Source organism: Haemaphysalis longicornis, unplaced genomic scaffold (genome assembly GCF_048455015.1).
Source record: "Haemaphysalis longicornis isolate Haplotype H1 unplaced genomic scaffold, Haemaphysalis longicornis Haplotype H1 scaffold_13, whole genome shotgun sequence".
Classification (NCBI taxonomy): Eukaryota; Metazoa; Arthropoda; class Arachnida; order Ixodida; family Ixodidae; genus Haemaphysalis; species Haemaphysalis longicornis.
The window spans coordinates 99,160,000-99,288,235 of record NW_027526233.1 but is presented as its reverse complement, the minus strand read 5'-3'; the positions used below and the strand labels follow the sequence as shown (position 1 = coordinate 99,288,235).

Genomic DNA, 128,236 nt, shown 5'->3' with positions numbered 1-128,236 from the left:
CCACATTTAGCGCCAAACTGTTTGAATTCGCGAGATGTGAACTGGGGCCCTCCATCTGTGCAGACCTCCATGGGTATTCCGTGGCGGGAAAACATCATTGCTAACTTGTCCACTACCACTTGACTGGTCGTCTGGGGCAAACGTTCCACTTATGGGTAGTTAGAGTATGCGCAGTAGGCGACCAAGTAACACTTGCCCCCATACTCAAATAGGTCGACTCCAATTCGCTGCCACGGCTGAGCTGGCACCTGCCTCGGCAACAAAGGCTCCGGAGGTTGACGATAGGCGAACTGATGGCATGTAGCACATTGGCCAACAAGTGACGTTATATCAGAGTTCATTCCAGGCCAATACATTAGGAGGCGTGCTCTAGCCTTACATTTGTTGAGTCCTAAATGACCTTCATGGAGGCGCCGTAGCATGTCTTTTCGAAGACTCTTTGGGATGACCACCCTGCTGCCTCGTAGAAGCACACCATCAACATATGACAGTTCCGATGAGAAGGGTGCAAGTTCTCCCGAGACCGGTCGCCCTTCCTGGAGGGACTCCGCTACTTGGCTGAGGTAGGATCATCTAAGCTGGCGGAAGCCAGTTCAGTCTTCGTGTTCTCACTTACTATGCTGGCCAGCACGCTGGTCGCATGGATGGACACGTCTTGTTCACACTCTAGGCTGCACGGTTGAGTCCCCTGAATCCTTGACAGTGTGTCTGCCAAGAGCACCTGCCTCCCAGAAACATACTGTAACGTAATATCAAAGGGCATTAGTCTCAAAAAGTATCGTTGCAAGCGTGGGGGCATTTCACTCAAGTTCTTCTGCGAAATGGCAAGCAAAGGTCGGTGGTCCGTTTCGACAATCACAGGGAACCCGACAACGAATTCTCTAAAGCGATCACATGCAAAAGTCACAGCGAGAACTACCTTTTCCATTTGTGCATACCTTGTTTCAGCACTAGAGAGCACCCTTGATGTATAAGCCACTGGGCGCCAATCTTGACCGTGAAGCTGAAACAGTGCAGCACCTACAGCAAAGCTTGACGTATCAGCTGACAGTTTCGTTTGCCTCGACGGGTCGAAAATTGCAAGCAATGGAGCTGACGTCAAAGCCCGAATAAGCTCCTTCCATTCCTTGTCATGATTAGCCTGCCATACAAACGCAACATCATTCTTTATTAACTACCTTAGAGCCTCAGTTCTCCTTGAAAGATGGGGTATGAATTTGCCAAAGTAGTTCGCGACACCCAAGAACTTTTGGACTTCCTGCTTGCACGATGGCCGTGGCATGTCAGCTACACATTTGATTAGACCTTAATCGGGCTTTATCCTGTCTTTGCTGATTCGGTCCCCCAAAAATTTCACTTCAGTTGTGGCGAAAATGCATTTTTCTTTGTTTAGTGTCAGTCCTGCTTTTCTCGCTGCAATCAACGCTGCGCGTAGGCGTTCATCGTGCTCTTCCTTCGATGAGCCCCAGACAAGAATGTCGTCCACGTATACACGCGTGCCTGGCAGACCTTCGAAGACCTCATTCATCGCCATCTGAAAGACTGACGCTGACGCGATCCCGAATGGAAGGTGCAAAAATCGGTACCTCCCGAACGGTGTGCTCAATTCTCAAGGTGCACATCTTGGATGTTTTCTCGTCTAGCGGGATCTGGTAAAAACCACAATTTGCGTCAAGCTTGCTGAACACCGCAGCCCCTGCAAGTTCTGCGTCTATTTCTTCACGACACGGTAGTTGGTAGTCCTCTCGTTTGAGGCTTCGGTTAATGTACCGAGGGTCCATGCATATTCGCAGACGACCATCTTGGGCTCACCCAACCTGAAGCCTCTTCCATCCTGCATATGATTCCTTCGGTGTCCATCCGGGCCAGCTCCTCCCGAAGTGGGCGCCGAAGTGCATGCGGCACTTTTCTCGGTGGCATAACGGTGGGCGGGGCGTCGTCCTTCATTGCAAGACTGTACGGTTTCCGAATGCAACCTAGTCCCTTGAACAGTTCTGGGAACTATGCCACAAAGTCAGTGTCGCCAGTTGAGGCCGCCGACGAGACCACGTCGTGTACTCGTGCAATCAACCCGAAGCGCTCGGACGACTCCAACCCGAGCAAGGCTTGCTTGCCTTTCTTCACTGCAAAAACTGTAGGTCGTGTTGCCTTTCTCCTATTCGCAGTGGCAAGGTAATGGTGCCGAGATGGAATATCTTACTCCCTTCGTAGCTCGTGAGTACTGTACTCGACGGCTGCAAGCGGCTTTGGATGCGCATCCTGCGAAAATACGAGTACGACAGGACATTCGCCTGTGCCCCTGTGTCGACTTTCATTTCTGTTGCGTGCCCGGCTAGAACGCAGCTCACGGTCCAGTCCTGCCCTCTTGAAACGTTGCCGATTTGCACGGCTAGGATTTGGAAATCCTCATCCGAAGCGTCCGAGGTCTGGTCCGATGCCTCTGCCTTTGTAGCGGCGCCTACCTCATGTACGCCCCTGCTCCTGCAGCAAGACGCAAGTGGTTCCTCTTATTGCAGAGCGTGCATGTTTTCCCCCTAGCTGGGCACTGTCTCGGTTCATGACTCCTGCCACAGTAGCCGCAGCGTCGACGGTGACCTCTCGCGTGAGATTGTCCAGCAGCGCTTGTCGTTTTTTCAACCCTCTGCACCTTAGCTTCGCTTTCTAGGGAGCGTTTCTGTGCGGCCGCCACTTCCGCTGCTTTGCAGAACTCGACTGCCGTTTCCAAATTTAAGTCCTTCTCACGCAGTAGTCGTGCGCGTAACTTTTTGTCGGCAATTCCACACACTATTTGATCTCTGACCATAGAGTAGCTTAGTTCGCCGAAATTACACGACTGTGCTTTCAATTGTATGTCGCGCAAAAACTGTTTGAATGGTCCGCCATCTTGTTGTTGCCTAGAGCGCTGTACGTACCGCTCGAAGGTCTCGTTGCACCGTGGCGTGCAGTACTCTTCGAAAGCCTTGACGATAGCATAGTAGTCCTCTCGTTGCTCTGCCGTTAATGGGAATGTGTTAAAAACGTCAATTGCTTCTTGCCCGGCGACGTGAAGAAAACTGGCAGCCTTCTGTGCTGACGTTCGTTCTTTGTCTGGCGCGGTAGCTCTGAAGTAGAGTTCAATACGCTGGCGGAACTTCTTCCAGTTCTCCGCTGCTCCTTCCGACAATACAAGCCGCTCCGGGGGAGGCAGAAGGTCCATCTTGTACGCTTAGTCCGACAGGCTATGTACTTCTGACACCATAATTCATGCGCGGCATGCGCGCTGAAATAGAGCGACCACACCCTTGGTTTGCAAGTGGGAAACTGTTTATTTGCCGCTACCGCGTGCGCTCGTCTCCCCCGCCCAGGGTTGCCAGGAGGGGCAGATCACCGTGCTGTGTCTGGTGGATCCCCAGGTGGTACAAGAAGCAAACAGAGAAGTTCGATATAGTGCCAGCACGCTACTCTCGCCAGCGCGCTCGCTCGGTACGCACGAAAACAGTGCATGCACATGCGGAGCTGTAAATGTACTTACCAGAAACGAAATGATCGCAGTAAACTTTGGTGTGTATCGTGTATGTTGATTCCACCACCGTTGACAGGCCGAAATCACCCCGAGTGCACTCGGCGCGACGCTTTGTCGACATCTCTTTCGTCTTGTGCACGGCGTCAGGCGCCAAAATGAAGCTCACCTGCTGATCGTTTTCACATCCACCTCGATTGCATCGACGTGTTGCAGCAGTGTACGTAGTACTGAAGTACTATTAACCGCCACCCACAGGCTGCTAAACAACAAGCACAGCAGAAAACTACCGCCAACGTTATGGCGGATCGCCCAGTCGCTCTTCTCAACGTTTTTAGATTAGGTCAGTTTGCCAACTGCGCCTCGAGAGGCGGCACCATTTTGTCGCCATTCCGAGAGGTGGCGCTGGCGTTGCATTGAGATCTAGTTTGGGGAGCGAGGCTCGCCCCTGCAATGTGTTTTCGCTGTGCTGTTGGCGCTCGCCTGTTCGTCACGTCTGTATTAACGTATTAGCTCTGTGTTGTCATCGTGCATACATATTTTAGTGGATCTCTGAAGTGTCGGTGCGGTTTGTTGACGTGCTGCGCGCCGGGCTGCCGTTCGGGGTATGCTTCGGAAGCGGCCAAGTCCGTGCAGCGGCATTTCTTCAAAGCGCCGAAGGGTCCTGACGGACTGAAGGCGTGGGAAAGCGTGATTCCGCTGAAAAACTTGAAGGTTACGCCATAAACATGCGTTTGTGACATTCATTGTGAGTCTTCAGACATTAACTGTTACGAAGACGCCGTGAACGGTCAAACTGTAAGGATACCGTAAGGCAGGTGGGCTCTGAGGGACGGCGCGGCGCCCCGTATTTTCCCTGACATACCTGAGCCTCTGTCGCCACCAAAGACGTCAAAGTCATGCGGAAAACCACCCAAATGGATGACAGTGGTTCCCACCTATGTTGCGTCCTGCCAAAATGATGGGTCTTTGCGCGAGGAGACTGGCGCGAGTGGTGTAGAAAGCGCCGATGTCAGCACGTACGTTGGGAACTAAGCTGTGGTTCGCAGTTGTGCAGGAATTCAGCAAATGTCCGACATTTCAATCGTAGAATGTGAAGGCTTCGCCTAGGTTATCTTCTACAAGCTCGAAGACTCTGGGTGCAATTGGGCTGATTGAGAAGGGTGCAGTAGTTGGGTAAAACTTGTCGGTTGAAGTTAATTCAAGAGGTTTGCTTGTCCCGCCGTGTAGCTACAGCGATAAAAATGGGAATATTCACCCTCAGCTGACAAGGCAGAAGAATGTAGCAACATTTCTTCGCTACATTGTTGCCTTAAAGATCACCCCTTGGAACAAATGTTACCTGTTTCCAGACGTTTCATCCGCAACAACTTACGTGAAAGGGCATGCAGTGTGTGTGGCACAAAATATTCACGGTGCTGTCAGGTCATATCCCTACCCGGCGCGGTGGCCAAGGCGCCGTGCTGCTGTGCGCAAGAACCGGGGTTCGATTCCAGGCCATGGCGGCCGCTATTCCGATAGAGGCGGAAAGCGAAAACACCCGTGTTTTCGAGATTTCAGCGCATGTCAAATCTCCCCTACGTGGTCAAAATTAATCCGGAGCCCTCCACTACGGCACGCCTCATCGCCTGTGAAGCGTCGGCGCGTTAACCTCGTATAAATCAATCTGACTAGTCAAAACTGAGAAGTGTTGCCTATCTGTAGATTGCCAAAAGAAACTAGCAGGAAAAATCAACGCAGAAGACAGCATAAGCGATGGCTCAGCGGAAAAACTACCAGGCTAAACGCTTTAAAAAATCGGCATATCAGGGCTACAAGAAGATAAACTAATGAAGGCTAAACGCTTTAAAAAATTGGCATATCAGGGCTACAAGAAGATAAATGAAGGCTAAACGCTTTACAAAATTGGCATATCAGGACTACAAGAAGACAAATGAAAGTTTCTGTGACCCTAACAGATAGTCCATCAGATTTACGAACCAACAAAAAAGAATAGCAGTACGACAAACATTCTCATCCAAGAAAAAAACGTTTATTTCGTTTAAGAAACCACATTTATACCTGTCAGAGAAATAAAAAAGCATTGGTTTAATAATTGGTTCAATTTTCTTTGTTAATAGCGAAGCTGTTTAACAAATCGTAATTTTTCGTGTCCGCAGTTAAAATACCAAGAATTTGCTGAGCGCGGGAACGTTAGCGCGTGAACGTGAGCGCGCACGTCCGCACTTGGTTTCCAATCGGCTCACTGGATCAGTTTTGTTGGGGTTGTAAATATGTTCTTGTGAAAACGTACCTACTGCATTTGCTTCCACAGCATAAATAAAAATGTCGAGGCGTCTTTTCTTGATTCCAAGTAGATGGCTGACTATTGTAGGCTTTCGCGCAGTTTCAGAAGTGTAAGACGTGTTCGGGTATGCTTTAAACATTATTGAGTTATAAGGGATCCCGTATTGGGGAAAAATAAATGGAAAAATAAATAAATGGAACGGGAAGCAGCGGAAGACAAGCGGACTGTGCAGTGTTTGCCTTGCCTTTTTTTTTCTCAAGTACAGCTTGTTTCTCGTTATAATGTCGATAAAAATGTAAAGCTCTTGTCACTAAAGCGTAAGAGTAGAGCGAAGTTGGATTTCGCATGTCAAAGAAGAACATTAATGGTGTGCGGTGGTTGTTCACCGGCGCCTTTCCAAGCAAGGAGTAGCAGACGACGTGCCGAAACCGATCTCAACGCTACCTCAGCGCCACCGCCTGGTCGGCGGCAGCACCGGCCCGCGCCGTGGTGCTTGGAAGGCCCCGCTCTTTGCCAACTGACCTAATATAAAAAACATTGGCTCTTCCCAATTAGTAGCCTTTGAGTCATGAAGCTGGTTTTAGTATTTGGTATTCCTCATGAAAAATATTCTTGATTTAATTTGGTTTGTCTATTTATTTCATTCATTTATTAGCAGGAAAAAATACAGGGAACCGTGCCTCAAAGGTAATGACGGAGTTTAGTTGGCGAGAACTTTGGAAATTAGAGGAGCACAACATACTGGTGTGTGGTGTTTTCTCAAGCCGTCCACTTCAGAATTGTTGAATGCTTATGCACTCCACCTGATAAATGGCTGTGGTGAGAATTTAATTTCGCGTGATTTCATCTCTGTTGTATAAATAATTAGTGCTGTGGCATTTGGTAAAGTTCTCCAGATTTGTGATTTTTTCACAAGTCAGTATCAAACTGTGTGCACTTTCCAGTCTTGAATCACTCCTGAAGATCCTTATTGAAAGCTAGAAATTAGGTTATCGCCATCTTTCATAATATCTTGTAAATTTAGTCTCCCGTGGATCGTTATCCACATCGGGATCCATGATTATTAGGTAGTGTACTTGAGTGAGTGAGAGAAAAAACGTAGTTGAGCAAAATAATAAAAAAAACCGTGTGTGGCATTTTCCTGTTTCAGAAAGCCGTGAGTTGTCGCTGCTCGGCTCGTGCGGCCAAATTTTCTTGAATTTCAGGCCGCGAGCTGATCAGCCCGCACTCACATTGCTTCGTGAAAGGGGAAGGGTGGGTGGTATGCGCATTTTCATTAACGTTAGGCGTTCCTACACGAGGTGGTACAAGAGTTGCAGTTGTAGGAGTATACTATAGCTGAGATAGATGGGGGGTGTCGTTATTGATTGCTTCAGAAATCAATAAAATTATGAGCAGCATGCCAACAATACTATCTAAGGGCTATGCAATTGTACTTATTTCACTTCGACGTTCCACTTATAGGTGAAGTGGATATGACGAATTTGAATTGTGATCTGTACCCAACAGTAAATATCAGCTGGTACGATCTCGTTGATGGTTAAATTCGCTGCTGTTCCAAGCGAACACCGTACCAGCGGAGAACAGCTGAGCTCAGCTGTGAATTTAACCATAAAGTAGCTGGTGCTGCACACTTTTTCTCTCGGGTATGCATTTCTTAACGATGTCATTACTGCACCAAATGAACCTAAAGTTGTAGATCGAACTGGTTCTAGGTCATAAGGGATCGTGTTTCCTTTTAGGATAACATAGTTGCATTCTCGCCGGTTGCTAACAGCGGGTATGACGACATTTACCGCGCAAACGAAACTCTAGTGTAACGATTTTGTCTTTTCCTTTAGCCTACTGACGATATTGTACGTAAACAACCACCGCGCACAGTTTTTATCAAACCTACAGCCATAGGTCGGCGTACTCACTCGTGAGTACACTCATTTGTACTCATTTGTACTCAAACTCACGAGTGAGTACGATGATGAGTGATCACACACCCAGAAAAAAACAGTGAGTACGATGACGAGTGAGTACAGGGGTAAGTCCACTACTCGTGAGTACAGTACTCATGAGTACACTACTCATGAGTATGAGTACTCATGAGTACAGTATTCATGAGTATGAGTACTAATGAGTATGAGTACTCATGAGTACACAGTACTCATGAGTACACAGTACTCATGAATACACAGTACTCATGAGTACACTATACTCATGAGTATACAGTACTCATGAGTACACAGCACTCATGAGTACAATACTCATGAATACGGTGTACTCATGAGTGCTGTGTATTCATGAGTATATGCACTCCTGAGTACAGTAGTGCAAACAAGTTTTATCACGAGTTCGAGTCCGGACGCGCGTGTACGAGTCGCAAACATTTAGCGGTGCCGCTGTGCAGCTTAACTGTCAAGGATGGTAAAATTAGACAACGAAAACTGCACCTCCCTCCTTTCCCGGTCCCTGTTTGGCGCTGTAAGCGCTTTTCGGCGGTCGCTCGCAAAGGGGTCACGGTGAAGAGGGAAAAAGGAGGGTGTGAGGGCCCTGCGGGAAACGCGGCCGCAGGTGCTCTTCCCTGGTGGGACTTGTTGACTGCGGCAGTTATTTTTGTTGACGCGGCCTGTGAACGCGTGGCGGCTTCATTGCGCTTGCTCCCGTCCAATTGTTTTAGGGGAGAGGCGGTGGAGGCTGCTAACAACGCACGAACTGTATAGGTGTACTGAAGTCCCTCTTTTTCGGTCTTCAGAAGTTTCCGTAGACTCATGTCACGCTGTGTAGTCGTTTCGTGAGCCGAACCGCTCATTTCAGTCGCAGTTAATTTACGTAACTCGTGTCAAACCGACTGCGTGGTTTGTAACGTTCGCTGTGCTTATTCAAGCGACACTTTGGTTGATGTACGTGCGCCCATATGGTTTTATTAGGTTCCCGTTTTGAAACATTTTGCTCAGGTTCGCTAGTAATATGGTCTCGTGTAGTGCCATTTACAAGTGAGCATATAGCCCCACCGTGCACTACGGCACGCAGGCGCGGCGGTGGAATTTGCCCCAGCAATGGAAATAAAATATCTGAGTACACCTAAGCACGTTTGTGAGTTGTGAATCGGACATCATAATATCCAGTTCAACGCGTGCGGCGCCTTGTTTAGCCTCGCATATTTTGTCGAAGAGCTCTGTCATCTTGCCGCTGGAGGAGCGTTTTGCTTTTGAATGGCTTTACTTTCGAGTGGCAATCCGATTCGCCGCTTCTCGTTTATGCCACCGTGTAATGAGGGCGCTGACGATGATGGTGAATTTCTTTGGTTGTTATTCTCCTACCTTCACTACTGTTTACAGGCGGGGCGACCACCCCTCGCTAGCAACTATACCGCCGAGTTTAAGCTCGCATTGTGAGAGGCCTCGTGAAGGTATTGTTTTGAATTGATGAACGCCAACGCCAGACGCCGGGATTGTCGCTTAATCTCGCATCTTGGAACGTCTCGTAAAACATGTGGATTGCACATAACGACGTCACCGCACTTTTTGATCGATCGCTGTCAGCTTCATCCGCGTTGCTCGAGATTAGAGCTGCAGATTTCCACTGTGCAGCCAATCCACCAACACGGCAATACAGTGACGTCAGTGCAAGCTATCACGCCTCCGAAAAACGCGTCTACAAACTTTGCTCTCGAGTACACAAAGCACGGCAGAGCAGTTCTGCTTCTGCCGAGCAGCAGAACGGCTGCCAAGTACCAGCAGCAACTGGGGGCCCTGCGGCCCTCGACTGCGACCGATACCCTCTCCATGCCCCCCCTCCCCCCCCCCGAACACACACACATACTGTTGGGACTGGGCCATTCTAGCTCAGTCACCACTGTTCGACCCCACAGGGGGGGGGGTTACATAAGGGGGCGCGTTGTACAACATAGATACAAAAGCCACAGGTTAACAATACAGATGCATAGATGTTGCGACGTTGCCCTGCTCAGTCCGCCATCGGCGCAGCGCAGAGGAGAGCTATGAAGTTGTCGAGCCGACGGTGATTTAAGCTGCATTCATATACAATATATACAAAGGTAGCAAGAGCGTTACATGGCTCGCACAAAGGCACTTCTCAACTCAGTGCCTCCGATGAAATGCCGCTGCACAGCCGCTGCTTCAGGGCTGGTTTTATACCCCCGGGGTTCCGCCGCAGCCGCGTGCAGTTCGGATCTTTCCAATCAGGACTATCACTGGCCGCAGTTTGAATCCGGCGAATGCAGGCGAAGTGATTGCGTCAGCCGAGCCACGAATGGGAAAGGGAAGGCGACCAAGCGGCGCCGTCTCCAGAGTCTACTCGTCGCTGCGTGCCTTTTGCGGGCCGGTCGTCCCAAGCATGATTTGGTGCGGCCGTCTCGATGGGAAAAGGAGAGTAGACTCGGCGGCGCCGTGTGCCGCAATGGGCTGGCTGACCGAGGCGCGAATTGGGCCCACTGTCGGCGCGTCACCAGGTGCAGCAAATTTGTGTCGGGCGCTCTGGTTAACCGCACACACACGCATAGAAAAATTAGTGAGTAAGATCAGACCCGTGTGGGTTTTGGCCTAGCTGTTAACGGAAATAGACACAACGACGCGTAGCGCTCGTCCTGTCCCTTTTTCGCGGCGGGACCTCCCTCTTTGGCTTTTCGCGCGCTAGCCGGTTTTCGTCTTTCTGTTTATCTCTTACTTTGCGGGCTGGCGGCGGTTGTGAGGGGTACGGTTGCGCAATGTTCGCAGAATTCGGAACAGCGGCGGCAGCGTCTCTTTCCAGATGGTTTTAAAGACGATACTCTTTCTTTGGCCACTTGAGCGCGACAATGTTGGCCTGTCAGTCTGTCTGTCTGTGTCCGTCATAAAGATAATTCATTATTGCAACTTAATATCACGCCCCGCTGTACACATGGAAGCTACTGGGGTCGCCGTTAAGTAGCTTCATGTACATAATGCGCCCTTTCTACAACTGGCCAACTGCCCCGCAATTTAGCCGCGATTCAGCCCGCGATTCAAAACGCGAGTGTGTACGTCCCGTTTCGCTCTCTCCCGTGTACGTGCCTTCGCGCAGTGGGAAGCCCTACGACAATGCACCGTGTAAGACGTTTTCTTCTCGGGCTCCTCTGTCCTGATGTATATGTAATCTCAGTATTTCTAATTCGTTAAATATTTTATTTTTTTCTGTTTAGCCTTTAATTCTAGCCACGACCTAGCTAAGATGTTGCAGTCGACAGGATCATGATTTAAGGCCGAACGGAGGACGAACGGACGAACAACCTGGACGGACCGCACCACGACTATACGAGAGTGCAGCACGCAGAAATGGGGCACCGACGCACTCCACGCCAGCGGTGGTCGACACAGTGCTGACTTCAACGGAACGCTACGTCCTATGCTCTACGAAGAAACAGCAGTTCGTGAGCGCACTACGATTACGAGGGCTATCCTGCTCGGGCCGTAAGGACGACATCCTCTTGCGTCTTCTAGAGGACAACGAAGAACGTTGCCATCTCTCCAAACGAACGAATGTGCCAACGCTACTTCAGGCTGCCTCCGACAACAAACGGCAGAGGTCCCTGCAAGCGGCGCTGTTTGAGAGCAGAAGGCTGCGCGATGAACGAGAAAGTTTTCTGAGACAACTGGCGAGAGTCGGTCGCACGTTTTCCACGGTGCCTAGACTGCACGAGATCCGGGCACAGGCAGAATGCACGACGGCACGCACATGAACGAGACGACGCATGCAAAATTGTGATTGCGTAATCACCGGACCTTTCCCAGGTAATCGCCACGATTACGGAGACGCATCGAAGATCAGTGCATTTCTGGCGAGATCACAAACACACGTTGCTCTGCTACATCGCCCACGAGCTACATCGCGCACACGCAAGTCATTCCAGCAACGAGCAACGAGACGCGCAACGTACGCAGCGCGCACGAGCCAGAAGGCACCACGTTCCTCGCACCCGCTCTTCCGGTACAGACGTACACGAACGGAGCACTGAGAGCACGGAACGCAACGGAGCCGGTACGTACATTTTCCGCACGTGCTGTCCCGGCGCGTGTCCACGCAACCAACGACATCGCATCCGGATTGGTGGATATGGCCACGACAAGCGAGCAAGACGCACGGCGCCCGAAATGCACCATACGTGGCGAACGACCGAACCCCAATTATAGGGGAGTTTCCTAGATAAAACGAGACGCACAGCGCACGAAACGCACCAGAAGTGACGAATGACATCCAACTTGAACCAGTGGAGCTGACCACGGAGAACGAAATGCACAACGCACGGAATGCCACCAAGCCAGCACACACGGAGGAAACTGCTGTTCGCGACATCCTCCGCTCCCACTGCAGATGCTATCCGGACTTGGCCAGCGAATGTTACAACCGCAGAAATCACCTGGCCACAAGCAACAAAAGACCCACCGCACGCGGTTCAACCCTACCGGAAAGTACGAGCTCTCCGACATCCGCTGCTCCCTGCCGAGTCCAGCGGACGAACGACATGACACTCGTGCAAGTAGGTCCGTCAACGAGCAACGACACGGCCAGCGCATGCGGCATGTCCGAGCCAGAATTAACAAGATCACCCGCACCCGCGCTCCGATCGAGACTCACACGACAAACACCATTTCGTACAAGAGGACGCAACCGCGAGCAAGCGGACTCGCGATACACGGAGCCTGCTTGTATGGGAGAGATAGCGATTATAGCATTCTCGAAACAACGGGCAAAAGACGAGGTCTTGAGCGACGACATGGACACGGCAAGAACGGCAACGAATGAACCCGATCCGGACAAAGCATCGAATGCCCTGACGATGAAGTCACGCTTGCGACGCCGAGGAATGTGGGACCGAACGGTCGGCACGAACCACGCCCGCTTCCGCACCACAACGGTTTCACTTCCGAAACAACCACGGCGACTGCGAGCACGGAGCCGCAACGACTTTGACCGATCAGCCATGCCACCCTACGAAAACGCCCCACTACCACACACTAAACGAAAAGCCAAACGGCTCCCGCACCATACGCAACGCACGCGTCAATTCAAGCCACGTCCTCAACGCGCCGAACTATATATGCCATCCCTACGCAGCGCAGCTCGCCACCGGACAAACCAGACGTCTACGCCCCCACATGCATTAAGCACGCGACGAGCTACACGAACACAATCGCCGACGGAAGCGGCGCAACTAACGCAACGCCGTAAACACTGTCAAGTTCAGGTCTGACGAAGTGAATCCCACGGCACACACACAATAAAATCAAGCAGATTTGAAATTCACCGAAACTCAACGAGACGAACACCCTCTTAACGAAGTTTATAGTATCTGGAACAACAAAAAACAAACGCCAGCATCGAGCATCTGTGAACAAGCGGACAGTGATCTGGATACGAACGGACGTCAATCTACGCGAACGCTTCATTGTGCCTGGGGGCAGGCGCATTTCGGATTCAGAGCACGATTAGGATACGTATCAGCGCGCCCGGAAACGAAAACGGACGACAAAAGCTGCCACCCGAAGACACGCAGAAAAACGCCGTTTACGGCCACGGCCGCACCGACAAGCCCCGAGCTCCCCTGAGCCCGACCCGGCCTGAGAACAAGACGAGACGCCAGGCGCAACGCGAGTGCTTACGGCACAGTAAGTCGCCCAACGACAGCGCACCGCGTCAGACGTTTTCTTCCTCAGTACTGATTTATATGTAACCTGTGTTTTTCTAATCGATTAAACAATTTATTTTTTCTACTTAGTCTTTCATTCGAGCTACGACCTAGCTAACAGTGCATTAGTTGATTATTCGTGAGTAATACAAATTGAGTACTCATGAGTGCAGAATGAGTAGTACTCATGAGTGCAGAATGAGTAGTACTCGTGAGTGCAGAACAAGTAGTACTCGTGAGTGGAGAATGAGTAGTACTCATGAGTAGTACTCATGAGTAGTACTCATGAGCAGTAGTACTCATGAGCAGTAGTACTCATGAGTATAGAGTGAGTACTCATGAGTACAGATTCAGTACTCATGAGTACAGATTGAGTACGAATACTCGTGAGGACAAATGAGTTTGAGTACAAGTGAGTACGATTACAAATGAGTGTTTGATGAGTGAGTACGAGTGATTTTGTGAACAGACGAACTTTTTGAGTCTGAGTTTGATTGAGTACAGCGTAAATAAAAAAAATGTGATTGAGTTTGAGTGAGTTCTTTCTGTTTTGCCGACGTATGCCTACAGCGCCCGTACGTAGTCCTTCATGGGACAAAGGGTAGTAATCATAATCGCACACTGCTGGAGCAAGCTTCGCATCACTTCGCAAGGGAGTTAAAAAAATTGAAGCGGTGCCTTAGCGCGTCACTCAGTTTGAAAGCACCAATTTGATGAGCTGAAACGGGACAGACGTAGAAACTCACGTCATAGCTGCGGCAGAACACCGCAGAACTTCCACAGAAAGAAAAAAATCAAAAAGTTCAGCGCAGGTGCCCTGGCGCACCACCCATGTGCACTCCAAGCACGCACCAACTGATCAAATAACAAAACGGACACGCACAAAAACGCACCATCGAACACAAGTGCTGTCCACCGGTCCCTAACGCATCACCCACTTCACGCACGTATGTTGACGTCGACGGAAATCCACAACTGATCAGCTGGCACAAGGCGGACACACAAACACATTTTGGAACTTAGTGGTGCCCGCAGTGCATCGAGCCATCATCTCGAGATTCCGCCATGATAACGCCGCGCACCCAGCCTGGGGCTACACTTATCAAACCAAAGGAGGCAGTGAACTTTCAGATATCCTACGCGAAGAGAATCTCACCCTTATTAATGACCCATTCACGCCTACTAGGATCGGCACAAGCACAACGAGAGATACCTGCCCGGATCTCACGTTAACAGCAAACCTCTCCAATGTCAGTTGGAGGAGCCATGAAGAAAATTTGGGCAGTGATCATATGATCATGGAGACCAAAGTGTATGGGCCGTACTACAGAAGAAAAATAGGAGAAGCGAAATTAACAGACTGGGATGCGATAAGGAAAAAGAGAAATCAGGCACAGACCAACACGATAGAAGACATACGCGCATGGACCGAAGAATTATGCAACGACATTATGAACCATACAAAGAAAATTAAAATGTCTAATCAAACACCGGCGGTAGACAATCACTTGCTTCATATCTGGGAAGCCCGGCGCAGCCTACTCCGGAGATGGAGAAAGCAAAGGCATAACAGGAAGCTTCGCTTAAGAATCGCCAAACCAAACAAGGAAGCGGCCCAGTACGCGGCGGACCTCAGCCGCCAGAATTGACTAAACATGTGTGAGAGCTTCAACGGAAGACTCACCACTTCCAAGACCTGGAGCATTCTTAGATGCCTTATAGATCCCACCAAGAGCAGGGGAGAAAGTAAAAAGAGGATGCGGACTATCATACATCAATGCCCAGGCTCTGAAAAAGACCTCATGTGTACCCTGAAGGATAAATATTTCCCAGCCACCCCCAAAGGATCCTGCTCCGCCATACACTGGATCTCCGAACTCCACTCTTGATCAGCCAATAACAACGGCTGAGGTGCGGGCGGCCCTGGCTGAGATCCGGCGGAACACCTCACCGGGTATGGACAAAATAACGAACAAGGCTCTGGAAAACCTAGACGACGCTTCCATCGGTGCTCTAACCTCCTACATGAATGAGTGCTGGACTGCCAGCATCCTCCCGACTGCATGGAAGGAGGCAGAGGTGAGATTTCTACCAAAACCGGGCAAGACGCCATGCGTCGACAACCTCCGCCCGATCTCCCTAACCTCCTGCGTCGGGAAGGTTATGGAGCACGTTGTTCTAGACAGGCTGCAAAGATATTTAGAAAGAACTGAACAAATGCCACATACGATGTTCGGGTTTCGTCCTCACCTTTCAACACAAGACATCCTACTGCAACTGAAAACCGACATCTTCGAATCGGCCAGTAAGACCACGCCCAAGGCCATCCTCACGTTAGACCTCAAGGGGGCCTTCGACAACGTTGCTCATGCCGCCATCCTAACGAACCTCAGCTACCTCGGCTGCGGCGAAAAAATGTACGGATACGTCCGCGACTTTCTGACGGGCCGGCAAGCTGTCATCAAGGTGGGCGACCTGCGATCCGACCCCTTGATATGCGGAAGTAGGGGTACGCCGCAAGGCGCTGTCTTGTCTCCAATACTTTTCAATATAGCCCTGACAAACCTGCCAAAAGAGTTGAACAAAATCCCGGACATTAAGCACGGCATTTACGCCGATGATATCACTCTCTGGGTAAGCAAAGGGTCCGCAGGAGCCATGCAGGACCGCCTCCAACAGGCTGCAGACGTGGTGAATGCCTACGCCAAAGGGTGTGGTCTCACCTGTGCGCCTGAGAAATCGGAACTTGTCATGGTTTAAAAACGCCGCCGAGATACAACCACGGACATCTATATCACAATGTATGGGACCAAGATCCATCCCACCCCAACCATCAAAATACTCGGCATGACATATCAGGCAGATTGCAAAAACACCCAACTAATAAAAAAACTGGACTCGTCCACCACCCAAATAGTCAGGATGCTTCGCCGCATTGCCAACCAAAATCATGGCATGAAGGAACAGGACATGCTGCGTCTGGTCCAAGCCTTCATAATATCGAGAATAACGTACGTCGTTCCCTACGCCACCCTCCTGGCAACAGAACGCCGGAAGATTGACACCATCATACGCAAGGCCTACAAACAAGCCCTCGCACTTCCTACCAGCACTTCTACCGCTCGCCTGATGGCTCTGGGAGTACATAACACCCTAGACGAACTTGCGGAAGCGCACCTGAATGCCCAAAAAGCGCGACTAAGTACTACGCCCACAGGACGCCAAGTACTCTCGAACGTGGGGCTCATGTCGCCAACGGAAGCAGATACTGCGATAGACATACCCTGGGATGTAAGATCCAAGCTATACGTTCCCCCACTTCCAAGAAACATGAGCCCCCAGCATCACGAAGGCAGAAGAACGGCCAGGGCGCTGGCCCTCGAAAGACAATACGGCGACTCGAGTACGACAGTCTTCACCGACGCAGCGGACTACGCGCGTGCAAACACTAAAACAGCGGTCGTCGCCACCCCCACTTCTCTCATTACAAGTGTCACCCTTCGTAAGTCCAGCATCCTCGAAGCAGAAGAAGTGGCACTTGCACTAGCCATAACGCAGACCCAAGCCACGACCATCATTACGGACTCACAAGCGGCGTGTCGAACGTACACGGCTGGAAGAATTTCTAAGGTAGCCGCACGAATTATAACCCAGAACCCCCCCAAGAGAACAGTCAAGATTATCTGGACACCTGCTCACTCGTCTCTTTGCGGTAATCAAGCGGCGCACGCTTACGCCCGAGAACGTGCTCGCCGGGCACCGCAAGAGGCCGATGAGAGGACCCGTCACTCACTCATCACATACAGCGACATCACCCAACACTACATGCTCACACGACGCACCTTCCCGCCGCCGGCCGACCAGCTAACAAAAGAACAACAAGTCACCCTTCGACGGCTTCAAACCAACACATTTCCACACCCCACGCGGCTACACACCATCCACCCCATGTTATACTACCCCCTGTGCAAATACTGCGGCAGCCAAGCTACGCTATACCATATGGTTTGGGCCTGCCAGTCAAACCCAGACCTTGATCCAATCCCTGATGCAACTCACGAGCAGTGGGAGAGTGAGCTTGCCAGCTCAGACCTGAGTAAGCAGCTTTGGCTCGCTGAAAGGGCGAAGACGGCAGGCCGCACCAACGGAGTCCTGGAATGAGGACCCCGACCACGATCCCGCTCGACTTCACTGTTAATAAAGTTTGTTCCTCCTCCTCCTCCTCCGCGCCGCCGCTTCTAGTAAACAAACGCCGAGCATCCCACCGAACTCCCAGACACAACATCGGCTTACGCTGCCTTTCGTAAAAAATAAATAAATAAATAAAAGCAAAATTTCGTGCCATTCACCCGGTCTGTATTTTTTTATTTTTGTTATGATGTCACGGGCTTTCGTGGCTCCGCCCATTAATAGCGGATTTTATATTTTAATTAATGACGTCACGGGTCTTCGTCGCTCCGCCCATTGACTGCGCAGCAGGATCACGTGCTTCCCATTTGGCGGTGAGATGTTTGAGTGACGCCCCCTGGCTCTGACGTCGGCGTAGAGACTCGCGCCTCCGTCGTCTGCTACTGTCCGCTTGTGAGGGGCAGAAGTGTCTGTGCTAGAAATCGCCCGCTTTGTCGCTTTCGTACATTAAAATCATAGTTCTAGTAATTCAGTTAGTTTTGTTAGCTTCTGACAAATCTCGATATTTTCAAGCTGTATCTCCCACAAGTTTGCGACACACGAGGTGATAGAGAACAACTTTCTACAGAGCGTCGGTCAGAAGATCATGTGTAGCTCGTCCTTTCTAGCTTTTTGGCGGGGATCAGGGCTCAGAGCTTCTCGGTAAGTGTTCAAAATGCGTAGGCTTCCCTGCAGTATTTTTGAGATGCTGTTATGAAGACTCAACAGTATAATGCGACGTATCAAGCAGCGCCCCCCCCCTACACGCGCATCGCACAGCAGGAAATAAAACGGGTGTCTTTTATTTCTTTCGTTGTTGTTGACTTGTATCAGGTGAATGCTTTTTTTCCCTCTGCCCAATGCATTAATTTTTCTGCACCGCCACAAACGTCTTATTAGGAGGTTTCGGGATGCTTGGGAGGCTCACAAAGATAGTGGGGATGTTTTCTTCAAGCTATATGGCATACATTCCATCCACAAGTTTGCTTTCGATATGGCTGCATGCAAGAAGGAGCATATCCGCAGCGTGCGTTGTTTATTCACTTGCAAATACAATGAGAAGGTTTGTGCTACGCCATCGCGATCGCGCCCCAGTCAACGTTGTCCAGAGTACTCGAAGGCGACTTTTGTGCTCCGAATTTCTGTCGTAACCATTCTTATCATAACGACCTAACTCTCAACCCGAACAATGATAACATGGTTACGGTGTTGAAGGCGTGATATACACGCTAACTAGCGCAATAAATAGTATACGTGCATATATTGCAAGAATCGAAACTGATAAATATTTCCAAGCAGCTCTTTAATATTGGTTTCCAATCCCTCGAGGCGCAAATAACAAATCCTATACTACTCAGGAGGGCGTTCCATGAATTGACGAAAATTACTCTTCTCTCTTGTCCCGGACTGAGGACCCGGCCCACTAACCAGCTCGATTTCATTGTGAAATAAAGTTTTCTCCTCGTCGCCCTCTTCTTCTTGAGTGCAGTTTTCCTATAACGCATATCCGAACATTGGGAAGATATAGCTGTGGGAAATGTACCGAAACGTCCCTCCTACTCTGAGCAAATATATAATTACTTTATCTTTACCATAGATGTGATTCGTTTTGCTCAATAAACCTCCATACTGTTTGCGAGCCTGGTATAAAACCAGACTATGCACAGTGGGTTATTTGGAACTCATCCTACAGGTTTTGCAGCCGATATTGCATGTCGGCATAATATCATGTCATGACAACGTAAAGTGATTTGATACAATACTTTGGAGCGTTCGGCAAGGTTGCAAAAGCTGTTTTACCTTGCATATGATTACCGGGAATCGTAATGCCTTCTGTCAAATCCGACAGCCCTTAAGGCCCACAATTTGTTTTGGTCTATATTTTCGCTGTTGTCGCTTACTTGTAGGTGGCTATTCCACTTGTTCGAAAGATTGCTTAATACAGAAGCTGACACCTAGTTCCGAGTCTTCGCGCTCCGTACAGGACCGGCTTTGCAGGTAATGGGGTGACGCTGGAAATGTTTCTTCCGTAGTAGTATCGAAAACTCGCACCTTGAGCTAGTGTATGCGATTTTAGCCTATTATTCTGACAAAAAGTTACACACACGCTAATTATGGTGTGGACAAGCATCAAACGTCGACTGTGCGCCAAGAAACAGCAGGGAGAGCGAGCCTCAGTGAAGCAGACGACAAAGGCGAGAATCCCTAAGCCGATGTCACGGAGGCGCGCTTCGCAGCGCACCCGTGTTCGCCATGGAGGAAAGAAAAGGTTGTGTTCGCGCTCACCGCCATATCTGGTCTTGGACGTCGCAGCCAAAAGTCACGTGATATAGACATTTTTGTCACCTCCTGGGCCGTGGGCTTTTTTTGTTGTTTTTATTTTTATCACGAAGGCACTTAGCATAGCATCAAGAAGCTATGCACTGCGGTAAGGTGTTTTTTTATCACCATTGCAGAAGTGCTCCCTTCCGCAGCGGTGGGTTCGCTTTGGCGTTTGTTTCATGCCCGAGTTTCTGTGAACGTAGCCGCCACTTCCTTTAGTTTCACCCAAGGCTTCAGCCAATGCATGTGGTGGCGATTGCCAAATGCATTGTGTGTGTGCGCTACGGTCGCTTCGCCGTTTTTTTATTGTTGTTATTGCGTCATATTGCCCTGGGAATTTGTTCTGCGCCCGAGTTGGTTTCTTTCAAAGTAGATGATACCCGCGTGATATGTTGTGGCGGATTACTCAAGTAAGTCCATCGTCGAAGTGTCCCTCGGCGTCGTGTTGTCTGCTTCTTTGAGCCAGCTCACGAATGAAGCAGTAACTTTGAGCCCTCGCCGGTGAAATGGTGAGAACACGACGACACCCATCTTTTCCCTAAAGAATCGAGGACACCACTGGTTGTGCACCCCCATTTCCTACAAGTATACAAGTCACGTTGCCGTCAGCAACAACATGCAGCAAAAAACTTCACCAAGCAACGATATGCCGTGCTGTGATGCAGCGAATTCAGTGATGTGGAAATGATTGTGTGTATTGGGGTGCCAAGCTGGACCTACCACATTCGGCTTGTTATTTCGGCGACAGGTAAATGCGCAAATGAGACGTGGTCGAGTTCATTGTGTTCCGGTATATCTACGAATTCCACGGCGACAGGGAGAGAGAGAAAACCTTTATTGAAAGATGAAGAGGTCAGTCCCACTAACGGAGAATTTGTTTTATGGTAAGGGCGAGATTAGCCAAGCCATTGCACTTAGCTTGCTACCGCCCTTGATGTCTGCGCTCTTGGTGGCTGAGTGCGATGCTTGCACGGGCAATTTTTGCAGGCAGCTGTATAATGCGGGCTTCCAAATACAAGTGCCTGACATACATACTATTAAATATTACATAAATACTATTTTATATTGCTTAACTGGTGAAAAGAGCTAACTTTAAATCATAAAGCAGTGGGAAGCTGAAGGCATGTAAGGTTTGATAACTACACCTCGCAGGCCTTATAGCTACAGCAAGTGGTGAGCCTGTCTTATATGCACCTCCTGCAGCTGTAACTGCCCTACCTGGCCTAATTGACCCAGTGACGGTACAGGACGAGAATATTAACAGATAAGCCATTTGCAGTGTCGTAGTATTTTATTGTCCCTCTGTTTCCTTAGTGCAGGAACACACCCAGCTCAGCATCATCACAAACTTAATAAATCAGAGCAAATCAAAGTTTATCTAGCTGTGAGTGGTCATAGCGCTGTATTCTTATTTTTATGGCGAGCCTTCCGTGACCAACACACCTTTTCCCATGGCGTTATACAGCCATGACTACTATTTCTGAGACCCACTTTGTGTTGCCCATAGAAGCAGCCATTCCACTGAGAGAATGACGAGTCACCTATGCAAACCCTGCCCATCGAGATGTCAATAGTCACCTGCACTCACGCTATTGTCACTCCAATTGCCTTTGAACTGTCAACTGTGCATTGTCCTGTAAAAACTGCAATGCTGAACGCAGGAACACACATGTACACTAGCTCAATCAGCCCAGTACAGCACTGTGATTGGAAGATGCTTTGAGTCTTCCAGCATATTCATAATCACTATTCAATATTTCTATCCGGTGATTGCAAAGACACAGCCTGAATGCTTCTAACAATTTTGCCGACCACATTTTCCCCTCGCCATGCCAGACTCCTTGCCAAATTACTGCCTTCAGGTCCTGCTGCTTTCTTAAGACTCAAAAATCTCTGCCCTCAAAGTGGCCGATGCATCTGCTCCCTTCCTTGCACTGTTTCCGAGAGGAGGAAGGTTCTCTCCAAAGGCATTTAGTTGGAGTGACCCTCACACGTTTTCAATCTGGACCCATGTATTACCCGGTTCACTGAAATCCATATACACGACTCACTAAGTTGTGAATTTTCATATTGTCTTTGCACATTGATAGCAGGTATAGGTTCTGAAGAGTGGACTCTGATAGTATGTTTTGGGGCAACACGTTACGTAAAATGAACTCAGCAAGCCTAAAAAGGCATTTTTAGGGCAACAAAAAGATAATATAGGCACGAATCTAAAAATAAGCCCTTATAGGCACAATCAACTGTTTATTAAATCTAAATTCCTGTAGGTCGTGCTTATATGTTGAATAAACTTTACAGGGACTCAAGGAAAGAAATGGGCATTTTGCCTAAAGTTCCTATCTCTAGTTATATTTTGTACATCAGGGCATGAGCCATGTCACAAATATTATGAAGTGCCTGTGCATGACTGTTTTGTGTGCCTGAATTTGCGTTTTTTACTAATGTGCACATGGTTTTTGTATAAACACAAATGTAGTTTACCAGTAATACTTAGTTGCACTTGTTCCTGTCATCCTCCTCTGTCTCTTGTCAAAATCTTGCCCGTATATATGCGAATGTATCTTACCAATAAATCCTAGTTGGAAGTTGCACTTGTTCATGTCACCCTTCTTTGTCTCTCATCGAAATTTTACACTTTACACGTGTGAAGTCGCCCAAAAGTTCACATCGGTCAGCTACATGAGAGATCTAGAACATCACCCACTAAAAGTCTGCATGGCTTCACCTAATAATTAGGCTGTAAGCTTCAAGTGAGACTAACACTAGCCATCCAGAGTTAACATCTATGGAGAAAAAGTGAGTAGTATAATGCACAAAAGAAATAGGAAAAGATACGAGGCTGCTTGGGCACAACTTTTTATTGCAATAGAATTTCCCGAAAAAAAAGTCAGTGTTGGGTGCAACAGGGCATTAGAACACTAGTTGGCTTCAATGTTTGTTTGAGTGAAGTTTTTTTCTGAGCCGACATCACAAGCACAGAGTTAGGTAACAGCACTGTATCTATATCAAAACTATCGTACATGGAGGTGTGGCTGCTATACTCAATAAAGTGCAAAGGCTTTATTAGAGGAGAAACAAAAACTGCATGCAGTGCCCTTAGAGCAAGTAAATATCTACATTCAGTGGCTTTTGCTTCACCTAATGGAAATGCACTGTCCCCTTATGACTGATGAAGGTGGTACAAAAACAATTCTGCTATTATCAACACACGCACTAAAAAGAAAGTACTGGTGATCTCTTTTACATTCCTGTGTTTGAGGTGTTTGCAGCATATTGTGGCAAGTTTTAATTTTTGTCCCCGGTGCAAATTACGAAAGGCACAAATTACGGCTCATTGGATGTTATGTTGTGCTTTTTAATGGACTATGACTTAGAGGTGGGCGACTGCTTGATCAACTTTCCGATTAATACTTTATTTGCGATTAATTTTTTAATCGGTTGAAGTCATGTGAGCAAACCGAAAGAGGAGTGCCGCATTGAAATTGTGTGAGTGTCGAGGACCATATTTGTGTTCGAACAACCCGCCTGACGTTTCAACAGAAAACAGTGCAAGTATGCTCAGAGATGATATCGATTAAAACTGAAAGGGTGGAGAAGCATTTTATTATTATTATTGTTGTTGTGTTTGTATGGATATCATTAAAATATTACTTTTCGTCATTTTTCTTTCCAAATGAATGCTACCAATTAATTGAATAATTAAGATGAAAGCTAGCCGTTTCATCCGAACCTATGCCCAGCGCTACTGTGTATGCAACCTACACCTTGGCTTTATTCAGAAGGTCAGACAACGTACATAATTACTACAATATTGTTTTGTGAGGAACAACACTACCACCACGCAGGAATTAGAATACGCATGGATAAATTCCACAAACAGGCAGCCAGAATGCAAGGGACGCCAAGTAAACGGGGAGGGCATCTACTTAATTAACAGCCATCGGTTCCGTTCTCGTGCAAGATGGATGAAGCCTGCCACTTGACCTTACTTTAACTGTGGTATCAAAACAACTCGTCCGAGTTGCTGCTGCTGCTCCTTTTTTTCTGCCATGGTATAGGCACTCAGTATGAAATGAAATCATATTTCCTACCACTAAACAAATGCGGTCTCAATAAAAAAGATTACGTAGCTGCAATGACAGATATGTAAGACGTGACCCACGTACCCAGCACTCGCGTGTGTGATAAATTGCTTGCCCATGCCCTCTCCTTCTCGCCAATGCAAACATTCAGTTCAAGTGCTAGGCATGAATGCTAGTACAGAAATCTTCACGGAAGAGTGTGATTTATAATGAATGAAGCACTTATAATTCCTAACGAAGTACTGAAATGCATGAAGTCAAAATTAAAACATTTTTCGTTCGTCCGCAGCGTCCACTAAGTCTTTGGCACCTCACTGCACCTAGCGTAGCTGGGACTTCGTGCTGTGGAAAGCAAAGATCGGCTCGCTTCCGCACCGTGCCTGTTCGTTTTGACCAATAAAAATTAAAGCAAGCAGTTGCAAGCAAGCATCAGCAAAGACCAGGGCCGTAGCCATAAATTTTTTTTTGGAAGGGGTTATAGGCTGTCGGAAGGCAGGAGTTTTGCCCAGGGGAACACGAATTCTCACTTAAGCGCTGCCGGGAAAATTTTTGGAGGAGGTTCGAACTCACAAACTTCCTCTCTGGCAACGTTCCTGGCAAAACTGCACCCAAGGTTTGATGAATATACCACACACGAATGCTCGAGTTCACAGCGCTGCCACGACACTTTTTTTGTGTGTTTTGGTGCTGCACGTATCGGTCATCCAAACTTTTTATGGGCCTGGTACTGGTACTACAACGGATTTATGGTGGAGTCAGTGACTGCCGAACTGGCAACACGAGCAACACGCTTGCAGCAGATACGCGACGCGTTCGTCAGCCAACAGCTCGACGCTACACTTGACAATCGTGTAAGCAACCGTCCACGACAACGTATAGCGTGGGTAGCGGCTACGTTGACAGAAACTCGGGCACCTAACAAACGCCAAAGCGAACCCACCGCTGCAGAAGGTCGTCTTCCCCAATAGCGATAAAGAAATCACGCCATATCCACGGAATGAATGATGATAAGTGGGGCGAAGCTCGAGAGGGGGAGATCATCGGTAACCGTAACTCTCCCGTGAAAGTTCGCCCATTACATCATTAAGAAAGACGTAAGACTGTGTGCGTACTTTGTACAAATCAACTTTTATTTTCGGAGTCAATGCTCCCAGGCCCAGACCTGGTGAAAGACCCCGCGCCATCGAGGAATACCCCGCACCTCCACCACAATTTGTCACGTAGGATGGGACACAACGGTAAAGAAAGAACTTTTATTTAGGGCGAACTTGTGCCCGAACAACACGAGAGGAAACGAGCAAAGGTCCTTGCGTCTCGTTCGATCTCCGAGAACGACTGCCTGCGTTCGTGGCGTGATCTCTTGCGTGATCTCCCCCTCGCAGTGCACGTGCGCTTGCGCCTCCGTTGGCGAACATAGACAAGCTCGCGCTCCCGGTGCCGAGTTTGCGCTGCCGGTTGCAGCCGGTTCTTGCGCGTGCAACGCGGCCCACTTTGCGACATCTCCGAAAGCATGCGGCAGTCACGTACCACGAGACACAAGGGATGGACAGACCCATGACTTAAGGAGCTTCGCCCCTAAAACACTTTACCGCAGTGTATAGCTTCTTGATGCTATGCGCAGTGCCTTCGTGATAAAAGAAAACAACAAAAATAAAGCCAACGGTCCAGGAAGTGAAGAAAAAGTTTTTACCACGTGACTTTTGGCTGTGACGTCATGACCCCGATTTGTTGATGGCCGGAGAGAGCGTCCCCTGGTCTGGCCGACTGGATCCACTCCTATGGTGGCTAGAAGGGGGAGGTGCCGTCAGCGCTCTTGCGCCGCTGATGCGAAAGTGATTCTTCGTTTCATCACGGCCGCGGTGGCCGGGGTGGCGCTCCATCAGCTCTTCGACGCCTGTTTAAAGCGAAGCCCGGGTAACGAGTCGGGTTGGCATATGACCAGGCGCGTTCTCTTCGTTTGAAATGCGCAATAAGTTCCGCCGTTTGTTTATTATACTCGGTTACAAATTAAGAACGGCACCACCTCATGTAGTGTGTCACTCCGCCAGAGTGCCGGACCCGTGACGTCAGTGCGCGCACGTTTTGAAAGAGGATCGCAGTAAATGCGTGACATCTGCTTTTCTCACCGAGTTTGATTGTCGTCACAGCAGTAATTCATAGGCAGATTAAGTCTTAAAAGTCATGGAATGACTCGTGTCCGGTGTGGTTATTGTGTGCGTGCGCTGGCGGTGGTTGCTATTGGCTGTTTATCTTGCGTTTATCATTTTAGAAGTGATCGATTGTCCACACCTCACCCCACCAGTTCGTGGACGGCGCGAGATTTCGTAATTATGACATGAGTGAACACATGAGTTTTAAATAGAGCGTAAAACAGCGAGTGCGTCGTTAATTTTTATAAGATTCACCATGTTACAAAATCGACGCAGTTATACGTACGTGAAGTACTCGATGTGCTGAAGCATTAATTTTGCGAGGTACGCAACATTATGGACGTTCGACGACGTCGCGGAGAACAATTTTAGATTTTTAGATTATGTTGAAGGGTAATAACAATTGCATCAAACACTCTTGTGTTTAGTAATGTGTGCACAAAAGCCACGCCAATCGGAGGTGCACATAGGTAGGGCGCTGTGTGTAAGAAGAAAAACAATAACAGAATTGATCCTTTCAGATCACGCGTGAAAAATAACTTCGCTTCTGCTTCGTTATTACGCGTAAGTTTATTACTTTCTATTCCTAGTTATTGCTCTTTACATGTGTATTGCGTAAGCACTGCCGTAATTTCTACGATTGTCCTTAATATCGCGCTGTTACGCGTTTTTTACGCAGTCTTGGAAAGAAAGCCTGCAGTTTACAGGAAGCGACCACAAAGTGTCTGCGCGTAAAAATCGCGCTTCACGGCACTGCACATTTTTGGGAAAAAGCGCTTTTAGGCTTAGTTCTGCTCAAGTCTCAACGCAATGCAATTCTGATCGAGCCTACGCAGACGTTTCCAAAGGAATGGTAAATTCTCCATTCCTGAAAAATGCTCTTCCGCAGGTGCCATGGCAATTGCGATTTTGAGAACGCCAATATAGGTTATAACAGGCTATTTCACTTCTTTAAGATTGTTATACACCCTAACACACGGCATTTGGAGTGTCATTTTACGATACTGGGGAAAATGCCTGTACAGGGAAAATTTTTTGGCGTCATAGTTACAGCTCACCTTTTTATGCCAATTGCTTGAATTTACATCTGCTGGGTAAGGTCAAAGAAATCGCAGTCCAAACAGCAAAAACGTTTGCTTTTCTACTAATTGTATGTGGGAGTGAATTATTCACACATTTGTTGGCTAGAGAACCGTAACTTACAAACACCATTTGTTTTTATTCCCTTTTGCACTGAAATGTTTATGAATGGAAAGTTGTAGTGTCTTCTATGCAAATTAAAGTGCCAAAAGAAGGGCATAATGCATACAGTCTCACTGGCAGACATACTCATAGATACGAGCTTGAGGTACCGATTTACAAATATGAAAAGTTTATTAGAAACCAGAAACATGAGCAGGCGCCTTCCCCTCCTCAACTAAAATAAATTGGCCTAAAACTTTTGTGTGGTTTTGACATGGAGCTGCAGTGAACACCAGAATGCAGAGTGCGACAGGTGATTCCCTGCAGGCTTCCATCTGGATTTACAACTAAGGCACTACCACAGGTGTATGAAGACATTTACAGTGCCCGTACGCAGTTTTGTTCAATGTTTCCTCCACATTATCACAATAACGCACTGCTAGGAACCTCGATATCTCACATTTCTCTCTGAAGTATGCTTTACAGTCCAGATGTTGAAACAGCTGCTTACACTTCTGTTCAGCTGCTTATTTATATACGTGAGGTAGTTTCGACAAACTTGACACACAGTCTTCCTTATCACATCAAAACAAAGTTGTATTTAATGAAAACAAAGTGGCATTCAATGACCTGTCCATGCCCATAATACGATAGTCCCATTTTAAAGGGTCTTACAATGAGCCTGAGATTATTATACATGCATTCGTTATAAGCAGTGTGCTCTACATGCACAAAACTCGCCACGGCTGCTTTTTTATACCATTCAACACGACACCAAGCCAGGGATGTGTTGCGAAATTGCAAGTGCACCGTCAATTGTAATTTTTTTAATTGCATATTACATGCATTGAATTGCACTGCAAGCTTTGACTTGATATCTCATACAAACACGCCTGTCGTGAGAGGAAAATGTACACATTCTCAGTAGAAAAACAAAACATCCCATACGTGGCGCTGCCATGAAAAGTCAATTCAAGCACATAAGTAGCATATGATGCCACTTAGAACACTGCAGTGATTTCCCTTGTATCTTACTTCCAAATACTTCCGGTGCAAAGGGGCTTAGTGAGATGGTTATACAAGTCGTTTTTTCAGCCGCGCTCTTCTTTCGGATGGCTGTTTGAGTCAAGTTGTCAAACCACGCTGGAAATCGTCCTGAGGCGTTTTCACTGTCTCGTCCCTCCAAGCCTTCGTCACGGTGTGGCCAGCTTTTACCCAAGTTTCGTCTGTGTAGAACCCCTTGCGATGCTGCTGCCTGTACTCAGCGATCTGACGAAGGTAGCTCTGCCGCCAAATCAGCACGTCCTGACGCTCGATCATCATCGAGTTTCGTTCGCGTTTCTCGAAGGCGAAGCCGATGTCACTCAGGAGGCGGCGGTTGGTCCACGTTCGAAGGTTGGGGAGATGCTCACTCCTCCGATATTCATCTGCAATCATCTGTGCAGTAGGAGGCTCGTTGCGCCGGAAGAGATCGTACGCAATGTTTCTAAGCGCGCTCGTACAAAGTGAAGCCGTCATACATCGCAGTGCGGCGTCTGCAGTTCTCGCTTCCGGGCCTTTTCCGCAAAGGTGTTGCCAGCTTTCCGCCCGTGGCCTTCGCTTTGGATTTGACGTGCCAAATCTTCCGGAAACTGACACCGGTGTACTCACTTGTCGTGCGGCAAGTTTCTTTCACGCGCATGTGCGGGTGCTCCTCTCGCAGCTTCATGTAGACGTTCAAAACTGTATGCTGAACGTGGCGACAAAGAACAATGCCGCTGCAGTTCTTCCTGTACAGATGCTTCGGCGTTGATGGGCTCTTTTGAGGGAGGTGAACCCGCCCCAGAGCGCAAACGAGAAGAAGAATCTGGAGTCGAAGAAACAGTAACAAATGCGGCTGCAGGTGGCACTGCATAGTCATGCATGCTCCGCCAAATAATCGACCTCGTACGAGACGTTCATGTTGGAGAATGAGATGCTGGAAAATGTGGGGACAAAAACACAATGCGCGAAGCAAAAAGGCCACTGTACGCTAATACTTCGAAATTTCAAAACTGGTGAGTAATGCATACGTGTGTAAAATACAACACGTAAGCCACAAAAAGTAAGCTGAACATCGTTATTTTTTTCTTAATAAGGTTCTGTTTTGTCATTTTTGCACCGGGGTTTGACTGGGAATGGCAATTGTGTTTATGATATTTTTACCTTTAAATACACGTTAGTTGTGGTAATGTATCACACCTTAAAATTTTCAAATCGCAAGAATATTAAGTTTACTTGTTTTGTTTTGGGGGGGTTCTTTTATTTTGTGCTTCAAAAAATATTCGCAGCTACGCTCTCTTAAAAAGTGCGTTGCTGCGAATATTTGCGCCTCATCACCGCAACCTGCGGAGGAACAGCAGGTTGCGGTGATGAGGCGCAAGGGTAACTTCCGGTGCCGTTCTTAAGTTGTAACCGAGTATTGTTCGCACACGTGTTTTTTCGTGCCTTCTGGAAAGGATTGATGGCAGTGTACACGTCATTGTCTTGGTTGGACAAGAAGGACAATTCCGCGGTAACCCACAGCAAATTCAAGACTCTGTATTCTTGAAATTTTTAGCTGGAAACTTTCGCGTAAGTGCCGTTTTGTGCAAACAGCTGATGTGGCATTTCTTTGTATTTAATTTACCTTCTCTCACAAAATAGGTTTAGGCCCCTCGACTATTGCATAATTTAAACTGTAAAATTGTTAGCTGTTCTCAGAAGATTAGTGATGGAAAAATTATTTTGGTTGAATGACTACTTCAATGATGCGTTCGACGTTTCGCCACATGAATAAGGATTGCATCGGCATATGCGGCAAGGTAGAATTTTTGGCCAATATATTATCAGTGTAGATTGGGTTAGCCATAAATAAATGGGCGTGGTAATGGCGGAAAGTGGACAGAAGCCGCACCGGTGCGTCCAAGCAATGTTAAGCATGAAACTGCTTTTTGCACTCAGGATATATTTGTAGTTCCCGTTTTATTGGAGATGATGACAGTTATGAAAGGTATGTCTTTTACTTCAACCATGGGTACAAAATTTTCGGCCGTGTGAAGAGTAGTAGGCAGCCTTACTCGTTTAAATATTGCCATAAACTCAAAGTGCGCTGAATAATTATATGCCTACAAATGTAACGGAAAATCCAAATCAGGCGTTTTTAACGCCATGAGACGCCCAGCTCCATGGCAATATTGTTGCTTGTCCACATTTGAAAAAAAAAAATATTACACGCTGCTGTTGTGGGTGAGCGTTTTCTATGTCAACGTTTAACAATTTACCTTCGGACTGCAAAATTTACTCATTATAAATGGGCTAAAGTGCTGTTGTGAAACACTGCGCTAAATTGACATTGACGGAGACGAAGGACGACATCTTCGTCAACAAACCAGCACAGAAGCAAGCTCTCATTGGCTGAAGTGCTGGAGCGCAGTATAATATTTGTAATTTCTGGGCGTTAGTTGTCATTCGAAGTACAAACGCATGGACGAAGGCGGTACGATTCCCCTGTCAACGATTGTTTTGACGTTCCCCCACTTCGCCGAAATATAGCTGTTAACCGCATTAAGACAGCAGGCAAAAGTAGTTTGGAGCAATTTTTTTTCAGAGTAAACACTGACAGGCGTTGTCTTTTATGCCGAACAATGTCAGGAACAGACGGAAGAGTTGTACCAATCGTAAACCGTAGCAACGTTGCAACTCCGGTTGAAAAAGTTCAAGCAGCCTTGGCTCGTCTCCAGCTGTCCCCGCTTGCCATATCGATATTCTTCCCAAATCTCACAGTGTGGTAGCGGTTCGGTTGCCGTCGCACAAACATCTGAAACTAGAGATTGCATGGAAAAAAGTAGAATACATAGCTCTTTTGTTGACAGCGGCAATTTTGTAAGCGGAGTTACTTCATAAAAACAATGCTCAAAAGTCATGCTAAAAAAATCGTAGACTCAGTTTTGACAGAAAGGCAAAATTTCGAACCTACAAAGTCAGATGTTTTGCAGTTTTACGTGGTAGTGTTTAAAATTTCAAATTTCGGAATCAGTGTGCAGTTCAAAAGCAGATATCTAGCAATGAAAGCTCTTAAAAGCAATGGGCATTTTCCCGCTACAATTTCTTTGTTTGATACTTTGGAAATGGCAGTACAAGTTTTGTGCCTCACAAAGTTAAGGAAGAAATGGTTATGTTTTTTGATATACCCAGCTCAAACACATTTTGTCCGGCTGTAAAAGAAAAATAGTTGTGCAATGATTACAGTTACAAAGGCCACCGCTGTTTTAATCTTTTTTTGAAAGACTAAATCGGATATTACAAATTTTGTCGTAAATAGTAAGAATAATGTAACGGATTAGTAGTATTGCTAGCTATTGCAACAAGAAAATTTGTGTCGAGAACGACCAACCGTCGCAACAGATCTCCGTCTCTGTGGCTATAGTGGTGAACATAACTGAGTGAAGATTATGACAGCTATTGCAATCGAGGGCAGAACGTCGAGGTTTTCTGTGAGTTTGCAAGGTCAATATGCCATTTTTTACCGTCAGAATTATCCGGAAATAATAAATGGTGGTTGAACTGTTATCATGGCGATAAAATTAAATATTTATAAGAGTGCTCAGTTTCGAAGTAACAGTTGGTCAACCCCCAGTTTCAATGCTATGGTACTCCGGAAGAGAGTGAATGGAATGGCCGGCATATGGCTATGCTAGATGGAATGTGATATAAAAAATAGGAATGGTTGTGCTGTTTTAAAGCACTGATGGGGATGCGTGAAGGATAGTGGTGTTGAAGTACAATCATAATAAAAAGGTGGTAAAATGGTAGTAACGGCCATATTTACTAACTTTCTACTAATCTTACTACCCCGCGGCACGGTGCGTAGGCTCTGCCACTAGTAACTGCATGGTTAGGAGATTAACTGGATATAGGAAGTAGTATACACTAGATTAAGGTCGTGGTTATGACTAGGATTTGCGTGGCCAGTTACTAAACCGTCTAGCTCAGAAGGGTGTTATCAGTAGTACTTTAGTAATGTAGATAGTGATGCTTACTACCTGCTTCATTTAGTAACCCTGACTAGTTCTGCATTTACTAAGTCCAGTTTACTAAGTCCAGTTATTAAGTACCTAGTGTACACTGGGACAAGAAATTTTTTAGTGTTCCGTGAGTGAATGCCACTTTTTAAAGTTCTACGTGTAAGGGTTCTTTTGTGACCGTTGGTGTCAACAGAAAACTTCCGCGAACAAATAAAAGTTACTTGCACCACCAGGAATCGAACCTGAAACGAATAGAGAAACGCAGCGAGAGCCCTTTGTCTTACCGATTGAGCAGCGAGCCCACGCGAAGACTGGGCAGACAGACGATGCACTCACCGAGCACATCTGCGTGTTTACCCCCTGCCCTCTCGCTGAATGCCACTTGATAGCGTCACGCGACCTCTCCGCCACTGTGCGCTGCGCCCACGGCACGCACGTGTAGCGGCCGTGTGCGCGCCTTGCGGAGGCGCTAGGAGTTCGTAAAAATTAAAGGAAGCTCCCGCCAACGCATGACGTCTCACATTTCCTCCGCCTCTGCCGCTCATCTCGTCGCCTCCGTTGTTGTTTGCAGAAACGGCGGAGAAGTGAGATCCTCTGACAGCGGGTTTGAGCTTCCTTAAATTGTATAAAAAAATTGTCTCCACTAAGGTGCTTCACCAATAACACTCAACTAATCAGCATTCATGGATAACACATTGGTTTAATCTTATCAAAGCATATCTCCTTGAAGTAAACAAGAGTGTGGTTAAGTGCATTTCACTTGTCTCTGGTTTCATTCTTTGTAGAGCCACGTGTGTGAATTGAAGTGATGTCGCATGGGTATTGTTGTGGGTGTCGTTTATTCCAACCACCTTTCCAGGGTGGATTAGCACGCATTTTTATTACGAGTGTATGCTTTCATCTGGATTCGGCAGCATAAGCGAACTTTGTGAACTTGGAGGATGGGCGATATTGCGGGGTACGGAAGCCACTTTAAGATAACAATGCAGGGCGTCAGCGTAGCGAGTGGAACTAAGAAGGTTGGTTGATGCTTCGGCAAAGTCAACCATTGCTATCTAGGATAGGGCAGCAGCGTTCGACAGTGACGCCGTGAACTGCGAGGCCACACATTCTTTTTTAAAATTTTAATTATAGTAAAGAACAATGGGAAATCTTTCTGTCGTAGTTCGGTGCGCAGGTACGCTCAGAAGTTAAGGGAGCGCTGTAGTAGTGGCCGAATTAGTGTTCCTCAATGCGCGCCAACAGAGGAGCACGGGCGAGCATAGAGGCACCGTAAAGAAAGCTTTTACAAAACCTCGCACTTCCCCGAGGGGGAGAGTGTGTAAGTGCGAATGCACGGTTGGTGATTGCGCGATTACGGTGGATATCGTGATCTTGGAGTGGAGAGGAGGCGCCCAACACCCGCAGTCACTGAGCGGAGAGAGGAGGAGGAGAGTAGCGCCCGCCGTTAAGGCGAGGGCTACACGAGCGCCCTCACGCGTCGGAATGCGGAGCGCCCGCTACGCGAGCGAGAGATCTCCCGCCCGAAGTGGAGAGGAGGCGCCCAACACCCGCAGTCACTGAGCGGAGAGAGGAGGAGGAGAGTAGCGCGCGCTCATCTCCCCCCGTTGCTAGGGAAGACGACGAGGAAGCCGAGGAGAGCACGCACCCGCAGCTGTTGCTATGCGGACTACGGCGGCGGACGATTCAGGCTCGCTTAAGAAGTGCATTCGCACTTAAAATACACCTATGCTGTTTGCGCCCTCCACTGCTGCTATATTGTCACCTGTGCTTGTATATTCAAGGCTGGGAACAAGTCAGCGTGCGGTGACCAGGCCGGGATGAAACCCATACATGCGTGTCGTTTAACAAGTGTCTTGAGTTAGGAACTGGCACCATTTCTTTCATACAACACCTGCCAGGGCAGCATTAGAGGAAGTCTTGTTTTTGTGTCAAATATATAAAATACACCATCCCTCCTAGTTCCTTCACTTCTGGTGGTAGGTTGTAATGGAGCGGCCTGTGTATCTAGCAGACATTTTTGCCAATGTCGAAAGTTTTAATGAAGCTACTATGGCATCAATGCTTCGCAACGTGAAGTGTTATGCGAAAGAAACAATATTGAATATTGAACTACGAGACATGAATTTACCCCATTGCACCCCGTTGAGGGTACTGTAGGAACTTCTTCCTCTTCGTACATAGCAGAAGACGCTGATCATCATCATCTTTACCAGCATGGACCGAGCGGTGGCACGCGCTCGCGCTCCACGCGACCGTGTTCCATTAAAGCCCTCATTCTCATCAGACGTGCGCTCTCGGCTCTCTCTCGACGGCTTGGCAGCCGGAGGACCTCGAGGTCCATTACATGGTGCCGGAAACCCGGGATCTCGCGACAAGGCCGACCTCATCGACGCCCGGAGCCGCGCAAGCCCTTTGAACCGACGCGGCGCCGGCGACCTTGGCCCCAGAATCTCCGGCCGCCAGCTGACTGCCATGGAACGGCTATTCCGACGTCGCCAGAGCCTCCGCTCTCAGCTGGACGGCGTGATTGCCGAAGCGGAAGCAGCGCTGCGAGGGCAGCCAGGACTTTCGGCGTCCGAGGTGAGCGTTCTGCTTGAGCGAATCGAAGCGCTCCACTAGCAGATCAGGAAGCTCGACGACCGTATTTTCGACGAAACGCCAGAAGACCTGCTGGATAATGAGACGTCGGACGCTGGGAGATACGGCGATAAGGTCGTGAACACGACAGCCACCCTGCGTTTTGAGCTGCAGAGCGCCCTTGCATCCAGACTGCCCACACGACCGATGAGCTGCCCTACTCCGGCCACCAGCAAGTCTAAGCTGCCCCAGCTTGACTTAATCAAGTTTGACGGGAACCGGAAGAACTGGCAGCGTTTCTGGATGCAGTTTTCATCGGCTGTGCACAACAACAGCGAACTGAGCACTGCGGACAAATTTAACTATTTGAACACCCTTGTGACCGGAGCAGCCGCGTCAGCCATCTCTGGGCTTCAGGCCAGCGAGGAGTGCTACAAGGACGCAGTCGACATCCTGAAGAAGCGCTTCGGAGACGAAAGAATCATCGTCCAAGATCATCTCAGAAGCCTTCTGGACCCGAAACTGGTTTCGTCGTCGACCAACACACAGCAACTTCGACGTCTCTACGATCAGATACAGGTGCATGTACGAAGTCTCAAGGCCCTTGGCACCAGTCCCGCTAATTACTGCTTGATGCTACGGGAGGTTCTCTTTAGAACGCTACCGCCCGGCATGGTCTTGAAGTACCACGAACTCTTCAAGTCACCGACGTGTACTTCAACGACATTCAGCTCGACTCAAGCCGTAGTTGACCAACAGAACGAGACGGCACAACCCGAACAAGAACTCCAGCAGCTTCTCGACTTTTTCGACCATCAAGTTCGGTGTCGAGAAGCTGTGGAGCGTCAAACAGCTGTGACAACGCCGGACGTTGCCGTGACACCACAAGAGCCACCTAAACAACAGAGGTTCCGAAACTTACACACCGTATCGGCTCTGCAAAACTCGGCGAACAACCCTCAACGGTGCTTGTTCTGCCAGTCCGTGAAGCATCGTTCCGAAGTTTGCGACAGCGACGAATGGAGCCTAAAACGGAAGAAGCAGCTGCTCATCAAGGAAGGTCGATGCTTCCGGTGCCTCAAGAAATGGCACATGGCGAAAGACTGCCGAGGCCGACTGCGGTGCGACAAGTGCCCCCGAAGGCATGCCACTACCATGTGCGCGCCAGACGCCTCGAGCAGAAACGAAGTGACCTCTACGCCCGTTAGCCTAGCTTCTTGTCAAACTGGCTGCATGGTCTTGCTTCAGACTTTGACCGCGACAGTCAAAGGCTCCGCGTCATCGGGACGCTACCGGATCCTCTTTGACGGCGGAAGCCAACGCAGTTTTATTACTGCCGATGCGTCACAGAAACTTGGCTGCGAATTCCTGGAAGAGGAGACTTTAACTGTGGGTGTATTTGGAGGCCAGAAAACGAGAAAAACAATGAGAAAAGTACGTCTCCTCATCGTTTCCGAAAACACAGAAAGGCCCGTGCACATCGAGGCACTTGAAGTAGATGCTATATGCAACGAGCATATACCCGTGCCAGATGACCAAGTCATCAAGACGATGGAAGCAATGCGTTTAGTCACACGGGCACTCTGCGCACGAGGTTTCGAAGAAACCAAAATAACGATCCTGATTGGCTCGGACCACTACTGGGATCTGGTAACCGGCAACGTGAAGCCAGTGACGACGAAGCTCAAGGCAGTGGAAACGTTGCTAGGCTGGACTGTTCAAGGCCAGCTACCGTTAGGAGCTAATGTCACGCACTGTGCTAACGTTGTCGTGCTACGAGCGTCCGTGGAAGCCAACGAGGTCTCGGAAGTCCTTAACTGTTTTTGGGACTTTGAAAGCATCGGCGTCAAGTGCGAGGACGAACGGAGTTCCGAAAACGATCTGGTCATTACCAAGTTTGAGGAAACAATAAAAAAGGCGAACGAACGGTACGAGGTCGCGCTTCCGTGGAAACCAAGGGTTGACTTGGCGGATAACCTTGCTGTGGCAGCGAAGCGGCTTCAAATCCTAATGAAAAAACTAGGAAAAGACGCCAGCCTCATGGAGAGGTATGACGCTACCATTAGAACGTACCTGGAAGAAGGATCCGCTGAAAGGGTACCACTGACGGAAAACGTCCCTCGTGGGCGCTTGTATTACATGCCCCACCGAGCAGTGATGCGCGAAGACCGTGCTACGACGAAAGTGCGAATCGTGTTTGACGCATCATCCCATGAAAATGGTGCGAAGTCGCTTAACGAGAACTTGGAAGCTGGCCCGAACCTGAACCCCAACGTCGTGACCCTTCTACTGCGTTTCCGAAGGTACAAGGTAGCAATGACCGCTGACGTCGAGAAAGCATTTCTGCAGATTCTCCTACGTGAAGAAGACAGAGATGCTCTGAGATTTTTCTGGTTTAAGACATTGCCTCAAGCGGGTCGACCGTTACCAGAGCAGGAAATCTGGAGAATGACTCGCGTTCCTTTCGGCGCCACTTCAAGTCCTTTTTTGTTGACAGCTACATTGAAGCACCATTTTCGGCGATGCGAAAAGAAATATCTGTCGACAGCCCGTCTGCTTCAGGAATCCATGTACATGGATGACCTTCTCATTGGAGCTGATAACAGTGCAGAAGCCATCAAAATGCATGAGGAGATCGTTGAAATTTTTCGTGCTGCGTCCATGAATATCCGGAAGTGGGTGAGCAACGATCCGTATGTTGCTGCTTCTTTTGAAGAGAAAATAACTGCCCAGGAAAAGGTGCTTTGTCCTCCGTCAGGGACGACGAAAGTTCTAGGGATTTCATGGGACCCTGAAACGGACACGTTCTCCTTCAAGAACAACAGCCTTCCGCACTTCATACAGCAACACGAAGTGACAAAACGATTCGTTCTTCAAGCTATCGCAGGGGTGTATGACCCACTGGGTTTTCTATCGCCCTTCCTTATCAAAGCCAAGATCCTGCTGCAAGACATCTGGCGAGAAAACCTTGACTGGGAAGACCCCCTACCATATCGACTGCGAAGCATATGGCTCAAGTGGGCCGAAGAAGTAGCCCTACTGCACGATGTAGTCATCCCAAGATTTTTAGGCGCCGGAAGGGATGGCCAGAACCACACATCCAACCTTCACGTCTTTGCAGACGCAAGCGAGTCGGCTTATGGAGCCGTGGTCTACCTAACCATTCACGATGCCAGCGGCAGTGCTCGGACAGTCCTTCTCTTTGCAAAGACGAGAGTTGCACCACTGAAAACGGTTACGCTAGCACGACTTGAATTGATGTCGGCGATAATAGCGGCACGTATCTACAGCTACATTACGAAGAACTGCGAACTCGACATCGAAGAAGTTACGTTTTGGTCAGACTCGCAGATTGCCCTCTGCTGGATTAGAAAAGATCCGTCGACATGGAAAACATTCGTGCAGAACAGGGTGCAAGAGATCCGGAACCTGACGGATTACACACGTTGGCGCTTCTGTCCAGGAAGGGAAAACCCAGCCGACCTTCTGACAAGAGGCATCTCGGCTGACCTGCTAAAGCGATCGCACCTGTGGTGGCACGGTCCAGACTGGCTCACTGACCCAGATCTGTGGCCGGAAATAATTCCAGAAGGTGGACAACTAGACGCACCCGAGCAGGTGGCAACGACCGGTGCTCACGCCGTGAATACGACTATTTTGGTGCCACAGGTGATCGACACTGAACGCTTAAGCTCATTGTCCAAGTTACTCCACGTCACAGCATGGGTACTTCATTACGTGAAGAACCTGAAAGAAGAGGATAAAGTGACCGGGCCTCTGACCACCGAAGAAGTACAGCATGCGGAGCATTACCTCATTCGCGTGGAACAGCAGCTTCACTTTGATGTCGAGGCGAAGTGCATCGCAACCAAGAAACCTCTTCCGTCGCACAGTAAAATCAAGGAGTTGCGACTCTTAGTCGATGACGACGGTTTGTTGCGAGTTCGAGGAAGGGTGCTCGCCAGCGACACATACGGAGCCCAGGTCCCCGTACTCCTACCGAAGGACACGCACTTTACACATCTCATGATCCAGCACGCCCATGTGCAAGTCCTACATGGAGGAGTACGAGACACCCTGACCCAAGTTCGCGAGAGGTTCTGGATTCCACGCGCCCGACAACTAGTAAAAAAGACTATCGGACGCTGTTTCGTCTGTCAACGGCTGCAGTCCAAGCCCATAGTGCAAGAGACACCTCCGCTGCCCAAAGACAGAACAACCGAAGCTTTTCCTTTCTCCGTAAGCGGGGTTGATTTTGCTGGGCCCTTGTACATCAAAAGCAGAGCTCAAGGACGGGCATATAGTGTTCTGTTCACTTGTGCTGTCACAAGGGCTGTTCATCTAGAGCTCGTGGAAGACCTGACAACGGAAAACTTCATCTGCGCCTTGCGGAGGTTCGTGTCCCGACGGGGATTGTGTAAAACCCTCTACAGCGACAACGCACGAACTTTTGTGCGGGCTTCGAAAGAGCTTCAAAGGCTATGGAAAGCTATCAGACACCCCGATGTCCTTACATTTTTGACGACGTTTAGAATACAGTGGAAATTTACCTGCCCAAGTTCTCCTTGGTGGGGTGGTTTCTACGAGAGACTGATCCGATCTATCAAGATGTCCTTAAAGAAAATGTTGGGCAGGCGCCTAGTATGTTACACGGAATTGGAGACACTTTTAACCGAAGTGGAGGCTGTATTGAACTCTCGGCCCCTGACCTACGTATTTAACGACGTAAACGAACCGTGCCCACTATCTCCGTCAAGCTTTCTTGTGGGGAGGAGGTTTACGGCGTTGCCACCGTACGAAGCCGTGGAGAACCCCAACAAAACGGCTGACCAGCTGCGAATCCTTTGGCGGAAGAGAGAAGATGACCTAAAAGCGTTTTGGACCCGCTGGTCTAAGGAATATTTGAGTGAGCTCAAAAACTTTTCCGTCAACCAGGTCAAGGGGGTCGATTCATTGAAGGAAGGAAACGTGGTTCTCGTCAGCGAAAAGCAACGTCCAAGGCAGATGTGGACTCTTGCAAGGATTCAAGAACTTCATCGCGGGAGTGATGGCAAAGTCCGTTCCTGCTCCTTACACTTGCCTTGTGGAAAGACAGTCGACCGTCCCGTTCAACTCTTATACCCATTGGAAGCCAACTAGCGTCATCTGTCGGCGGGGGAGAATGTAGGAACTTCTTCCTCTTCGACAGAAGACGCTGATCATCATCATCTTTACCAGCACGACCGAGCGGTGGCACGCGCTCGCGCTCCACGCGACCCTGTTCCATTAAAGCCCTCATTCTCATCAGACGTGCGCTCTCGGCTCTCTCTCGACGGCTTGGCAGCCGGAGGACCTCGAGGTCCATTACAGGTATCAAGGCGGCATTTGAGAATATGTCCTATGATCACCGCCCAGGTGAACATTCATGTTTGCACCGCGCCCATTAGCTTAGCATTTAACGTTGCGGTCAAGGCTGTGTTAAGATGGTCACTTCGTTCAGTGTATTTCCATCGTAAAATTGCTGCGATGTATTTTGGAGAAATTGCGATGCCATGGTGATCCGGCGGTGCGGTAAGGGGAACGGGCTTGGCGTGGGTTTTTTGGTACCGCAACGATGCAATGGCTATTGGTTAAACGTCTTTTCAGTGGAGCGCCTGTATCCCCAATGGTGTACGTCTTACGCTTAATGCTGTGAAGTGTGTCCAAAAGGCACGGAAACGTACGTGCATTCTGTGTTGCGGTGATGTTAGACACACCAAAACAGTGTCAATACGAAGTTTAGTTGCCGAAAAGGGAGCTATAACGTTCGCGCTGCAGGCACCTACATAAGAAAATTTTAATAGCTTTTTAAGTGGTAGCTACCGTATGAGCACACACAAAATCGTTATAAGGGGAATTCTCAAAATGCAACGAGAACATCGAATACAGGGAACTATAGTGTATACATTACAATTTATTTAATCGTTTGTCGGCACGCCATGAACACCGCAACAGTCAACGCCTGCGTTCTCTTGCATGTCCAGGAGACACGGACGCGCACACGATGCGTCGTCTGCGTATATCATGACGCCACCGCTAGGAAATTTAGCAGTTCCAACGCACGGCCCAAGTGCTGTGGTCGGCATAAAACAGTGCATGCAATAACCTTGCTGGAAAAGAAAGCACGGTTGCATTATGCAGATTGATACCATGGCGGGCATCTGCCATTCCGTGGCCCGCCGAACGCATACAGCTTTGGTGGCCTTGTGATGGATAATCCATCCCCCCTCAAAAACAGCGGTATGGGCTACCTGCTGCTCTTTTGATCTTCCGAGATGACCTGCATCAACAACCCAGCTTTGCAGAGTTTTATTTGGCCCAATGGCGTACGCGTCCGTTTTCCCGTAGCCTTCCTTGGCAGGCGTCATGGCGCATGCCTAAGCTTTGTCTCCTGAGAAGAGAAGTGCGGCGTTTCTTCTCGCCTATGACAATACCCTGTGTCTATCTTCGCTTCAGCTTGATCTAAAGTTCATAAAGCTGCTATGTGGTTGGTGCATTCACTAAATAGAGCTGTCAGTAGTTGTCTACCTTTTAGGATAGCGGGTAATGTCCCGGTTCTCCTCTTTGGAGCCACGAAACTCCTAAGATGAGGCAATACGTGTTTGCTAATATATCTGACCATCCGCCATCCTCCCCAAGTTGTGTGGGCCCAGTTATACTCTGAAGCTGAAGACTGTGCAAGTTTATTCTACTGAAACATTATTTGAACTGACGAAAACGCCACGACAAAGTCAGGGCAATCTATTCTCTTGCGGTGTTCTTTCCGCTAAACTAAATGATTCGTTTGTTCACTCGCTACGATTTTCATACCCGACAAATACAATGTCCGCGGTATGCTTAATTAAATGGGCTCTTGCGGGTGTTCTCCTAAGTTTTTTGTAATTTTCTTACACTTCCGTTGGAGTTTGGTGGTTGAACCAGTTGAACTGCATTTATCTTCTCTGGGTCCGGGCGTGTAGACAAACGGAGGAGCCGCCGAGACCCCTCCCGATAATTCCTTTTCTTCGGTCAACTCATGATGATGATAGTGGGGAACGATAGAAACAGCGCTACTTCTTTTACAACATCCTCTTCCGCGCAACAATAATGGAGAGTAGTCCGTGTCCAAACAATTGTTTAGTCCGTGGAGAGATCCTTTCAAGTCCATGCGACCCAAAAGAGTCCGACATCGTTTGGCTTCTATCTCCATTGATGAAAACTATGCCTCGGGGTTGCTTGGTCCATGAACCGAACTTCTGCTGCCCCTAGATGCAGTGTTGTGGGGAGACCAGTTTAACTTGTTTTCCCGGTCTTAGTTGCACGTATTACTTGCTGTTTCCGCCCTACGTCACTTTTTTTCTGGCAGCCGGATGCACGTGGAACACATTGGACGTAACCGTGTTTTTAATGGACATTATGCGCGCCCTGGGGGCTGACTGAGCTCTGGGTCTTCGCGCGCGGTGTACTGTACGTCCTTTCTCTGAAAGCTGCCGGTGCCCACGGAAGTTCTTCCCATCTGCAACCTTTAGCTTGTGGTGCCCATACTTTCGTGGTGGGGTTTAATATAGATGTAAAACAGCTTCCTGCTCATCTGTCTTCGCGCGTTTCCTCTTGGCAGTTTTTGCTTTGCCAGGTTTGCGCACCCTTTTCTTCGGAACAATACATATTAACTCTGGAGGACAAAGTAAGTCGCGCCGTAACAAACATCTCCTTTCGTCTTCGACCAGCAAATCATTCGAAAGCATTTTGGGCTGTCTACTCTTGCAATTCCCTTCGTTATTCGCTTGAGGTGCACTAAGAATACATGGTTCCTTGGGTGTTGCTTGTGAGGCCAGGTTGTTTGCTGTCGGGCCGTTGCTGAAGGCTTTTACTTGCACTACTACAACCGGGCTAGGGATCATTGCCCCTTGATCTGACACCTCATTTTGAATGGTAACCTAGTTGAAGTCAGTCTCTTCGCGATAAGACACGAGGTGGCCGGTTCCCAGCAGCGTTACACCGTACAAACTCACATTCGGTTTAATCGTAAGTTGTCTTGTGTCATTCACTGCTGCATTAGGTTGGTTCGCGTATAAAGTATCGGTACTCTCCCTGTATTCTTCCATGTCATGTCGGTGTTTCTGTACCCCTGCGTATATTCGACCTCTGTAAGACGCAATAAGGTTTTTTCGGGCTCTCTGCGAATGGATCACTTTAAATTCAGCATTCGCCTTCGCCATACAAATTACTTCTTCGAACTTAAGCGCATCTTCGACGTCGGACTCTAATTAGTCAATGTCCACGGTGTCTTGAACTTCTCGGTTGATCATTTTCAGTGCGTCACGATTCTCATTTAAATTCAGAATAAGCGCTCTCATCTCACATCTGCGATTGGATCACTTTAAATTCAGCATTCGCCTTCGCCATACAAATTACTTATTCGAACTTAAGGGCATCTTCGACGTCGGACTCTAATTAGTCAATGTCCACGGTGTCTTGAACTTCTCGGTTGATCATTTTCAGTGCGTCACGATTCTCATTTAAATACAGAATAAGCGCTCTCAGCTCACATATTGGTGGTCTTTCGACTGGGAGGAGGTCCTCAATCTTGTCGATGATGAACGTGATCGATTGTCGGACGATGCACCGCCTTTCGAGTAGGGCCTCCATATTCCGGTCCAGCGTCTCAAATACCGTAAGGGCTGGCAACCGGCTCACAGGGCAGAAGTCGGCGTCGTCTCCGCGTCAGTATCGTCTCCGCATGGGATCATCATGCACTGTATCAGGCCTAAGGCTCGGCTTCTTGCATCTTCGTCTTCTTAGGCTGCTCCGATTATCCTCCGTTTGGCATCTTCCATCCGCGGCTTCATTCTTGCTCCCAAGAGGTGAGAGGGCGGCCGAAGAGAAGCGAAATCCGCTCACTGTGGCTCACCTCTCGAGGTCCATTGTCCCGGGTTTCGGCACCAAAGATATGTAGACAAAGAGACGAGCCGCCGAGACCCCTCCCGATGATTCATTTAACTCTATCAACTCATGGTGATGGTAGTGGGAAACGATAGAAACAGCGCTACTTCTTTTACAACAGGGCGTAATGCTTCCTTGCTAACAACATGGCCCAAGACTTTGGTTGAAGTACTGGCGAAATGGCATTTTCTCGTGTTGACCTGGAGGCCGGATTGGGTTAAATAGGTCAGTACTTCTTCGAAACGTTGAAGATGTTCAGTGAAAGTGGAAGAAAAAATAACATGGTTGTCAAGAGAACAAAGAGAGGTCTTACAATTCCAGCTTCGAAGGACAATATCAATCATGCGCTCGAAGATGTCCGGGCGTTGCACAATGCCAACGGTATCACGTTGGAGTCCTAGAGGCTGTCGGGTGTGGCGAAAGCTGTTTTTTCTTTATCAGCTTCGTTCATGGGTATCTGCCAATATCCCGACCGAGGATGAAGACTCGAAAAATTCTTTGCGCCATGTAACGCGTCGAGAGCGTTATCAATTCGGGGCATAGGGTAAACATCCTCTGAGGTTATTTTGTTAAGAGCGTGATAGTCAACAGAGAAGCGCACTTAACCGTCTTTCTTGCGGACCAAAACAACCGTCGATGACCAAGAGCTTTCTGAGGGACAAACGATGTCCCGCCGAAGCATGGCGTCAACGTTTTCTTCAATGATTTTGCGTTTAGACAAGGAAAGCAGATATGGATGGCGGCGGGTAATACACGAAGCACCAATGTCGATGCGATCGGTAGCCGCTGATGTGCGTCCAAGCTGAGAAGTATGAGAGTCAAAGAAAGCGTGGTGCGTATTAGTTAGGCCGAAGAGTTGTTCCTTCTTTTTAACGGGGAGCTCAGGTCCGATAGAGGTAGCAACGCACAAGGAAGTAGTTCTTGTCCAGACGCGCACTGAACAGGCGCAAGACAAAAAAGGGGAAATGGGCCTACTTCGTCGTTGGAAACAGACGGAACGTAATGCCTTCAGGAAGTAGAATGTACGGAGTAGTGTTCGTGGTGGCGATAAGAGCCCAGACACGTGAAAAGCGAATACAACATGGATGTATTATAACGCCTTTGCAAGCGGAGGTACCAGCGGGCCCAGAAATCACGTCCGTCGGGGTTACTGTCACTGGTAACAGATAATACCGTTTCTTGACCGGGAGAGCGAACACAATTTGCGGTTGCGACCAACCGCTGTGCTGGACGTCTGATAAACTGGCAAGGTCTGTTTCGGAAAGGTGAAAAAGGCTTTGATGGCAGGAAATCACTGGAGACGACGATTACAGAAAGTCCCACCGCAAAATATTTGATGCGCACATGGCGACAATACTGCGAACGGGATATGACAAGATCTCCACTGATGAGAAGACTTCCGTGTTCTCAACACGAACTGCTGGGCATTGAAGTGTTCCGGCACCAGCAGTTCGGAAACTGCGCACTGAACAGCGTTTGCGAGAACACGCTAACCGCACGAACGAAACCTTTACCTCCGACATCAAGGACATGCTTGATTTGTGTAAACGGGTAAACAACACCATGACCGAAGAGGGAAAAATCATGCATATCCTTAAAGTGGTAGACTACGACGTCTTCCAGACGTTGCTCGCGAAAAACCCTCGGACTGTTGCTGAAGTCATCAGCGCTTGCCAAATCTTCGATGTACTCCGCAGAGAGCGGGCTCTCACTCGTAAAACCGTGAAACATGACTGTAGGAACTTCTTCTGCTTCCTACATAACACACGACGCTGATCATCATCATCTTCACCAGCACGGACCGAGAGGTGGCACGCGCTCGCGCTGCACCCGCAGCGAGTTCCATTAAAGCCCCATTCTCATCAGACGTGCGCTCTCCGCTCTCTCTCGACGGCTTGGCAGCCGGAGGGTCTCGAGGTGCATTACATGGTGCCGGAAACCCGGGATCTCGCGACAAGGCCTACTTCATCGACGCCCGGAGCCGCGCAAGCCCCTTGAACCGACTAGGCGCCGGCGACCTTGGCCCGAGAATCCCCGGCCGCCAGCTGACCGCCATGGAACGGCTACTCCGACGTCGCCAGAGCCTCCGCTCTCACCTGGACGGTGTCATTATCGAAGCGGAAGCAGCGTTGCGCGGGCAACCTGGACTTTCGGCGTCCGAGGTGAGCGTTCTGCTTGAACGAATCGAAGCGCAGCACCAGCAGATAAGGAAGCTCGACGACCAGATTTTTGACGAGACGACAGACGACCTGCTGGATAATGAGACGTCGGACACTTGGAAATACGGCGATAAGGTCGTGAATACGACAGCGACTCCAGCCACCAGCAAGTCTAAGCTGCCTCAGGTTGACTTAATCAAGTTTTACGGGAATCAGAAGAAGTGGCAGCGTTTCTGGATGCAGTTTTCATCGGCTGTGCACAACAACAGCAAACTGAGCACTGCGGACAAATTCAACTATTTGAACACCCTCGTGACTGGAGCTGCCGCATCGGCCATCTCTGGACTCGAGCCGAACGAGGAGTGCTACAAAGACGCCATCGATATTTTAAGACAGCGCTTCAGTGACGATAGGCTCATCGTAGAAGATAACCTCAGAAGCCTTCTGGACTTGAGGCCAGTTTCGTCGTCTTCGAGCGTGCATCAACTTCGACTGCTATTCGACGAGGTTCAAGTACACGTACGAAGTTTGAAGGCACTTGCCATTAGTACGGGTAATTACTGCCTAATGCTACGGGAGATCCTCGTCAGAGTACTGCTGTGCGACATGGTTCTGAAGTTTCACGAGCTCTTCAGCCCTCCGACGCCTTCAACAACGGCATCAACCTCAACTCAAGGAATAAGAGATCGACAGAACGAGACGGCACAGCCCGAACAAGAGCTTCAACAGCTTCTCCAGTTCATCGACCATCAAGCTCAGAGCCGAAAAGCCGTGGAGCACCATACAGGAGTAAGGACTTCAGACGTCGCTGTGACCCCAGAAGAGCCATCTAGAAAGCAGCAACACTGTGACGTACAGTGTTGCTGTTGCAGCGAACAACACTCAGCGGTGCCTGTTCTGCTGTCCACAAAACATCGTTCAGACGTCTGCGACCTCGATTAACGGGACATTACCCGAAAAAAGCAGCTGCTCACCAGGGAAGGTCGATGCTTCCAATGTCTGAAGAAAGGCCACTTTTCTAAGGGCTGCCGAGGTCGACTGAACTGCCGTAAGTGTGCTCAAAAGCATGCAACCACCATGTGCACGGCAGACACACCGAGCAGCGGCAACGTGGCCTATAGTGGACCTGCGGTCTTCCTCCAAACTTTGACCGCAACAGTAGCAGGCTCCGCATCCTCGGGACGCCACCAAATTCTTTTTGACGGCAGAAGTCAACGCAGTGTTATCACTGCAGATGTGTCCAAGAGACTAGGATGCGAATTATTAAAAGAGGAGACCTTGACTGTTGGTGTCTTTGGAGGTAAAAAAGAAACGAGAACCCTACGAAAAGTACGTGTGTTCATCGCTGCCAAAAAGACATAGGACGGTACAGATTGACGCACTCGAAATTGACACACTATGCGACGAGCATATTCCCATTCCGGAGGACAAGTCGTCACGAAGATAAGAGAAATGCACTTGGAGACAAGGGCACTCAGGGCACGGCGATTCAATTAAATCAAAATATCGATCCTGATTGGTGCGGACCACTACTGGGATCTAGTAACCGGCAATGTAAAATCGCTGACCACGACGCTAAAAGCAGTGGAAACACTGCTAGGCTAGACTGTACCGGGTCCGCTGGCAGTAGGTGCAAAGCTCACGCGCTGTGCCAGTGTGCGTGGGAGCCAATGAGGTGTCGAAAGTTCCGAACCGTTCATCGAAAGTTGACGGCATAGGCGTCAAATGCAAGGACAAGCAAAGCTCGGACGCCACCGAACTGGTTATGACACGAGTTAAAAGGGCCATCGAAGCGAAAAACGCGCGACAAGAGGTTGTTTTCCCAAGGAAACCAAGTGTTGACCTAGGGGATACACGTGCTATTGCGACGATGCGGATCCATACTTCCACGAAAACACCAGGAAAAGGGGCCAAGCTTGTGAGAATGTGTGACGCAACGACTGGAGTGCACCTGAAAAAAGGAACCAAGACAGAACTGAACATCTCTCGTGATCCAGCACGCCCACACACAGGTCCTCCATGGGGGAGTACGAGAAATCCTGACCGAAGTTCGCAAAAAAATTCCCCGAATTTCCCCGAGGGGAAGAATGTGAAAGTGCGAATGCACGAGTTGAATTTGCGCGGTTCGGTAATGTTCGCGAAAGAGAGATCACACACACACACACAACTACAAAGAAAGAAAGATGCATTTATTCAGAGACACCTATTTGTGTTGTCGTTGTACTTGATTGCTAGAGCGGATCTCAGCTTTGAAATTTCGTGTCAGTACTCCTTTAAGCGGGTGCATTAGCCCTTCTCACGCCCGATTCCTGGCCAATCCCCCACGTGGGTATGTGCCATGTCAGCGGCCAGGCAGCGCGCGCCCATCTCCCCCCGTTGCCAAGGAAGACGAGGAGATTCCTGGCCAATCCCCCACGTGGGTATGCTATGCGGACATCGCCGGTGGACGCAGGTTTAGGGTCGCTTAAGAAGTGCATCGCACTTAAAATGCTGGATACCACTCGCCGACAACTAGTAAAAAAGACATGACATTTGACGATGCTTTGTCGGCGGAAGTTTTCAGTCGAGCCAGATTCAGTCAAGCAACAAATACACCCGCTCTGGAAAGATAATTCAACTGTAGCGCACCTGCGTCATCGGTCGGCGGGGGAGAGTGTTGGAACTTCCTCTTCTGCACTGTAGCAGACGACGCTGCATCACCATCTGTTTCATGTGACAACGAAGTGGTGGCACGCGCTCGCACTGCACCCGCAGCGAGTTCCATTAAAGCCATCATTCTCATCAGACGTGCGCTCTCCGCTGTCTCTCGACGGCTTGGCAGCCGGAGGACCTCGAGGTCCATTACAATGACCATTCGCTCTGGAGCTTGGCATCTGAAGATAGGGTTTCCTCTTCACCCAGATTCAGCACCTCGTTTGCGAAGAGGTGGGGCTCGTCCGCTTTCTCTCGTCAGCGACGTAGCGAAACCACCTCAGTCGGATTTAGCCCCGACCCTCAGGTGCATTATACAAAAACAAGTCGCTGACGCACTTCCACGCACTCGACCGCCCAATCCCGCGGTAGCTCCCGTGGCATACGCCAACATAACGCCGCCAACGCCGATGCAGCTACTTTGACTTTCGCCAACCCAGTACCACATAGGCCTTTCACCTATGCCGAGACCGTGGTACGACCTTTTACAGGAACCGCGCAGGGAACCTGCTTTGCGACTGGTGGCATCCATGGGAGTCATGCCACTCCGGGGGTTCAACGCGTCCGGTCCACGCGTGTCGTGCCGCATCTTGCGTCTCACTCTCTCGCATCTTGCGCCGCTCACTCTCTCGGATGCGCCGTCGTCCCACCGATGACGAGTGGGAAAACTAGACGCCGCAGTTTCGGAGGCACAAACGGCGTCAAGGACGGAATGCCTAAGTTCTCCTTCTTGGCCGGCCAATGTAACGAAACTGTGTGTTGATGGTGTTGCTACCCTGGCGCCTAGTGACACTGGAGCTGCGGTGTCTCTTATTGACGCAAAACGTTGCCGATCGCTACGAAAAGTAACCACGCCTATAGGCGTTATTACTCTCCGAACCGCTAGTGCGCAACCTGTGGAACTGCTGGCCGCATGCACTGCTCGGGTCACAATTCTAGTGGGTGTATATATTGTCGAGCTCATCTTTTTGTCAGCGGGATCTCACAACCTCATTCTGCAATCGGACTTTTTGTTCCGCAATCGCGCCATTATTCACTGTGCTCGCGCTGAAGTAGAGCTGTTTCCGGAGGTGGAAAACCCGCAGGACAAGGCCACCGCCAAGTGGCGTGTTCACAACGACACGGACATTCCTCCTGGTTCGTCTGCGCTTGTCCCGTTGTCGTGCAACATTTTTTTTTCTTCGGCCACGGTCATCTTCGCGCCATCCGGTCTTGTTTGTGCTCGCAAAACGTTGTCGCTGGCGCTCACCGTCCTTGATATCGATCGGGTTCCGGCACCATGCTTATTTCAAAGCGGACGTCGTTCGCTACCCTAGTCTTCCGCGGCGAATGCCTTGGCGTTGTAAAAGAATTGCATCCCGGTCTCGTTGTCAATGTATTCGAGGAATCAACGCCCGTCCACATCACCGCACTTAGTCTTCATTCTTCACCCAATGCGACCATTTTGCAAATCACCATTGACGATGACCTTCCTTCAGCCGAACGTGACGAACTACTTACTCCTGTACACCGCTTCACTTCATCATTCGACTGATACCACACCACTTTTGGGCCCCACGTCGACTTTGTGTCATGAGATCGACACCGCCACGGATGCCCCACTGCGACGGCGACCGTACCATGGGTTCTCTACAGAACGGCGTGTCATTGATGAACACGCAACGCACATGCTGAAACTAGGCGTCAATCGACCATCCGTGAGTTCGTGGGCTTCTCCTGTGGTTCTCTTTAAAAAAGGACGGCTGTAGTCGATTCTGTGTGGATTATCGTCGCCTGAACAAAATCACGCGCAAGGATGGTTACCCGCTGCCTCGCATAGACAACGCCCTCGACTGCCTGCAGGGAGCCGAGTTTTACTCGTTATTAGACTTGAATTCCAGCTTATGGCAAGTACCAACATGGCCGACGATGATTGTTCAAAGACGGCTTTTACAATGACCGATGGCCTTTACGAGTTCAACGTCACGCCGTTCGGGCCCTGTAATGCGCCCGTAACATTCCAACGAATGATAGACAATGTACTGCGCGGCTTGAAATGGAAAACGTGTCTCTGCTACTAAGGCGCCATATTCGTGTTTTCACATGATTTTGACAACCACCTCACACGAACAAGAACAAGTACTAACAAGTGCTAACATCGAACAAGTGCTAACATGCGTTGCCTCCGCTTGTCTGCAGTTGCAGCTGAAGAAGTGCCGCTTCACTGCTCAGAAACTCACAATTTTGGGACACGATTTATCGAAAAACAGTGTCCTCCCGGACCCGGCAAAACTTCGTGCCGTGTCGGATTTTCCGAAGGCAACCACGCTGGAGGACATAGGATGCTCCATCGGCCTCTGTTCGTACTTCCGCCATGTCTAGGTCAGCTGGTATACCCCCAGGTAACCGATAATTGCGCCACTAGCGCCCATTTGTCTCCTTGTATTTGGTAGGGCAAACTTACAAACCAAAAAACAACAAAAAAATCACTGACGCTGCTATGGCAACGCTTTCGTTGATGAGCGTGGAGGAAACGCCATGCCGCTTATCGTCTGCTATGGGCTGAACGAGCGCGACTATCTTTGTGTGCCGCAAGCGTAAACGAAAACGCTTGCATTTTGCCTTTCAGATTGTGTCGTTGCTGCACATCTTGTTTAAGACAGCTTTCAGATGCTAATTTGCTTGGACACTCAGCACGTGCATAAACAAATGTGTTGTGCACGTGCACGTGGATATCGTTCTTAGTTGAATACGCGCGAGCCCGCACGCCCTGAAGAGTGACAATTTTGTTTGGGGCAGAAAAAATAGTAGGCTGGGAATGTTGTTTATTTACTTATTTTATTAGCAAAATATCGCAAGCGAAGTTCTATACATGCCACACTAACACAGAGCTGTGTATCTCGAATAGGAAGTACAATTGTCCGCATTCTGTGTCGGTTACACAAACATATAAGAGACATCCTCGTACAATTCATCTTATACAGAAAATTGCTGCAGAGGTCACCACGTTCATCTGCTGTACACAATACAATTCTACAGAAAGGATGTTTCATAAAAACACGCGTTTGTGAATAATAAAATGATTTCGAAGTGAGATGACCAGCTCATTTCGCTACCATTAACAACCGCTTCATATTCTTATTCTCGTGAACTCGCTAGCCCAAAACACCTTTATAGCAAGCGAATTTTCTGCGTAATTTTGCCATATGTCACACCTAGTAAATGGGAGAAATACCTCCGTGCATATCAATAAGCAACACGTAAAAGCGAAAGAAATAGTGAAAGTGGTAACAAGGTACAAAAAATGTGTCATAGCACAGGTTGAAAAGCGAAGCGCACCTCGGCCGTCGCGCAGGTAACTCGAACTTCTCGTAACACGGAATGCAAGCGATCAGCTGCCACGTAAATAATTTTGGGGCTTCATTCGTGTTTTAAACAGTAAAAGGTGGTAATATCACTATACAAAACTGATCATCTGAACGCTCTAAAGCCAAACCAGTACGTCGAAGAAGCATTGAAGCACATTAGGCGAACATACTTTCGAAGATTTTCTCTGGTGGAAAGAAAATGAATAGCGACCACTCACCAAACCTGTACCGAAGCGAAATTTCCGTCTGCGTGTCCGCTGGCATCAATCCGATTTTGAGAAACTGTCGACAAGTAGCCTAACATGATTACAACATTACTGAAAAATGCGTTGTACCAAACAAAAAGAAATTCACTGTAAAACAACAGCAGAAAATTTTTCGGTTCGCCCTGAAGCTTTTTTATTCGGATAGCGCTTGCTTCTTCATAACTTTGACTGAATAAAAAGTGGGATGACTTGCCGTCCGCTGGGAAGCGGAACAATTTTGCTGTGCTATTCCTTCCCGAGTTGTCGCACCGCACAGCACCGAAGCACACGCTGTGTCCTTTTCTCGGTTTCTCTGACGTTTTAATCCTCGTTCGCACTCGCTAACACCAAAAGTTTCACCTTCAAGACATACTAAGAAACTTATACACGTGCACACCGTGAAAGCGGCAGAAGCAGACGGACAGGATAGCAGCAGTAGAGATGAGAGCGAAAGCGCCGCCTGTCGGCTCAACAAATAAAGCGACTAAATAAATAAATAGGATGTAAAAAAAGGAAACAGGCAAGAACACATTTTTATTTCTGCCCATAATGGAATCACTTCACTTTATTGCTACGTATGCTGAAAAGATAAAGCCACATATGGAAAATTTGCTGAATTTTCGCTTGGCTACCAGCGTCATGGCGGCACTTTCTTTTGCGATACCGAAACTAGACGAAGTGTCCGGACCCTGCTTCCGCCGCTTTGTACGAAACTTTGCCTCCATCATCGCGCCTCTTACACAGCTTCTCTACGGCATCATAGGATTGCATTGACCGCTGTGATGCCGTAAGCTTCCAGAACGCGTGTGGAATCTCAACAAGCAGCTCCCTAGAAATGCTTTCCTTCTACCCAAATTCCACGCACGCGACATGGAGGGTAGGGTTCATTTTCAGAGAAAAGGCATTTGCATAGGGTCGTGCTTAGCTCCCCTTCTAAGCGGCTTGTACCTAGGCTCGCTGGACAGGCCCCTAGCTTCTCGCTTAGAGCAGTCGGCCGTCGTTAAGGTGTGCAGATATGTCGACCACTTTTTTGTGCTCCTAGACTGTGGGCGTATTGCTTTCAAGTTCACCGTAACCAGTGTTCTGTCACATTTTCGACAGTGTCTCGCCCCTCTTGCTCTAACACATGAAACTCCAAGTGAGCGGTCTTCAAAATTCTTCGACCTCAGGCTCTCGTTCGGTCCCAATCACGTCTGTCGGGAGTATGATCCGCGTAGCCAGAAACCTATTCTGCCTTTTCAGTCGGCGCACTCAAAGCTGACTAAACGTGGGATCGCTAGGCATTGTTTTACCAATGCGCTGATGAAATCCTGCTCCCGCGTCGTACAAGATAGTTTCAAAAAACAGACAATACGTCTAAAGTCTGCCGGGTACCCTCCATTTCTTCTGGTATCGGTCGCCGATAAGATGCTTAAACAGCTTAGGAACAAGCCAGACGTGAACCCAGGGACAAAGAAAGAGAGAAGTTGAAGTGCGCTGTCGTGCCGTACTTACATGATATTTCGCACAATCTCAAGAAAATAGGAAAGCGCTTAAACGTTAGCGTTGTCTTCTCTCTCAACAAATTGTCGAAACTAATGAACAGAGTCAATGGAAAAGAAAAAAAAGAAAAGCATGTGCGCAACGCAGCATCGCGACCGGTTCGTGAATTTCTCAGAAGGCATAGTTTATTCTATTCTTCTACTGTGTGGCAGGCAGAACGTCGGACAATCAGGTCGTTGCTTAAACGATCGGCTTAGAGAACAAAGGAATAATGTAGATTCAACGATTAAAGGACATCTGGGCACACACTGCAGACACTGCAAAGATTGTGAGTGTAGGGCACTTTTCGATAAGACTAGGATTTAGCCCGACACGAGGACCAGTTGACACGAGCAATTATCGAGGCCTACCAGATAGTTTCGTTAAAAGACAACTGCGTTAGCACAGCTTCTTTAGCATTGACAAAGAAAGAACTGCAATTCTTATCCAATCACTAGATTTTACCGTGAAAAGTGTCTTAGTAACGGGATTATTTGAAATGTCATCCTTAATTTTTTTTACTTGGGTGCGCTCCTCCCCCTTTCCTCCTTTTTTTCATTAGCTGTGTATCTTCCCGTATAAAATCGGACATCACCGTGAAAATAAAACGAGTTGATAGTAGCGCCGTGTCCCGTTCACCTTGTTCGTCCTTGTTCATTTCGCGCTTACTTACATGGTGTTGGCTTAGCTGCAGTACGCGCCCCACGAAAGGGCGGCTTTGATGAATACGTGGGGAGTTAAGCGAGCCGTACACTGACGAAGGCCAAAGTCAACTATTCCGTAAACAAAAAGAGTGTTTGGCTATTGTGTGGGGACTGAGCAAGTTTCGTCCTTACCTATACGGTCGTCCTTTCGACGTCGTAGCACATCATCAGGCTCTTTTTTGGTTGCCTTCGCTGAAGGATCCCGCCGGCCGTCCTGGCTGCTGGGCACTCCACCTTCATGAGTATGATATCCCTGTTGCGTACCGGTCGGGACGGAGGCATACTGACGCCGACACCCTTTCTCAATCCCCGCTGGCGTTGGATGTCGATTGCTTTTTCACAGCAGACCACAGCCTGACCTATGGCGCCATAACGGACATGGTGGCTGAGCAGCGCAAAGATCCTTAGATTTTTTCTATCCTCTAAAGATTTGTCGCACTCACGGGCAGCTCCTGTGCCTCGATCACTACGCCGTCAAGCTTCCCACTGCACGTTTCGTGACGAGCTCCTATACCGCCCGAAACTATTTCGCCGAAGGTCGAAAATGGCTACTCGTGATTCCTCGCCACTTGCGCCAAGGGCATTTCTGCTACATTTCACAGCGATGCGCAAAGTGCTCACGCTGGAAACCTTAAAACCTACGAGAGCCTCCGATTTTGCTACTACTCGCGAGGGCTGTATTTCTTTGACGCCAAGTTTGTTCGACCTTGCGAAGGCTGCCAACGGCGGAAGTCTCCTCCGCAGCACACCAATGCTCCACCACAGCCCTTACGGTTCCCAGCGTAGCTTTTCGACCGGGTAGGCATCGAACTCTACGGCTCACTCCGAAGGACAGTCGCCGGTAAACGCTGGATTTATCATCGCCGTTCATCACTTAACGCGGCATGCCGAAACAGCTGCGCTACCGGCCGGCTCGGCTCGAGACGTCGCATCTTTCCTTCTACGCCATTTCGTTCTTCGTGACGGTGCTCCTCGCCAACTACTGAGTGACAGAGGTCGTGTCTTTCTATCCGGAGTCGTGGAGGCTCTTCTAGCCGAGTGTCACGTAGTTCATTGGAAGAACACGTCCTACCACCTTAGACTAATGGCCTGACGGAAAGGTGTAGCCGTATCCTTGGCGATATGGTCGCCATGTACGTCTCATTGGACCACTCTAACTGGGATCTCGTGGGATCCATGGCAATCGATGATGGATAAATTCAAACTAGGCCGGCTCACGGTGTTGCTCGTTCCTCCGTTCTAGACGTATGCTTATAATACGGCCACGCAGGCGACCATAGGATTCTCGCCATTTTTTTTACTGTATGATCGTGAGCCCTCCTGCATGCTGGATACAGGGCTTGCGTACCTACCTGACGCCTCTGAGTATGCACCACTGTCTCACATCGCTCGACACGCCGAGGAAGGTCGCCAGCTAGCCCGACGATTTACATCGGAAGAACAGCAACGCCAAAAGGCGCGTCACGATGACTGGCTTGCAGCTCCAACAATTACAAAAGGATCATTGGCCATGCCTTTGGTACCATTCCCAGCTCCCGGTCTTTCGTAGAAAATTATTTCCAAATACCAAGGGCCTTACCGAGTTCTCAAACAAACGTCACCTGTGAACTATGTCGTTGAACCTGTAAGGTCCATGTCGGACCGCCGACGTCGTGGTCGCGAGACGGTTTACGTCCACAGGCTGAAGACATATTATGACCCGCTCGTCTTGTGTTCCCCGTAGGTCGCCAGAATGGCTTCCCTTTCCGGTAGGGGTATTGTAGTAAGCATGTTGCGCCCACGAGAACTGGGATGAGCTTTCGTCACAACGGGCGATTCTCCTTGTGTGGATATGCACCAGACGGCGCTTGATGAAGAGGACGCTCTCGTTTAGGGTCAGCCTCACGAAAAGGTGGGCGTTTAGGCTCGCCTATTCTGTGTTGAGGCCTCGTTCGCGAATAAACAAGCCCAGCCTTCTACCGGAACGTCGACTATCTCCTTTACACACACACACACACATACATATATATATATATATATATATATATATATATATATATATATATATATATATATATATATATATATATAGACTGAAAAGATAAAAACTCACACAGAGCGCGAAAAAAATAAGGTTAGTAGAGACAGAGACAAACGAGAAAGACTTAGAAAATAAAAATAAGTTTACTGACGTTTCAGGGAGAGGACTCCCTTTCTTCAGAGTACCAAAGAAAGGGAGTCCTCTCCCTGAAACGTCAGTAAACTTATTTTTATTTTCTAAGTCTTTCTCGTTTGTCTCTGTCTCTACTAACCTTATATATATATATATAGGGTTTGGAAATGAGGGGCTCGTTAGGAAATACAGAAAGAAATGCCGGCAGTCTACAACGCCAAAGAAGGCATAGGGGAGTGGTTAGACTATTTTTTTATCGTTAGTGACGTTAAAAATAGTCACTAACGTCACTAACGGTAAAAAAATAGTCTAACCACTCCCCTATGCCTTCTTTGGCGTTGTAGACTGCCGGCATTTCTTTCTGTATATATATATATATATATATATATATATATATATATATATATATATATATATATATATATATATTTATATACGGAAGCGTGAAGCAAATTATAATTTAGTGCCCTTCCACTCTGTGAAGAAGCATGGCCAGCAAAGCTGCGGTGCTGAGCCTCAACGTGAGCTTTGACCAGGTCGTAGTCCGAGGGGTGCACGAACCAAAACACGTTTGTTTGTAATTTGCGATTGAGCGTTGTTCCTGGTTAATTAAATGAAAGAACTTTTGCCGGACTAGAGTTTTGTTCGAAAGGACAAGCGTGGGGCTGTCCGTTTTCGTCCCGTGGAATCCCATATGTATTGACAGCGGACAAGTATTCCACAATATTTACAACTTCACTGTGAACCATGCAGTTTTGAGACGCAGTTCGCGGTCCCTTCCTGGGACGCACTTCCTGCCGCCGCCGCAGAGACTCACCGTCGAGAGAACCCACGAGTGAGTGCTGCCCCAGCGCAGTGCAGCCATCAGGAGTGATTGCTGAACTGCGAGTTACGCAACCGGTCGTGCGCATCTGAAGCAGATGTTGTGGAACGCGCAAATGCGACCTCAGCCAGTTCTTACAGAGCAATGAGCGACGCAACTGGTGGAACTGCGTCGTCTGCCGCGGCTGCTAGACGAGCTACCAGAATAGCTGCGCCTAAATATCGCATTGGGGAGTATCGTAATCACCAACCAGTTTTTAAACGAAATACAAGCCGTCTTGTATGAAAATATGAAGGCCCTAGCAGTGGCGTAAATCCAGAAAAATCACAAAGGGGGACCCACATCTTGCCAAGGCAGCCATTTTGTTTTGTGCTTTATTTTCATTTATATACAAATTACTATCGTGATTTGAATTAAAATAAGAAAAACGAGCATGCTTTCATACCTCACGTAATTGCCCTGTGCTGTTGCAGACGTTAAAAAAAGATCAATAAGAAATACTCTGTACAATATGAGTACTGATCACCTATGACATGTTTCGTAGCTTTCGACACTTCTAGAGGGTCCAAAAACGAGAGCGCGGTTTTTGCACGCACTGAAAAAGTTTTTCAACAACCCTGGCAATATTATGAGGTCTGTAATGTCTTGATGAACGTGTGCCAAAGCCATGCAGTTGAGGCGTTCCTCCCCCATCGTACTACGAAAGCCATGTTTTCAGTCTTCTCGAGGCACTGAACGATCTCTCTGCTTCACAGGAAGAGACCGGCATCACTAAGATAATCCTGAGAACACTCTCCACTTCCTTGAAATACTGGCGGGTGGACGTGTGCATGTTCTGGAGTACTGCTGCTACGTCGTCGACGGACTTGAGGTTGCAGTGTTCTTCGTGCAACAAGCGCACGCGAGACACGACTTTACCGATATCGATGCTCTTGTATCGTCGGATCACGTCCAAATGTGCTTCTGATGACCGGTTCAGAAGGACAAGTTCCACTGCCCTGTACTTCACGATTCCCTCAGAATCTGGATTAAACCTCTTCTCAATGCCCGCTACAGCTGCATCAATTATTGAAAAAAATATTCGTCGAAAGTAGGCCCTTGCTTCAACTGGGGCGTCACTGGCACTCCCGTTTTCGTACCTCGCTGGGCGCCGTCGGGACCTCGGCGGTTCCACAGGATGCACTTTTCCATCTTCGGCAGCTTTGGCAGTCTCATCAAACAGTTCACTGAACATCTCCACAGAGCGCAGATGGCGAAGCTCACGCTTGGATGTCTCCACGACCTGGAGCATTCCGTGGACGGTTGACGAACGTCCTTGCAGGTATGTGTTTAAGTCCTCCAGCACAGAGAACACCCTCAACGGTATTTTCAAGAGGAGACGCGTGTTTCCCGACTCCATGCTGTGTAAAATGCCAGATATCTTCGCAGACTGCTCGGCTGGTGCTTCCTTCATCATTTCGTCAAGAGCAGCAATTATGGCATCGTGTTCGTCCAACGCGGCAGATATAGATGGCTTTCGGCACAAGAAGCGCGTTGGGCAAAGGGGTTTCATGTTTTTCTCCGACTTTCTTTCACAGAAAAGTTGCTTGAACTTTCCGGAGCGTGCTGCGAGCACACCTAATTCCCTAACGGCCATGAGTGCATCGCGAAGTTCCGCAAAGCAGTTGGAGACATCACCGGCTACAAGGTTGGAGCTGTGAGCTCCGCAGTGAAAGTAAACTGCAAGCGGGTTTTCCGATTTTATAATCGCCTGACAGCCATTATACTCCCCGCTCATGTTGGCAGCGCCGTCGTACGTCTGCGCATGGCAGCCAGAGAGGGGCAGCCCCACCGTGCTCAAGAAATTAGTAATGGCTTCCGCAATGGTCGCTCCTCTGGCATTCGGCAGGGCACAAAGACCTAAAAACACCTCAACTGGTCGCAGATCTTCATCAACATAGCGCACACATACGCTCTCTTGTTCGATGCCAGCAATGTCTCGCGTGCCATCTACGATGATAGCGTAGATGTCTGTTGGAATGTTGTTGCTCAGTTCCTTTTGGATCGCCTTTCCGAATAGACCAATTATTTCATTTTAAAGTAGTGGAGACGTGTACGTCGTGTTGCGTCTCATACAGACCGTGAATTCTGCATTGTCTTCTTCGCGTGACATGAGGTACTGGTAGAAGTTTTCAGTGTTGCCAAATGTTGACGAGCAAAAGTAGCTAGATGGGAACGTGAAAGTAGCTAGAAGCAGAGTTACTGGATATAGACAGTTGCGAAACTCCCCATAGGCCCCATGTATCGAAAGCCGGTCTTCGTTGCCCCCCTGCGCCGGGGCAAGCACGGGGCAAGTTGATTAGCCTGTCGTCTGTCGGCAGGACGTTGTAGCAGTACTCAAGTGCTTGCGGCTGCTGCCGTAAGTCATAAAAAAAAGCCGCAAAAACACAAGTAAATTTTACGTAATTATTGTGTTTTAATTTAAAAAGCAGTCTTTATTTTACAGAAGAATTTTGAATAATAATAGTTTAGCGAAGTTCCGTTTTCATCTCCTAGGTGCCGCGCGCGTCGACTTGCCCCTCAGCTTCCACGGAGTGGGGGGGCTAGCGCCGCCCGGATTCTGAAGCGGAGTTTCGCAACTGTCTATATTGAGTAACTCTGGCTAGAAGTAGCTAAAAAATCCAGCAAGGAGCTAAAAGTAGCTAAATATTTTCAAGTGCTTCTTTAACATATTCTGGGTGTTTAAAGTATTTATTGGCAGCTGTATTTTCTTAAACGGACAGACAACCGATTTTTGTCGCGTATATGTTCTCTAGCTCATATGAAAGCCAGCGTTTTATATAGCCCGGTAACCTCAAGCAATTTCAGAACAAATCGGCGGAAATAATTTTAATTTATTTCGGCGAACCACATCGGAAACAGGTTTTACCTGCTTTCAGTGATTCCGCTTACACCTTGTGCACGTCGCCGATTGTGGAAAACGAACCTTCTTTTTATTTAGCGGGAACGGGATGGTTATTTCTGCTTGTGCAGTACTTATTAGTGACAAAAACAACAGTTGTTTTAGCTTTCAAAGGTAAATGAAAGATGAATCTCAAGAGGGGGGGGGCACTTGCAAGGGGTGTCCCCCCCCAGCCCGAACACAAGGGGGGTCAGGACCCCCCTGACCCCCCCATGATTTACGCCACTGCCGCCCTAGGGCCTTTTTAATTTCGTATGATTTTTCCCATGCTTTGGGGGTGTGGCGCGCAGTTTTACGATTCCGGGGATTTCAGTGCGCTCCACAACGTGGGGCTACGCTCGCTAGCGACTCCTGTCTACATCTCTCCAGGACCGGAGATGATCTGCTGGATCCTAGCCATTTAGAGCTTTGTTGTAATGCAAGTTAGGAGTTTTCTAGGCTAATATTAAGCGAAAGCTTTAGGTGCTCCAACAAGCCAAACTGCACTGTGCTTGCTGTGATCCGTTTGACAACGCGGGAAACACTGCGAAGTGTAAATAAAAGGTGATTTGGGTGCGTATGAGAATATCATCTCCATTTGCAAAACACGAGCCAAATGTGTACTAACGGCGCTAGAGCAGTGCGGCCGCACCTACTGAATGAGAGTTCGCACAGGGGAAGCGCCGCCTACGTTATAGCGCGTGAAAGGGGAATAATATTGTTACGTGGCGGCAGGACAATGATGAGGCTAACCATGGGCGACAATGAAGTGATGTATTTACAAGATGTTGCCGCAGAGCGATGCGATCTATTTACAAGCGGCCATGATCGCGCGGGCCAGCCGCATCCTCTTCGTCGTCTTCGGTGACGGGTTATGGCGCTATGGGGCATTGTCCACATAGGTGTTCCGTGACATCACCCCCCCGTCGGAGGACGACCGACCCGGTCGAGGCCAGGGCAAAGACAGGGTGGCGAAGCGAATGATCAAAACGATGAGAACATGTACAATGAAGTCCTACGCGCCACTGCTGATGTTGATGGTCGCGGTGAGCACCGGCCCCGGAACAGCTGTGACCACCGCCGACCCCACGAGGCAGCGTCCAAAGCTTGCGGAGAAGCGCCGGAGATCTGGGCGGGGGGACGTCGTCGGCTATACGTCTGGTCGTGGCTGGTCAGTTCGTCTGGTCTCGGCGGGGCATGGGCAGGGGACACGGGGCTGGGGAATGTCGCGTCCGTGGCTCACCGGGGCTGGGGCGGGCCGACGCTTTCCAAGAGCCAGGATGAGACCGCTTCACGAGGCGAGACGGGGAGAAGCTCGGGGCCGGGATGGGACTGGAACCCGCACCCTCCACCAAAATGTTACGTGGCGGCAGGACAATGATGAGGCGAACCATGGGCGACAATGAAGTGATGTATTTACAAGATGTTGCCGCAGAGCGATGCGATCTATTTACAAGCGGCCATGATTGGTTGGTTGGATGGTTGGAACCAGAAATCAGTGGCGCGGCGCGGGCCAGCCGCATCCTCTTCGTCGTCTTCGGTGACGGGTTATGGCTCTATGGGGCATTGTCCACATAGGTGTTCCGTGACAATATGGCAGGTGCCTTGAACAGTAGCAGTAAAGACAGGGAAAGCTATGCTCCAGTAGAACCTTTGACATGAAGTGTCGCCTGTGTGCCCGTAAAAGAATTCCATGCCAAACAACTAAGAAACAAATGCAAACACTCTGCAAAAAGGCTTGAACACGCAACGCTGGGGCAAGCCTTATGCTTCCGCATCGAAAGCATCGTAGGATGATTCAGTCCCTTCCAGGGGCATATCTGTCACCTGTTAAATTTGGTCTTCTAGTCACTTTTAATTAGCCGAGGACGCATGTTTCGAACAAAATGTTACTGTTTTTATTCCGACGTGGCCAGTATTTAGGGCGTTAACTAAATAGAACTATTTCTGCTAACGATTACACACTATATACGTACCTACCCTATACCACTATTTAGGGCTTAGTACTAACTTGCTAAGCGTTGTACGATCCTGCTACAGGGAAAGCTAGCGACAGTGGTTCTTGAATGTTTCTTACTTACCCGCTTCTTGTGTGTGATATGACAGCGCCTGCACGACAGTGCAGTTGTTTTCCAGGTACAGGATTTTCCAGTTTGGTGGTAAAAGAGAATACCCATTCGTCGCTGCGGAATGAACACTTATGAAACACGTATTTACCAGTATTAAATTTTGGCAAAGAAATAAAAGAATGTTCATTTTTTATATGTCCGCTGCGGCTTGTGCATTTTACCAAGTACTTTTTCGTTTTCAGTAACATTATTTTTTCTCCTAATGCTGTGGAAAAAAATTAGTGACAGTTCTGCGTGGTGGGGGGGGTAGAAAATACCCATTGAAAGTAATATTGAAACTCCCAGAGGAATTATTTAAATTCAAAATATCAAACAAAATAGCGCAGGGCGTTAACACGCCTTGTGTGCTAGATGCATCTTGCTAATGTACTGAGAATAAACCGTGCAGGCTGGTAATAACCATGTTTGCTTCGACATGGAGAACTGGCGTTAATGGGATCTATAGCATGTTGGGGCAAAATTCTCGGTATGCTTCTTTTTGGCTTGTGGCTGTTATGTGGCTAAAAGTGGTTAGAGATCTTTTTATTTATGCATTTCTACAACAGTTTTCACGCGCGCACACGCATTGTTAGGCTAACGTGTTTCAGTGAGCATTTCCATATCGGCCAAGAATTTCTTATGCACGTCATCAGAACTACGTACTCTTCACTCTCGACGGGTGCCTTTTTCTTGTATAAGTGCACTGACGTATTGGTTTCGCTTTCAGTAATTAGAAACAAGAACTTCCACTCATGTTGTGTCAAATAGTATTAGTAGCACTAATAACGTATATGAGGGCAAAGAAACCTGGAGGACGTGGCCAGCGTTGTGTCACGTGGTTCCGACAAAGGGTCTGAACTTCATCGGCCTACCATTAATGTGTTCACATTCTTCTTAAATGGCTTTTAAGTGCAATGCACTTCTTAAGCGACCCTGAACCTGCGTCCACCGGCGATGTCCGCATCACATACCCACGTGGGGGATTGGCCAGGAATCTCCTCGTCTTCCTTGGCAACGGGGGGAGATAACAGCCAAGGGAGCGTAGCCCTAGTTGTGATGTGTCGCAGCGTAGCCCGAGCGTCCCAGCCTGGTAGCTTAGGCAGTAACCTGAAGCCACTGATGGAGCAATGCCTCGTAGTCTCCCTCCAGGATCGTCGCCTGGAACTCCGGTCGGTAGGCCTGAGGCGTCGTCAGGCCCCGATCACGCTGGGGTCGGCACCAGGAGCGTAGCCTGGGCGTCTCGTCTTCCTCCTTCTCCCAACGCTTGCCTCACTCCTCTTCTTCCTCACGTCTCTAAGTTCACTTCAATGCTGGCACATTTCACGCCCGTCTGCTGGGAACATGCCCTTTCGGGGGTTTTGACACATACCCATTCGTGAAGTTGCTCATGACACACATCTTCGGCGTGCTTTTTGGATATGACCTTTCCTATGATATTTCAAACAGGTTGTCCCGATCAGGCAAAAACTTCTCTTTTGTTTATGCCAGACACATCGGAAAAATTCTTTGCACGGTTTTGGTGTTTCTGCTTGGGCTTTCTGTATGGGTCCAATTGCTACGTAGCAAACACCTAAATAAGGGACATTCTTCCGTACAATATCAACGACAATAAGACATTCTGAAAACGCCAGCATGCCATCTTCCGTTACAGGTACTCGGTCAACGTATGCTCGTTGCATGAGGCACACTAAGAGGACCCGCAGGATCTTGTTAATAGTGCTCTGCCAATGGCACAATTCTGACTGTTTGGGGAGCTTTGCCCATAAGAATTCACCTTCCAGCTAACACCTACGGTGAGTACTAGCACGTTATAAAATCACGAATGGCTTTGGGGAGACACGTGCCCTGAACACTTTCTTAGCAGGAAGGTCTGTTGCCTTGAATACCTTCAACAACCAATAGGTCATTAAAACAAGATACTCAAGGAAACGTGTCTATTTTGGCTGCGGGGCACTCGGTTGACAAATAAAGAACACGTCAGCAGCTTTTTATAAGAAGCCGTTCTCTCGATCAGACTTCGGATTGTCCCGCCTGGTCAAGTTGCCTAGCGAGGTCGCCACTGCTGTCTTGGCTTTAGTCGTAGCGGTTGTCTACTGGCTTGTAGTCTACAAAAGAGAGATCCGCTGGCGTGTGGACTGGTAAACACTTGTACAACAGCTGAAAAAAGCCACCTACAAACCCTATCTCGCTGGCAGTCGTCACGTTGCTTCGTTGAGAAAGGGAGACAATTCAACGTGATCAGCTAGTTACTGTCACACGTTTATCATTGCGTAATGGCATGGAGATATGGCTGCGGGGAATGTTTTACCACGTCTTTTATTCTTTTTCCGGCGTATCCGCATTGCCGCCATAATGATTAACTGTTGTGCTAAGTAGTACCAAACTCCCCACGCCACCCTTTTTGCGCAGGCGCCTCCACAGAAGTGGGGTTGCTTTTTCTCGCACAGCCGCTGACGAATGAAACGTACAGGGCTAACGCGGAGCAAATGCTACATAGTGACCCTCCCATTTTTGCCCCTTCTCCAACAGCCCTCGGGTCTTAGAAGACCGCCCGTGGTACCGGTATACCGCCCCGCGATTAAATTGTGGGAGCCGATGGGAACGGTACTTATCTCCAGGAGCTCTGAGACGAGAGGACCGACAACCGCTTCTGAGTGACGCTGCGTCGCTCATAGGTCGCTAAGAAACACGTGGCCTTCGAAGACCTTCCCGGTCGCCGGTCTGCAACAGTAGGGCCGCAAACACTAAGATCAGCGAAAAAAAGCTGTGTTACTCAGCCACTGCTAAGCTATTGCTTTACAGAGTGTATGTATATAAGTGTTCTATAATAGTGGAAGTTATGTTGTGTGAGAGTGGACCTGAATCCTTTACTGTGCCCAAAGCAGGTGGCCTATTCGCTTAAAAGAAACAGAAGGAGCTGTGAGAAGTGTATGGCGTGCTTGTGTTATGTCAAGACGTTTTGTCACACGATATTTTGTCTTGCGTGAATGTTTGACATAGTGTGAAGAACTGGACGCGTACTGTGAGTGTTGTGGAATTGCGACGGGATTCGTTTTGGGAGAGACCAAGAGTATTTACTACCTTGGATGAGTAAACAAGAATAATTGGTTTAAATGGCTGAGTAGCCAGGGCGTCAAATTAAGATCCTAATAGTCAGTAATCTGGCGGGTTACAGAAGGAGGATATAATATCTTTCTGTTCGAAATATTTGTATAACTTGCAACCAATTTCAGGAAATATGTAAAACAAATGGCGTGACATGAACACGAGTGTTTTGGAAAGCGAATCCCACCTCAAACAGTGTGCTTATCAGTCTCTATTTGGATCCATTCATAAGTAACTATTTCAAGTTATTTTTTTTGTATTTTGGTATTTCACTTTGAGAAGCACGCGAATTCGTTATTTGCAATGCAATAAGACGTGTATATTAGTTATATGTTTAATGCCCATAGAATTCTGATGTATTATGATTTCCCTAAACATTATTTGCAACATTTGTTGTGGTAAGTAGTTCAAGCCCGTTTATGTACTCCCTTTCGGGGAAGTTATAGTGGCAGGACTTGATTTTGGGTGAGTTGGGACATTTTGGTGAAGAAACATGGGCTTTGCGCAAAAAGGAACAAACACATTAAGGAGAGTAGCGACGAGCGCAGAGGAGTAAATCTACATAAGAGTGGACAGACACTGCATTAATGATTGTGTGCGTGTGCACGACGCCTTTGTTAGAAACGCAAAAAGTTGGAATTTCCCCGCTCACTGTCTGGCATGCGCATGCGTTCCACATTTTAAATAGGATCAAGTTCTGAGCCGAAACAGCCACACTAATGCGTGTGAAATGCTAGAGGCCTACAAAATTTGAAATAACAGAGGAGATTGTGCGAGTGGCACATCGGTGTTCCTTCACAAACGGCAGATTCTTACCTTAACTGTTATTTTTAAAATGTGATTTTCCTGCTCCCAGCGAGTATTCTGTTTGCAATAATTGCGCATAAGCGACCTGAGAATAAAAGTGCTGATATATGCGGTATGTTTAAAATATTTCAGACTAGAGTTTAAGCTCGTCCAGTCCCTCCAGCATATTGTTGTTTTTTTTTTATTTCGGGAAGCCCGTGCTCATTAATATTGCAAGTGATGCTAGGCGTGACTACTTTTCAATTTCTATGTAGAGTTTCGTGGCTCACTCTGTGTATTATGCTGAAATAAAGGTGTTATAGAAATGTCGTCGGAGTTCCTTACAAATCAGCCTCCTTGCACCGTGTAATTTGGGGTACTTTTTTGCCTAAGCCGCTGCTGCCGTGTGCTTGAGGATGGCGCTGAAGTTTACTTGGGGAGCGTGGGGCTGACACGGAGGGAGCGGCATTGGTTCCGCTAACAGCTGGACAAGCGATCGACTGCCCAACCACTGACAACTGGGAAGGCGATGCTGTGGCACTTTTGCTACCGGCGTGAACTACAAAAACTTTTGAAGCAATACGAAGTCCATTTCTCGGCAATGTGTAGGTGCTGGGAGTTAGCGCCCTTCTGCCCTCTGGCGAAATGCTCGGCGTACATCGTGTGAACTAAAATGAAAACCTATCTCGCTCCCCCATGAAGGAAATCTTTCGGTTGGCACTAATGCTGATTTTTTACGAGTAAGCTTCTCGCATGTCCTCGAATAGGCAGGGTGAAGTTTCTGACAGTTGATTTGTGTGATGATTAGAAAACGGCAGCTTCACTTTAGGTTGGTAATGGCCAGCTTATTTTGAAGGGGTTTTTCTGCCACATAAGTGCGGTAGCGATTAGGTCACGATGACCGAACAGTTGCTGTGCCCGTGCAGTTTAAGCTTGAGGCATCGACATTAGCTTCATATGCACATGGTCGTGGTATGACCATGGTCCTGGCTTGGTATTTCACGACTTGATTTTTATGGGTTTGCAGGTGATCTGCCTCTGTTTCCTGAAATGTGCCGTGGGGATCACACCTTGGGAGCTGTTAAGGTTGCAGTGGGGCGTGACGCTGACGTCCCTATTCACGATGTTGCTTTCGGTGAGTAGTTGAGCGGCTCGTTTCGGGTTTTCCACACTGACAACAACTTCACAATTGCTGTGGGTTCTCTCTGGCTCTGTCTGAGTATTTTGTGCAGTGAATATTCTATCTAATAAAGGTCAGAGTGGAAAGGATATTTCAATGTTGCCACTTTTCTGGGGCCAATAAGGTTTCTTTACTGGGTGTTTGTAAACGGTATTGGGAGCATTAACAACACAGGCAATGGTGCTGCAGGGCATTCTGGCTTTATTGGGATGGCAACTGATTTCCCACAGCTCTCGGCTCCTAGTCAGGTGCTACGACCGTCTGCCGGAGGTCGACCGGGGCCACCATTTCAGGCTTGTTCTCTTAAGCTTGACACACATTCCTAGTCTTTGTCGCTGCCTAGGTTTTGCGTAGTCGATACCAGGGATGTAGACGCTAATCCTAATGATTCAAGGAGCCCCGTGCGAGGTTATATGAATTAAATTACAAAACAGTACAAACTCGGGAATAATTTTTAGGATGCACTCATCGCAAACCTGATTGCTCCGTTGAGAAAAGTGATCCTGTTTTGGCGAGGATGTTAACGTAGGTTTTATTCTCAGCAAAGTAACATGAAAGTTCCGAGAAAATGTATGCTCAGAAAAGAATATAGGGAATATTTTGGTGGCTTAACCACTCGTTGGCGAATTTGGCTAGTTTCGGTTTCGGAAATTGGGGCGATCCTAGCGGCAGGGTGCCGCGGCGTAGCCCTTTCCTTTCCCTCAGCGTTTCTTTATTTCCACACCGTGCATGCTTCCGCGCCTCCTCACGCATGCGAAGCAGCTCGCCGGGGCGCACGGTAGAGCACACGGCCAAATTCTCCTCACTAGGGGAGGATTTGGCGCTGTTGGCGCGAATTACGCGGTACCACGGTAGATGGTACAGAGGACGCTCTGTGAGTTAACGTTGAGGTAATGCAAGGGCACACTGGTAAACATTTTATCTTCACTGGCCTATTTCACCCTAAAGACTATAAACAGCAATGAGTTTAAATATTCTGCATTCATACACTAGTGTAACACTTGTCAAAGTTTCCCTAAAATACGTAAAACAATAAAATATTAGAAGATATCCTCAATTAACACTAAAAGATTACGTAGAAGCACAAACAACATTCAGGTGTGAAGGAGCGGCAGAAGATTATAACAACAGTGCTGAGTACCTACTAGATTTATAAAGAAATCTTAGTTGAATAGATTTTTTAGTCGAGCATATCGTTCTTAAACTGTATCTAAGAAAATAGTGCTTCTGGGGCTAACTATTGGCACTGAAGCCAACGTGGCCATGCAGAACGTGACGTTATTTTTGAAATAACGCTACGTTCTAAATGGTTGAGACAACTGGACGTGTCTTGCTCTCACAATTTTGCTTTTTTCAAGGTGGTGGACCATTCAGTTCAGCGCAGGCAGACGCAACTGCCATAAATTGCATATAAGGAAAGCTGACGGGGACCGTAGGGCCACGTAGTACTGTGATTATTGTTGGGCATACAACAGCTTCATCCTAACGCATGTGCTAATTTTTCTTTGAAATATCGGTACGATGTGACCCGTAATCACCGCAACGTGAATGTATATACACTAGCCAGCTCTTTGCGAACATTACATGGGAGACCTTTGAACCAGAGGGTAATGGTCAACATCTTGCAGCGACTTCTCCAGAGGGAAGGGACATCGACTGGACATCCGTCTATAGAAAAGTCTTTTAGCTCTTATGATCTGCGATTCGTGCGTTCAGTGAAAGTTGTAGCTTGTGCAGTAAGTGCCGATTGCGGGTGTTGTACAATTGCCAGGCTAAAATGCCGTCGGAAAATGTTAAAATAAAAAATGAAGCAAATATTTTTTCTGGAGTGCAAAGTGTGTCGTTTTGGTGGTTTCATCATTACCTTGAGATAGGGATGAGTTGGTCATATCGTATATGTTTTCGTCCGAAGTGTTATAAAACGTCATTGTTACATATGCACTCGCTCTGGAAAGCAAAAAAAATTATTGTACTTATTACAACTTCTTCTTAAGAAAAAAAATGCGGCTCCAATCCATGCTGTGAAGGTAGATGGACTGCGAAGCTTTAAACGACACCAACAGCGACTGCCCATGTGACGTAGCGTGAATTCTCACACGTGGCAGTACAAAGAAGGAAACTGTTTACAAGTGAAATGTACGTAAACACAATGCACAATGATATTCAGGGACAATTACTGCACAATAATATTCACGAGTATTTTATGTTCTTCTACTTCTTCAGGCTGTTCTGTCATGATTACTTCATGTGGTCCACTCAAGGTAGCTTGGAATGAACTGAATGAGGTGCTGTACCAGTATCCCTCTTTATATATCCCTCTTTATGAAAGCGCGGTGGCGTCAGTACGTAATTACTATGCTTTTGGGTACCTTTACAATCGGAGTAGCTTACACAACCATTATCATTACCAGTATGACCAGTCCCCCTGGGTATGCACTTCTGTCAGTGAGTACGTGGACGCCTTCTTAAGAATGATAAATTAACGCGATTTCTATGCTGGTGCGTACTTTTGCACTCAAAGTAGCATACGAAACCGTACTTTACAAGGTATGGCCAGTCTCCCTGGGGAGGGGTGTGCCTGCTACCGTAATATTTACCGGTATTGCCAGACCCCATACGTAAGCATGTGCCTTCTGTCAGTCAGTATGTGGACGCCTTTTTAATGATAGTAGGTTTACGTGATTTCTATGCTGTTGTGTGCTTTTTCACTCAAAGTAGCTTACGCAACCGTAGTCTTTACAAGGCATGGCCAGTATCCCTGGGTAGGGGTGTGCCTGCTACCGGAATCATTACCGGTTTGGCCGACCCCTATGTAGGATACTGCCTACCTGCCAGCCCCTGCTGTGAGTATGTGGACGCCATCTTAATCATGACAATTTTCTGCTGACAACGCCGTGACAATTTTCTTGGGTGGTGTTTTTTTTCTTCTTCTTTCTCTTTTTCTGGTGTCTTTACTTTCGTGGTCTACCCAAGGTAGCCTAGAATCAACTGATGAAGGTGGTATATTGTGTCCCTTTTTATATATGAAACCGTGGTGCCGCCGGGTGGTTCAGCTGGTCCGTCCTCGCTGTCCATGGCGGTGGCAACTGGCGTGACTCCCGTTGCCGTCCGTGTGCGGAGGGCTCCGCTCTCACCCCTTAATGCGAGCGATTTCGATTATGGAGGAAGGGAGCAGCGGATTTCCGCCAACTCCTGTCACTGGCGAGACAGCCTACTCGGATGCAGCTCGTCTGACATAATACGGATGGTGGCTTCGAAATACCCGTTCAAGTTTTCTTTGCCCGGGTGCGTTACTCGGCAATGCTGCGTTAGCATCAAGCTGGCAGGGCTCCTATAACTCACTAGCAGCAATATCAGCTGCTGGCGCCAACCGCCATATTAGCGGCTTACAGGCGCGCACTCATACACGCATTCTGAACCACCCTAGGTCGCAACATTACCAGCTGCACTAGACCGAGCACCCACCGCAATCTGAGCGGCTTACGGGCGCCCGCACACACACATCTATACACTGAATCCCACATAACGCTCGCCCACACACCCGGACTATCCCCGATCGCAGCATACAGGCTGCCGTAACGCCAGCGCCCACCGTGTTACAAGCGGCTTACGGGCGCGGCTCTCCGGTGATATTCGCCTGAGGTCCGTCTCTTACAAACACTGACGATCGCCTCCCGAAAAGAACGAACCCCCTGCCGAGCCACGCGAAGCTCTTACGGCCCGAATGCAATCTCGGGTGGTACCTTCTCCACTTTTCCGACCACGAGACGCAAGCACCCACTAGCGTGGAGGCGGTTTCGTCTCCCTTCACACCATCCGTAGCAAAAGAAAAAGACTGACCTTCAACGTCCTCCTCGCTCTTTGTCAAAGTCGCATCGGCCAAGTCGAAGCGCTGTAGTCACGGGTTTATGGTGCGCATTTGCGTACTACCAATCGCTGCATCCTTGTAGGCAGAGCACGCCGCACCATTCGGTGTTTGGGGGGTCAATTCATTGCTGCCGCCGGCGCGTGTGCGCGGGCACGGCGCGGCGGGGGAGCCAACCCGCCGCCATGTTGACAGTAGGCCTACCTGCCTCCAGCCTCCTCCCGTCGCTCCGTCGTTGCGTTGTTTGCCATCTTGCCTGTATGCGCCTCAACTGCGTTTGCAGTCGAGGCCCTGCGTTGGGGCGCCAATTTGTGGTGTGGGTCATACTCCGACGATCCTCCGCACGCGGCTGCCGTGTAGACGGCGCTGGCGTGAGAGGCAGGCAAGAGACAAAGGCAACCGATGCCAACCTCCAAGGGGGGTTTATTCCCAAAACCTCCCCTAGCTGGCCCCGTCTTCTCGGTCATCGACGGGTCCCGCGTTGCTCGAGCGGCCGGAGTCGTTCGACTCCGCCGCTACCGGTGGACGATGATCCGTCCCGGCTCGAAGGGGAAGGCGCCTGGTCGCTCCGCTGCCGCACCAGCCGCACGCCGTCTCGTCCTCGCTCGGAGCGGCCGCCCGCCGACACGGAGCACCGCAGCCGAAGTCCGCCGCTCTCCGCAGCCGCCTCCCCGCCGAAGCGACTCCGAGCTCCGAGCTCCCAAGCGCGCCGGTGGCGCCATCTCGCGACGCCCAAGCAAACCCCTCTATTCTTGCCGTCTTGTTGCGCAACCCCGCGCAAGCCGCGCGGCCGCGTACCGAGTCGGGATCGCGGGCTGCCACAATTCCCACAAGCTTTGCTGTAAAACACGCGGATGTCGTGCAGAGGTTTATTCGTGGGATTTAAACGATCGTTTTTAGTGCCGGCCAATATATATATTCAGCCTAATTTGAAAACATATCTAAGTAGAGATAAATATATTTAATCACGGAAACCACATAGATTGTATTCAACAGCATGCTTCTGTTACACATACGTCTACAGCCATGGCTGTTCTAACTCTCTCTCAGATCCTTCCCTCCGCCCTTCATGCAAACAAAGTCACAATGGGAATGTTCTGAGATATTAGGAAAGCACTTGGAGCAGTTTGCCGTAGGCTGTTCCTACAGAAGCTGGAAACACGGGTATGTGAATAGCTCAAGAAGTTCTTTGAAAGAGTCATCATCCACACAACGGAAAGTGTTAATTGGTATGTCTGGTTCTGCTCATACAGCAGTCACGTGTGTAGTACCTCAAGGCTCAGTATTCGGGCCAATTTTTTTTGTCATAAATGACCTATGTGGCTCCGTTCCTTTTAAGAGTTTTTAATGTTCGCAGACGACACTGTTAGTTTCATTGTTGTAGTTTTGCAAACACCAAAAGTAATGTCGTAGTGGAATAATCAGGCCTTTCAGAGTGGTTGTTTCTTTACAAAAATAAATACTATTAGCAATAAATAAAATTTGTAGTTTTTCAAGTGTAAATAACCTGGGGGTAAATTTCGTTGAGCTGCAAAAGTAGTAGAGTTGAAAACTTCTGTCGTGTTAAATGTGACCTCTTTTTGGTCAAGACGTACAGTGTCCTAGGTAGAAAACGCTGCCTTACAAATTGCTGCAATGAAACGTAAGCAGTAATACACGGAACCCATTTAACCCCTCTTCGAATATTACGAAAACGATCGTTAAGAGCAGCAACGTATTCTCCTGTTTATTACCAAAAACAGCACTATATTTGAGAACTTATAGTTGCGTATTACCTATATCTTTTTCATTAAATATTTCCCTCTTAGTCAACAGCACAGTAATTTTTGGCTCGCCTTTCTCTTACTTTGGATTCATTAAATATTCGTAAGATTAAACAGCCTACAAATGGGAATATCAATTTTTGTGTACGTGAAATCATGTATGGCTAAACGTTCATCGAGCTGTTTGGTACAAAAGTTTAGAATGTATTACCAATTGGAATTGAACTTGTAAGAAATTTTCAGTGGACATGTAAACTGCTTTACTTGTTTAATCAAAATGCACATTTTTCTGATCATGCCAATATTATATTTTGCTTTTGTGCATTTTATCTTATTCTGCAATGAATTTGCACGCTTATGAATTGTAGCCGACTCTACGCTCTCTAAAATAGCCGCAGGTTGGCTTCACCACAACACTCCAAAACGACAAATCATCGTGACCAAATTTATAAATTCGGCGAATGACGAGGCACCGCATGCGATTTAAGCAAAATAGAGTATCTTCACTGTGACAACAGCCCAAGACGTTCATCTGCGCTGCTGTCACAGTGAAGATACTATATTTTGCTCTAATCACAAGCTGTTACTCTTCATTCGCCAAACTTATAAATTTGGTGACAATGATTGGTCATTTTGGAGTGCAGTGGTGAAGCCTTTCTGGAGCAATTTTGAACCAGGTAGACCTTTCCTATCGCACTAAATATTCGTTTCAATATTTCGGCGAAACATTTAATAATGTTGCCTTAGGATGAAAAATCTGCAACAGACGGTACATCCCAAGAAAGTTTAAACTGCTTTCGAAACTATAACCAAGTCTAATGAAAATTCGGCAGAGATTCCTCCTTTATAACAGTATCATTGAATATCGACACTGTCTGGCCGCATCACGCGATTACAATGGCGAAGCTTTAAATTTAACTTCCGGAACCCCTTAGGCCGCTGTCGGAGATGATACGTGCAACAAACGCCCGACGAGGCACAGCATTCCATTTACACTCCATTTACAGTGCACTCCATTTACAGCGGGTCATGTTTCTGCTGACCTGAACACCTGCTGCGGATTGATAATGCTGTGGTCGCCAATAGCGGGGTCTAACTATCTCGTAGCCCGATATCATGAGGCAGCGAAATTACTTAAAAGGGGCTGATATGCAGTGAGCGAAACCACTAAAGTTTTCTTTCTGTGTTCACAATTACCGGTATATATTATCATAGCTTTGAAGGTTGTTCATAGTAATACCGATGTTTCTCGATAGTAAATTCCAGATACGGTTTGGCAAATATTATCGGGTGTAGTACCGTTACGTTAGAGCGTTTTAGGTAGGCTTAAGACACTTTGACGTTTAGCGAAAACATTCAAGAGCGGTGATCAAATTGGTATACAGATTATATGTGAGAAGTAATCACCAGCAATTCAGAAACATTTAAAATAATGTAATGACTGCTTTTTAATAAAAAAAAGCTAGTGTACACAAAGCAACAGCCGGACAAACACAAATGAGTTGACGTTATGGTGGTTCGATCTGCAAGCAGTCTCGGGGAAGATTGACACACTCGTAGCCGTGTCTGCAATTATCCGTAATGGCTTCCAGAGAATGCGGCGGTCGCGGTGACTCTTACAAGCTAGGTGTATTTTTAGCTTTAGCATTAGCGCTGAAGTTTATTTATATGCGCGGGAGGGCCCGAAGGGAGCGCTTGAATCTTTGTTTTGCTAAAGCCTCTAAAGACGGCGACACGGCGACACGGCGGCTAAAGACGGGTAAAGACGGCGACACGGCGGTCGTCGCGAGGCACGCGCTCACGAGCGCTGGCCATTTTCTCGCTCTTGACAGTTCTTTCGAGTTTTGTTTTTGTTAAAACTGCTGTACGCGCCAAAGATGCTGGGCTGTAGCCGCGAGGCACGCGCTCACGAGCGCTCGGCATTTTCTTGGTATTTTTTCCTGCAACGGCAAACTTAGTCAGTAACAACAGCCCCGCTGTCAAAATTGCCCACGGTGGTTATTCTGAAGCACCAAAGTGCCTCCCCACCATTGTTTTTCTCACAATTATGTTTTCCTCCCAATTGGCATAAATCTGAGTAGTCCATAATAGAATTAACAAGTGAAAAAGCGCTCTTACCGTGTTTGGTTTGTCAGGTTGGTTAGGTTGCGGTAGTAAAAGTACATACTAATTTTGTTAGGTTCGGTATCGGGGAATCGCAAATATCCAGTCTCCAGGCATTTAGATTCGTTTTCGGGTCGACTAAAATTGTGCGTGCTTTTGAACAAATAAAAAGATGCAAAGTTTTGAGAGAATAACTGAAACAAAAAAGAAAACACAGTACCGGTTATATTTAGTAGAAAAAATATTAACAGCTGCTTATCTGGGCTTTGCCAGGGTACACGCAGCGCGAGCTGGTAGCTCAGCTCGTAGCGTAGTCGAGCTGGTTATTCTTAACTTTCCTGATTGTCTAGGATAAGCATGATTATAATGCTAACAACTGCTTCAATGACACACACATTGTATACGTACTATGTGACACATGTATATTTATCAAGCGGATCCGGCGCAGCGTCACCAATCGGCCCAGAGCTAAGCTGATTCACAGGCGCACGCAGGTTTTGCTGCGACGCATGAGCCATCGGTTCCACACCGGGCCCCCCCTCGCATGATCATCAAGTGGACCGGGCAGCAACGAGCGTAATGGTGGTAGACGAAGACGCTGGGCGCGTATGGTGTGTGAGAGACGCCGGGCAGTGAGCAACGTTCTGTGCGCCGTGTGACGTCACTGCTCCTCGCGCATGCGCAGCAGGACTTTCCAGGAGCCACACAAAACTGCTCAACCTCGGCCAGTGTAGCTCACGCTACAAAAGACACACACTTGCGGACAACTTTGAAGTCAGCATGTTCGTCTGGTAACTCATGGCTGTTACTCACTACGCTAGACCATTGATTTGTAGGGCGCTATGTCGGGCGAGAGGAAGGAGCCTCAGACAGGACGACCGTTCGTCGCAAGGCAAAACCAGATTCTATTTTAGCGAGCACCAGCGAGACCTCCGTGTCCTCGTGCGCCCGCGCGGCCACTCAGCCTGTGACCCTGCCGATCGGGCTGATGCGCGAGGAGCGGCGCTCGATCCAGCGATGTCGCTGCAGCTGGTGCTACAGGGCTCCCCCCGTGGCGCGTGGCAATGCTGACGCAGCCGGGCAAGCACCGCTGCTTCTGATGATTGTGGGATGCAGTGGCGATGATGATAGTGGCGCTGTTAGCGGGTGAAGCTGCCCCCAATACAGATTAATGCTGTTAACAAAAGTGTTAATTCGTCATTGTAAACGCTGCAATCGTTTGACTCGTCGGAAATTCGGGGTACACGATTTTGCAATTGGTATTTTAAATTTTAAAGCTCTGCTGCGACAATTTGGGGCAGACATGTGTGGTAGTAAGATAAAACCGCTTTTTAAGCTTTGTTTATGTCTATAGTTATTCTGACACATGTGTTTCATGTTTCTAAACAAACCACTGACTGTATTGTGTAGACACGTTGAATATGCAAATGCACGGCTTGAAGTCAGTCCTACTGCTCGCTGCAAATGGTCTGTATTTCTACTTTATTCCAGTTTGAAAACTTCGGAGCCGTATGCGACGTCCGATGGTTCGATTTGCAGGTATCATTGCCCTTTTCTATGTGCGCTTCCAGTGCGTTTGGGAACCGTTTTGGAAGTGTTACTTTGCAGGTTTTAGCTGTGATGTTGTTGCATGGCAGTGAGCCCATTTTATTTAAAAAAAACGCTAGTTTTTGCTTGGGTACTTGAACGCGGAAATTCTGGTGTATCTGTATGTCTGTTTGTCTGTCTGTCCCTGGATTTATTCACCAAGCCAAAGATAAGGCAACGGTACAACGATCCTTGTATATAGCAAGAGTCATGTTTAAATATCTATATCTGATGGCAATGGTCATACTTCTCACCAATGTTGAGCCAAAAGAACACATTATGCACATGTGAGGCAAAACATAAGTGATATTCGTAGTCTTCCGTTATTAAAAATACTTTTATTCTTGACTTTTGTGAAAGAAAATGAAATGCTACAGCCACGGTCGAAAAACAAAGGCGTAGAAAAAGACGCCATCTGGCAGTGGCAATCGGAGCGCATGATTGCGTGTTAATGGCCTCCGTGATCAGCTGTCCGCGCGCCCTTGCTCAGCTGCCGGCTTGCTGGTAGTGGGTAACTCCGAAGACGCCGGGCCTACATTTTCTGCTGCAACGCGGAGCCCGCAGCGATGGATGGCAGAGTATAGAGTACTCTGATGGATGGAATGAACAGCCGCCATGCTTCGGAACTCCTCGAAATGGTTTTTTAGCATTTGTGCTACGCATGTCAAAGTATCGAGGCCATAGCTGCGATGGCAACAAGACGGGTTTATTTCACATGCTCTGTCTCGCACAACGCTCTCGAGAGAACCAACGCGTTCTTTCGGTGATACCGCAGTTGCAAACTTGCTGGGTATAAATTACGTTACGCAAAAAAGGGTTTTGTTTTTGTTATCAAAACGTGCGGTCACAATGCAGCCATGGGAAGACAAGGCGATTTAGTTGAGAATAGACGGTCATTGCTTCGTGCCCATAACGGGTGGCCGTGCTCTTTTCTGTCCTTCGAACCAATGTTTATTGGAAGGAACAATTGTTGTAATGTTGAGAGTGAAAGACGTCAGAAAAGGGTTACGTTGGACGACTCCTGAAAAAAAAGTAATCTGTGTGATAAGTGTGCGTTAAGCCGTTGTTCATTTCAGCTGCCAATAATAAAACGCTTCTTTGAGCAAGTTTTTATTTTGTTCCTAAAGATATACGTGTGCTTACTAAAAAGTGCAAAAATGACTTTAATTAGCACATGCACCTAAATTATGTGAACTTTTTCTTACTCATTTCAACGAACGTCTGTATATTGACTGGTAACTATGCAAATTAGCTTTCATCTTTGGTTCGAGCATTAACTATTTTTTTCGCCCCAAGACGTTGGGAAACACACGTGCGCGAAAGAGTCCAGGAGTCCAGGAGGCATTAAACGCAAAAATACCGTGCCAAGGGTCGGCGTGGCTAGGATATAGTTCCAAAAAATGGCAGATGGCGCAAGGAGAATAAAATTGAAGGCAAAACGGTGAAGTTTGTTCGGGAAATGTAATCTGAAGCTTACGGATAGCGAGTTAAACGCGCATTTCCTGCAACACCTCCAATCCTAGCCAGGGGACGCGTTGTAACCTTCGACATAGAAACCCGTGTTATATACGTGTTTCTCAGGTCTACATTAGCATTTAAGGTAGCATGGTAATTACAAAAGTATCAGCGCAAGCACGGGTCCCAGCGAGATGTGAAACACACAAACGCGCGCGCACATGCACGCATACAAACACACCCACACACGCGCACGTGCAACACACACACACACACACACATGCATGCGCAAACATACACAAACACATGCACACGCACGTGCGCACGCGCATGCGCACGCGCGCACACACGTACACGCACACACGCACATGCACATATGTTTATATCTGCGGGCACCAATTACGAGAACAGCATTGCTTTATTCACACGTTAAAAGCAGTCAGTATCGTGATCTGCTTCTTTAAAAGCTCCTCTCTCTGTCTACCTGGCTCACAGCCCTTGGTGCATTTTCACTAGGTTTATTGTAATTGTCTTCGATCCCGGAATGGATAGCACTATCGATCCCGGAATGGATTCCGAAACATTGACAGATGAACTGCTCAATCACGTCAGAGTTAGAACGCAAGCCGTCACAGTTGAGACTCACCAGTGCAGGGTAAATACAAAACAGCAGTAAACACTTTCCGCGGACCTTTATATCCGCGCTATGAACTGTACTCCTAGAGTGAGGTAGCCTGCCGTACAGGCTTACTTGCCAAGTGTGTCACGCGTGTCTGCAGCAAGGACACTGTTGCGATGTTCGCCCAACTCCATACGCCAAAGCCAACAGGCAGTGCGGTATCTTAGATCCAGTGACAATCATGCGTGACGCGTAAATGTGGAATCTGCGGAGAAGACCACATAACGGGCACCAAGAAATGCCCGAACCGACTGAAAACTACTAGACGACGCCAAACACGGTGGGACGTAAGCACACATACCCAGAACAAGAGCTGCAGCCATAGTGTAGAACGTCGGCGGAAGCAACAACGCAAATGGTGATTCAGCACTGATAAAGAAAGCTCAACTAGCAGTTCGAGGTCCCGGTAGTGGTCATGGTCGCTGTTACCCTCGTGCAGGAGGTCAGCAAGAGACGTACCATCAGCAGTAGCCCCAGCAGAACCACGGGAAGAAAATGAAATAAAACCAAAAGTCGACTCATGGCGGTGACAGCGGCAGCAAGGTAAACCGGCCAGCAGATGTAACCTCTAAAATTGCTCCGCGCACCAGCGAACACCAAAAACCACTCACCGAGAAACAAACATTACGCCGTGAACTGAAACTTCTGAGATTGAAGCAGGGGCAACATAAACACGAGCTAATACAACTTCGCGCATTAATTCATGGATTAAAAAAAAGCGAAAGAAGTAACCGCCCCGTCAGCAGAAATACTTGCAGAACAAGCAGACATGAACAACATCACAATGCCAACCATCCAAGTTTTGAAGCAAATGAAGCAGCAAATCACGCAATTCACTGAAAAAATCGCACCTGACCGGAAGAAATATCAGAGACAAGGTAAAACTCATCTACCACAGAGCAGGCTTAGTAGCTATGGTTAACATCGGAACAATTCAGGCAACAGCTTTAACTCCCAGGACTAACATAGGAAGCACACGGCGGGAAGACCAAGAACAATTAGACTCCTGGCAGTGGAACTGCCCAAGCTACAGCAGCAAGGAAGACTCATTTCAACAGCACACAAACACACAGCTCACGCCGCTTACTGTAATCGCGGTCCAGGAGACCTGAGTAGGGTACTGAAGGTACCATAGTAGGGTACTATGTGTTTGAGGAGGGCGCTGGAGGTAAAGTGGCTACCTTGGTAGAAAAGACAGCAACAGCCATCAGGCATGACGCCATACCGAACAACAATGTTGAACACGTGATAGTGGAAATTGTCAGAAAAAAACGAAGCGTGCTGGAAAAAGCAACGTATTTGTTACCAACCTCTACCCTACACGGCGACGACAAAAACACGAGTTCGCCGAGCTCTTCCACGGCGTATGTAACCTAGCAAAGAACAGCCCGTTAATTATTGCTGGAGATTTCAGTGCGCGTGACCACAGCTGGGGATACCCGACGACAGACACAAAGAGAAAAACAATCACCCAGGCAGCAGATTATCTGCACCTCGTGCTCCGGTCAGACCCAGCAACTCCTACAAGAATTGGCATTAGCGTCTGCAAAGACACATGTCCTGACCATGCATATATCAAAGGCCTCCAGGAAATTTGGTGGCAGAACCTCCAAGAAACACGAGTCAGTGATTACTTCATGCAACACGCGCAAATAATATCCTTTCAAAGAGAAATGGACAAGGCAAAATGACGGATTGCAACGCATTAAGAACCGAAAGTGAACACCAGCTTGGGAAAATAACATCACTTACTGAGTGGTGCAACACGCGTGGAGACGTCCACGAGAAATGCACGAGATGCTTAGAACGCAGAGCAGGCACTCGAGAGGAAGACGGGTACCCTTTGCGGCTCTGGGAAGACAGACGGGGGCCTAGTAAACTGATGGAGACAAAAAAGCGCAACAGAGAGCTGAAGCTTATGTCTGAAGAAGGTGGAGCTAAGGATAAGGCTTGCGCCACACAGCTAGCCAGACTCAACTGGGAACAATTCAGCAACTTATACGTGGCACTCTGGGCACATCACGAACGTGGAACATTTGAAGAGCACTCGTAAAGAGCGTTTGACGACGTCAGCCACGTGACCATACTAACAGGCCTAGATTAACTTAACTGTGGCAAAGGAATCCCCGGCTATGTGAACAGATTTCTTTCTAGTCAAATAGCCACGATTGGCATAAATGACGCTAGCCCTAACAAATTCACAATACCTAACAAAGGCACCCCACAGGGCTTTATAATATCACCACTGCTGAAAAATGAAGTGGCCTAGGCCTGGCAAGAAAGTTGCAAGCGATCCCGGAATTCAAATATGCCATGTACACCGATGATATAACGATCTAAATAAGCAAGGTATCTTTGGGGGAAGAGAAAGCCAAGCTAGAGGCAGCAGCCACATGCGTCGAACAGTACGCCCACGGACAAGGGCTCGAGCGCTCAACAAAAATCGGAAATATTCCAAATCTGCCGGCGCAAGCTAAACCGAACTGTTCCCGTGGATCCATATCTCCGCCTGAAGGTGTATCTCGAGGGCAAATATATACCAGAAAAACAACGGTTCAAATACTAGGGATGTGGATTCAATCCTACCAACGGAGTACCCAGACCCTAGCCTTATTCAAAACCACGACGACGCAGGTCTCGAAGATGATAACGCGAGTTGCTAACCGACGCACCGGAATGAGGGAAGATATTTTGAAGCTTGTGCCAGCTTTCTAGGCAGCAGAGTGACATACAGTCTGCCCTACCAGAGCATGAACCTTTCCGAAGAGCAACAGGGGGAAATAACCATAAGAAAAGTATACAAGACGGCGCTAAGGTTACCGATATGCACATAAACATTAAGGTTACTGGTCTTAGGGGTCTATAACACATCTCAAGAACATAAAGAAGCCCAGCTCAAGGCGCAGACTGAGAGGCTGATGCAGACCCTGGCGGGCAGGACGCCGCTGCACCAGCTGGGTTACACGGAACAAATAGGAGAAATGTCACAGACAGGAAAGATTCCTGATGGCATCCGCTGGAAGTTTCACGTGGCCCCCATAACTAAAATCATGGACTCCGCCCTCACCAAGGCAGGGGCCAAACGCGAGCGGATTTAATTCGCCGCACGTTGTCCTCCAAGAATACAGTGTACGTGGACGCAGCCCCACAAGATCCAAGAAAAGACGAAGGGTCGCCGTAGTCATAGAATCAGACCTCCATATTATCACCAGTTAATCGACCAGATTTAGGAAAAATCCCGAAGGTGGAGTGAGTTTCTGCGAAGGAAACTGTGATATCAACGTTAATGCAGCCGTGCGGCTACAAAGGAAAGCTGGACTGCTTTCTAAGAAACTTCGCTGCAGGTGAAGAAAAATTTGTCCTGGTCTAGTATTCAAACCCGGGGCCACCGCTTAACCGGATCAGTCGCTCTACCAACTGAGCTAACCAGGAGGCTAGCATTTTGTAGCGCTAGAGCGATTTGATCAACAACACGAAGTGATCGACAGGGGTTAATCGACAAGATTTATGGGAAATTTTTAAGGTGGATTAAGTTTCTGAGAAGGAACGTTTGGCATCCACCGTGAGAGAAGCCGAGGAGCTAGCTGCCGCTTTGGCAGTGGTGGAAGACGTCAGGACGGGCCGTTCATTTGCAATAATTTCCGAGTCGCAAGAGGACTGTCGACACTTTTTGAAGGGACAAATAAGCCACGGCGCACTCTGTGTACACCTCCAGGCTAAAGGCGGCGTAACCCAACACTCTGATCATCCACCTAAGATCCATCATAGGACCATGTGGGCCCCGGCGCACTTTGACAGAGAGGGGAACGTAGAGACACATAGGGTAGCTCGAGGCTACACTACCAACAGTGCACCCGATGAATCAGACCTCGAAGAACCCACGCCAGTCCCCCTGTAATACTCGGCCACATTGGCATACTACAGGGGTGTGAGCAAAAAGCACCCTCCGCCACACGAATTCCTGATGATGGCAGAAGCCACCGACCGGAGACAGCTGCAGACGAGCACGTTCCTTGAGCAAAATTTATCCGTCTCGATATGCAGACGGATGCCCATTGCGCCATCACAAAAAACCACCCTCAACCACAGCACATGGGAAGGCCAAAGCAGAACGGCTCTCCCCAATATCAGAAACCGTAATTAAAAGCAGTGGGAGGCACTGCTGGCCAGCGACGGCTGTGGAGACCAGATTGGTCTGATTCAGCAGACACGCAACGCAGCAGAGGCCGTTGGAGTCTTGGGCGAAAGGTACGATGAACCCGTCGGCAACTGTAGCACTGAAAAACTGTGTTAATACGGGCTTGTTGGGGCATAACACGCTAGGACAGGATGCAGAGGAGGCGACACAAGACTGGGCGCTGGGAGCGCAACATGAACTCAAAAATTGTTATTACGGGCTCGTTGGGGCATACTGGGTTTGATAACAGCGCTAGGAGAGGACACAGAGGACACAAGACTGGGCGCTGGGAGCGTAACATGAACTGAAAAACTATGTTAATACGGGCTTGTTGGTACATACTTAGTTTGATAACAGCGCTAGGACAGGACACAGAGGAGGCGACACAAGACTGGGCGCTGGGAGCGCAACATGAACTGAAAATCTGTTAATACGGGCTTGTCGGCATGTACTTAGTTTTATAACAGCACTAGGACGCTTCCAGCGCCCAATCTCTTGCCGCCTCCTCTGTGTCCTGTCCTAGCGCTGTTATCAAAATAAGTAGACACCAGCATGCCGTAACAAACAAGGTCGAACTTTATGCCAAAATTGGCCAACCTTCACGTGTTCCCGGAGGCAGTCAACTTGAAACAGAAGCCTAACGCAGCTTGATTTTTCCAGGCGAGTCAGTGGCTTCATGGTCGTGCCTTCCGTCACCGGTTTAATGAGAATGGGTAAGCCGGCAGCTGGAATAGAAAGGTCGTCATCATAGACGACGCCCACAGAAGCTCCCTGGCCTGGAGATGTGAAGCTGAGAACTCACTTCTCACAGCACCGCCAGTTGATGCAATGTTTCGATGGCAGCTGAATGCTCGACGTCTATGGCCGAAATATTCTTTCGTGGGTTATCTCTGACCTCCTCAATTTTCCCCAGCAGAACTGCTTCCAAGACAAAAAGAAACTGCCTGCCCATTGCGCATCCTGACGTCATTCGGTGACTCCGGCCTTGCGGGGCTAGTTTCGGTCAATGTGCTCGACGTTGAGGACGCTTCACTCGACCTAAAAGCCGCTGCCCAAAGCCTCCTTTTCACTTTCTTTCAGAGCACTAACTCGAAGTCGCCGTCAGTGCTGGCATCGCTGGGTGCAGAGTACAGCTCGGTGTCGTCGGAGCCTGCCTCACTCGGCAGGCAGATTCGCTTCCTTGGCGTGACGCTATGCAACTGCGGGTTACCTGGCAGATTGTCCACAGGTTCCACTCCCATCATTTCCGCTGCGAGGGAGCGGCGTCCAAACGAGGTAAACGATCAAAACGCAAAATCTTAGAAGACCGACAGAGCAGTGATCTGCTGAAGAGCACTTCGTCTACATCTTATTTATTTGCCTGTATGTACCTGTTGCCGGCTTGTGTTTTCTAGAACAGACTAAGGTAGTGCAACAAGACCAGTTCAAAAGGTCAATTTGGTGACAAAATTGTCTGGATGGGAGGCTGCGTAGCATATAGGGGCAGATTTTGAAATAGGCGTGTCTGACATGCAGCTATATTATTTATTTTATTTACAAGATACCTACATCGCCACGAGGGCATTTTTGTAGGGGGGACATGCAACGTGTACAGAACAGAGTATACAAATACATTTATACATCCATACACTTTTTCAAAAGCACTTATTCGTAGTGATTAAAAAAAAACGAACACCACACTGATCATAAGCGGGAGAAAAAAAGATCGTTATTTTGAAGACTAACCAATTCCTCTGACAACATATTACTGTCACTTATTGTTTTAGGGAAAAAAGAATTTGCAAGAATATTTGTACTGTGGGAATACTCTCGCACTTTTTTTGGATTATCATGACGAAGTGATATGTAGTTTGGCTCGAGGAGATACCGTTTTTTGTCGATACCTGTACGATTGTAGTAAATGCAGTGGAAAAATTTTAACCTTAACTTTTTACGTCTGAACTGCAGTGGTTCCCAGTTCAGGGTAGCTTTAATCGCCGAGATGCTAGCAAAAGGGTCGTACTTGTTGGTAACAAAACGCACTGCCTGGTTTTGCAGCTTTTCTAATCTTTCTATAAGGTACTCTTGGTGTGGGTCCCACACTACGCACGCATAATCAAGTATAGATCGGACATGCATAAAATACAGTGTTTCTTTCACTTCTGTGGATGCATCCTTAAAGTTTCTACGGATAAAATATAACATTCTACTGGCCTTTGTAATTATGTACTCTACATGTTTAATCCACTTGAGTGACTGAGTTAAGTATACACCTAAGTATTTGTACTCTGTAACGCTAGTGATTATTGTATCTTTTATTTTATAACTTTCTTGGGTTATAGCTGATTTTCGTGTAAACCGGAGGTGATTACATTTCTCGATGTTTAGGTTCATGCCCCATCCGTCACACCACCAAGCTACTGTTTCTAGGTCTTTTTGTAGCGCGTATGTGTCGCTTAGTGAATTTATCTGCCTATAAATGACACAGTCGTCAGCAAATAATTTAATTTCGGACTTAATGTTTTCTGTTATATCATTTATATAAATTAAAAACAATAATGGTCCTAATACGCTACCTTGTGGTACGCCAGAACTCACCGCAATAGAACTAGATTTGTGACTATTTAAAACCACACATTGCTCGCGGCCGTGCAGGTAGTTACGTATCCAAGAATGAATTTTATAGTTAATATTCAGGGATGCAAGTTTATTGTCCAGAAGGTTATGAGGAACGGTATCAAAAGCCTTCCTGAAATCGAGAAAGATTGCATCTACTGGCGTATTATTATCGAGGGCCTGTGATATCTAATGCTGAAATTCTACTAATTGAGTATTGCATGAAAATCCACTCCGAAAGCCATGCTGAGAAGGTGTAAGGTAGTTGATGGAGTTGAGATATTGAAATATTGCACTATATATAATATGTTCTAAAATTTTACAGCAAATTGAAGTCAAAGAAATCGGTCTATAATTTTTCACATTTTTTCTATCCCCGGACTTAAAAAAAGGCGTTACATTTGCAAATTTCCAGTCTTTGGGAACAATGCCTGACTCAAGTGACATTTTGTAAATAATAGCTAAATACCTTGCAATAACGTCATGGCACTCCTTCAGTACAAATGGCGATAGCCCATCTGGACCTCATGCCTTAGAAGTGTCCAGTTCGCGTAAGAGGCGATCTATACCATTAACATCTATAATGATATCATCCATAGAGTGGGTTACATCACTAACGCATGACGGTAAAGGAGCAGTTGACGTTTTCTGTGAAAAAACAGACTGGAAAAATGCATTGAATGCTTCCGCCATTTCAGCATTACCTTGCACAGTGATTCCATCCACTGATAATGACTGTATAGAAATGTCATCTTTCCTGGTTTTCTTTACGTATTTCCAAAACTGTTTCGGGTTTTGCTTAAGGTCAATGTTCAACCGGCCAAAAAATTGTCTTTTCGCATTTTTTATTGCAATCTTAACCTTATTGTTAGAGTCTTTCAAGACCTGTTCATTAAATTCGCTACTATTACTGCAGAAACGCCTATAGGCTCGCCGGGATTTCCTTATTATCTTGCGAATTTCCGCGCTGAACCAAGGTTTTTGTTGTTTTTTTGCCGTTAGGTACTTCGATGGTATAAACGTTTCTGTTACATGTTTTACTTTATCGCGAAAAATACACCAAAGTTCTTCCAACTATAGGGATTCAGACAGCCGAATAAAAATTTCGAGGTATGATTCTAATTCTGCAGAGATAGCCTCATAGTTTCCTTTATGAAACATGAAAACTTGGCGAGGATGTTGCATTTGATTCGAAGCACTGAGTAAGGACAATTCTGCTACAACTGCTTTGTGGTCGCTTATGCCAGGAATAACAAATACTTTAGATATAATATTTGTGTCATTACATAACATCAAATCCAAGATTGCGTTCTGCCTGGTAGGTTCGAAAACGTACTGGTTGAAGCCAAACGTAGACACCAATTCTTTAAACTGACGATAAAGCTGAGAAGTATTATTCGTCGAGTTTCCTGCAATCCAATCAAAGTCGGGCAGATTGAAATCGCCCCCTAAAATTGAGCCGTCAGGTATCACTGATAGCGCGTCAGCAAGTTTGCCAATTGGTTCTTCACTACTATTTGGTGGGCGGTAAAATGTGCCAATTACTAAAGTTTTTCCTTTAGGAAAAAAAACTCGACACCATACGGATTCCATATCGTCGTCAAAAAAAAGTGGCTCACTGTTTAGTCTACTTGATATTAAGAGAAACACTCCCCTGCCATGTCGATGCCTGTCTTTACGATAGACAGTATATCCGGAAGGAAAAATTTCTGCACTTCTCACGCTTTCGTCCAACCACGACTCCGTGCCCATAATAATTTGCGGTTCAACAGTAGCAACCAAAGACGCGAATTCGTCTACTTTATTTTTAATACTACGGCAGTTTACGAGAAGAATAGATAGAACACCCGGCAAAACGCAAGTCTTACCGCTCCGTGTCTTATCTTTTAGGCACACAGCCCGTCATTCGCTTCCTGTTGATAGCGTGGTCGACTTAGGTTTTCGGACAGGCACCGGTTCATTTTTTTCACTGTCCCAGATAAAACTTTCGCCGTCAATGACCAGCTTGTCATAGTTGAGGTAGACGCGGCTATCTTTATTCTGCTTCGTTTCCTTCGCGTAGTTCCAGAGCTTTCGCCTTTTTTCTTGTACTGCTTGGCTAAAGTCCTCAGAAACACTGCAATCGGTGCCTTTAAACTTGGTGGCATTGTGCATCACACTTTCTCGCATTTTCCAGCTAGAAAAGCATGCCACAATAGGCCGAGTCTTTCCGTTTTTATACGCCCCTATGCGGTGCGCCCGCTCTATGGAAATATCTTTCAGACCGAGTACATCTCTGCAAACATTGCTAACCAATTTTTCGGACGTTTCCCATGTTTCCTTTACAGTTACATCCGGCACTCCAAAAAACACCAAGTTTGACCGGCGACCTCGGTTTTCAAGGTCGTCTAACTTGGCCATCATCGCCTTTTCTCTTTGCTCAGTGCGTATAATTCGATCTTCAGTGACCTCAACCCTCGAATTAATGCCACTAAGTTGATTTTCTAGTTCTTTTTGTTTCAATTCTATACTCTCCAGCTTAGCCAGGATTTGTGCCTGTCCAGCATGCACATCTTGAAGCATCTTTTCTATTCTTGGTATTTGTTCTTGTTCAGCCTTATTCATAGGACCCGGGTTTAACTCAACATCTCCTGACAAGAGTAGCAAACATTCCATGACAAGCAGAGAGAAGTAATTGCAAAATGACAGAGCTCCTACTAACATTTGTACAACAAAACGCATGAAACAAGCACGAACCACGCGTCTGTCTATGGGGCACGACACTTGGACAAGCATCACATTGTTAGAACGATAGCATTTTACGTGAGTTAAATAACTCACCTGGTACATGATATAGCGTGAGTGCGGGCCGAAAAAAGTGTCGTGCCCCAGTCGACGTTCGCTAGGCAGCTCCTTTTTATGGTCTTGAACCGGATCCGGAAATGTTCCACGATGGTTGGCCACCTGCCGGTCTCGAAGGTGAAGCAGGGATGCTTGCGGGAAGTCTGGTGGCTTGTGAAGATGACCGCTGCGCTCCAGTAGAATCGGCGTTATCGGTGGCCACGGCTCGAACGCAGGAACGGCAGGCGTCCCGACGCAGCTCGCCGCAGCAGCAACGAAGCCAATCAGCACCTGGTACATGATATAGCGTGAGTGCGGGCCGAAAAAAGTGTCGTGCGGGCCGAAAAAAGTGTCATTTACGCCCCGTTGCATGTTAGGCCACCAGAATCGTTCAAAGTCGGGTGGAGCCCGAGTAGCCGGAGGAAGGCACATTTTGCAGCGACCTTAACACATGGAGCCGTAGAGATTTCGGCAGCCCCTATACCCAAACTGGAGTGTGACCACGACACCATCTCACATGCAGGACACCATCATCCATCTTGTAGCATTGTGGAAGTCTTCTGTAGCCTGATGGCGCGAGGTCTTCCCTGTCGAGGAGATTTGCGGTCCTATTCAATTTGCTGTCCTTAGATTTAGCTGCAAGCAGGTGTTCCACCCAATTTGCTGCCATTGGCGGGTAAAGTTTTGTGATAGCCGCAGTTGCCGCTCCGATGTAGTTTATGTGCGGCTCGGGTGCTGCAAACACCGAGAGACACGACCAAGAAGAGCTTTGCAGTTTGCACGTATATTCAGTAAGTGACGTACAACGAAAGAGAACATAAGTGCGAAAAGGCAGGACCAACGAGCAGCTTTCCCACGGGTAGGAGTGTCTGGATGTGGCATGCACCTAGGCGTTGGCGAAAATGATATTTTTACACCAGCCTGTTGCCACCAGCCACTGCCGACGATTACCATCCAAATTGGCCTTTCCGCTGCCACGAACGTGCCAGGGTGGACCCTTTCGGGAATAGTCACATCCAAAATTACGCAAACAATCAGTTGTATCTCCGATGTTAAAGGCAAAGAACCGTGTGGCAGGTACAGACTGTATAAATGAGGCACATGGGCGACTATTGAACGGTCTAAAATGTTGTCGGCAGCCCCCGTGTCGACTAAAGATTTAAGCAATTTACCCTACACGACCACGTCCAGCCATATGTAAGGAATGTCGTGGGAAACCTTTGCCGAAACTGTGGCGTCGTCCACAACTCCCGCACTCGCGGTGGGAAGAGGAAACAGTGCAGGGGTTACCTGATACGTCGATGCTTCGGTGGTTTCCGGTGCTTCTGCACTTTTTACATACAATTTCGTACCGCTTGCAGGGAAATGTGATGACAGACGAGAAGCTTGCTAAGTTATGCGGGTTCCAGACTTGGACGAGACGTCCTAGCGTTGCGCGGACGACTAGGCAGAAAATCTGCGCAATGGTCACAATTTCGCGCATAGTGACAAGAGGCACCACATAGGTAACAACCCAGGCGAAGAAGTGGCTGCGGAGTCTCGCGGTAAGGGAGCCTACAGTTGGAATACGGAGACCCGAGCTCTACTTGCTGTGCAGCAGGATATTCCAGAGCTGAATCTTCGAGCGCCAGTCGAAGAGACGTACGGACAGGCATCCGCCGAGCGAGACATACAAAACGCTAAAAGTTGGGATTCTCCAGGGCATCGACAAATGCTCCAGTGTCAGTGAGATCTCTCGTGATGCTAGGAGAACCTGCGAGGGCCGTGTGCGTTAGTCGCTCCACGCGATTCGCGATGTCTGTTAAAGTCATACCGTGCTGTCTCACAGGCTCGTCAAAATGTAGCTGTGAAACGGGTGTCGCCAAAGCAGTCTTTAATGACCCTCATTAAGATGGTCCAGTCGAGTGTTGTGTACACCAGCAAGTATTCCAGTGCGTCAGAGGTGGGAAGTCGCAGCTGTGCCACCAAAACAGGAGCCTGTTCAGTAAGAAACCAACCATTCGCCATAGCAACCGACTCAAACTAGATACGAAAGGCAACCAACGATGTGTAGCCATCAAATATGGGGGAACGAAGTGGCACACACTAGTGCTGCGTTGCCAACGTTGGTATGACAGGCGCGGTAGGTACAACGGGCGCAGTGAGGGCTAGGGCAACCGGCCGATACGACTATTCAATGACCACTACACGATTGGAGAGGTCATCTGCTCGTCCTTTTACACCCACTAAGCAGACAGTCATCTCCTGGGTAATTGAGTTCCGCTTTTCGTCGATGATGCTCTTATGGCGGTCAAAGCGGCCGACGGGTTGGCCAAAGAGCGTTTCTAATTGGCCTGAGTACGCTTCATTCATCACAGCACATGACACCGTTGGGACTTACTGTGCCTTGTGCATGAGGCTCGCACAGAGCCTGACCTGCAGCGTGGCTCCCGTCGTCGACACACCGGACATACTGGCTGGCGACCAGACTGCTGGCAGAAATACCACATCCGTAAAGCGATGCGGTTGGGTCACTTTCCGGGCCGAATCCAGGGGGCAAGAACACGCCAATATCTTGGTAGGTAGTCGCGCGGCTCTTTCTTATCAGGGACTCCTCGCTGCTGGATACAGGTGGGACAAGAAGGGACGGCATCACGGTGAGGGCTCGAGCTTGACTGCATGTCATCATGTCGGTTCGAATGCTGCCGTAAAAAAGCTACGGGCAACTAAGCGAGCCATTCCACTGTTTTAATTACATGCAGCTCCGAACCATTCAGTATGGCGACCTTGAGTTTTGTGGGAAAACAGGTTTAGCCGAGCCTTAAGTTCATGTTAGTAATTATAATGCAGAATAAAACAAGCGTGGAGGCACCGTTTAATCTCACAGACCTGATTTGTAGTGGTGGATTTGGTCGCTGGCTGCCAATCGGATACGTATGTTCTTGTGACATCATAAGGACTTGGCAAGAAAGTGCCCCGTGGACAGGAGTAACGTTTTTTTTCCCGGACTATCTAGCTTAACTGATTATTACTCGCATTAAAACGAACGTATGAAGTAGGTTTAAGCGCTAAGCTCAACATCAGGACAAAGAGATTTTGATAGGACAGACGCGCGGCTCTGTCCTATTGAAATCCTGGTTTTTTCTGAAGCTTAAACTTACTTCACATAGTGGCATACCAGCTAGTTCGCAACGACACAGTAGTTCAGTTCAAGACCAAATTCCTTTCTTTTGGACGAAGAATTTTTTGCTTAAACCGAACTCGTATTTGTGGTCATGGTTCCTTTGAACTACAGTGTTAAAGTTTGTTTTCGTATTTAGTTGGAATCAATCTTTCCAAACCGGTTCAGGCTGTCGAACCGGTTGGGTGTGTAATTTAGTCGAACCGAAACTGAACCGGGACAAAATTGTTTCACCAGAACCCAAACCGTACCCGAACCGACGTTTTTTTCGGTTCGACACACGGATAAATATTTAGGTGGCATGGTCAGCAGAAAGTCGAGGCCGAGCATGGTGTCGTGGGCAAATGTTTCCAGCACGGCAAACATAACCGGGATCGAGTGGCTAGAAGTGACACATGCCGGTAACACTGGTCCTTCCTCTCTCGGCAACTGAAACGCAATGCGTCCTGGCTGGTGTGAGGACCCTTCGTAGCCGTCGAGGAACGCTTGAACTCAAAACAGATATATGGGCGGCAGTATGAATCAATGAACTAATCGGTATGACATCAACATTAGTGTCCAAAAGATGACGTTGAGTCGTCAGCTGTAGCAAGAGATTTTCAGGCCAGGTCAGTAATGCAGCTTCGCCTCCGGGAGCTGCATCAGCTAGTTTTACGAAGATGAGCAGCCATACGGAGGAGGAGGTGAGTGGGGGAGGGGCGACGGCAGCGAATGCGACGGTCGGCGGGGAGGTGACCGCGAACGGCTGTATCCAGTAGTAGCTGTTTTGGTGTAAACTTGCGGCAGCTGATAATCTGGGGAGAATCGGCGGAGATTGTTCCCCGGGTGTCATCGGAGTAGAAATCGCGGTTTCGACTCTGGCGGGCGACGTGAAGGGCACAAAAGCAGTTGAAACATTTCGGCGTTCCGTCTTGTGTTCGTTGTTAATCCGTATTGCTCTGCTGTAAAGAGCTGCGGAACGCGTAAACCTGCTATTTCCACGAGGGCCCTCCTGGATGTTGGTGTTTGTGCGATTAATAGCATAAACGGGCTGCCGACCCATCGTGGAAAGTTTTTGCCATGCCGGCCGGGTGCGATCCCACCAGGCTGGAATGTTTTTCTTAACTTTCTTTCTTTCAAGAAATGTGTACGTGCTTTAATCATAATAAATGACCTACCACACTCCCCCCTTCACGTTCCCTGGATTGCTTGACTGCCTACCCTTATTTCTCCATAAATTCAACGAGAATTATTAGTCGACATTATTTCGTTATCCATATAGCTTGCCAGGTATACTTTCCTGTAAATCGCATTATATGAAAGATTTACTGAGTCATCTTCAAGATGTGTGCTATCTTTGGTGGTTCACGCTCTTTGATTCAAATATTCAATTCAGTAGGGAAATTGCTACAAACGGCGTGGGCGTCTGTAGAACAAACCGATTACAGTCAACTGCCTGATGCAGTCGATTGAAGCAGCAGGTTATGAAGCAGCAGGTTATTATTATAATCCGTTCAAACCTACTTTCTAGGCTGAAATTGGCGGGAGAATATTCGGAGCTGTTTTGAAATAAAAATTAGTTTGTGTACGTACAGTTAGTCCATTCCACGTTGCGTTCGTTACCGGTTTACGGACTTCAGCATTTCCTGCTTCCAGTAAGGTGGCGAGTACGAAAGAGAAGAAGGAGAAGGTAACCAACATTTTCGATTAAAAACGTCGGCTTTTGAGAAAGTCTTAAGTAGGGAATAAACCGATGACGCATGTGAGGAGCATTTTTCAAAGGTTACGGCGGGGACACGTCAAAAAAAGTAAAGTTCAAGAAGCTGGGTACGCTTAGAAAAATGTACACGTTTTTTTGGACGGTTCAACATAAGCAGGGAATGGAATTCTAGTAGTTGAGTGTTCATTCCGAAGGTTTTGGGCACTGGCCAGTTCAGACATGCTGAGCAATTCGTCAACGTTGACTTCAGGGAGTACTGTAGAAGGAACATCAGTCATGGGGTTTGGGCCCGATGAATACAGTGGTGGTGTATCGGGGCTAACCGGTACACGGCATTGTTCAGTTACGATTGCGACGCCCTCACAAAGTCCCGTGTTACATGCTAAGCAAAATGGAATCAGGATTCCGCACCTGTACGACAGGTTCTATTGTGACATCGTGGTGAATTTCGAAACTGTGAAGAAAAATGTATACGCTCGTATTTCTGTGAAAGCGGCAGCAGCTGGTTTGCTGGTCCTAGAAAAAACAAGGTCTAGAGCTTGCCTGTGCATCCCCCTGTACGAAAGCTATGTGGTTGCTTGGTTCCAGGTTACGTATTCACAAACCATTTCACATAGGCGATAGTGTTCACTTGAGGCACGTTTGACAGCCGAAATCTACCTAACGCAGGATAAAAGTATCTCAAACGAAATAATAACCGGCAAAACCAACATAAAATATAGAAAACAACAACACTGAAAAAACAATAATGCACATTATCATACAGCAGCTAGCCGTTGCTCGGATAGTTACGGGACAGTTGAGACATGCGTAAAAGGTAGAAAGCCAACCAATGTTATAAAAAAAATACGCAGAGGCAGGCGCTAGTCGCCACTGCCGACAAAAACCCATGATTTGCTGTACATGCAAAGCTCGTTCCCCTGTGAAACTGCGGTGTTTGCGGAGTTTGTCATAGCTCTGATTTTAGTTGATGACATTGCTGAGAAGGAAATGATGTCCTCCACTATAATTTTAAAGGCGTCAACCTTAGTGACCCTTATGACGTGTTTATCTTTTTGCCTAGCAACATCGCAGAGTCGGCATGATTGCAAAGGTCGACGACGTCCTTTCGTGATTTTCACCCTCCTGCTGCGTTCGCCCGCATAGCTGCTGCTCAGCACGAAGTTAGCGAGCAGCTGCGCTCTTGGAGATTTCTTTAATAGTCGATTTCAAGGCGGTCATTGTCCTAAAGTGGGTCTCATAAATCCAAAGCCAAAATACGCATTTGCCTAGAATATAGCCGGGAATTTTGTTGAGCATCATAGCGCTGATTCTCAAACGTGCTTATCGTGCAGGGCCGTCCGCAGCCACGGTAGGAACACGGATCATAACGACTATGCACAGGAATGTAAAACACTCGTGTGGAAGGAAGCGTTGAATAATATACACGGTGACAAACCTTCACAAGTGTGGCCAAATTTCCCACGTGGTGTGCTTACACTAATTACAACTAGGAAGTTGCTGGGAACTCTAACAATTGTTACTTTCTTAGGAGCTTGCGTCGTCTGCGTTCATTCAGCAAAATGATTAAAAAACATATTCAGTCTTTGCACTCCGTTTTTGTACAATAGCCGAAGGTCACATACTCGTGCAGTGGGCCTGCTGGAAACATGTCAGATTGACAGTATGTGTACCGTTTAAAGCTTTGACCCTATTACGGAAACACCGGGAACAGCGATCAGCATTCGAGCACAATTCAGGTGCACGAGCGGATGATACGTGTAGAGAGACGCAAGCCTGTCTCGCCAAACTTCGAGTGCGCCGACAATGTAGAAGGTCCAATTTATCGGCTCCTGCCTCACTAATATCGGCTGATGTTATCAGTATCATGAGTAACCTCGAAACATGACGAGGGAGTATTATCAAAGCGAAGAAGGCCCAAATCACAAAGCGTTCTGTAAACTTGTAACCCGAAAGAGCACTCGGGAAACGCTTTAGGTTCGGGCTTCAACTTTTTTGAATAAATGACCATTAATGGGTTAGAAATGTACGGAACAACTTGGTAAGTATCTCGGTAATAGGCAGCAAAGATTTCAAGGGCGCTCGGATTGCAAAATTTGAAATGGTTGTTCAAATAAAACACAAAACTTCTGACTTGGGGCAGAGTTATAAGCAATTTGGGGCATTAAAAACGTCGGGGACATACTCCAAGCGCCTCCTAGTTTTCTAGAACGCCGACCAGTGTGCAGAAGGTACGGAGTCCTAACATACACAATATGGGATCGTGTCACTAAGCTTTTATAACCCTGCTAACTCAGCGAAAAGAGGCAGCGTGAAATAATAATTGTCGGCCGTGGTTAACTTAAGGGAATTCAGGGCCACAATGAACTCAACTTTCAGCTTCTTTCTAACCAATTGCTATTCCTATAGCTGTTGAAAATAACTACACCACATGACTTCCATTGCATAGAAAAATGCATGCTTATCACGTTTTTTCATGTTTTTCATGTTTTAACATTTTTCTTCAGGATCTACAAAACAAAAAAGTCTCGTTCTGTCGCGGACGCTAATAAATTATAATCTGGTAAGCACATCTATATAATATGTATATAAACTGGTAAAGACGTTTGACTACACCTTACGCGTATATGACCCCAATCACAAAATAAAAATACGCTACTGGGACAAACCAAAGGGTTGCACTGCGAAATAGCTACCAAGCGTTAAGAAAACTAAAAACAGTTCAAATAAAAAAAATGCGCGCCAATCTCCCCTGTGAAGGTGGTTGGAAAGCGAAGCTGTAAACGACACCCACAAGGATTGGCCATGCGACGTAAGTTGAATTTACACACGTGGCTCTGCCATACATGAAACCACATACAACTGAAATGCACCTAACCACACCTTTATTTCTTCAAAGAGACATTGTTTGCTAAGGTTAAATCAAAGCATGATATATGGATGGTTGTTGGTTGAGTTGTATTGGTGAAGCATACGAGTGGAATCTTTTTTTAAGAAATTAGAGGATGCTCAAATGAGATGTTAGACGGTCTCACTTCTTCATCCCTGCCGCCGCCGACGGAGGTGACGTGATCGGTGGCAGTTACAGAGAAGTGAAATGCCGTGTCTTCATGTAAGCTTTCTTTAATTTTTATAACTCCTCCTCAGAGGCAGGGCGCCCACACGGCCGCTACACGTGTCGTGGGCGGAACGCACAGCGGCGCGAGAGGTCGCGTGACGCGATTACGTGGCATTCAGCGAGAACACAGGGGGTAAACCAGCAGATGTCTTCGGTGACTGTACCGGCGTCGCACCCCCCCCCCGTCTCCGTGTAGCCTCGTCGCTCAATCGGTAAGACAACGGGCTCTCGCACCGTTTCTCTAGTCGTTCCAGGTTCGATTCCTGGTGGTGCCAGCAACTTCTTTTATTTCTGCGAGGGAGTTTTCTGTTGATACCAATGGTTGTGGCAGAACCCTTGGGTTGTAGGCGTAAAAGGCTTCGCTTTAAAAAGCTTGCTGGATGAAATGGCCGTCACGAAACTTTCGGCAGTTGGTCGTTAACATTCGCCAGCCTGTCCTTGCGCTCACGACAAGGCACGTGGGCTCTTCAGAGGCAATACGCGGGCATGGCACGTGGTAAGGTGTTACTGACTCAACGAACGTGGAGAAAAGGTTCGTATATCGCATCCTATGAAGCGATCTAAAGCATAGCTACGTATGGCAAACCGGCAACTTCAAAATGTGACTGAAAAGAAATGATTATGACATGGCTTCATATTCTATGGCCATATGCGCGCAAAACTGCTGTTGAGGAATTAAACTGGTGCGCGGTTACACTGGTAAAATAGACAAAAAAACACTACGCGCCTTCCGACGGAATTGCTGAGGGCACAAACCGCCATCCGAACCGTAATTTGAACGTGGAGAAATCTCCATTATGTTCACCTACACTGCGGACGTTAGTTTATCTGCCGATCGGTAATTTGCCCCTTTTATTTACGAATTCTTAAGTTGGCAGGCTCCCTGGTTATATAAGGAACGACTTTTAAAGTACTAATAATTTTTGCTCATTCTTTTGGACTGTTTTATTAGAAATCGTCGCGCTCAATGAACCGGTAGCAACAAGGTTCGTTTTATCTGAAACCAAGAATTCTTGTGCAATGCTTATGTTTCTTCTAGAAATGCGCTAATGCAGCGCCCAAACGTTTTAGATGCGAATCATCTCATGCTCGGGGCTGTGACCCTCCCTCCCTCGTTGTCGTTGTTGTCCGCCGTCTGGACTCTACTGCGCACGCGCGTCTCTGCAGCTCCGTCAGCGTTTTGGCTGATGTCCGCGCAGTTAACTATAAAAAGAAATAGACGGCGCCCGGTGTCGATCCCACGACACTCTCGCCACAACCGGAGGTACGTGGCGCTCTTCCCACTGCGCTACAAACCAAGACGGGAGAATCTGCTACGAACGCGCCTTATGTCCTTCACTCATTCAAACTACGTCAAGAAGCTACAGATACAACGAAGGCACGCGAAGCTGAACGTCAACGGAAACGACGAACTAAAAACTACTAGGAACTTGAGTCGACCCCATGGCTGCTTCGCATACTACTTAAGTTCCCCTACGGGAGGATGGTGTAATTTTTCCCTAAGACGACTATCATCATATTTTACGCCGTAGATAAATTTGGTGATGCAGGTTCACCTTGCTGTATCCCGTGGCCTAGGATGCGCTTAAAGACGGGAGTTTAAAAGGGAGCCATTTATGTGGGTCATTTTCTGCTCTTAGTAAAGTGGACAAAGAAAACTGAAAGAGTCGGCTGAGTGCAGAGGTGCAACGAATGCTCTAAAAAGCACAACGGGTAAGCATCCGAACGAGGTCATTTGTAACGCAGTGCGAGGGTTCCGCAAAGTATTTGAACACGCTCGCCCACTTCCGTACGTTGAAACTACGGCTCAATGGTAGGTTGAACATGCGATCAATAGAGGAACGAAGAGGAAGCCGAAGAATACGATGGGTCGGATGTGAATGGAAGGAGGGAGGTGGAAGCATCCCCCTTTTAACCCGCACGGTTTAAATGTCTCAACCAGGGTTTAAAGTCTCTAGTTCTTTGGCCAATGAAGAGACAAATACCATTGCGGTTTGACGATCGCATGTGAAGGCAAAAAAAAAAAAACACCAAGAAGACACCCGCTATACTTTCTGAAAGCAGGAGGGATAGCCTTCGAAGATGCACTGAGGCACACAAATGCGGTAGAGCCCACCGTAATCGACTAGGCATGCATTATTCTTGCCGATATCGCTGCAAGCCCGATGCGGCTCTAAGATCGGGCGGCACTCCATTAGCTGCCTCCCAATACAGTGGCACAGCGGGATGTGCCGAGAAATGCTAGGGTTCATGCATATCGCTTCGCTCCGGGGGCTCAGTTCCACGTCCATGCAGCACGCTCAGTTCCAAAAACTTGCGGCCGAGTCCCACCGGTAGCACCACGCTGTTTCGGCGCGGTACATGCCATCCTGTATCGCTGCGTACCGGATCCACACCGGCATCAAACTCTGCCTAATACGCCCACAAGAAGTAGCAAGACTGGTCGAGATGGCTAGCGAAGGGTGTGTGAACAAGGAATGCGGGGATCCCCGCTTCGATGAGACGTCTATCTAGGAATTATTATAGCAGGGGGGTGAATCCACCGACATTGCAGGCAATGCCGGAGCTTTTCGATTCCGAAATCACTCTCCGAACTCTCCCCGTCATTTTGTATTCTTCTAGGGATCTGTGTCCGCGAATCCCGATTGAACGTATTGGAAAACAACCTCAAGATTCGCTTAAGCAATAAAATAAAAACTTGTGATGGTTGTGTGGGCGTTCCATCGCGGACATTTTTAAACAGGTAATTTGCTGTGCTGTACGGTGAGGAAGTGATATAATATTGCTGTGTACTTATCTACTTTTTGTGTTTGTTGTTTCCACTGGGCTCTAATCATCTCGTCTATTGGTTAAAATTATGTCTTCATGCAAAGAAAACAGCTGGAATGTCTTAATAATTTTTTGTTCTAATTTCAGCTTTGCTCTTACAGGTACTGGGTACCAAGTTTCCAAGTCTTCGTATACTACATTGCTTCGTGAAGAACAATATTCGGGATGCGGTAGTTTAGTATAAGGAATAGGCGCGACCTTCGAATAAGTAGTAGTCGGGTTGCGAACAGTACTGCCTCAGCAAAAATGTAACCGGCTCCTGCACCCTAGTGTATTATTACATTGGGCTTTAATGTGTTGGCTTTTATTACATGGCTTTTAATACGTTGGCAATCATTATATTGGGAAAAACAGGATGACCAAAGGGGTTGCCGTGGGTCCGCACCAGCTCTAAAGCACCTCACCATAGAGCACTCAGGTTTGCGGGTCAGAAGAATTTGCAAACAATCTTCCAAATCAGGAAGGCTGTCTTAAACCCAGAACATTAAAAGTGTGCAAATCTTTCACACGGGTAGGCTTTCACAACGATTACACTCCAATAAATGCACAAGAACAACTTCGACGCCTCTTCTGTGTCTTTGCAGCGAGATATTATACATTATGGCCAGTGGCCTCACTAACATGCACGAATAATTCAACCGCTGTAATAGTAGAGAACTGCGTTTGTCAAAAGCCGTACAAGCTGCATCCTGCCGTGGGTTCTTGTTCTGAGGACGGCAGCGCAAGGTTGACTATTTGTCAAGCTTGTGAACATGCTTAGCTCTCGATTGCCTGAAATCATTCGTATTTTCATGTTTACGTCTCTACAACACACCCTTCTCCCCTTTTCAAAATGAGAAGGCCAACTTTTTAGAAGCCTTTACGCAATCAGCACGCTCTGGTGTAGCAATGTGTGAAGGCACAAATATTAAGCACGTGGGCACAAAAGTATGATAAAATTGGTCGTGTTTTTGTCCCGTTCAGATTGGGGCCTGAGTTGTTCATTTTGCTACGCTAAGAAGTTTCTATGCGTGTGTCTAGTTAGCTGTTTGTCTCTTTTTGGCTTTTATCGTGAGAAGGAATACGTGACCTTTAGCACTTGCATCACAATAAATTCCTTGGACGATATTTACAACGACGAATCGGAAGTGCCAAACTTTAAAAAACGCGTTGAATTCGCTTGTGAAAGCAATATCAGCTTTGATTTGTAGTGTTGTGTATAAAAACGAACAATTTGACGAACGTTGCGTCATTCAGGGTGTTAGAGATTCAGCTAATATTTTCACTGATCAACAAAGAAACAATTGTAAAGGAACGGTGAATGCAAAGATTTTGTAACTTTTAGAGTGCGTGTTGTCAAAGTTTTCATGCCGGATTTTGTACTGAAGAAAATGTGCTAACGCGGGAAGTGTTTTCTTTGACTTTATAACTCCGGCGCAGTTTTACGGGGTGCAAACAAATGAAATATGTTGTGCATTCTGTGTGTTCTCTGTGTTGTATTTTTTATGTACTCCTAGGTACATTTGGAGGTATTGGTAATTTACTGTGTGCTTAGTGTATCTGTACATTGTTTTTGTCATGCATGGAAGGTTATGGCGGGTCGCAAGCAACGAAAATTGCGGGGAAAGTATGTTTAGCTTTCTTATGGCCCATTTTGCGACCCTAGATAGTTTCGTTTGTGCGGACACCACCTCAAGCACCGAAATGAAAGCGTATGCCAAAAAAGTCATCCACTGCTACTACAAAAAGCACCAAAGGAAGAGTAACGGCAAGAGCACAGAAACAGCGTACTGTGAAAAGTGATGAAGTTCATTGCGGAAAGGTTATGCGGAACCGCCAACCGAAGAGCACAAATACTTTTGCTGTAGTAAAAGCTGATATTGTAGCCCCAGCGACTTCACACATTAATTATCAATATCGTCGGGGTTAAGTAATAAAAAACATGTACACCATCGCATGCGTGTTCGATGTGCAATAAGTTCGCTAGAGATACATTTGTGCTGGGCTGGGAAGGGAAGATATTTTTTATTACCACGGTTTATGATTACCCAATCGAATCATGTATAAATTTTCATGGCCCAATCAACAACGCGTAGTTGTATGTTATAATAGTGGGCAGTTTATTAGCGGCTTTGCGGTACTATCAGTGGTGGAATATTTTACAGCGAAGCTGCTCGTGTCGATTTCTCTGCATATCGTGGCTGTTCCTCCAAGGCTTAGCGTTTTGTTTCGATTTCATGAAGGTCGGTTGGAATCATCTTCTGTCCGGCGTTTCTCCCGTCCAGACACGTGCACCTTGAACGCCTTCCAGAACGACATTTTGGTTAGCGTCTGTCTTGCCTAGCATGACAGCTGCAGCTTACCGGGACTCACCTACGGGACAGAAACTTGGACTAAACGGGTTCAACTTAAATTCAGGAAGACTCGGCGAGCAATAGAACGGACGATGATAGGTGTAATGTTAAGGGACAAGAAGAGGGCGGATTGGGTCAGGGAGCAAATACGTGTTGAGTATTGATTCGCAGAAACTAAGAAGGAATGGGCGTGGGCAGTGCGTGTAATTGGAAGGCAAGATAACCGTTGGTCATTAAGGGTGACAGAGTGAATCCCAAGAGAAGGCAAGTGTGGCAGGGGATGGCATAAAGTTAGATGGGCGGATGAGATCAACAAGTTTGCTATGATAAATTGCTCGCAGTTGGCACAGAACCGGAATAATTTGAAATCCACGGGAGAGGCCTTTCTATGCATTGGGCATAGATAGGCTGATGATGATGATGATTTTGATGATGATGGCTTGTCTAAAGAAGAAGGCATCAGATGTTACCCCTTTGGTAGTGCAAGGAAGCTGGAGAAGAGGGGTAAAATGGGCAACATAAACTTGCATCCTGGCTTCCAGCGCTCACCGAGTACAGGCCGGTGTGCTGTTTTGAAGATTTATGCGCTTACGTCACACGGGTCGATGCGATTTGACATCTTTTCTTAATGATATAGCGGTTGTGGTTCATGCCTTACGCAGCCGGTAAGAAGCATACGATGCCAGAAGAAAACGGACCGGCCCAGGTTTGTCCGCTGGAATAAATCTCTGGGCGTTTTAAGTTTCATTTCTCTAATTAGCGAGGACGTGCTCATTCACAAATAAAACACGCCATTTTTATGCAGTTCTTGCACTGAACACAGCTTCGCCGAAGAGTCTTGTTTGTGTAGTAGAAGGGGACTACATTTTATTTCAACTTACTTTTCTTCTGGTGACAGTACCTGAATTCAGGTGTGGCTACTAATTTATCTTTCGCGGTCAATATTTTAGAGGAGACTTTCTGCCTATCAAAATATCTGCTTCTGCTCACACGTAATCAATAAAATGCCTACTTTGTAGGTGCCTTTAGCAGAAATGCGTAAAATATATATTTGGAAAATAAAGAAGCTTGCATGAAATGTGAAGGTGTTTTAAAAAATAACGACACATCTGCATTGCACTTGTGCTTGCTATGGGACACACGTGTTTATATTAAGTTATGTGTGGGCGGTCACAATTTGTTTTCTGTAGAAACGTTTTATTTGCCAATGAAATTTCGGGTAGCTAGTTGTACCTGCTGTCTGGGTATTTTAGACAAAGTGAAGACAGAGGTAAGTGAGTTACTAAAACTTCTTGGTTTATAGAATTTCTATAAGTTTTTTGATTGGCCGCTGCAATCCACTGAGCACCCTCAAAGGGTATTTAAAATAACAAAAAAATCTCTCCTGTTCGAACTAATGTGTACCGCAGAACCGGGACAGTGAAGCTGGTGTAAATTGATTCGGCTTGACGTCAAAGAACACGCCTTCAATCAGCCCCTAGGTGACGAGTCAAAATATGGTGACAAATTATGGAGGCAAAATATGGTAAAGCGATTAAAGAATGCATTGTAAAAAAGGAGCGGACTCAAAGTACCAAACATCTATCAAATGAGATCGAGTGAAACATTTAAAATAACCATAGATAATTATTTACATTTCTGGCCACAATATAGAGTTAGAGCTTTCGATACTTTGTAGACGCTCTCTCCGGTTTGCCCCTACACATGTTGCAGGATGCTTGCAAACCACCTCACGGCAGGTGCTCCGGTTCCCCGTGCAAATACCTCGTGTCTACATTTCATTATAGATTACTCGGGGGGGGGGGGGTCCTGTAATTTTGTGATATTCAGTTCCTTTGTTTATCACAAAACTTTGTTTATTCGCTTCCTTTGTTTGTCACTGGTGTTCCGAAATCAATTCCATTATTAGGTTCTGTTAGTAGTACTACCGTCCGAAATAAGGTTGTATCATTTGTCTTGTTCGTACCAATTTATGCGCGCGCGTGCGCACGCACGCACGCACGTACGTACACACACACACACACACACGCACACGCACAGGCGCACGCGCACGCACACACGCGGAAACACGCACGCACGAACTCACGCGCGCACACACACATACACACGGTGTTGCAAGGAGACCGAATAATAGGCTTTCGGATGTAAAATGGTTTTTCTTGAGGGAGGTGGTCAGAGGCCGTTACGGAAGTAATCAAACGGGTTCAAGGTGTTTTAAGTATTTCACGTCACTATTATTCTAGTTAGGTGTTTAATTGTAATAGGAAAATAGTAGGGGATCATCGAGAAAACCGATACCCATCATAAGTTTTACAAAATTGTAATTGCGGGAAAAGCTGCAGCGCTCAGGACCACAGCTCTCCGGATGAGGCAAACGGGCTCCGTTCTGGAGCTGAGCGCTGCAAATCCGCGCCGACGCGCTCACGTCACTCGCAGCGGTACACGTCACATGCTTTATCTTCGGCTTGAGTGGAAAGTGTTGCGCTATTGCCGCCGTTGGGGTGTGTAGATAAAGCCGAAGAGAAAGCGTAGTGGGCCTGTGACGTGTACAGTTCCGAGTGACAAGAGCGGCGCGTGGCTTTGCGCGAGCGGTCGCGCGCGCGCGCACGCACACGCGCACACACACGCGCGCACACACACACACACACACACACACACACACACACACACACACACACACACACACACACACACACACACACACACACACACACACACACACACACACACACACACACGCGCGCGCGCACGCACACACACGCACGCACGCACGCACGCACGCACGCACGCACGCACACACACACACACACACACACACACGCACGCACACACACACACACACACACACACACGCACGCACGCACGCACACACATATATATATATATATATAGACATAAGAATTGGCAGTCAACAAGACCTCGGAAAGCAAAGGGGAGGATGTAGTAGCTGAAGATAAAAAATTTGGAAAATAAGAAAGTGGAGAAAAAATGCCCGCCAGGTTGGATCCGTACCCACGACCTCCAGAATACCGGTCTGGTGCGATAACCACTACGCTACCGGTGGCGCTACTTTAGCCTCCATTCTCTGGGGTATTTATGTTCAGGTGTTTTTGTTTCCTGCGCTTGGGAGTGGTAGCAAGCGCCACTCGGACTACTCGGGGTGAAGAGGACCTTCTTTTTAACCCCCGGGCCGTGACTCGAGCATCTACGACATGTCGAGAGTGGTCGACCAGCGTTGAACCCTCTTAAGCTCCCTATGGCACCAAGACTGCCAGTACAGAGGCCCTCGCTATGCATGTAGCGAATCAGAATAGGAAATGAGGGGCTCGTTGAAAATAAGAGAGACATAAGAATTGGCAGTCAAGAAGACCTCGGAAAGCAAAGGTTAGGATGTAGTAGCTCCAGATAAAGAATTTGGAAGATAACAAAGTGGAGAAAAAATGCCCGCCAGGTGGGATCCGAGCCCACGACCTCCAGAATAATGGACTGTTGCGATAACCACTACGCTACCGGCGGGGCTGGCTACTTTAGCCTCCACTTTCTGGGGTATTTATGTTCAGGTGTTTTTGTTTCCTGCGCTTGGGGGTGGTCCCCTTCACCCCGAGTAGTCCGAGTGGCGCTGGCTACCACCCCCAAGCGCAGGAAATAAAAACACCTGAACATAAATACCCCAGAAAGTGGAGGCTAAAGTAGCCCCGCCGGTAGCGTAGTGGTTATCGCACCAGACCGGTATTCTGTAGGTCGTGGGTTCAGATCGCACCTGGCGGGCATTTTTTCTCCACTTTCCTGTTTTTCAAATTTTTTATCTTGAGCTACTACGTCCTCCCCTTTGCTTTCCGAGGTCTTCTCGACTGCCAATTCTTATGTCTGTCTTATTTTCAACGAGCCCCTCATTTCCTATTCTGATTCGCTACATATATATATATATATATATATATATATATATATATATATAATGTATATATATATATATATATATATTGTAGCGTTGATTATGGACGCGATTGATGTAATTTTCACAGGCGTTCATGCAAGGACAATTCCCCATTGGGGATATTCGGCTTTGTGCACGCCCTACGACGAGGAGGCAGAAGCATCGCTTGGCGCATAAGCAGATCGGATATCGCGTCGGACATAGCTTTCTAAGCACGAGGAATCTCAGGTTCTCCGCAGCTCTAACTGCTCGTTAGTGGTCCAATAAACCACGCTTCAGTTTAGTCGAGTGTGCGGGTTCGTTCCCAGCGTGACTCTACCTTCGCATCGCAAGACTCCGATAGCACATCCTGGAGATACGGAGCAGACGGCTACAGCCCGTGATGCAGCTGAACACCGACCGAGACATGGCACCTTCCTCACCGCAGCCCATCATGTGTTCGGGTGTGCTTCGCCAGCGAGACCCCCCCTAACTTCGATGGAACGGATGACAACGACGTGGAGGAGTGGCTGTCACAGTACGAGCGAGTGAGCACGTACAATAGATGGGACGATCACATGAAGCTTAATGACGCTGAGTTTCATTTGGACCACCCAGCGAAGAAGTGGTTCCACAACAACGCGGCCACCATGGCTACCTGGGCTGAATTCAAAAACCGTACTGTCGAGGTCTTGGGCCGTCCCGCCGTGCAGAAGCTTCTTGCTGAGCAGCGTCTCCGCACACGAGCAAAGCGTCCTGGAGAGACGTTCACAAGTTATATCGAGGATGTTGTGGACCTATGCAACCGTGTTGATTCAGCTATGGCGGAAGCAGAGAAAATTAAGCACATGCTGAAAGGAATCGATGATGATGCTTTCCAGATGCTTTTAGCGAAAGATCTGCGAACCGTTGCTGACATTATAAACCAGTGACGAAGCTACGAAGAACTCCACAGACAGAGGGCGCTTACCCGGGGCTCTTCTGTCCAGGGAGAGCCGCTGTAGAGCTTGACAGAGGCGGGGGCCGACGCATTCTTGATGCGGCAGCTTCAACAGTTTGTTCGCGAAGAAGACGCTCGGAAAGTGTCACTTTTAAACCTGTAGCCTGGATAAACGATGCCACCGTCCGTTCCTGGCCCATCTCCACGATACGGAGTGCTTCCGCAGCCTACCGAAATGACTCCTTCCGTTGTCTCACCGACACTTCCAGCGCTTCGCCTAATGATCAAGGAACAGGTGGCTGAGGCACTGCCACCCACTCTGTATTATGCACCCCTCACGTATGCCAAAGCCATGGGGAGACCGGTACAGCCAGCTGGGACGTCTTTTCGGGCCATGCCGCCCACCCCGCCACGCTCTGCGGCACACATGAATCCGCCACCGGGGAATCCGTGGCGCACGGCTGACAATCGCCCCATCTGTTTCGCTTGCCGACTTCCAGGCCATATGGCCCGTTACTGCCGCCGCCGTGTGCCCGCGATGAATGATGACGTTAGCCACACTTTTGGCTCTCCATACGGGTCTTCGCAGCTAATGACCGACGTGCCACCCAGGTCGCCGTTACCCGCCTCCGGTTACAACGATTTCACCCGTCGTGACGCCGATAGCCGCCGTTCAAGCTCCCCACGTCGCCGCTCACTATCGCCTATGCGACGTCGTTAAAGCCGAACTGAACAGGAAAACTAGCCGCCGCAGTTCCGGAGGAAAGAGCTGCGCGACTTTAGAACTGTAAAAGGCCTACAAATGTAATCGACGTATCTGTTGAGGGTGTATATACAGTCGCACTAGTCGACACAGGCGCAGCCATCTCCGTCATTACCGCCGATATTTGCCGTCATTATCGCTCCGTAATTACCGCCAATATAATTGGGCATGGAAAGTAGCGTCGTGTTTTTTGATTACGCTTAACACAAAAGCATTTTTTTCCATACTATAGTAATGTATTGTTGAAATATGAGATGAGTGTGTCTTAGTAAATTGAGAAACACGACGACAGGTGATGTGTGAGTGACGTGGTTTGATAACGTCATTGATGGCGTGGGATTGGTATTGCATATTGGACTATGACAAGTATGTTTTCGCAGAGCTGATATGGAGTTAAGTTTATAGCACGATATCAGATTATCTTGATTGAAATTCAACATCGTAAATATTTCAGTAAGATACTTTTATAAAGAAATTTATCAGTCTCACCAGTATTCTTTATGGTATAGTTAAGGTAATAGCAATTATCAGGGAGCTCAACAATATATATGCTAAAATAATTGTTCCCTAGATCGGAACCTTGCGAAGCACATCTTAATAATGATTTGGGCTGTGAAAGGCAACCGTTAATTTCTACGACCTGGGCCACACTTGTTTAGTTTTGTATTAAAGACAGAGGATGACTCCGAATTACAAGTGCATCCAGCTTGTGAAGGAGAGAGGTATGTTTTATGGTATCGAATGTTTTATTCGAATCTACATGCAAAGACCCTCCGTTATGACCCATGTCTATAGCGCGTTTTAACGCATCAGAAAATCTAATGGCATTTGCAAGTTCTGTGAAAAGTGCTTCATGAAAACTAAAATCATGTGAGGTGAGAGGATTGAATTTGTCGAAATATTTCATTAGGCGCGTCACAATTATCTTTTCAACAATTTTACCGAAACATAGTAAAATGAAAATCGGAATATATTTTGGAACCCCTTCCTCCTCACCGTTTTTCAGCACGGCAAGAATTTTACATGTTTTAATTTGACCCAAAAGGTACGTTCTGTAAATGTACAGTTAATAATGGGACTTTATGGAGCGGATACATTGTTTTCTATTGTTTTTATTTGTAAGTGGGACCACTCCATCAAGCCCGGATCCTGTGGATTTTCAATTACATTTTATGCCAGTAATTCAGGAGGCATTTATATGCTCAATACGAAATATCTGCCACTACTGCACACTAAATGCAGTAGGCGCATGAGTGCTCGTAGGTATTTTGTCACTATTGTAAACTTGTTATTCTTTAGCTTTATATTTCGGTTCCGTAACGGCTCGCCATACACTGTAATATTATATATGTATGTCTGATAAAAAGTGCTTTTATCACGTCATACACTTTGTTATGACTTGTTTTTGCGTTTTATATTTATTTTTAAAATTTTTACGTTTGGTGTTATTTATTAATTCCGTGCAAGTATATAGAGGTTGTGTAACACTGTGAGAACATTGAAACTTGGTGGTATTGAAATTAAACAGCTCTCTAACGGGATACATTAAGGGACAAGACAGCGCTAACTAAGAGAAAATGTTTTTCGCCGTTGCGGAATTTGCGGTATACCCTTGTAAAGAAACACATGAAGGCTTTGAGGTCTACATATAGACAAATTGTTTCATGCAGGCTTGCAGATTTTAAATAGAACTGCTTTGGATGGAACCCTTCAGCGGCAAAGAAACCAGAATGCTGGAGCGGATACTCAATCGAGCAGATAAACACGTTCCCGTCTTTGTGTGACATAATTGCTGTGTTTTGTCTTTTTAGGTACTGAGGCAAAGTTTGTCAACAAATTTGAACTGGCATATGTTTTACGGGTATGCTGTCCACCGATGCCAAATTCTTCAGCTGGTTGTGCATTCTTTCTGAAAAGGGTGATACGAACATGGCGTAAAAACATAACTGTAAAAAAGTGCGCAAATTGCGGTGCCGTTTAAGAAAAAGGTTGTACATGAAACAATATTAGACGTTAAACTCGCTAAAGCACGCCTAAACCTACTGTGTATCGTAATAGTGCAATAACAAGATATTTAACCAATGTACTGCCCCACCCTGCCCACGCAACCTCGGCCAACTGTGCTACCAGTGCATATCTGATTTTTGGCAAAACAAATTATAATACTCTAAACTGTCGCCTACAAATGGGTCCTTTCGAAATGTTTATTATTATAGGCGTCAATACGTTTTCGCCAAACTAGCTTGAATTTAACTCTGATAGCATTCACAGAAAACAGGTAACGACATCTGAATAGTGCATTTCTGTTTCGTGCTCGCGCACTGTAAAAAAAATAAATGCGATTGGGGTAAACTTACCCATAGATTCACGGCACTGGGGCATGCGGCGACGTCACTCATACATGCGACATCGCGAGACCACCTATCAATTTCTTTCAGTAGGCGACGCCACATCTGGCATGCTCCAACAATCTCAATTGATGCAGCCGCGCAGCACAGGCGTCGAGCTATTTTCCCATTGCACTGCAGTAAACAATAGGCTACATCAGGAGTGCTGTTAACGTATGGCTCTTGCGCGGTTTCTCCTTTTATTTTGTTATTTAAAATGTTAACTTCCCTTATTCCTCTCTCTTTCTGTCTACGCCTCATTCCCTTGTTCCGCTATACTTACTTAAGTGCTTGCGTTTGAATCAACCGCAGACACGTTTTATTTCTAGCTAAACATAATTGGCATGCGTGAACTAGTGAAGAGTGCTAGTAGTTTAAAAAGACATTGCTCTTATACGCATGGTGTTCGTCCTTTTCGTCAGGACCGAGAAGACCTTGGCAATGGTGCTGCCACTTTGTGTTGCAATCGGATAAGCGACGCCAAGAAAACTACGCCTAAATATTGTACAGTACCCGCAAAGGTAAGCACTGCATTTCTAGAAGTAAATAGATAGCTAAGCCGCATTGTTGTTAATCACCGCAACCAGCGCCTAAAAACTGCATCAGAGGAAGTGAAACTAGCTTAATTTTTTGTGACAGGTAAGCAATGCACTCAAAGCCGTGGCCATATTTTTAGGTGCGTGGACTAGGGTTATTCTTCCAAAGATCACGACTGGAATGACCTGCGTGACATAATCTCCGTCCATGTAGCTAAGAAAACTGCAAATTGCGTAGGTTAACTTTGTACCAAAAATGCTGATACTGCACTCACAACAAATATTGTTTTTTTGTATCGCTTCCAACCTAGATGTGAAAAGTATAAGTTTGTTTACAGGAAGCAGTTCCCAAATACAACCAGAAGTACGGTGGTGATGCTACCCATGGAGCTTTACAGTGACTAAGAATTGTGGGAGGGGGAATCTAGCAGGCACTCGTCCCCTTTGCCTTTACATCGAACTCGACACAGCAAAGTCTGATACCCCAATTACATTTCCTTACAAAGTATGCAGGATGGTGGGATGAAGTTCCGGTGGACGACGAGGAAGACGATACCGAGCGCGCAGCTGAAGAAAGAGCGCGCAAATAATCGAACCCGGCCGGGTCAGCGGACGCCTGTGACACGCTGGGCTTGACGGTGCGGCCCTGTGATCGTGGTCGGGTGAAAAGCTGGGTCTCGACCGATACTGTGTCGCTGAGCCATCCGCCTCTGCTCACGGCAACCCATGGGCTGGCCGTGCCTGGAGCTGGTGGCACGCTGGGAGAGATAGCTCTGGTCCATGTTCACCTGGACGAGGTATCCTACGCTCACACCTGCTGCTACGCCATCAAGCCGTGACTCATCTGCAAGCTGGACGATGCCTACACGATGTCCTGTGCCTGGATGCGAGGTGGCGTAGAGCCAGTCATCCAGCCCACCGCGCTGTGACGTCTCCGTCTACCCGCACGCGTCCTGACTTTGAAGCCCCAAGGGGCTGCGGACAAACCTCTGTATGACAATTGCTTTTCTTTATCGCGGCCATTTTTATGTTAGTCTCCTACCTATTTTAACACATTTAACCTTAGTCTCCTGTCTGGCTTCCTTCCGCTATCTTGTGCTTCTGCTTTCCGGTTATGTATAAAGAAACGTTTACGCGTGCATGCACAGGCCATCGACTCGTTACTTTCCCGCCAATCCTGGGCCCATTTTTGCAAAACGTGGCGAGCCTGCCGGTATTCCTAAAAATCCTCTTCACACCTGGCAAGCTCGGCACTTTGTGTCATGTCACTAAATAATTGTCGCAAAGTCTGAGTGTGCAGTATTATCGGCGTGTCCGTTGTGTGACAGCGGTGGTCACAAGGTGGCACACTGCCTAGTTGACATGTCGACGAACGAGAAGAGCACGCGATTGCACTCGTTGCGGTTTTCGGTGAGGCCTACGCAACCATGTGGCGCGTCAGGTAAGAGATTCCCCCAATCTGACTTGCAAAAGCTCCAATCGGCGTCAAAGAACCATCCTGTGCGGCTTGTTCAATCCGACTGACAGTAGCACGTCCAGATAAACACGCCAGGTACAAGCCGGACCAAGCGCACCTGCCATCATGACGTCTTCGAGCGGACACTCCGGGCCAACGTCAGCGTTGCTCCAGACGGCCCGAGATTTGGCAGAGGGTGTACGGCGACGCGTTGTTGTGCGAGTGCTGTTAGACACCGGCAACGAACGCACCTTCATTGGCCAGGATGAGGCTTGGGCCCTGAAATGCACGGTTGTTGGCATGGAAGACTTGTCCTTAGTAACGTTCGGCAGTGTGATGTCATCCAAGGTTCTACGATGCCGGCGAGTACAGGTGACGCTACGCGGACAAGCTCGTGGAAAGCCGGTCATGTTGGAAGCTTTAGAAGTTCCGAATATTTCCTCTCTTACGAGTCTTGAACTCGACACCGCGACTATAACAACCCTTACAGAAAAGCGGTACGGCATAGCCGACAGCTTCCATCCGAATACATGGAAGGCAAATGAAATCAGCGTACTGGTTGGTTCAGACGCCGACTGGAAGGTGACTACGGGCCGGGTGAACAGAAGCAGCGGAAACCTCACAGCAGTAGAAACATTTCTAGGATGGACTGTTCAAGGAAGGCTGGCTTCTCTCTCATGCACTTTTAGCAGTCCCATGTTCCTGTCGTGCACCTCACGCGTGACATTTGTACTTTGACGCGTCCACAATGTGGGGGCTTTACGCCATTGAAATTGATGACCCGAGTCACGAAAATTCGCTGCAGGATAGCCGGATGGAAGCATTCGAGCGAAACATCACCCGTATCGACGGCCGGCACCAAGTAGCACTTATGATGATTCCTATTGCTTTCCGCTTTGAAGCGGGGTGATGACATGTCATCTTACCAAAAAGGACTAATATAACCATGTTTAACACTCTTGGTTTAATACTAGCGCTGCTTAGGGCAGGCACTAGAGCTTATTAGGCCCGAAATACTTTCTTTTCCCTGTTACAGGTGGTAACTGTCCTAGGCAATATTCCCCTTTCTACTTTTCGTCCACCAGCATTCTAATCTTCTTTTCGTTCCCTCGACAGCCTTGAAGTTAACTTCTTCTCTGATACCCTTAAATCCTAGGACTTCTGAAAGCCCAATATTCCCTTTATGATCCACGCTCCTGGTTAACCTCCTGGCAGCGACAATCGTCAGCTCACGGAGCACCGTCTGCGGACGCAACTGAACTGATTCCGAGAACAACCTGAGTTTCTTTAGCAGTATGGCAGGGCAATTAGAGGATATTTTGAAGAACACCATGCGGAACGAGTTGCGGAGCAGCAGCATCCAGGTGACAATATGTATTCCATGCCCCACCAAACCATCATTCGAAAGGACGCACTGACAACAAAACTCCGAGTATTGTTCGACGCTTCTTTAGCCATGCGTACATGACGTCCTATGCAAGGCGGTGAAGCTTGTGGTGGAATTCGTTCGGCTGCTCGGGACTTTTCGCAGTCACCCTGTTGCCATTGCTGCAAACATAAAAAAGGCGTGCCGGCAGTTGCTGATTCGACCAGAAGATCGCGACGCGTTGAGATTCCTCTGGGTGGAAGGACTGCCTACGCGTGATAACTCGGCGTCCCCCACTGTCACTTGGAGGATGACGACGTACCGTTTGGTGTGTCATCCAGCCCATTCCTGCTAGCTGCAACTATTCGCCACCATCCCCAGGCCTGCCGGTAGCACTACCCACAAACAGTAGTGGTGCTGGAACGGACATTCTGCGCGGATGACCTCGTAATTGGTGTACCTAGCATCTAAAAGGCAGTTCAAGTGTACCACGAAGCTCGGAAAATATTCTGAGAGCTAGGATGGTGATGCGAAAATGGACTTCAAACTCAGAGAAGCTCGGACATCAGTTTGTGTGGGACAACGTCGCAATGGAAAACGAAGGGGGAGACGCAACCAGGATTAAAGTGCTGGGAGCGCCGTAGGAGCGTGCTGGAGACTTAATTTACCTGTCGACGAAAAACGCATCCGAATTTGCGGCAGCCAATCTGTCACCCAAGCGCGCCGTGCTGCAGACGTTTGTGGGAATGTGTGATTCCTTGGGATACTTCGCACCGTCCACTTTAACGGCCAAGCTTGTGTTCCAGTACATCTGGAAAAATAGCGGCTCACGGGATGAACGCCTTCCAGATGACGAACAAGCGCGATAGAACAGTTGGTGCGGCGAATTAACAGAGTTGAACTAGGTCCAGGTTCCACGATTTGTGCTCTTCTCAATCGTTCGATGTGAAAGGTTTAATCGAGATCCACGCTGTTTGCGATGCAAGCCTTCGACCTTACGGCGCTTCTGTATACGTCTGAAAGCTGGGTGCCCGTGGCCTATATGACACCAGATTGTTAATTAGCAAGTGCCAAGTCGCCCCTCTTAGCCCCATCTCCCTGCCTCGACAAGAGCTTCTTAATTGCGTTATTGGAGCCCGACTCGTACGTTATGCCAAAACAACAGCAACTCGGGCAGACTGCCCCGCCAGTGTGTGGACGGGCTCTGTTGTCGCGCTGCACTGGATTACGAGCGCCGCCACAAAGCGTGACCAGTTCGCAGAACACCGCGTGGCTTAAATACGACGACTACTGCTCCTACAACCTGCGACCATTGCAGCGGGAAAGATCACCCGGCTGATTTAGTTACCCGAGGTATATCGGCAAAGGCTCTTAGGCACTCAAACCAATGCTGGCATGCACCTTCATGGCTTCTAGGTCCAAAACATGAGTTCCCTGACACGCACATTGATGATGTTGACCCGGAGAAGCTCATAGTGTCACAGGAAACTTTGGTTTGCTGTTGCAATGTCACGAGGCACGAACAGTTTATGACCATAGAAAATTACAGCACCCTCGGGGGCCTTCTGCGGGTAACGGCCTGGAGTCTACGATTCCTGCAAAATGCACTGCAGGGAGGGCCATAAGCAAGCGGTTCCCTCACAGCAACTGAGCCGCTGCGTCAGCCATTCAAGAATATGCGAGTGGGCTCAATGTGCAGTAGAAATTCATTGTTGACCGAGCTACTATGTGGAGTGGCTGGTGAAAGTGTCTCATTTGCTCCACCAAGGACGTTCTCAAGCGTTCACTAGGGCGCAGTAGCCTTACCGCCGAAGCTCTGAGCACTACCCTTTGAGAAGTGGAAGCTGTTATTAATAGCCGACCTCTAACATATGCCGAAGACTACCCCGATGAAGGAGTGCCATGTACGCCTTCCCGCTTCCTGACAGGTAGGCGTGCGCTTTGCATGCCGCAAGAGTTAGCGGAGTCCGAGACGTCGTCAACCCGAGATGAACTACGGCGACGAGCACACTACCATCAAAGGCTGACGGCAGAGTTCTTGCGCAGATGGGAGGAACGCATACTTCTTGTTACTACGTTCGGCTCACAGCTGTGCCCAGGCTACGTTAGCGCAGCTGAAGGTGGGCGACGTCGTAAGAGTGCGTGACGACAACGCTCCTCCAATGCAGTGAAAACTAGGACGAGTGACACTGCTGCACCACAGCGTCGACGGCGTCTCTAGAACTGACTCGGTGCGGATAGCCACAGGTCACGTGATACACCGTCCCATGCAAAAACTTTACCTGTTAGAATCAGCCGCCTAATCTTTATCGGCCGCGGGACGATGTAGAAAAGGAGGAAGACGATGAAGCAGGCATGAGCACCAGCCACGATCATCAGCGGTAGTGATGTTCGATGACATCGAATGAAGACGCACGGGTCGCTCGGTCTAGCGCTCTGGGGTGTGACTCGCGGTAGCTTCCGCGACAATATTTGTTCACATAATTACACATTACTGTAAGAAATGCATATGTTAGAGGGTTGTTTCTGTCTACTGGTGTGCATTTCATAATACTTTTTAGCTACGTTTAGATTTCTGCATCTGTATGTCCTTCACCATTGGTATTCTGGAAATATTACCCACTTTCCAGCCAATGCAGTCCACAACTATTTTGCCAGTTTATGGTGCAGTGAAGAAAAACTCGCACCATAACACCATGGCCACCGCGTCGGTTGATTTTCTTACTTGTAGTTGCCATTATTGGATGCTTTGTAATGTACCATCGGGTAGAGCCTTTCCAGAGCAATATACGGTAGAATACAGGGGAGCTGGTTACCCATTCATCAGCTTTGGGCTAATACATGCCTCAGGAACTCTTTTTATTCACGTTGTATTGGGTGAAAAGGACCAGTAGACAACGTCAACGATAAAGATATTTCCGAGAATGAAAGATTGCTTTCTAGTAAGAGGCTTGGAGCTAATTTGGAGCAGCGGAACCAACTACGGTGGTTTATTAGGCTGAGAAAGGTGTATTGGTGATACTGGTAGTTGTTTCCCTCAACTGATTGTTTGTTAACGGGTCATTGACACACAATCCCAAGCAGCAGAAATTGCCAAGCCCAAGAATGGCAAATCATCAATGGCCAATGTGTCCTAGCTCGGCAATACCTCGGCCGCCATTATTGGCATGTGTTTGGGAAAGATGACAAGCAAACAAATGACATGCTGTGGAATGCCAGTACTGGAGAACGCTTGGCAAAGCATCTTGCCATGAAAATGCTATGGGTGGACGCCACACTATTTTAATGCACATTTTGGCTTTGTGGCCAGTCTTAATGGTCCATGCCTATTTTATGAGTGGCCTCGCGGCCCGCTTTCTGCTTTATACATGCTATTATACAGGAAATTATTTATTGAAGATTTAATGTGCACTCTTTAAACATTTCCCTGTACAATGGCATGTATAAAACCGAAATCGGACGTCGAGAATAAACGAACTGTATCAACTTTCCGAAGCATACGTGGCTCGCCAAAAAGCATTGAGCAACACAATACACCAGGCCTCTTTCTTAATTATTTTATAACGCACATCAAATTCAGAACGAGAAACCTGGCTTAACAGTGGGAAAAATGCGAAATAAGTTTGTTCAAAACACAAGTACGAAAGAAAACACAAATACAGCGGTCACGAAAAAATAAAAAAAAAAGCGCTGCTCACAAAGCGCGAACTGATCTATGTGTCGTTAAACTGCTTGAGATGTCTTCAAAAAAGAATCATTCAGGTAATTGAAAACAAGACCCCCCCCTGTCCGATAATTTTCGGACCTGCCAACATCACGATATGTCGTTGAGCAGCACTATCAGAGAATAGTCCAGCTTGAAAGGCTTGTTCTCACTGCTGCATGCGCCACATATCCACCGGAAACACCTTTACGTTGTAGCGCCTGTATTAAGCAAAAAAAGAGTTCACTTCAACGCTAAATGCACGCTTCTTATAATAAATAGAGCACCCAGCACCATCTTTAACACATACATGTGTGAAAAGTTTACGCGTAAAAATTTAGCTTGTTAACGCTCGCGATGAAACAACATACCTACTACACTATTGATTTTTCAATTATGCGCTTTACGGTAGGAGTTACTTGGCTCGTTCTTGAGAAAACGGTCCCGAACATCCCCGAATAAGGGATTCACTGTTGTTGCTGTCGCGCGAGATACTATGAAAAAAGTTCAATAGACAAAACAATGTACAGAAGCAATTAAAAGAAATACGAACAACGGAGCACACAGCCTCTGCCGCATGCTGCACAGTTTGGCTGCCCTGTCCCTAAACTGCGGGTATGCGTAGTTCTTTCCGAGCGTTTGAGAGTGTTGCCTACTGTTAGGGGAAATGCCTGATCAAGAAGCGATGCCGGTCATTTATTTCTAAGCGTCTTGTGATGCTCTGTCGCCACTGAGCATCCTATTATCTACTACATTCGGGAGGCAAGCGCGCAGCAGGCCGATTGTAGCTAGCATGATGCTCTTCAACGATCATCCGGCTCAGTGGCGACGCAGCGTGAAAAGGCGCCTAAAAATAAACGACCGGCGTCATTTCTTGATATAGCATTTCCCAGTAATGTAGGCCACACTCTCAAACGCTCTCGAAGGAGTGCGCATGGACGCAGTTTACTAACTTTGCAGCCAGACGGTGCAGCATGCGTCGGAGCCTGTGCACTCCGTTGTTCGCATTTCTTTTAATCCCCCCTGTACGCCAGCGGTTACGCGAAATTTTGCCGTGGCTACTGTAGTCACACAAACAGCTAATCCGGATAGATATTTCGTTCCGTCCGTTTTATTAGCGCAGGTTTTGGTTTCTAACAACGCGGGATCAGAGATTACAAGCCAATGGATTACACATTGGGTTCGGAACGCAAGAACTTTCGCTTTTTTTTGCAAGACATCTGTGCCACCTTGGAGGTAGATGAGAAGCGTTGTCACTGTGGCGCTATAATGCGCTATATTTTAAGGGGTAACCAAATAAAGCGACAATTAAAGCGTCGCTGAAAACCGAACGGATTGTATATTAAACTGGTTACGGTGTTTCTGTCTCTGCCGCTAACTTTTGCCTTGTCAGACACGCGAGACGCGAACAGAACCGACGGAGAAGCCAAGCGGCAGTGTAATTGCTTTATTTCTCGACAATATCTTTACATTGCTGATACAAATACTGAAACGAAAGCTTCATTTATAGACAGAGTTTAATGAAACAAGCTTATTACATCCATAGCTCTTCCACTGCACACGAGTCTAGCTTCAACGCCTGCTGAACGCGGTGAACCTGCAGTTGGAGCACGGCCGCTTGTTCGGAAAGCACACAACCGGAAAGAGGATAGCTAGAACTGGCGTGATACAAATTGAAGTTCATGTATCTGAACGCTCAATTCTTCGCAAGAACCAACAACACTAAGGTCCACTCACGCACATCAATTGTTATAAACGAAAGGTCAAGTTTCGGCTAAAACGAGCGTGAACTGTTTCGTACCGCGGCAGTAAAAATGAAACGGTGACTCAAATTTTCAGCGGCTGGCCGCAGCAGAGAAACTAAGTTATTCCACCAGTCAGATATACCTCAAACACAGCCACAGACACGCATACGCGCATCACAGACGCGTACAGCAGTACTACAGCGGTTCCAATGCCACAAAAGAGACGCAGACATCGGAGCGACGCGTCCATCCACCAGCCCAGCTGCGGGAAAAAGAACGCGCAAAGGCACAACGCTCAAGTAGTTCTACGGACCCCGTTTCTTCATGACACACTAATTACCCATTCCTAGAAAACGTGTAACAGTATTTTGCACGCTTTTTGGATACACTGCCATTTTGTTTGACTGCGCTTTGTTTCGTGGCACGGTGCTGTGGCCCTTTAGGTAACTATTTTTGCTGCGTTGTTGCCTGTTTACCGCGATAACCGTCATGTCCGCATATGCCAGGCCCTCGGCCAGCGAGTGGCCGGAATCCGCTTTTATCCATCGTGCCTCCGATGGGCTTTCCGTGTGATGTTACTTCCAGTCGCCGCTTGCTTGGCGCTCAAGCAATCTTTCAGCCAAGTTACCGATGAGTGGCCGATAGTTTGGAAGCCATTAGAGATCCATGAGGTTTCCAAGCATTGGCAATCGGCCTCAGCTGCTTGGGATGGTTCCCTCGACGTAGTTGCAATGGTCTCGGAATAAAGTGGACTGGTGACAGTTTCAGCAACCGTTTCCCCAGGCTTTCATGAATTCTCACGAAATTGAGTTCCCGTGGCTGCTAAGCCACTACTAAGTGAAGTCGTCACCAACTATTCAGCTGATGACCCTGCGTTGATAGGTCATGACAATAAACGCTGTTAGCCTACCAGAGAGTTATCCTACTGCTGCTCGAGGCTGTAATGATTATTTAGGATGCGACCGATCAACTAAGGTGCCATTCAATTATTCGTGGGCTGATGGGCACCCCTAACAGAAAAAGAAGTGCAACACGAAAATTTTTGTGTCAGGAAGTCAAGTGTGCAAGTAAGGTTGGTTTGTAGGCAGGCGTACGTTCAGTGATGAAATTGCAAGCTGAAGTTGTCGCAGAGACTGATCACGAATGCACATTGATGCACCACAAACGCGACTAAAAACCATTTATTGCTTTAAAAAAGCAAATGCCTTCGAGTGAAAGCTTGTTAGTTCGAAATTGGTTAGGTTGAAATTTCAGCTAATTTAAATTGACGTCGAGGTCCCAGTGCTACACTGTGTATTTCATGGAGAAAAACTCCGATAATTCGAGCGAGGCGGTATTCGTAATAGTCAGTTCGGAGTAACAGCCCCTGGGTTTCACCGCTCCTTGATACGATGCATTGCAAAACCAAACCAAATTAACTAGACACCCAAGTGTATGAGCAGAGTCTGTCAAGCATTGAAAGAGTGGTATGAGTGAGACGCACAAGCAGGCGTGCACTTAGCGCAAAGTGCACATGACTGGCTCGCCAGCTCTCCGGAGCAAGCCGTAGCATGTTTTAACATCCACACGGGGCGCTGCCATTGTTCGGCTCAAGCTGTTGCAGGATATTTATTGCTTGATCGTTGGGAGTGCGTTCAGCTACAGTTGAAGAATAGACCGGAATTTTCTGGACTTTTATTCCAAGTGCCCGCTTCCTAATTCAAACTGCACTTAACTTTAATTAAACTTTGGTCCCCTTCAGTTTGAAATTAATGATCTTCTACTGTATTTAATCATCCTTTTCATCAGTCTGGTTTTGTCTACTACAGAATAAATGCCTTTCCAAAAGACCTCCAGCCCCGTATTTACACCTAATTTAATGGTTCCCTTTTGCAATCTTGACTCAGCCTAAACTCTATAGCGAACGTATTCATGGCGCTAGCTCTGGTTACTACACCAAATTTTGAGCTATTCTAGGTTGCTTTAACCATTGTGTCCTAAACGTTTGAGCAAATCATTACGTAAACCGTTTTCAAATGTGACTGATTTTGCGGATTTCATTGCTTTTTCAGAAGCAAAGTTTCCCGTGCACCCTACCTGCAGTGGTCCACTGATTATGTTTGCGTGGACGCATATGGCCAACTTTATTTCCTCGCACGTTTACTGTTTACCGGTCTGTGGTGATTTTTACGTGATGTTTCGATATATAATGTGATATACCCCAGGATGACCCGCAATTTTCAGATTTTTGCAGCATGCTTTACGACTTGCAAGTGCCGAGCCATGTTGGAAGACCGTAGATCTAATCAGTCATTGTCCCATCAGTCGGGCAGTTGCTCTTTATGGCTGTAAGACGATTGTACATAATTTTTAAAAAATCTGAGTGATGTTGGTTACGCTTTGTTTTAATTGATTACACTGTATGCTTTTGTGTGAAACGACAATTTTTTTCCAGTTTCTATTTGGTCATTGCCCAATATTACATTTTTGCTTTAGGATGGTCACAACGATTTTTCATTCTCGCACCATAATTTCTTCCTCACATAAGGCATGAAAGTACAAGGGTAGCAGTCGAGCATGTATTTATTTTTTCTTTTAACCGCATCTATGCAGTAGGCCAATTTAAAAAAAGGACATAAGCCTAGTACTCCATTCCAAGCTTTGAGAAAGCGACCATTGTACTTCGCAATACCACCTCAAATGTCGACCTTTCATTAGTCCTCTGTAATTATGTATAATACGCTACACTTTCTTTCAGTAAAGGCTCCAAAACGTTTTGTGAGCGCAAAAAAAAAGTCTTCACCATTCTCAATACTGCCTTTGGGGACAAAAACCTCCCTTCTGGGCTTGCAAAAGCTATACAAGAAAGCCTTAAAATACTCCCATAAGGCCCCTAAACCTCCGTAAAAACTCGAATAAAAGGAATACAACACTCCCTGAAATACTCCTCAAAACAGCCTCCAAAGTAATATATAGGCTCCGCCGAGGAAGCGAGAATATCCTTCTCAACTATCTGAAAACTCGATAAACATAACTTAAGAACGCCCCTCAGGGAGTAATAAATACTTTTTTAAACTCCTTAAACCCTACCAAGGGTTTCTTCTAGATATCACCTTTCTATCTTATAAAAACAACCTGTCTTGAGGGAGTAAACGAAACCTCCCAATCCCATGTTCTAAAAAAACTGCTAAAAGGAGGATCACTTGAGGACAGGCGATTTAGAACCACTACGGAGTATATATATATTTTAGAGTGTATGAGAACGCGCGGTGCGCTGTAGATCTTTTTCACTGGTGAGGCGAACACCGTTTGACGAAGGAGCAAGAGGAGCTGGATGTTGCATACACACATGGTGTGTACCGGAATCTGTAGCCAGCATTCCGGCGTGGCTGTTGCGTTGTCGCCGTGATACGCGTACGCGTACACGACAGGGGTAATTGTTCACTGTGTTCTGAATTTTTAGCAGAAGTTCGTTGGACGTAAGAGTTTTACGAATCTCTCGTAGAGTTACCGATGAATCAGTGGATATTGTATACTGTGGTGAAGCGTGGTTGATTATGAGCGATCTGCGTAGCAGAGCATCCCGCGCTGTTTCCTTTTTATGCCTCTCAATGTGGTTTGCGCATGCGCTGCAGTGCATCCACACACCCAAGACTAGGTACTGGCGCAACTGCTTCCCGTCGCAGAAAAATGGCGTTTTCAAAAAAGGTGTGTCCATTGAATCTTCCGCGACCGAATAAATTGGTAGCATTTGCTACGTAGAGAACACGACTTTACAGTGCTCAGAAAAAACAGGAATTGAAAATTGCGCGTTGTGGACGAATTTCGAGACAAAAACATATCGTTCTCCGCGCAATTGTAGTAAGTGCATCTAACGTAATCGAAAACATCCTTGAGCCAAGTTACCTTTGAAATCGTCATGCTAAGGACATTTTGTGTTAATCGGAAGTGGGGACACAGACGACGAGTTCGTCCTACACACGCCGAATTCATGAAGTCGCTTGCTGCGGGATCTAGCCGAGGAGGTTGTAAAAAAAACTTCTAGGGTGGAAGTCTCCGATAGCCGGCTGCGCAGAGAAGTGAAGTAGGGCAAACCGGTCAGCAGCCGTATTGCCTTGGGCAGAAAGGGCGCTGAGGTGTCGGGCACACCTAAGTGTTTTAGTGTTTTGTGGGGTGTACATAGGAGAAAAGGATAACTAAGCTTTGATTGATTGATTGATTGATTGTACGGTTTAACGCGCCGACGCAACGCAGGCGATGAGGCGCGCCGTAGTGGAGGGCTCCGGATTAATTTTGACCACCTGGGGATCTTTAACGTGCGCCGAAATCTCGTACACACGGGCGTTTTTTGCTTTTCGCCTCCATCAGAAAAGCGGCCGCCGCGGCCGGGAATCGAACCCGCGACCTCGCGCTCAGCAGCGCAACGCCTTAGCCACTGAGCCACCGCGGCGGGTGATAACTAAGCTGGCTATGTCGACGAGGATATTTGACGGCAGCCTCATTTTCGCCGCGTATGCTTTCTACATGACACCAGCAACAAGTTAGCATTTGCATCTTTGGGTGGTGAAGAGAGCCGTCGCGGCGAAAAATAGCCGCGTTCGAGTCTAAACACGCTTTTACGGCTTTCAGTTGAATTGATATTTATTTGGTGTCTTAAATGGTAAATACCACCCCTTAAGCATTCAAATTGCGTCATGTTGCGCGCCATGGCAAATGCCGCCTCAACATGGCTACTAATGCCCGCCATATCGCGCTTATACGTGCGGGACACCTTTGTTCTAGCGCAAGTAGTTAATTTTGGTTCTTTTAGCAGTGCCGCCATAATTATTGAATATTAGTCACGCACCTCTCATGCCGAAGCACTCTCTGTTGAAACAATGTAGCCAGTTGACTTGTTCTTAGGCAGTACTGCGGGTAATGATGGTATTTTAGTGTTTATATGTTTTGCATATGGCATTTTTCTGGTTTATAGACCTCTCCACTAAGGACACATGCATGAGATCAGTGTGAGTAGCAGTATGAGCGACAATGCATCCCACGTTTTACATATTCCTGTTCCAGTTAATATCTCCCATTTCTAGGTTTAAGATAAGGCGCACACTAAAGCTTGTTAAAGAAGTTTGTTCATTCTGTGTATAGAGTTAGTATACCTGATGCACTTCACAGAAAGCATAAGATAAATGTAAGAAATTTAACTTCCATGTAAATTGACACTACAACAAAACTACACGTGCAAATGTTACGTATGAATACAAAAGCGCGATACCTCCTTGGGATGAGATATGCATCTCATATTCTTGTCTCACTCGCGCTATTTCCTTACATTCACTTTCTGCGGAGGTTCCTCAACTACGTGGTTACCCTGGTTACGCAGCATGTTTGCACTTGAGCTTGGACCATACACGAACGATTTGTCTAACAGCTTCGCGGCTAAAACTGTCCCAGCCCTGGCGTAGGCCCCGGCGCAAATGAAACGTTAGACCGAACTGCCTTTCTCGATGCCGATAAATATCTAATCAAGCACCCTCACTTTAAAATATTGCGGAAAGACAGGTTGCGGTACACATATAGTATACAAATATAGGTTATCCGGAGCAGAGAAGTGACCCCTAGGACCTGCCTTTAGAACCTACACATTAAATACGCCGGTTGTATAACGCACAAGTACACGCAGCTAGCTTCATGTGATGCATGACTCGCTACCTGACACCCTTATAGCGGTTCCGAGGCGCAACCCGTATACACCAAATATGAATACTCAAGGTCGGGTCTAATCAGCCGGTTTTACTTTCGCCTGGACGGAACTGTACAAATTTCACGCCGGCTCCGTCTGGACGGAACGCTAAGCTCTCAGTTGTAATCCGTCTGGGAAGGATAACTCACAGCGCTCTGTTCCGTCTGGACGGAACTTTAGCACTTGTATATCGTTCCGTCTCGACGGAACGCTAGCCGCAGCCTTTCCTTTAACATTGCGCTATCTCCCGGCTTGTCTCTTTGTGGCACAACTTTTTAAGTGGGAATGCACTTTATAAGCGACCCGAAACCTTCCACCGCCGGCGGCGGCGGCGGCGGCGTCCGCAGTCCTCCTCTCCCTAGCAATGGCGTGGAGCGGAGAGGAGCGTCGGTAGCAACGGCGCGGTGACGTCACTTCACCACGTGACCGCGCTCGCTCCGCCTCCTCGCCGTGGCTGCGCGGGTGCGCGCCGCTCCCCGCACCGCTCCTCGCGCCGTGACGTCATGGTATGACGTCACAGCGCGCCTCCTCTCCCCAGCAGCTGCCGCGCGCCTCTCTCTCCACCGTGACGTCACACTCTCTCCTCTCCCCCTCGCTCGGCTGCAGCTGCCGTGCGCCGCTGTCCCTCTCCCCTTGCGCTCGCCTCCTCTCTCAGCCACCTGGCTCGGCGCGCTCGGCGCGGCGTACCCCCCTATATATGCAGCGATAAACTGCCAGACCTCCGTGGGTCGGCTCGCGCGCGCTCACGGGCGAATGCCAACGGATTTTAACTTTACTCCCCCTCATAGCATCACCCCGTGCATTCGCACTTAACCATGTTCACCCTCGGGGAAATGCTTGGGAGTTTTTTTTTCTACTCGTTTCTTTACTACCCCAGTATGCTCAAGGCATTATCTCAAGCAATCGCGACTGCAGCCGCTCGTGCCTGTTTTTCTGTTAGTTCACAATCGGTGAAGGGTGCTCAGAGCCACAAGGTCAATTTTTATTTTTCTGGATGAGCACAACAAACAAATGCTTCAAATGCCACTCACGCTTGGTGATAAGATCAAAATAACCGAAGAGACCGAACAAACGCTTAGCTACCGCCGACCCTTCCGTCTACATTCGTTGCTTCTTTGTTCACGAATAACAGCAGGCAGTTCCATTTAGCAAATGTCCTGCTTCACCCATTGCATTGGCATTCTCGCACTTTTGCTATGTTCAGCTTTATCCCATGGCACACAGCTAACACAGCAAAACGTTTTTGGAGCGCAGATATTGTGGAAGTAAATTTTTTTTTTCAAGAATAGGTGCTTAGGTCACGCACTCACAAATTACATGAGGACAAGTTACACAGTAAATACCATGTTGCGCCGAACCATTTACAAAGCGCTGTTGTCTGTTCATTTTCGACTTCTCATGTCTGTATCTAGTCTGTGCTACTTCAAGATGTTAAAAAGCACTAGCAACTACCCCACTGTGGATCTTCCCAAAGCTTGATTTTGCTGGCTGATATCTTAAACACACTGGTTCCTTCCCAGGGTCTGGAGTTCCCCTTAAAGGAGCCATGAAGACAAAATACAAGTTGGGCTTATTATAAAGACTGCTTAGTCCCGATAACAATGTTACCAATATCACCGCAATCTTCGAACAAATAACGGAGATATTAAAGAAAGCGTGGGAAGCAGTCGCGACCCCCTAGCCAATTTCCCGCAACTTTTCTATGACGTCACGGAACCTTGTTTGTGCGATTGGCCTCCGCCTAACTGATATGTCGCGGCGACATATGACTGGACGTCTGTAATTGGGCCTCTAGTTCCATTTGACCGCATCACTTGAATGCTAACGTGCAGTTAACGCACTGAAAATTATGTTTTATTGTTGGCCCGTGTGACGTCATTCTTGCTCATAACACGTCACTGTGGCGCAAAATTTGAAAGTTTTTAAATACTTCTTGCTTTTTCCCTTCAAAAAACATCTTTTGTGGCTGCAATGTAGCTGAGTGGGATACTGAATCCTAGTTCTTTCAAATTAAACAAAGTTGTATTTTCTCTTCATGGCTCCTTTAAGGCTTCTCTTTATGGTAAGTTACAAAATTGATGTTATCAAGACACCAAAATTTTGAGTGCACTTCACCTTTAGGAAAGCAAAAAAGTACATGGTCAGGAATATTTCGCTACCGGTGGTCAAAGTAACCATAAACGTTAAGCCTAAACACGTCAGCCAGCCTTTCTAAAGAGCAACAATTTTTTCCCAGTCGCTCTCTCTTACGTGTACAGCATTTCTTTTAGTTTAATATTGGGTACACCCTAATATTTTTAATGCCGAGGGCAACTCAAGCCAAGAGCCCTTTGCCAATGTTGCCATCTAATTCGCAAATTAAGCTCACTGTTCTCACCAGTATCGTGAAGATGTCATCCTCTCTTTCCTTCACCAAATGGGGCAACCAAACGGTAGCGCTGACACCTTTTGCATCTGTAAAGAGAGCAAACTAAAGTTGTACAGCCGAACCCAACTGATGGAAACCATTTTCATCGATTTATCCAGTATGTCGAACTCCTTCCGGTAACAGTATAGTTGCAGTGAAAAATATAGCAAAAATTACGTCTATATCGAATAAAAATACGAGCGAAACCCGCTATATCGAACGGCAAATGACGCAGGAATGCGCCCCCCACCCGCCGCAGTGGCTCAGTGGCTAAGGCGTTGCGCTGCTGAGCACGAGGTCGCGGGTTCGATTCCCGGCCGCGGCGGCCGCTTTTCTGATGGAGGCGAAAAGCAAAAACTCCCGTGTGTACGAGATTTCGGCGCACGTTAAAGATCCCCAGGTGGTCAAAATTAATCCGGAGCCCTCCCCTACGGCGCGCCTCATCGCCTGCGTTGCGTCGGCGCGTAAAACCCTACAATCAAGGAATGCGCCCCTCCCCCCCCCAAGTTGGCTTTTCCTCAAGGTGAAAGAGAAATACCGTCGGCCCATTTATCTCGGCCGCTCATCATCAGTTGGCGGCTCCTTCCCTCCTTCTCGCTCTCCCTTCCTATCGTAACGCACCTGCGCCGTCTAAGGTGAGTTGTTGCACCCCCATGCAAAAATATGATCGTGGGCTGTCCACCAGGTTTTTTTCGTTCTTTGAGTTTGTACTGCTCGCGCTTTTTAGGCTTTTTTTCCGAAGTGTAGCTGTGGTGGCTAGCGCTAGAAACGTTTATTTGGCGGCTCAGCTAGCGCGAAGCGGCCGAATTTGCATTTCGCCGTGAAGTTGGCAATTATAAATCGAGTCAAAAGCGGTGTGGAGCTATAGTACTACAAAGGAATTGTCATCTAGTGCAAGATAACGCTGAGTGCACACATGGCGTGCACACAAATTTCCTTGCCTGCTTCCTTGTGCCTGATTTCCACGTACGTGTGCTCGTTAAGGAGGATATTCCCCGCTTTTTGCTCACGAATGTGGCCTTGCAAAAGCTCCTGCGCCACCCTAACGCATAATAATAGTTCACTCCAAAGCCCACACAATGCTAATATACCTTTTGTTAGACCGCCGGCCTATGAACAAAACGCTTACGGTGTGCAAGCTGCAGCAGGATGGTACGCAATTTCATGTTTATACAAAAAACAAAACATCTACGCGTTGCTGGAGCAGGCGAGACCAGGCTTGCGAGCAAAACATAGAAATGGTCTAGTAACGAGCACAGTCTCGGCGCAAGAATCAGTCACAGAAGTAGCATTAAAAGCGTTCTGCGCACCGCCTATATTCCTCTAGCACCAGCCACTGTAAGCTTACCGACGCGGTATTCAGACATCATAACCTGAAAAAGCTGAAAAATAAAAACCGCATTTCACTGTTCCTCGCCGTACCATTTAACCACAAAGCTACGCCAGCTTCCTCGAGGTCCGTGTGTACGGGATTTCGGCGCACGTTAACGATC

General features: G+C 47.6%; 2 protein-coding genes and 1 long non-coding RNA gene across 4 annotated transcripts; all 3 read right to left on the bottom strand.

Moving 5' to 3' along the window:
• Positions 1-30,929: 30,929 nt before the first annotated feature.
• Positions 30,930-93,508, bottom strand: LOC144164155 (uncharacterized). 2 transcript variants are annotated; one of them, XR_013321083.1, is made up of 4 exons: positions 93,408-93,508; positions 69,496-69,578; positions 62,534-62,635; positions 30,930-31,169 (listed from the first exon to the last, which is right to left on the bottom strand). It is a non-coding gene; the product is annotated as an uncharacterized LOC144164155 (long non-coding RNA). The 2 variants fall into 2 exon arrangements; XR_013321082.1 differs by lacking the exon at positions 93,408-93,508 and adding an exon at positions 75,378-75,550.
• On the bottom strand, positions 82,918-87,733 carry LOC144164186 (uncharacterized; the record flags this gene model as incomplete). The annotated part of the gene is made up of 2 exons (XM_077694692.1): positions 82,918-83,001; positions 87,116-87,733. Coding segments are annotated over 2 exons (702 nt in total), but the record flags the coding sequence as incomplete, so codon positions are not given.
• On the bottom strand, positions 87,631-88,975 carry LOC144164185 (uncharacterized). Its single transcript, XM_077694691.1, has one exon. It carries the CDS (start codon positions 88,973-88,975, stop codon positions 87,758-87,760), a length of 1,218 nt encoding a protein of 405 aa, XP_077550817.1. The 3' UTR covers positions 87,631-87,757.
• Positions 93,509-128,236: the final 34,728 nt, after the last annotated feature.

Bases quoted from the DNA above. Each gene is read 5' to 3' on its own strand.
- LOC144164185 (XM_077694691.1), bottom strand. From the start codon at position 88,975: ATGTACCAGGTGCTGATTGGCTTCGTTGCTGCTGCGGCGAGCTGCGTC.